Source organism: Salvia hispanica, chromosome 2 (genome assembly GCF_029641045.1).
Source record: "Salvia hispanica isolate PSC_SH4W2 chromosome 2, Shi_PSC_v1, whole genome shotgun sequence".
Classification (NCBI taxonomy): domain Eukaryota; kingdom Viridiplantae; phylum Streptophyta; class Magnoliopsida; order Lamiales; family Lamiaceae; genus Salvia; species Salvia hispanica.
In genome coordinates, this window is record NC_142693.1 from 64,315,500 (window position 1) to 64,456,291 (window position 140,792).

Below are 140,792 nucleotides of genomic sequence, written 5' to 3' on the forward strand. Positions count from 1 at the left end.
AATACGTATAATAAAAGGTTTGCAAATAATAAGACTTTGGCTTAAGTTGTATATTACAGAATCGTTTATATTTATAAGTAATTATTTTCTTAATCATAAATGGAAAATTACCAACAACGATATTTATATATACATATATAGGATATAAGTGGTTGAGCTAGCTGATAAACATTTTAATCTCATTAATACTATATTTTACTCCCTTCAAAATCCACAAAAGTTATAGAAGCAAATCAAATTAAGTGAGAATTGGACTAATAAATGTTATAATATATAAAAGATTATAATAAATGTTATAATATCTAAAAGATTATATATCTCCAAATATATTTTCATACAACATTTGTACTTTTAAGATAATAGACTTTGAGTTTAATTTTATTCCTCTGGTATATTTGAGTTTAACTATATATCTTCCATTTGCTTAGTATGATCTAAAAGATTATATATCTCATATTTGAGTTTAATTTTATTCCTCTGGTATATTTCAAATACAATTGGATAATTTAATTAAACTTCATTATTCACTACCTCAAAAGCATTTCATTGTCTACTCCCAATTCATGGTTAAATCCGATTTTTCAATTCACATTCAAATTTGTATTTCAATTTCATCAGTCGCCATGTTTCTTCTCAAGGTAAAGGAAAAAATAGAATATTTTAGCTTCCCTTTAATTTAATTTTTTTTAGCTTTGATACGTTGTCGTTTTGGTGCTGTGATTGCAGACATGGACATCAGTAGCATTTGGGGTATATGGTTACCAGAATTTCACCAAAACGGGTTTTTTTGTGAGTCCCATTTTCATAATTCTGTAAAAAAACTAATCTTTTTTGGGGGTTGTGTATTCTGCTCTAAATATTTAAGAATTTTCATCTGCTTTTATTTGTTTGTCAAATCTTGATTTGTGTTGTGGAGACTAAGTTGACTCATATTGCTGAAATTGAGCTGTGCTTATGTCAGAAATTATATAACTTTTGGTCCTTTTTAGTGAATGAATTCATGATCAACTCTTGATTTTGCTTTATGAAGAAGACAAAGTTGCTGAAATTGAGCTTGTTATGTCAATATTAATCAACTTCACATTTTTTTTAGTAAAATGAGTTTATGATCAAATTTGATGACAGGTTGAAAGCATCACTCCATTTAAGTTGGGTGTGAGATCTCTTTGTGAAATCTTGATTTGGGATATTTCTGATTTTGAGCTGTGGTGTGTCAAAATGAATCAACTTTACTCTTTTTAGTAAATGTTCTAATGATCAAACTTGTTGACTGTTTGAAAGCATCATTGTTCTTCTCCTAAGTTGTGTGTGAGATTTTAAGTTCTTTGTCAAATCTTGATTTGGGATATTTCTGAAATTGAGTTGTGTTTTGTCAAAATTAATCAACTTTGCTCTTGTTAGTAAATGAATTCATGATCAAATTTGTTCACAGTTTGACAGTATCATTGTTCTACTTCATCTAAGTTTTGTGTGTGTGTGTGAGTTCAAATTCTTTGTCAAATCTTGATATGGGACATTGCTGAATTTGAGTTGTGTGATTTCAAAATTACTGAACTCTTCTCTTGTTAGTACAATGAATTTACGATTAAATTTGTTGACGGTAGAAAGCATTGGCTATGCAAGCACGAATAGAAGGGAAGAACTGTGTTGTGACATGGGCGAATTCTGGCATTGGCTATGCAACTGCAGAGGGCCTAGCTGCACGGTTCGACTTTCTTGCCAAAGATCTCCCATTCCACAGCCATATCATGCATATCTCATGTGTCTCGTGTTTTCGTGTTTCTGCAGTGGAGCAACGGTGTATATAGTGTGCCGGAGCAAGGTGAGGGGCGAGGCTGACGCTCAAAGATCCAGTCTGCAACAGGCAATCAGAATGTCCATTTGGAGGTATTGTATCATTTTCTGCGTCGTTTCACACTTGAACCTGCATTTACACGCCCCGTTCCTTGCAGATTTGTGATGTTTCTTGTATTGGCGATGTGAAAACTTTGGCTTCGCGATTTTCAGTGAAGGATGATCCTGTGCATATTCTGGTAAACTCCATTGTAGGTAAACTCCATAGTATGACCAATTTATAGTGAAACTATATATACTATATATATTAATATATATAGAGGGAGAGAGGTTTAATATCTCACTGAGGAAAATCTGTTAGTCCAATTCATCAAAACTACTGAACACTAGATATTGATAGAACTTTTGTTACATTTGTATCACTATACACACAAATTTTGTATGTGTTTGTGTTTGTTTTTGTGTGAAAGAGAGAGAAGTTGATATAATGATATGTGTGTGATATATCACTTAGAAAAATCTCAAGTCCAATTAATTATCAAAACTACTAAACAATATATATATGGATTGAACACTTAAATTATATCACTATACAATACACAAATTTTGTGAAAAAGAAGGGGTTCAAGAATGAACACTGTCTTGGTTCTTCCTACACATCACTAGCCGGGTTCGTGGTCGCTTCGTCGCCGCTGGCTTTCTCAACCAGTACTGTTCAAATCTCTGCCTTGCATATTCCTAGCTTGTAATCAAACTCAATGTGGCTCACATATGCCTGCATTTCTTAATGAATTTTTTCCACTAGTTTAGTATCAAATCATGCTATAAATCTTGTTGAAATATCGACACGGATGTCGAGTATCAAGATCAGCCCCCATAGCCCCCAGATGAGGTGGTTTGCTAGACTGAATCTCTCCACATTATCTGCTACATGATCTACTGATGTCTCACTTGCTTTTTTTTTCCACTGAAAATTCAATAATAGTAAAATTTAGAAATAAATAAATGAAAGTAGATAAGGATGAAGATGTTTTAAAAATGAAATAAATAGTTTTTGATCTTTATGTCTAGTTTGACATAGGTGTATGAATTGTGAGAAATAGACAAACTCTGGATAACTCCAGCGAGATTTGATCGAAGAAATAAGGACCGGTAATCATTGAAGTTTGCTTGTAATTTTTATTTTTTTTGTACTTTCTTTTGCATTCTAATATTATGTAGGCTTTTATATTGTGTTTTAAAAATAGATGTTATATTGTAATTTTATTTTATTTGCTAACTCAAAAATACGGAAAAAAGGTAAAAATAGTAAAATAAGTTGAGGTTATTTTGGTATTTATTTATTTGTATACATTTTTTGCTATGATACGTTGTCTTTCTTCGGTGCTGTGACTGCAGGCATGGACATTAGTAGCATTTGGGGTGTATGGATACCAGAAATTTACCAAAAAAGTTTTTTTGTGAGTCCCATTTCGATGATTCATCCTTTTTTGGGGCCTTTTATTAGTTAATCAAAGCTTGATTTTTTTTTTTGGATACTAAGTTGACTCATATTGCTGAATTGAGGTGTGTTTATGTCAAAATTGATCAAGTTTTGGTCTATTTTAGCTAATGATGAATTCGTGATCGAACTTGTTATCAGTCGAAAGCATCACTGTTCTGCTTCATCTAAGTTGTGTGTGTCATAATTATTTGTTAAATCTTTATTTTGCGTTATGAAGACAAAGTTGCTGAAACTTAGCTTGTTATGTCAAAATTAATCAACCTACTTCACTTTTAGTAAAATGAGTTTATGATCAAACTTGTTGACAATTTGAAAGCATCAATGTTTTACTTCATCTAAGTTTTGTGTGTGAGTTCAATTCTTTGTTAAATCTTGATTTGAGCCAAGTCATGTAACAATTTAATCAACTTCACCTTTTTTAGTACAATGGATTCATTATAAAATTTGTTGACAGTTTGAAAGCAGCATTGACCAAAGAAATGACTGGATTCTTTGTCAAATCTTGATTTAGGCAAAATTAAGCAACTTTGATATTTTTAGTTAATGAATTATTGATCAAACTTGTTGATCTTGTTGACATTTCTTGATCTGTTCTTTTTCTTTTTGGTAAACAAAAACATACTTGTCATCATCTCTTAGAAATATAATCATACATGTGTATTTGTGTGTGTGTGTGTGTGTGTGAATTAAGGGTTGCTGACTTTTCACCTTGATAATCTCCTATGGTAGGGAGCATGCAAAGAATTTCAGATCAGAAGACGAGCAAGGACGAATAGAAGGGAAGAAGTGCGTTGTGACAGGGGCGAACTCTGGCATTGGCTATGCAACTGCAGAGGGCCTAGCTGCACGGTTCGACATTCCTGTCAAAGATCTCCCATTCCAAAGCCATATCATACATATCTCATGTGTCTCGTGTTTTCGTGTTTCTGCAGTGGAGCAACAGTGTATATAGTGTGCCGGAGCAAGGAGTGGGGTGAGGCAGCACACTCAAAGATCCAGTCTGCAACGGGCAATAAGAATGTCCATTTGGAGGTATTGTATCATTTTCTGCATCGTTTCTACACTTGAATCTGCGTTTACTTGCCCCGTCTCTTGCAGATTTGTGATATTTCTTCCATTGACGATGTGAAAACTTTGGCGTCGCGGTTTTGTGCGATGGATGAGCCTGTGCATATTCTAAGGTTATCCAGCAACCTTAGAACAAGTGATGAAGGTGCTGATACGGTGATATGGCTGGCCCTACAGCCTAAAGAGAAGCTCGTGTTACTTCGACCGGGCTGAGGCACCTAAGCACCTGCCTTTCACAGCTACAAAGCGCTCACATTCTGCTGTAGACTCCATTGTAGGTAGGTAAACTCCATAGTATGGCCAACTTCTACTGAAACTATACGTATAGAGAAAGATCTGTTTGTCCAATTCATCAAAACTACTAAACACTTTATATTGATTGAACATTTGAGTCATTATACACACAAATTTTGCACTGTGTTTTGTGTTTGCGTGTTATTAAGATATAATGAGAGAATTTGATACTACCATATCTCACTTAGAAAAATCTCAAGCCCAATTAATTATCAAAACTACTAGACAATATATAAATGGATTGAACGCTTAAATAATAGTATCACTATACAATACACAAATTTTGTGAAAAAGAAGTGGTTCAAGAATGAACACATTTCATGAGGTTTACTTTGTTGGTGAGCATTTCCCGGGAGAAATAAACTGAATACATTAGACAAAGTCAACAAGCCGTTCGATTATTGCCACGTAGCGAATTTCATTTGTTTGTTTTGGATATTGGAAAATATCCAGATTCAACTTTCAAGAGTGGCTAAGTTGTAAATTTGTAACAAATGGGTTTTTATCTTTTTTATTTTTTGACTGATTCTCTATACGAGAGAATCAGGATAAAGAGATCATTATTAAGATTCTAAACCACAAAAATTATTATTTATTGATGTATTTATTTTCTTAAAGTTTGTTGGGTTTTGAATGCGTGAAAATCGAGATTGGTCAAGTGATTATAATCCATCAATGTGTTTTCTTTATTAGATTACATTCCTTTTTAGCTCAAATCTAGTATACATGAAATAATCAAATTATTCAAAATTGACTCTTATTTTAGTAAATTAAGGTGATGTTCGATACGTTCAACAAGATAATCTATAAGAGCGTTATAGTTTTTTACTTATATTTTTATATTTAATAGCTGTAGAGGAATACCCGTTTGCAAATTGTGAAGTTGAAGTGTTACTCAATTGAAGGTACATTTATTATGTTATGTCAAGTTTACAAATAAACTGTGGTATGTTTTGTCATGTTTGTATAAGTTGTATTGTTTCTTATCAAACTAAGTCCTTAAAGTTTATGTTTATTTATTTTGCATTGTATTGTTGTCATATTGAATCGATAATGATCCAACAATTTCAAACCAATAACTTTTACCTTGCTAATGAACTATACGGACTAAACATTTTATATAAATTATACTAGTACTTCATCAAGGCTTAGAGCATCCTTAATGCAGGCGGGGCCGGACCGCACCTGGGCTCCGGGCTGCCTGCCTGCGCGTTGGAGGAGGGAGGGGCCGGGGCTGGGTCGCGCCTGGGATGGAGTAGCAGCCTAAAGCCGGTCCTGGATGTGGTCCGGCCTGGCGTTACACGCTCTCAGGACGGGCCGCATTTTGCGGTCCGGCCCAGCGTTGGAGGGGGTTCGGGTCGGACCGCGCCGCAACTCAATTTTTGTTTAATATGATTTTTTCCATATAAATACCATCTAATTCCATATTCATCTTCACTTCTCTCCCTCTCAAATAAATTTTTAGGTTTGTAATTTTTCATTTTCGAATAAACAATGAATTTTCCGTGTTTTAGTTGTTCAACGTTTTCAATTTTACGAGTAAAATAGCTTGTAGTTTGAATAGTGTAACTTTATAGTTGAGACCTGAATGGCTGTAGGGTTATAGGAGTTGTGGCCTAACACAGAAAATTAGGGGACTTGGGGCCTAGGTCCGGCCAGGATTACGAAAAAAAAGTGTTAGGGAAAACTAAAATTTATTTTACACTTCCTTTTAGTAATATTTTAAAGATCCAATATTTTCTTTTATGTTAATAATTTTCATTTAAGTATATACTTCTATCAGCCATGTATTTACGCAAATTATTTTCATTTTAGTTAAGCCCAATAGCTCGATAGTATCCATACATTAAGCATACATTAAGCCCAGTAGTCTATTTTTTTTACTTGTATATTTGTCTACATACTTCTAAAACTTATAGCCCAATTGTTTTATAGTCGGGCCGATTTATTTTAATATTTATTTGTCATTTGTCAGACCATTAAAATAAAATAAATAGAGATGCTAATTGTGATAACACGACATTGAGAAAGAAAAAAGGAAAGAACATAATACTTCACTGTCTTCCCATATTGATATATTATTTGTTGCACTCTAAATCAAAAACTTTGGTATCACTGCATAGAATATTCATGTAAGTTTGATCTCAAGATAAAACCTTTTGAATACGTGAACAAATTTTATATGTTAAACTCCACTAACTCAATACTAAGTGTAATTTAATCAACTACCAAACATCATATGTTGTCGAAAAAGTATGCTCGAGATCTAAAAAAATTCCTAAAATTATACCAACTTGACAGCATGCACTATAACTTTATCATAAAAATTATATAAATCAATTCCAAATAGTACTTGGCTTATAAGTGAGGTCACAACAAAAAATTCCTCACATGCATGCATGCTTTTTTACATGAATAAAGCCAAATTAACATGTCTTACTTCCAAGTTAATTACATAGATAAAAAATAAAACTAACCTTACAAGATCGTATCTACTTTATGATTTGCAATTCTTATTATGTATACTCTATACCTACGTATATAAATTATAAAATGTAATCTAATAGTACATGACTTTGAATTGTATATGTAAATAAATTAGGGCAAGTGGTCGTTAATATCAAGAACTATGGTTGAAAGTTGGATTTTCCCGCAAACGTAAAACTTGGTCGTAAATATCACAAGCTTTGATCATTTTTCGGATTCACCCTTACCTTCATATAATTTTTTCCATCTCTTCGATGAGATTTAATCCAGTAAAGGTCACATTTAAATTGGAAAAGGCCACCTATAATTTAATTTCTCCGGATTCATCAATTATTGGAAATTCCAAACACGATCTAAGTTTAGATTTTTTTCAACCAAATTCGGGTTCATGAAAAAATACGGAATTTGGTTATAGTTCGTGATATTTGCTATCAATAGCCCAATAAATGAGTGTATTGAAGGTTTGGTGTCATGAAAAGTGCTTATAAATGAAATATGACTATTTTTCGTAAATGTTTAAAAACAAAAGTTAAAAATTACTAGTACTATTTTTCCATACAGAGAGTACAGTATTGATTGACATTACAAAAATTAATAGGTACTCAGTAAAAAAATCTAAAATAAAGGATATCACAAATGCATATACATGTATAAACATTAAAATAAAGGTTCTCACAGGAAAAAAATATTATAATTATTTTTATTATTGGGATAAGAACCCATTTTTTTCTTCCTTTCATTTTTCTTTGTCAAATAACCCCAAAAGATGATAAATCAATTGCTATCTCACTTTATTCACACATCATGCTTTGCCCTTTTTCAGTTCCACCACCAAAAAGTGGACTTAAGTAGTAATTGGTCGATGGATTCAGTTTCATTTTATATGTATGTATTTCATATCTTATCACCAATAATTAAAAACGTGTCACTACATTTGATCGAATATCAATAAACACCTAGCGTCGAAGTTTCCCAAACAATGACTTGACAATGAATCCCACTAATAAATATATACACCTTTTAGCAATGATAGACATCGCAAATTAGTTTCAATCTTCCATGCTTATTATCAATAATTTATGCACCAAAAAGGTACTCCCTCCGTCCCAAGTTATTAGATCAACTTTTTCTTTTGGGATGTCTCAATATATTAGACTCTTTTTCTTTTTTAGCAAAAAGCATCTATATTATTTTATTCTCCACCTATTTTTTTCTTTCTTCTCTCCCTTACTTTTTCCTTCTCTCATACTTTACTCTCTCCACTTTAACTATTTAAATATCAATTCCTTAAATCATGTGCCCAAAAGAAGTGAGTCTAATACTCCGGGACGGAGGGAGTAGTTTTTAGATACTTATCATTTTTATTAATAGGAAAAAATCGAAAAATAGTGTTAAATTTTCGAAAACGGGGTTATCATTTTTAAAAATTCCCTTTTTTCATATACACAAAAATTATGATTTATACTGTAATAATATTTAATTTTATAATAAATAGTAACTAAAAAAAAATAGGTATGAAGCATATAAAGTGACACACTTAAGCTCGATCAATTGCTTCTTTCTCACATGTAATGCTTCCCTATAAAGAAATAAATCTACATGTTTGAGCACAAAACAAACCAAATTTTGTTTAGAACACATTAGTCCAACTCATACTTATTATTTTCAAAAAACAATGGCACTCAACTATTCTTGATAAACGTGTGTTAACCACTCCCACAAAATGAAGTCCAATGCTCATTTCAATTTGCACATTGTTTTTGAACAGTTATCAAACAACATCATTGCAATTGTTTAAACAATTTAAATTGGGACATTATAACTCTATCTCTAATTAAAGTAAAAAGTTTTTTACACATTTCCTATTAAATCATTTCAACTGTAAATTACTCACTTTGTGTCATTAATAATGAAACGTTTTCCTTTTTCAGATTGTCTCATTAACAATAAAACGTTTCCTAACATGAAAACAACACCATCTCTACCTTTTCATCTCTCTTACTTCATTCCCTCCCCATTAACTCACAAAATAACACTACATAAAATTTGGTGTAAAAAAAATGTTTCATTTCTAATGGATCGGAGGGAGATATCCATGCACTCCTATCAGTTCTGGATCTGCAAGTGCCATCGGAATATATTTAACGAGTCATAAGTTCTATAGAATATAGTCAGATTCATTTATACTCCCTCCGCCTAACTTAAAATATCTCCTACGGAATAGTAACACATTATAAAAATAGACATTTTTAATTTCTGACTATATAATCTATTTATTTAACACACTAAACATAAACATAGTCGAATTTTATTATCTCGTGTCGAAAAAGAAAAATATTTCGCTTTGATCGAGAGTCGAGAGTGAGGGAGTGTAAAGTATGAGACACTCACAATCTTTAAATTATAGTACTCCCTTTATCATCATGTAAAGGTGAACGTATACTAAACGTGCATGCTTTTCAAAATTCTCCTATAAAACAGATACACATTTTCCATATATTAGTCGTTTCATCAAACATTTGCTCTGCACAAACTCCGATCGTCTCTCTCCCTCCCTCTGAAAGCATGGAAATCTCAAATCCAGGCGATGAACTAAACCAACCCCTTCTCCCACCACCCAAACAAACCCCAGAAACCTCCCTCGCCGCCGCAACGTGGCTCGAATCAAAGAAGCTCTGGCACATCGTCGGCCCCACCGTCGTCTCCCGCGTCTCCAACGCCACCATGAACATCATCACCCAGGCCTTCGCCGGCCACCTCGGCGACCTCCCCCTCGCCTCCATCTCCATCGCCAACAACGTCATCGTCGGCTTCAATTGGGGCCTCCTCGTAATTTAAACTCTCAATTCCCCCATATTCATTCAATTCCGCCTTAATTTCAACCAATTTCACCCCAATTTGAATCAATTTCACCCTAATTCAATCGACTTCAACTCAATTTCACCCTAATTCAATCAATTTCACCCCAATTTCAATCGATTTCACCCTAATTTGAATCAATTTCATCCTAATTTGAATCAATTTGGCCCTAATTTGAATCGATTGCAGCTAGGGATGGCGAGCGCGCTGGAGACGCTGTGCGGGCAGGCCTACGGCGCGAAGAAGTACGGAATGCTGGGGATCTACATGCAGCGATCGTGGATCGTGCTCTTCCTCTGCTGCTTCCTCCTCCTCCCGCTCTACGCGTTCGCGGCGCCGCTGCTGAGGCTGATCGGGCAGCCGGACGACGTGGCGGAGCAGGCAGGAACAGCGGCGGTGTGGCTGATCCCGCTCCACTTCAGCTTCGCGTTCCAGTTCCCGCTGCAGCGGTTCCTGCAGAGCCAGCTGAAGACGGCGCCGCTGATCTGGGTGCCGCTCCTCGCCCTCGCCGTCCACGCCCTTCTCAATTGGGTTTTCGTGAGCAAATTGGAGATGGGAGTGATCGGAATCGCAATCGTTTTGGATATCTCGTGGTGGGTTTTGGTGATCGGGATGTATGCCTACGTGGCATTTGGGGGATGCCCGCTGACGTGGACGGGCTTCTCCGTTCAGGCCTTCTCGGGCCTTCTAGAATTTCTCAAGCTCTCCGCTTCCTCCGGCGTCATGCTTTGGTCTCTCTTTCCCTCCTCACCTTTTACCATATATTTTATTTATCGATTCATATATTTATTCTATTGTGTATTATTCCTTTTTCCGGTAAAATTAATTCTTTTAATATTTTCAATTTTATTTTCTCTTTTTGTTTATTTTCTTTAGTTCATTAAACACTGAATTTTTTAATTTCAAAGATGAAAATAAATACTTCAATTAACTTGATAGAAAGATACAATATCACATAAATTAGTTGTCTATGAATTATGAATTATGTATACTATTAACAATCCAAATTGTAAAGTTTCTTCGAATTCTCAAATCGAAATTCTTTATCTTCAATATTTAGATTCTGGATTGACCTCATTAAAGTCGAATAGATCCGAAATCAGTATTATGTTTAGTACTATATGTAAAAAAATTATTTACTACAATTATTTAAATTAAATATATTTAAAGAAATAAAACTTTATTTAAGTATTTATAAAGATTTTGGAGTATAATAATTAAAATTTTAAATTTTGGATCCTTCATAGAAATTTTTAGATTTTTTAGTTGGTTCAAAGTCAGTTAAAAAAATTAAATTTTCAGATATTTTGATTAAGTTCACTCAAACTTAAAACTTTTGAATGCGTTCGAACTATGCCAAAATCCGTTCCAAAATTCGAATGCTCGCCCTCCTAAAGATGTACCTTGAATGAGTGGATCGTGTCATTATAAAATACTACATCAAAAATATTGATAGTGAAATATGAGGTGCAAATGTAGTAAGTAATGTATTATTGGCATGCATTAGTATTTATTTTGTTCTTTTTGGTAAGGTTGTGACATTAACATATGTATGGGCAATTAATTTTCTTCCTCAGTTTAGAGAATTGGTATTACAGAATATTGATAGTGATGACTGGATTCTTCACCAATGCCAAAATAGCTGTCGATGCCTTATCAACATGGTAAAAGTTTCGAATCACTTTTTCGAATTGATTCCAAACATATGGGGATGCAATTTCCCTATCAAATTGACAATTATTTTTTACATATATAATTAATTGCAGTTTGATCATCAATTCGTGGGAGATGATGTTTGCAATATCATTTTTCGCTGGAATCGGGTAGATTTTCAATTAATGAAGACATTTTTTTGTAAATGATGTTTTTCCTTTTATATAATACTTTGATCTTTTATTAGAGTGCGTGTGGCGAATGAGTTGGGTGCTGGAAATGGGCAGGCAGCGAAATTCGCAATGAAGGTGTGCGTGGTGCACTCGACCGCTGTAGGCGTCTTCTTCTTCGCAATCGTGTTGATTTTTCGAGGCAATTTATCACTAATGTTCTCTCCTAGTAGCGAAGTTGCTGCGGCGGTCGGCGATCTTTCCTTCCTCTTGGCATCAAGCATTCTTCTGAATAGTGTTCAACCGGTTCTATCAGGTAAAGTCTTATATGATTCGGAAATGAGTAGTGATTATTTTTTTTATAATAGTATGTGACAAGGATAATAGACTTAATACTCCATCAAACTATTACCAAATTCTAAATATTCAAATCATTGACAATAAAGAGGCACTCCTTTTAGGCACACGATTTTAGATAATGTTTTTTAAATAATTAAATAAAGAATAAATAAAATAATAGGGGAAGAATAGAAGAGATAATAAAGTAGTAAGAGAGATAAAAGTGTTTTTCTCTTTCGATATATCCCGCTGATATTTCGATATATCCCGCTGATATACACCTGTGGTTAAAAACCGAAAAAGAAAAAAAGAAAAACATCACATTTACGATTCACTTAATATAGGGTTAAGGGAGTATACTGTAAAGACCTATTAATAACTAATAACCACATGATATTTCTAATATACTTATAAAACAAAAATGTTAATGGATTTTTCTATTACTATATAACCTTCCCAACGACGATTTCTGGCATTTCTTCTACTAAGTGTAAAAAAATTAGTAAAAGAAGAAATAAAAAATAAATGAATAGAAGGAAAAGTGGGTTTCCTGTTTCTATAGATACTTCTTAAACAGCAAGATTACTAAACACTTGATTTCATCTCATTTTGCTAATGACTTGGACCGACTCCATTTAATGCCGAAATTACTTACTAAAACATTGTCATTTCATTTTAGAGAAATTGATTTGGATAAAATTCAGCCGAATTCGATCTCATCAATAAAAATTTCAATAATTGCCAAACAAATTAAGGGTGAGTAAAATATTTTTAAAATTGTAACCCTGATGGCTAATAGTGGAACCAATCAAACTGAAATATTCGATTCAATTTCTTTTAGATTTTGATACTAAATCGGATTTCTTGTCTCATTCAAATTTTGATTGTCTGATCGATCATACTTAGGTTTTTTGAACCAAAAATAAATTATACTTAAATGTAATTTTTATTTAAATGTTACATTAAATAGATATTGTATTCAAATAATATTTTATTTTAAGATTTTTAACATAATTCATACAATAATTACAAATTTCGTATCAGATTTTTGGAATATTTCACATAATTCAAAATTTTCAGTTCACATATTGCCCCATTTTTTTTGGTATTTCTAGGTATTTTTGGAATCTATTCGTATTCATGTTATACCAAAATTCAATTTTTTTTTATATGATTCGGATTGTCCCTTACAAAGATTATGAAATTGGTATGGAATTCGATCAAATTCATTATTTTACTACTATTCCAAAATAAATTAGTTGGAAAATTTATTGTTATTAGGGGTAGCTGTGGGATCTGGATGGCAAGCTTGGGTTGCTTGGATAAATATATTTTGCTACTACATTATTGGCCTCCCTATTGGAGCTGTTTTAGGGTGGGGCTTCAATTTGGAAACTAAGGTAAATTATTGTTTTATCTCCTAAATATATTTAAAATAAATAAGAGATTGAAATTTGAGAAGATATTGTAATTTATGAATTTTGATTTTTTAATGTGACGAAGGGAGTTTGGGCTGGGATGATTTTTGGTGGAACGGCTGTTCAAACAATTGTATTGGCTTTCATAACGATAAGGACAAATTGGGAAGTTGAGGTAAAAATGAGGATTTCTTTTTATATTTATCATTAATCCAATTTCCTTAATATATTAAAATGAATTATGTGATATTTTTCAGGTTGAGAAGGCGACGAGCCGTGTGGAGGAGTGGAACATCTCTGATATGGAGGCTGATAAGTAGTGGAGGTTAATTACGTCTTTTCACTTTGGAATTTCGAATTGAGTTGGTTTCTTGTGTTTCGTGCGGTAGTGGTGATGTTCGATATCGTTGCTATTCGAATTGAAAATTTGAAGACGATTTATTTAATTGGTTTCAGATTTGATTCTCCTTGTCTTTCGATATTATGGTGATGTCAAGTATCATTGTTGTTCGAATTAAAAATTTGGCATCAAATTACTAGATGAGATCTATTATAAGGTGATCTTACGTGAGAGCAATTCATGATGATATCAATATAAAATTATGCATATAATTAATGGGATGAACATCATGTGAGTATATTTTGCATATGGAATGCATGGTGTGGGCGTGCGCACTAAAATTTTTGTCTTTTGCAACTTTAAAGCGAATTTCATTCATTGCAAAAATGATCCGAAAATACCATCTGTGGAAAAAAGTTCTCAATGTTTTTGAAGAAACAACGATGGATTGATTAAAAGTATTCAACGATACAATCCAGAATAAAAGATCAAAACATAAAAGGAGGATACATAAAGGAATTACGAGCTATATGATGATTGTATCATGTTTGCAATACTTTTAAAATTGTGTTAAAAATGTTCCATCAGTCCACAATTAACAGTCAAATTTTATTTTATAATAATGGAGCATCCACAAAGATTAGTTACTAGTAGTATATTTTTTCAAGTTTGTCTTTCTACCATATTTTCTCTCTTCTATGTCAAATACTATGTGATAATCAGGTGAGTTGTGGATCTTTCTCAAAAATACAGGCCCATTGGGCTAGCCCAATAATATGAGCCCGGGTCTCATGAATTTAAATATTTGGTATATTTAAATTTAAAATTCCTTCTTTTCACAATTAAATCCGAAATATCCTGAAAATCTAAAAATCAAAATCATAAGTAATTTTATTAAATTATTATCTATATTAGATTATAAACTTTTAAATATTAATCATACTTTAGAGTTTCAGAATTTTTTCGATTTTGAAAAAACCCACTTCGAACTGAACTAATCTACATCCAAATTACTCCTATAAAGGAAAAAATATCCAATCTAATTCAAAAATAAAAATAAATCTGAATCAAATTTAATAATCGGATTATTTGATTATTCAAATTATAGATATTTTATTCACCCACGCTCCAAATTAAATTCAAATCTGGCGCCACGATACCTTTTGTATAAAAAAGTGGATTATAATCAAAGAATTTATCCAAAATGGAAAAAAATATACAGTCGTCGGATTCTACCAATAAAAGCAACCTCAGTCAAACCGAAAAATAAAACGATAAATGCAGGTGGGTCCCCCACTCCCAATCATAGATAAAGCCGACTACGTACCACCCCCACAGCCCCCGGTACAACCCCCACTGCACATTCCTCATTCCCGTTGCATTTTCAATTTCAATTTCGCATTTAGTGATAAAAAAGCGAAACAGAATCACCACAAATTCTTAGAGAGAGAAAGCGAAAATTCTAGAGAAAGAGACTGTGAGAGAGTGTTTATGGTTTATGCGGCGAAGAAGAAGATGGATAACGGATTCGACGATTCAGCTTCTTCCGCAGCTTACTCCAACACTGGAAGCAGCTCAATCAGCTCCAGAGACGCCTATCTCAAGCAATTGAGCAGAAATTCGCACAAAATTGCAAAACCTAATCGGAAGCCCCTTCCCCTCCCTCCGGCGGCGTCGCTCTCCGACGGAATTTCGATTCTCGAGCCGAATTCGGCCAATTCGCAGCCGCAATCGCAGCAGCCGCCGGTCTACAACATCAACAAGAGCGATTTCCGCGACGTCGTCCAGCGGCTCACCGGCTCGCCGTCGCACGAGCGGTTTGCGGCGCCGCAAACCCGGCCGCCGAGCTCTCGATTGCAGAGAATCCGCCCCCCTCCCCTCTCGCAGATCTTCAATCGACCTCCTCCGATTCTCCCCCAAAACGGCGGCGTTTCGCAGCCGTTCACCCCTCTCCCGCCGCTGCCGTCCGTACACCCCGCCGCGGAGTCTCCTGTCTCCGCCTACATGCGGTTTCTCCAATCCTCCGCCCCCGCCGCTTCGGCTTCCTACCCCTGGCCTACTCCGCCGCGGCATCCGGAAGCCCTAATTCCCCAATCCGCTCCGCCGCCGGAATCGCCGGTCTCTGCTTACATGCGATTTCTCACTGCCTCGCCGCAGTGGAACGCCGCCGCGCCGCAGCAATTTCCGGCAATGCCTCCGTTTCCGGCGATGCCGCTCTCGCCGCTGGCGTTTGGGTGCATTCCGTCTCCGAAGTCGCCCTACGGCGCGCTGTTCTCGCCGACGGGTCAATTGGGGCTGCCGCAGCTGCCGTTGTCGCCGACGCCACCGGTTTCGAGCCCTAGGTGGAAGGGGATGTGATTGTGAGGGGATTCTCTAAATGTAAGAAAAGAAGGTAAGGGATTTTGGGATTCTACAGCTTCTTATTGCTTAGGTTTTGATGGTAGCAATACTGTATATTTATTTACATGGTGGTTTTGGGGTATGATTATAGTAGTAAGGAATTATTGTATTTACATTTGTTCTTTACATGAACAGTGAAGAAGGCAAAGGAAGTTAAGGTGCCTTTGTCTTTCCCTGTTTGTAGAATCTATCGGAGTATTGGGAATTCAGTTTCAAAATTTCCCCTTTTCATTTCATCTGTTTGTGGACTTGTTTTTTCTTGATTTTATACTAGTTATATATGCAACTTCATGAATATACATATTGGAACATAGCTGAAATCTTGGCTTCGTCGGCTTCATTTTGAATATAGTTTCGAACTGTAGTATAACATGGAAAGGTATGGACTTGTTGATTTAGGATTTGTGAAATTATTGCTTAAGATGTAGCAGTGAATCTGTAACAGCGAGTTCGATGAATCTGTAAACTTTAGGAAATTGATCGTTTTGGGCAGTTCACGTGTTGCAAGTAATGCAAAGAGTTTGTTACCCTTTTGTAGTTATGCTTGTTGATGAGATACTCAAGCGTTTAGATACAGACTATCTGTTTCCTGAGATTTCATTCCTAACTCCTAAGAAGCCTACGGCTTTATGAACAATGATGTTAGAATTGAACACAATAGTATGACTGGCGTACGTTATGAAATGTGTACATGAATTACATGCTCGCTCGTCTTCTAACTATAAGTTGGGCAAAGATACGCATAGAATTTAACGGAGCTTCCATATTCTTGTTTGTCTGGTATAAAGGTTCCATTTTTTTTTATGAGATTGAGAGATGAGAAAATTTAGCTAGTGACACCCTTTGCTGTCGTGTTTATTGATGAACTTCTCGCTGTCAAGTAAATTTGCTTTGACGATGGAAAGCAAATAATGTCGCAAACAGAAACATGAATATCTTTAAGATCTCCTTAGGTTGTATTAATGCTGAAGGATTTAAGGATACATCCCTATAGTATCAAATTTAGTGGTGTGCGAATCTGCCTGAATTTTGCAATTTATGACCAAATCCTTGTGCTTCAATGTGTATGTGTTAGTTTTTTATCTATTGTCTGATGCTTTAACAGCCAAGCCATATCTCGAGCTACGTATACTGTCATTTGAAACAGGAAAGACTATTGTAAGAATTGTACTCTATATTCATGCAAGATACATGTCGAAATTTGCTTCAAATCTGAATACGGCCTTGTATATGTGCTAGAGTTTCTTCGTTAAGGATGAACATACAAAAGGAAGATGTATTGAGAGCTGTTGACGTCTATGCATCTGCATTTTGGTAGGATGAAAGTTACAAACTTGAGTTATTGTATGTTTGTAACATATAGAAATGAAGTCGTTAGAGTTTCAACTCCCAATATGTTATGCTTTTTAATATAGAATGTGTTGCATCATAGCAAGTTTTTGTTCCGGGCTAGTAATAGAGTCAAATTTTGTACACGTGCAACATTTGTTGTCGGGAAGAGTTCGGAATTGCAATTATTGAATATGGTTGTCGTCGGCGTTTGAAGGCATAAGCGCGGTGCGACAACTGTCACTACAATGGATAACAAATGAAGAACGTAAATGAATTCCAATCCTTCAGGATTGGGATGACAGCTGCAACACCATAGGATCGGCGATAGCTCCAAAGGCCATATTTTAATAAAGTTTTTCAGCCCTCGTGGGACGATAGTGGGGTCACACTCTAATCCAACCCTTTGAGTTCACTTGCATGCACCAGCTTGCATCTATTGTCAGCGACGACCACCACATTACTTTTACCTGTAGATGCCGATAACAATCTTGTTTGTTTGTTCAACCTTTACCAAAGTTATGTTTCCTTAATCTAAAAGATAAGTAAATTTAAGGGAGCAATTCAACCTATGAGTTATTCTACTCCTAGGAAAGTTTGGAAAAACTCAATCACTAAAAAGGTACTCTCTCCGTTCCATAGTAATGGAAGCGTTTTTTTTCGGCATGAAGAATAAGAAAAATCGTATTAGGTGGAGTTAAGTAAAGGAAGAATAAAGTGGAAAATGAAAAGGTAGAGAAATGAAGGGATAAAAAGCAAGAGAGTTAAGTAGGTATGGAAAAATGTATTGACTTTTACTATAAAGAGAAATGACTCTATTACTATGGAACGTACCAAAATGACAAAATAACTCTATTATTAGAGTAACTATGGAACGTACCAAAATGCCAAAATAACTCTATTACTAGAGTAATACTATAGTAATACGAGAGCATGTAATTCATCTACACATTTTCTAGGGTGAGTCTAGGGTTTCTTAGGTGAGTCTAGGGTTTCTATTTCAAGAATTTTCTCCCTAGAAAGTAATTTCCCATGGAAACACTAACGATAGTAAATGTGGAGATGGGGAGACAATGACTCGATTTTCAGGTTGAATCTGAGAGTTTCAAAATGTGAACATTTAGGATCTCATGTTTTATTTCACATCACAAGACGAACAATATTTTGCAGCAAAACAAGCCTTTTGCATAAAATATGGTATCCGAATCTGAGAAGAGTATTTGGTAAAAAGTTGAAACAAAGAACTCCGCATAGTTAGTCCGAGGGCTGGCTGTGTGTGCATGAACGGCACAATTCAATAGCAATAACATCAAGACCTAAAAGAGACCCGAAAAAATGCCAGGATTTCAAATAGAGGAACAAAAGGGTGAAAAAAAAGGCGAAGACTCTCATCATCCTCATTGTTGAGCTGCAGCTTCTTCAGCTTTAGGAGCTTCATCGGCTCCTTCGTCCTGCATCAAACTCCAGTTTTTCACTATGCACGCCATGGATGCAATATATGTAAATAACGTGCTACGTTTTCACCTTATTTTACACTCCTATTGAACACAGATTACAACAGGATTGTTGATTGAAGAATTTAGAGGAAACAATACCTGCATATCAGAGGTCCACAAGGTGAGGTTGTCTCGGAGAAGTTGCATGATCAAAGTGCTATCTTTGTAGGACTCCTCGCCAAGAGTATCCAACTCAGCAATGGCCTCATCGAAGGCCTGGATAATCATAAAACTCAACATGATTACGAATATACGTATGTAGCTATGTATGTATAGGATCATCACTGAGGGTAACTGTTTGTACCTGTTTGGCAAGGTTGCAAGCACGGTCAGGAGAGTTCAAGATCTCGTAGTAGAAAACAGAGAAGTTCAGGGCCAGTCCCAATCGAATGGGATGTGTAGGTGCAAGTTCGGTGTTTGCTATGTCCTGCGAAGACGAAAAGCATATCATAAGAAAGAAACTTGGGAGAGAGTTTCAAGTCCATCTTCAAAGTTACACCTATTTACATCTTCTAAAGATACTCCTACTAAATAATATTCGTGCAATCAACATGACTCATGCATTTTTTGGATATTGGAAGTAGTTAACATTTTTATGCAAAAAGATAATCACACTTTGATGATATAATATGATATGCGTGAGTAATTTCATCAAAATAACCAAAATTATGAAGGAATGAGACTTGAATGACTAATATCATAGTAGATTGAAGGAATTATTATGCTCATAGTGATATGAATTGTGATCAAAATGAAATGATGATTGCGAACAAAAAAATTTATCAAACAAAGGAATAGAATCAAGATATAAATTGTTGTTCCATTCACGCTTCATTCGATCATAGCAAGTATGGCAAATCAATGTAACAAAAAAATTAGTAGCAATTAGATATTCTAAGCTTAGTTAATCAAAACTGTAGAAACAATTAGCCATTAAAAGTCCAGTCCTCCTTCATTTACTATTTCATCTTTCTGATTTACTATTGCTTTAAACCACAATTAACATAAAAGGATAATAAAGTCAACAAAATGCGTAGATGCAGCAATCAGTAAAGTCACACACAGTAGCAAATCTAAATCCGATCTACGCAATTAAACAATTGACAACAATTATTGTATACAAATCGGAAATGCGAAAAACAATCAAACAAGGAAACAGAGATCCACACCTGAGCCGCCTTGTAAGCGTTGAGAGTGCTCTCAGCCGCCTCCTTCCTCTCCGCAGCCGTCTTAAACTCCGCCAGATACCGATGGTAATCGCCCTTCATCTTCAGGTAGAAAACCTTGGAATCGCCGGATCCGGCGGACGGAACGAGGCGATCGTCGAGCAGCTTGAGGATCCCCTCGCAGATCTTGGTGAGCTCGGCCTCGATCTTAGATCTGTACTCCTTGATGGTGGCGACGTGGTCCTCGTTCCCCCTGGACTCCTCCTTCTGCTCGATGGAGGAGATGATCCGCCACGACGCCCGCCGCGCGCCGATGACGTTCTTATAGGCGACGGAGAGGAGGTTGCGCTCCTCGACGGAGAGCTCCTCCTTGTCCTCGAGCGACGCGGAGACCTTCTCTATGTACTCCACCATCTCCTCGTAGCGCTCGGCCTGCTCCGCCAGTTTCGCCATGTAGACGCTCTCCTCTCGCGGCGCCATGGATGGATTCGTCGTTCCCGATCTGGATTAGAGAGAGAAAGTTGTGAATTAGAGAGAGAAGGGGGATTTTTGAGAGGAAATGAAGGAAAAGAGGGGGAAGTGGTTTTGAAATGTGAGGAAGAGAGGGGATTTAGGAATATTTTTTTTTTGTGAGCTGGATTTTGGAACAACTTTTGCTGGCGACGCGGTGTATCCAAAGACGTGGTGTGGGCCCACTCTCACTCACACACAACAATATGACAAATTTTGTCGTACGTAGAAGGGTGGTCGTTTACTTGGAGACTGAATTGATACGGGATTAATCGATGTTGAATGGGCGAGATTAATTTTGTTCAGAAGCGTGAAATATTCGGAGGAATCTACACATCACAACAATGACAAATTTTGTCGTGCGTGAAGCGGTGTTCGGTTACTTGAGACTGAATTTACATGAGATTAACCAATATCGAATTGGCCGAGATTCATTTTGTATGTGCGTGTCGTTATTAAATATTCGGAGGTATCTACACATCACAACAACGACAAATTTTGTTGCACGTAAAGTGGTGTTCGGTTATCTGAGACTAAATTTACATGAGACTAGTGATATTGAATTGGCCAAGATTCATTTTGTACTTGCGTGTCGTTATTAAATATTTGGAGGAATCCACACAACCAGACACTATTCATATGATTCAGTATTGTCTAGTTAATCCGATCGAACATTTCCAAAATAAACTTCACTCAGATATATAATTTCGAAATCTAATTTCGAAATCTGTCGCGTAATTGGATTTGTGTTGTTGTTATTATGAGTTTTGGGCTAGTTGTGACAAAATTAATCTTGAAAAATTTTAATGGATTTAATTTCAAATGATCTTAGATCAATTTAGTTTTGAATGACTAAACCTAATTTTTAACCCATGGACAACCAATATAATGAATATCCCAGCATCTAATAGTGGTGCTCTAAAGCAAAGTTGAATATTGATGATTTAAAAATGTTAGATTGATTCAATTATTATTGAGTTGACTTCAATTAAAGAATTCAAATTTGGAGATACTAGAGGCTTATAACTATACGATCAATTTATATATTTAACAAATTACTACTTTTTAGGAACAATATATTTAACGGACTACTTTTTTCTCGGATCAAATTTGAAGGATGTTTGGCTCCTTAAGCTATATAAAATTGTAAAATTTGCATCATAATATTAATACCAATATGCATTATAATCCTATGGAAGAGACCATATTGAATTAAGTTTTGCAAAATAGTAACGTGCACCACAAATCATCATTTCATTCTAAAATTCATTACATTGTACAATCCACAAACTTTAAGATAAAAAGCATGCAAAACTTTAAACACATAGGGAACTATACAAGCTAAGCTAAACCCCTATTTATTTCACTCTTTTACATAGAACAAAGATAATATTTCCAACATTATTGTTTCCTACTCAATCCTTTATTGCCTCTCTTCTTGCCCGTCTTCTTCTCATGTCTCTGACAATGAATATGTCTTCAACAATCTCTTCTATTTTGCCGAAGTATATCTCTCTTAAACTTCGACAAAATAAAAGTAGCCACACAATGCTTCCGAATCCCACAACATATCCAAGTGCAGCACACACGTATTCCCACTCTATCTCATTCTCCTCTTCATCGTATCCCGGTGGTGGTGCATTAGTATGATTGCAGCTAATGTTGAGAGGGAAACCACATAGCCCCGAATTTCCTTCAAATGAATCAGATGAGAATGTTTGCATTTGCCGCCCTTTTGGGATAGCCCCAACAAACTTATTGAAGGAGAGATTCAATTTCGAAAGAAATGTGAGCCTTCCAAGCTCCTCTGGGATTGGCCCTGCTAGTTGGTTTACTGAGAGGTCGAGTGATTCGAGATTACTCAACCTACCAAATGATTTTGGGACGCTTCCATTGATGGCATTGTGAGAGAAGTTGAGAAGATGGAGTGAGCTAAGATCACCAATTGCATTTGGTATCTTTCCGTAGAAACTATTGGAAGACAAATCAATGGCGCTGAAGTCTAACCAGATCTTGCGAAGCTCCATTATTTGCCCTTTCATGATTAATGTCACGCCAGAGTTCTCAAACTCGAAACCAATACCGCCTCTCGAATTTCCATCACCAGGTAGCATCATAGCCGTCCAACTAGAGAAGTTGAATGATTCCAAACTTCCAGTGAAATGATTCGATGATATATCTAGAATTTGGAGATTCGGCCAACTGATCACGCGACATCTTACTTCCCCATGGAATCTATTGGAGCGCAAAACAAGAACACCCAAGGTCGACGGTAGAATGCATGGAAAAGTGTCGTTAATCTTGTTGTTCCCGACGTTCATGTACCCCAACCACGTGCAGTGTTCGAGGGACTTTGCGATCTTCCCTTCTAAAGCATTATGACTAAGATCCAAGTAACGTAGATTACAATCTACACGAAAAATATCTGGAATGCTACCGTTGATGTTGTTATGACTCAAATCCAACACTGCAATCCTTTCGAGTGGGAAAGGGGGTATGCTTCCGCTAATGTTGTTACGACTTAGATCGATCCCCTTCATGTATATAAGTAGGCAAGCGGGTAAGCTGCCACTCAATTTATTTCCGGACAATCTAAGCCAAACGAATTGTGTGGCGTTGCAGAGGCAGGTTGGAATCGTTCCACTTAAATTGTTTCGAGACAATTCAAGATTATACAGTCGTGTGGCGTTGCAGATGGAGGTTGGAACTGATCCACTTAGATTGTTATTAGCAAGAAACAACTGGGAGAGTTTTGTTCCCCAAATCCAACTAGGTATTTCCCCAGCAATACTATTGTTTGAGAGATCCAATGTTTCCAGATCCAAATGTTTAACGAAATCGGGAAAATTGGACAAGTTACACGAACCTAGGCCTAAACCTTTTAATTTGAGGCGTCCATGTGAACTCGAATCGACGTTGCCAACATCTACTGACAAGCTATTGCCGGATAGATCAAGCCACGTGAGATTGGGAAGGCTTTGAAAGTCGTCGAGTTGAAAAGTGCCATTAAATTTGTTGTAACTAAGACTAAGTTCCAACAATGACGGGAGAGCAAAAATAGACTGGGGTATGTTACCAGAGAATGAATTTCCCAACAGATTTAGATGAACGAGATTGGAAAGACCTTCAAACAATGCAGAAGGAAGTGAGCCATTCAAGTTGTTATACGACAAGTCGACACGAATAAGCTTTGTTAGGCTAGCAAAGGTGGATGGAATTGAGCCCTTCAATTTGCATTTGCCAAGAGTTAAGGTGGTGAGACTCGGAAAATTGGTGAACAAGTCATGAAGTGCTACCGCTGAAAGATTGTTCCGATCTAGTCGAAGAATCGAAAGGGAGTGAAGTTGCAAAAAGGATTTAGGCAAAGGAGCATCAAGACTACAACCAACCAAACTCAAAGAGGTGAGTTTTGGTAAATGTGATGATATAATATGGCCCCAATTTTTCCTTTCATGCAAGGAAGTCACATTGACATCATCAAGATAGAGCTCTCTAAGCTCTGTTAAATTTTGGACAAGAAACTTCAAACTCGGGAGCTCGAGGCTAAGAGTAGTGCCGGACTTGTTGGAGATATCAAGACTAGCCAATCTCGTCAAGGTCGAAATTTCAGAAGGAACCTGCCCACCAAAACCAGCATGTGACAAATTCAAATGTGTCAAACAAGTCAGATTGCCAATACCTTTTGGAATGGCATCATGGTTGAATTCATTGTAGGCAAGGTTAAGCTTCCGCATATATTTAAATCTGAAGAGACTCGACGAATCCCCAATTCCACCGGAAATGGCCTCATCGTCAAGCTGCAAACTAACGACGTAGCCAGATGCATCACATTCCACACCGTACCACTTGCAACACTCATGATCACTTTCATTCCATCGCACCAGTTTTGTTGAATGAGAAGAGTTGAATATCAACTCATTCTTGAGTTGAAGCAACAAGGTTTCCTGAGGGGGAAGACATTTGTTATTATAAGAAAGAGCGGTGAAAATTAAGGACGAAATTAGTGTACAAATGAACAACATCTTCCTTGGAAGCATGGTGAAAGAAGATATTGATATTTCTTTGTGTGTACAAATGATGATAAGTGAATGCTGGTTTAAATAGTTTATTTGGATATCTTTTTAAGATCACCACTTGAATTAATAAAGACATCCATTTGTAAATTCCACAATAATGGAAGTGATACGTGGGTTAAAAAACAATGTGTTGAGTTGAATTGAGGTCATTAAGTCCTAATCCAGAATTTTCCACAACCACAAACATATGCATTAAAACGAAATTATGTACTCATGTTATTACCACTATACATTGTATTAGCAAATATCTTGAACAACTTGTAAATTTAGTGCACTCACTTTATAGAATTGGAAAGGCCTAACAATTGACTTGAGGTCTTCTAGGTCACTTATTTTGTACTCTCTCCGATCTAAGATAGTTCGGGCATTTCTATTCGGTACGAGATTGAGGAAATTATCGGAGAGGATAAATTTTTTGACAAAAAGAAAATTACTCAACTATCTTAGAAAAACTCAAAAAGGAATATGAGTCAACTATACTGGGACAGAGGGCAGAGACGAACCAAAATTTTTTTATTGGGGCGTCAAAATATTTTTATTGATGACTAAATATCATAAGAAAAAATACTACTTTTTTCATTTATTTAATGATTAAATCTTAGGATTTTCCGATTGAGTAGGAATCGTCGCGGATCTGGTTGTTGAGGTGGAGAGAGAGCGATTGCTCTTTAGAGGAGGCGATGTGGTAGTACTTTTCTAATTTTTTCCACCACGCAGCGACGGAGGGGTTGGATTGCGGCGGGGAGGAATCGGAGAGAGATGTGATGAAATCGGCGACGATTGCGCGTTGAGAAGGGGTGAATTTGCCGTACCAAATTAGGTTGACGGAGATTCTGCCGCGGAGGAGAGCGCCGTTGTGGTATTTCATGAGCTGAGTTTGCTGTGTGTCTTCAGCTAGAGAATTGGGGATTGCTCTTGAAGCAACGCAGACATTCAAGAGAAATGAAATTGCTAACAATTTGAGAATGGTAGAAGAAGAAGCCATTGAATTTGTGTTTCAGTGCTTCTGGTTAGAGAGAGATTGAGGTGAGAGTGAGGATTGAAGAAGGCGGGTGAGGGTATTTATAGAGAGGGATTTGAAATTGGTAGAGATAGAAACTATGTGACTAAAACGCGGCGTTTTGAGTGAGAGTCAAGGTGGATAAGGGATACCCGTTGCTCTCTGGTTTCGCTGCCGCCCAATTTATCCATAAGAAAACACAATAGGCAATAGTTAATACAGTTATACAGCTTTGATCCAACTAGCAATCCAACTTAGAATTAAATGAATAAACTTGTAACTGACAATTTAATTTTAAATATTTTTGCATTACAGCTAGATAGCATACATTCTCTTCCACATTTTATAGAGTAAAACGTGTTGATTAAATATAATAAATTCTAGGGAAATTTGCCATAAATACTTTGATGTATATAAAAATTCTAGAACGTTCTACTCTGTCCCATATACACATAAGTAATTGAAGTTGACACAAATTTTAATGCATAATTGATAAAAAAAAAAAAGTATTATAGTTACAATAAAAAGAGGGAAAAAATGTTACCATAAAATATGATCTATTTTTATGAAACAGGCGAAAGTTTCTATGGGACATAAAGAGTATAACGGTAAATAAGTTTTTATATTTTTTCTTAACTGATTTTTAAAGTTGCGGCACATATAGAAATTTGAGTATATATTCTAATCCTATACCTAGGGCAACATTTTCAAGTTTTGTAACATTTTTATATCTAGTTCCAAATTATTAGAGCATCCACAACTCATACCAATCTAGCTCGAACCAAGGGGTGAGGATGCGGAGTTGGGGTGGGGTGTTGGCCCCGACCTATGGGACAAGGTCCCTACAATATCAAATAAGGCCCCTACAAAATCAGGTGTGGTTCTCCGTACCATGAAAACCTTTTTCAAGTTTTGTAAGGTTTTTATGTCTAGTTTCAAATTATTATGGCACCCGCCACCCACAAGTCATGCCAATTTGGCCCGGACAAAGGGTGAGGGTGGGGCACTAGGGTGGGAGGAGGGGGGGATCTACATTCATTGAAACAAGGGCTTTTTGCCCCACCTCATATATTTCATATTCATTTGTATATTGTATAATTTATTATTTATTTCTTTTAATTTCTCATTAAATGTTTCTATTCAAATTCTTAAAATTTCCTCATATATAAATTTGCCCCTCTCCCTATAAATTTCTGGCTCCGTCCCTGGGTGGGATTGTTAGTCGCCAGCCTATGGGATAAGATTTCCTCCCCCTCAGTCTTTCTAGAAGGAAGCGACGGCGGTGAAGAACAAGTCTGTGTTCCTTGCCGCCTTCGTTTCGCCGCTCCTATCTCGCCCGGCCCTCTATTTTTACAATGTGTGTGTTCGACAAGATGAAAAATCAATTTTGTTGTTGTTGAATTTTGTTAATTTGGGAGGGTGTTGGATTGTTAATTTGAGAGACTAGAGTTGGAGGATTCCATTGTTAATTTTTTTTGGTTTCTCAATGTATATCTATTGCTAAGAGTTAGTCCCAACAATCATCTCAAGGTTTATTCTAATTATATAAGCAAAGATCAAAACTCTTTGACCTCATACTTAAAAAGATGAGATGCTGAATCACTAATTCATTACACCTTGGTTATTACAGTACATTAGTATTATTTTTGTCAAATACTATTGTCACACTAGCATTTTGGGGGCATATTTATTAAATTCGCAACTTATAAGAGTGCAATATATTTGGTTATTATCTGAATTTGGTGATCCTAACACGCTTTCATAATTTGTAATCATCACATATTGACATTGAATAGTGAGAATTTGGCACAGTCATTGCCCTATCTAATTATGTCACGACGCGTTATTATTGTTGTTATATTATCATTATAATAAATGTGTTCGTAACAATAAAATATTTCATTTCTTTATTTTCACTCTTATAAAATGTTAGTACTATGTCATCTCTATAAATATGAAGATAAAAAACTACGTACCACATAAAGAAAAATAAAATTAAATCATTCAAACTAAATTAATGTTACGATCACAAATTGAAAAAAAAGGAGAAGAAACGCTCAACTAGGAACACGCCTTTGCAAATCTGCACAACAACTTACATGCCAGCTAGGTGCCACGTCATCAGGGAGATATAGCAGCTCAAACAGAAATGAGAGAGAAGCCAAAAGATAATAAGAATAAATACAGAGACATCATCTTCGAGAGTCAGTCATGAGAATTGTGTGAGCTTGCGAGCTTGGGTCATCGGGAGAATCCGGTGATCCGGTGATTCTCCGTTGAATGTATCGTGTTCATCTTATTATTGTATCTTTTGTTTTCATTTACATTTGAAGTATCATCAATGCAGTTCCTATTTATCCGTTCTATCGATTTGTGTCTTTGATTTTGGTTTAAGTTGCATCAAATCATGGAGGTGGTGATCGACTGGAGTTTGTCGTGTGGTTATTACTCTGATACCGAAAAAAGGATGCAACAATTAAATCAATATCCTTAGAGTAAATGAAAATTAATAAATAAAAATAATTGTACCAAACAACATTTTCTAGATTCGTCATATAATTATATAAGGTGAAATAAATATTTATTATGAAGTTGGAAATCAAAAATAGTACTATCCTCCGTACCTTCGCTGAGTCGTATTCCTTTTTGGATTGTCCCACTATAGATGAGTCGTTTCTTTTTTTTGGTAAAAGGTATTTTACTCTCTCTTCATCTCTCTACATTTTTCCTTTCTACTTTATTCTCCTTTTACTTAACTCATTTAAAACAATTTTCTTAAATCCCGTGTCAAAAAGAAATGTTTCTACTATAGAGGGACGAAGGGAGTATAAATTGTCTTCAAGTTAGAAATCAAAAAAGCAATTTAATCGAGAAAGACGGGTTAAGAATGACAAATCAACACTGTTTGGATTGCCGACTGCAATAATAGTTTGATATTGCTCGCTTTAGGTCAAGTCCACACGAATTTGTTTTTGAGTCACTCTCAAAAAGAGTCAAACTAATTGGGATTGGACAGATATTATATACACCTTCCAACTTCCCTCAAAATCCCGACGTGGAATGAGTCATGAGTTTGTACTCAACAAAGACTTTTTGCATCGGCTTGCTACAAAAGAACGAAAGTATCATTCGATTGAACAATTAGTTCCATGTTGATATTGTGGAGCAATTGACAAATGTGTTTGGATGAAGGAAAAAAAATGCCGAAGGCAATGAATGATTGAGCTAAGAAAGTCTCTTTCTGTGAACAATCTAGGTGATTATTCTGATAGTCATAGAACTATTCCGATGTCTGAGTGCTCAACCAAAAATATCCCGAAGTTGCAATCGATCAGAGTGTTGAAAGACTCAATAATTTTAGTAAATAGACCAATTTTAAATTTTATACATACAAAGCAAACCGCAATAAATTTGCTTAGTATTACAACAAAATTAAATATTAAAAAGAATAAATGAATTTTCTATTAGTACATAATTTTTCTATATCAAAAATTAAAAAATCCCCTAAAATTAAACCAAAGTCGAGCACTTGGATGTAGAAGGATCATATATAGCGGGAAGCACGTATTTCCTGCCGTCAGCACCATGCGCATTATAGCTAGCACCACTACTCTTCTCCACCAGCAAATCTCCGGCGTAGCCAGGATACGCACCCTTAGCGTAAACCCCAGGGCACGCCGTCGCCGCCTCCAGCGGCGCATCCGCCGTTCCTTGATAAAATCCGTTTCCGAACGGATTCGTCGCGGTTCCGGCCAACAGCGCGGACAAATTGATCACCATTCCGTCGATTCCGACGTCGTTGTTCGGAGCAATCAACGGCGGGCTCTGCGGACCGTAGATCGGCTGGTGGAACGGCCACGCGCAGTAGCCGGCGCACTGAGCCTCCGAGTTCCCCACCCAAATGTAGGCGAATTTCTGATTTTTCCCCTTCACGGCGCTCGATTTGGATCCGTGGCTGCCGCAGCGGTTCTGGCAGAAACCGTCGACGGCGACGTCGGATGCGGTTAGCACAATGTTGATCGCGTTGGTTTTCTCGCCTTTAGATGCCAGATCTACGAGGTGTTTTTCGGTGAGAGACTTTCCGATTGAGTATTCATCGTCGAGGATCTGGTTGTTGAGGTAGAGAGAGAGCGATTGCTTTTTGGAGGCGAGGTGGTAGTACTTCTCTGTTTTTTTCCACCACGCGGCGACGGAGGGGTTGGATTGCGGCGGAGAGGAATCGGAGAGAGATGTGATGAAATCGGCGACGATTGCGCGCTGTGAAGAGGTGAATTTGCCGTACCAAATTAGGTTGGCGGAGATTTTGCCGTGGAGGAGAGCGCCTTTGTGATATTTCAGCAGCTGAGTTTGTGTGTCTTCGAATCGTGAAGCGAAGGCGAGATTTAAGAGAGAGAAAATGGCTAGAAGGTTGAGAATGGTGGAAGAAGCCATTGGAGAGTGAAGTGTGATATTTTTAGAGAGAGAGATTGAGAGAAGGGACTGTTTGGATGAAGAATGCTGGAGAGGTGGAAGGGTATTTATAATGAGGGGAAACGCGGTTTAATTAGTGGGGCAAGTGAAAGTGGGTAGGCGTTACATTTTGATGAACTGGAGAAAATAACAAAATGAATATTACAGCTTTCATCCATCTACACTGTTACAGCTAGCGTAACGCTTCTCGATGCGTTGGCCATTTGAATTTACGTAATTGCCCATCTATGCCCATCTCCTTTTATCTGTTGTTTTTAAGAAAATTAATTTATTTACTTTAATGATTTTCTCATCACCACGCACAAACGACCAATTACTGCACATTAGAGCAAACGATGTATGCGACAATGGTAACCAATCCATTCGATTCGACGATCTTTCTTTCCCTATGCCCAACTCATCTCTAATTCAACTCTTGAATTTTTTTCAAATCATATATGATACTGGGTTCCTTTCTCATTCAACCGGCACTATGAATCGATTTTTAAAAATTGAGCTCCTTTCTCTGACACATAATTTTATTGATCATTAGCTAATCTGGGACAATGCTCGAATATGACGAGAATCATCTCAAGGTGTTGAGGAAATCTGTAGTATTAATGTAACCGTTGTTTACCCACAACAGACCTTGTCCAAAATACGAGCTCTAGAGTTTATAATGTCGGCTACCAAATAGTACTTCCCCTGTTCCATAAAAATATGGACATTAGAGACGGCATGAAAATTTTAATGCACAAACACAATTAGTAAAGTAAGAGATAGATAAAAAGTAAAAGTAGTTATAAAATTGTTAGTGGAAAATGTGACGCGTCTTATTAGATAGAAGAAAATTACCAAAAATAGAAGGGATATTTATACGGGACTTTTCAAAATAGAAAATGTCCTTATTTTTATGAAACGGATGAAGTAGTAATTTACTATTCTCATCACATGTTAATCTCGATTTGCCTTATCTCTATCGAACATTGCTATCTCGATTTGCCTTATCTCTACCGAACATTGCTATCGTCACAAAAACAATTCCAAATAAAGTTAAAATTCTAAGAAAGAAAAACAAAAAGAATAGAATGAAATTCAAAAAATACAAAGGGGAAGTAGGGGTAGTTTGGGTAAGTGCCAGGTTGGAAGAATTGAGTTGGCAGTGAGAGTGAGTCAGCAAAGGGGTATCCAATGTATTTATTGAATTTAGTCATGAAATTTAAACCTTATATTAAAGCGCTCTTCTAATAAAGTGCCTCGTGACTAGTATTCACTCTCTTCTTATCCCAGCTGGATCAAGCTTCACTATTACAACTGTCACACCACTTCCTTTTTTTTGGCTTTTAATGTTTTTGGCCACATTTTTTGGTTTGAAAACTTGAATGTTTTTCAAGCAAGGATGGGTATTTTTTTGGATAATAGTCGTGGCGCGGCCCGTAATGTCGGAATGTGACGATTGTGAGCCGGGTAAGGGAAGGCGATGAGGCGAGCCAGCCTGTTGTAGAAACCCTTACAGTTTACATCTCTTGGCTTGGATCAGGCGCGCGCGTGCACGACATGTTTCCCTCTTGATTAATAAGATGGCGCACATTGTGCTCGTGTGTGCGATAGCTTTATAACAAGTTTATTTTGAATCTAGAAAACTGATTTATAATCAAAATTGAGTAGTAATTAATTAAATAAAAATAATTACAATTCTAAAAGGAATGGGCTAGGAGCTTTTTTTTTAAAAAAGTAAATGGAAAAACAATAATTGATCATCATTTATCTGACACTAGTTAATACTATTTGGAAAAAAAAAATTGGTCCCCCACTGGCCAGCAAATCTGGTCCATAGCCAATATTCTTTTTCCCAAAATATGGTCAACAAATTTACGTCCAAATTCGAACTGATTTTTTATATATGGATTTAAATTGTGCATGGCATAAATTTTTGTTTAACTTTCGACTTTTAAAAGCTTCAAATTCCAGCTATACTATTTTCAGAGGTACATGGGTAGGGTATGCTATCTAATTTGTCAAATTTATTTTTTTAAGTGAAAATTGCCTCAAGAATCATAAATTTTGATCAAATTGTGTACTATGTTATGTAATGGAGTATTAAAATTTGAAACCTACTACTAATCACTCTATTTGAATCTGTTCGCAATTATTTTTTAACATAACAATGTTATTGTATACGTGTTATTTATAGTTAAAAATTTTTAACCAAATAATATCGTTTTCTTTATGAATTGACAACATCTTTTAACTCACCAGTGGAGGCAGTGGTGACGTGGAGGCAGTGGTGACATTCACGTATGATTGTCGATTATCGTATTAGATAGAACTTTTAGCGAAAAATTTCCTTGTGAGATAATTGCGAATAAATAAAATTTTATAAAAAAAATTCAAATAATTTTTAACTTACAGGACATACCATAATTTAGCTACACTTCATACTCCCTCCGTCCCAGAAAGATTGTCCCAGTTTATTTTTTGCACTCATTTTGCAAAAATAATAATAAATAGTTAAAGTAGAGAGAAAGTAAAGTAAAAGAGAGAATAATGTAGAGAATAGTCTTACCTACGTTATTCTTTCTGTTATTTTACTCTCTTTCAACTTTACCTATTTAATATTATTTTTGTAAAACGAGTGTAAAAAATAAACTGGGACAATCTTTCTGGGACGGAGGGAGTAATATTTTTGATAGTTTAGCCAGTTCTTTTCTTAACGTCACTTATATACATCTCTCTACATTTATTAGTCATGCACGGATGCACCCATACAACTGTGACAATCAAAATTATTTTTGGTACTACTAGTCAAAGTAAGTATTGCTACTTAAGTTCACTAAATAAAAATTACATCTACAAATCAAATTTTCTCTAAATTGTAGTAGCTGATTTTATTTTACCCTTCGTTTTCTATTTTCTCTCTTTTGTAAAGATCTTGCTTTTGCACCTTAAAAATCTTTATAGATATATTTCGAATTTTTGTTACTTCATATCGTGCTAATAAATTCACTTCATGAATTTAAAGGTAAAAGCGAAACGTAGATGAGATTGTTATTTCATGCCTGCTTACAACTTTAAATTGAGAGGGTATAAATATATCATCATGTAAGCATAATTTTAGCCATATAAACCTATCAATTCAGTCAAAATTTTAATATTTTATATCATTTTAAATATACAAAGTTTTCATATTATTTTAATATTTTAGTGAAAATTTTATATTTGCATCAGTTTTGGTGGAAAATGTTTTGGTAAAAAAATTCTGAATGAAATTGCCCAAGACGTATTTTTAACGTTACCTATAAAATACTAACATGGCTAGCTAGTTTCATAGAGAAATTATTTTGCCAAGACATTTTCTAACTCAATATTAGAAATCATGTATTTTTCAAACTAACCCTAAAACGATAATACGATATGGAAAAATCGAACATTTCTCTGAATAACAGATTCGAATATGTGAGGATGAATCCATACTAATTTACTTCAAATTCACTCTTTCATTAGCTTTCAAATTCAATTTTTTTTTAACAATGCAAAAAAAAAAATAAAAAATTCATAGTCTTCATACGAGTGTAAATAAATCCGTACTTTATTTCAATACCAAAAAATATTTGAAGCATGGAAAGGTCGTTGTTTGGAGGATAAATTCATTTGAGAATAAAATCCCGATTTAATTTTCCCTCTTCAATTTTAATAGATAGAATGAAATTATAAATTATTTTGAAAAATACTAACATAGACTATACACTAGCATTCTTTTATTAAGAGATAGTCGAGTAACTACAGGGACCACACATATTATTAAACTCAACCAACATTATGAAGCTCTAAAATTTATATTTGAACTTTATTAGATTAATTGAATTTAGATTTATGTTAGTAGAGCGTATTGTGGATTAAGTGATTAAGTCTGTGCGAATACTTTGGAATCGATGTAACATCTCGATTTGATTAAAGCCTTAATTAATTTGTGTAATAGTAATTAATAATAATATCATTTGATAAATACAAAGATGCGTCTACATAAATTGAATATAATTAATTTAATTATTTCAAGAGAACGTTCTGACAGATGCTGTTTATTGTCACTACAATGTTTTTAAAATTATTTTAACAGGCTGCTAGATTCTACAATTAGATTAAATTGTTAATAGCCCTAACTGAAGAATCTGTTCAATATTTTTACAAAGCCCATTGTAAATAAAATTATAAAACAAAATGAATATTTTTGAAAAAATGAAATTGTGAGGTACAAAGCTATATATTGACTACTACTCCAATAGAAGAAATAAACGCAAGATATATTTGCTAAAAAGTTCATAATTGAGATTTAATTAATATTTTCTATAATTGAAAGTAATTTAAATACAATGGATAAAATTTAGGTTTCAAAATAATATAGTTAATCGTTCATTTTCGGAACACTTCTTCGACATAGAATATTTATCACATTGTGGTATTTTCCCCTTTTCATTTTCGGAATACTTCTGCGCTAGCAAGTTTTGCCTTGATTAGGATACTTACTTTTTTGGACATTCTCGTAGATTTGATGTTTATACTAATTAGGCGGTGTAAAGATTTCCAACAAGAGAAAGATACTAATTTTCCTATTTCTATAACTTATTATGATAATAAATTAGTTGAGTTACTCTATGATTTATATATTGTAAGCCTTGATGTAAAAAGGAAACGGCCCAACCAAAACTTAGTCTTAATCTCCAATGTCACTTGGTATGTATTCATATTTAACTTAAAATTGATAAAATAAGAGAGAAATAGTTATTAAAATATTATTAATAAAAAATAAATTATTTTATTAAATAAAAATAAATAGAGATTAATTTTGGCCAATGGAGTTAGTAAATTTTTTTGGAGTATCATGAATTCCCTGATCTCTACGAGCCCAGATCATGCTGCAGATCTGGATATATACTGAAGGCACAATCTGGTCACGTGTTCAATCTCATGCTCCTTCCGTCCCACATAATTTTACACACTTTGATCCGACACGGATTTTAAGAAATGTAATGGAAAATGAGTTGAAATAGTTGGTGGGATGTGGGTCCTACTTTAAAGGTATTAGTTTTATAATAAAATGTGAGTAGGAATGAGTTAGTAGAATATGAGGTCCACTATTAAAAATGGTAAAAGTGAAATGGGTAAAATTATGTGGGACGGCCCAAAATAGAATACTGGGTAAAATTATGTGGGATGGGGGGAGTATTTATTTAATGTTGCAAGTAAAAAAGTACTTTTAGTAGTAATACTCTCTACATACGAGTATCACTTTTTCAGAAACAAATTTTAAAAAATACTACTACCTCCGTATTTAAAATATAGAAACATTTGAAACAACACGAGTTTTAATGCACAATTAGTAAAGTAAGAGAAAATAATTGGTAAAATAAGAGAGAGAAAGAGAAAAATGGGTAAAGTAAGAGAGGAAAAGAGAAAAAGTAATTCAAGTAGTGTTAGTGGATTGTGGGGTCCACTTCCTAAAATAGAAAGTTTCTATTTTTAAGGAACATACCAAAATGAAAATAGTTTCTACTCCCTCCGTCCCATTTTAAGAGTCCCGTTTACCGCTTTTGGATGTCCCACTTTAGGAGTCCCGATTGGAATATTCCATAAATGGTAATAGGCCACACATTCCACTAACTTTTTTCCACTCACATTTTACTATAAAACTAATATACTCTCTCCGTCCCAAGATAAGTGACCTACTTCTTTTAGGCACGGGATTTAAGGAATGATATTTAAATAAGTTAAAGTGGAGAGAGTAAAGTATGAGAGAGAGAAAAGTAGAGGAGAGAAGAGAGATAAAGTAGGTGGAGAATAAAGTAAGAGAGATGACTTTTTGCTAAAAATGGAAATAGGTCACTTATAGTGGGACACCCCAAAAAGGAATACAAGTCACTTATCTTGGGACGGAAGGAGTATAAAAGTAGGTACTACGTTCCACTATCTTTTTTCACCAACTTTCCTTTACACTATTTTTTAAAACCGGTGCCAAACTCAAATGAGACTTCTAAAATGGGACGAACGGAGTATTTTTAAAAGATGAAGATAGTATGAGTTGAAAAATTTTAGTGAAATATAAATTCCACTTTATAAAAAAAAGGTAATCATATTTTTCAATATTTTGTTAATCATATTTTTCAATATTTTTCCCTGTGTTGGATGTCGTCCACCATTAAAACTATTTATACTAATAAAAATAACTGACCGATTGCTTCAAATTCAATCTATTCATTCTATGTAAATTCATCTATATATATACATACATAATCACCCTTAATTACTCAACACCTCCAACTCCCCAAGATGAAGAATCTACCAATAGCTCTTACGTTGATAATCTCCACCCTCCTTTCCATCGCCGCCGCCGCCCCGTGGGCCCAAACCCTCACCAAAGGCAACAAAAACATCACAAAGCTCCATTTCTACGTCCACAACCTCGACGGCGGCCCCAAGCTCCCCAACAACACCGTCTTCCTCGTCGCAAACGCCTCCATCACCGCCACCTCCCCCACCAGGTTCGGCCACGTCGATGTCTTCGACGACCTCGTCACGGCCGCGCCAGACATCCGCTCCGAGCAAGTCGCCCGGGTGCAGGGCACGGCCGCCTACGCGGGCCTCCAATCCTTCGCAATTGCGTTGAACGCCCACTTCTATATAACGTCGGGGGAGTTCAATAGGAGCACGCTGGGCGTGGCCGCCCACATCACGGTCATGGACCGGTCGAGGGAGGTGCCGGTCATCGGAGGCACCGGCGCCTTCCGGCTCGCCCGTGGATATTGCCTTAGTAGTATTTATTCGTCTGATTTTGCGACGGGTTATTCTATTCTCGAGTATACCATTTATGTTGTCACTCACTCTCATGAGATAGTGTGGACGGGCGCTTGAATGCAAAATATTATTATTATTATTAATGATCTAGACCACTTTGTAAAATGTTATTTTGCCAATTGCATGAGAATGTTATGTGAGAAATTGAAAGTTATACTAATAAAGTTATATAGACTTGTTATTCAAAGGTTATGGTTATACGTCAACTGGTACAAAATGAGAACCATAATCTAATTAAGCAAAATGCTATCTCTGGTAACTTATGTGATACTATTAATTCCAACCACTAAAAATGTAAAATAATGTGGTGGGGAAGGACATTGAAAGCGCAAATTGAGGTTGACTAGAAGCTAACCCAAAGATTATTTGCGAAACAATTCAAAATGAAGAAGCGAAGGAGGAGAACGGCGATTTTGAAAGAAAGATAGGGATGGAGAAACAATTAGTTATTTTTCATGTCATCCTAAAGAACCAGAGACTATTCATACTTAATGACATAACTATATGTAGTTGGACTCTCTTTCTCCCTTTGTCGTCATTAAATGATCTATACCTTCTTTTTTTTTCTTCCAATGTTACTTTTATTGTATTTGGTAAATGGGTTCTGCGTTCCACTTATTCATCTCATTCACATTTTATTATGAAGCCAAGCCAATATATAAAAGTAGGACTCACATTCCACTAATTTTTCCTACCCACTTTATTTTATAAAGTCAAACAATTTCTTAAAACTCATGCCGGTCAGATATGATACATTCAATTATAGACGGATGGAGTATGAATTTAGAAAGAATGTATCAATAAATGTTTCATTTCACTTTTAATATTTTTGGCAAGTGGACTCCATATTCTATCAACGTACTTCACTCACATTTTATTATATCCCGAATTAAAGAAATGGTAACCAGAAAATGACGTTAGCACCTTTTTGGTACCCAATGTCCAAATAATCACATTTATCATCCAAGACGACAGAAAATCACATTTTAGGTGTCACTTTTTTTTCTATTTTGCCCCTGAGGCCATTAAGGGGATTACAAATTAGGTGTTTTAACTTACAATGTAAAAGACTGATATACCCTTAATGGCCTCATGGGCAAAATGGTAAAAGTGGCACTTAAAATATGATTATTCATTGTCTTAACCCTAAATGTGATTATTTAAACATTTGCTACCAAAAATGTGCTTAGCTCATATTCTGGGTACCGTTTTTATTATTCATTCTTTATTATGAAATCAACATATAAAAGTAGAATCTACATCCCATTAACTTTTAATACCACTTTATTTTTGCAAAGTTAAATAGTTTTTTAAATCTGGAACTGAGCAAAAATAGAACATCTATTGACAGACGGAACGGAAGAGTAAATAACAAGGCTAAATATAATCTTATTGAAAGCGTTTTCTCATGTGTGGCCTTGCGAGGAAGGTCAGTATTACTGTAATTGAACATATTTGATATAAAATGGATATAATTTAGGATTCAAAATGATATAGTTAATCGTCCATTTCCGGAATATTTCTTCGACACTGAATATTGAATGTTTATAACGTCGTCGTATTTTACTATTCTCTTTTCCTCTTTCATTTATAACTCAATATATACTCTGCCCTAGCAAGTCTTGCCTTTATTAGGATACTTTTTTTCCGGACTTCTTCTCTAACTAAACAAAAGAAAGATGAGTAAGTAGAGTAAAAATGAGGTCAGTAGAGGGACCAACCGACTACTTCAAAATCATTCTATCATGATCGTTCATTCTTGTAAAACCCTAAATTTCTTCTAGTAGTAATATACTCCCTCGTCCCACAACTTTGTCCCATTTTACCATTTTTGTCCTGTCTCACAAAGTTTGTACCACTTGAAATCTACCATAAATAGACATTAAATACACTTCTCAATCTCCTCAATGTGGAACTTTATTCCACTATATACCTAATTCGTTTAATACAGAATCAAACAATTTCTTAAAATCCGCGCCGGATCAAATTGGGACAAACTTTATGGGACGGAGGAGAGAGTAATTCTTGTATATATATATATATACATATATAATCACACCCTTACTCAACACCTCCAACTCTCTCACTTCAATCTTCCAAGATGAAGAATCTACCAATAGCTCTTATGCTAATAATCTCCTCCCTCCTCGCCGCCGCGGCCGCCGCCCCGGCCCTGGCCCCTTGGGTCCAAACCCTCACCAAGGGGAACAAAAAAATCACAAAGCTCCATTTCTACGTCCACAACCACGAGTCCGGCCCCAACACCACCGTGTACCGCGTCGCGGCCGCCTCCATCACCTCCACTTCCCCCACCACTTTCGGCCGAGTCAACGTCTTGGACGACCTCGTCACGGCCGGGCCAGACATCAACACCGAGCCGGTCGCCCGCGTCCAGGGCGTGGTGGCCTACTCCGACCTCCACACCGTGGCCATCGCCATGACCGTCAACTTTTACATAACCGCGGGAGAGTTTAACAAGAGCACGCTCTGCGTGTCCGTCCGCCTTCCGTTGACCGAGCGGCTGCGGGAGATACCGGTGATCGGAGGCACCGGCGCCTTCCGCCTTGCTCGTGGATATGCCGTTAGCACTCCTTATTCATTTGATTTTGCGACGGCTAATTCTGTTCTCGAGTATACGATTTATGTGATCACTCGCTCGAACGAGATAGTTTGGACGGGCTTTTGAATGCAAAAATTTATTATTATTATTATGGTCCTTTGTAAAATAAATAAAATGTTTTTTTTCCATTTACGTGATTTTATGCGAGAAATCGGAAGTTACAATAGTTGGAAACTTGTTATTTAAAGATTCTGGTATCGAAATGAATGTACGAATACGTTTAGTGTATCTCATCTCTATCAATTGGTGCAAAATGAGAATCATAACTTTCTCTACAATTTCATACTCCCTCCATCCCACGTTACTTGAGACGTTTCTTTTCGGCACGAGATTTAAGAAAGTTGTATTTAGTGAGTTCAGTAAAGTAAATGAGTGAATAAAGTAAGAGAAAAAAAAAAGAGAGAAGAGTAAAAGAAATAATAAAGTAGATGTGATCATATGTTTTGTTTTTAGCTAAAAACAGAAATGACTCAAGTAATTTGGGACAACCCAAAATGTAATACGACTCAAGTAACTTGGGACAGATGGAGTACATGATACTCACTTTGAGTTGGCTCGGATTTTAAGAAATGTACATAGAAAATGGATTGAAAAAGTTAGTGTACCGCAGAATTTGGCATGGGTTCGAGATGAAAGCACCTGTTGAGATAACTAGATTTTAACCCGAAACAATTCAACTATTATAAAAGAAAGATGGTGTTGGAGATATATTTAGGGTTTCATTTCTCATGACATCCTAAAGAAACAAAGTCCAAAGAGTATTTGTACTTAATCACATAAGACTCTCTTAAAATGGACCGTGAAAGAATCGGCAAAGAATACCCAAAAAGGAGATTATAATTTACTCGACTCTATTACTATAATTAATGAAATACAGTACTAAAATAAATAACAAGTCTAAACACAATTATGAAAGCGTGGGTTTCTCATGTGTGGGCAAATAAATCCGATGCTGAAATCGGCTATTTTAATTAAAATTAAATGTGAAAATACAAATTACAAATCCGAGGTTGGGATTAACAAGGAGTTAGCCCGAAAAGCATTTGCAAAACAATACAACATGAAGATGTGGAGGAGCGGAGAACAACGATTTTGAAGAAATAATTAGAGTTTTATTTCAAGACATCCTAAAGAAACAAAGAGTCACTACAAGAAAAAAGAAGTCTAAGGACACTTTTTTGTTTCTCGTTTCATATTGAGAGATTCTCCGGTGAGAGCGGCGGCAGGGGAGCCTCCATGAGAGGGGACGTTCTACGCGACAGGGGATCCGGCGCAGAAAATAGGAGAATCGAGTGGATTGTTAATCTGAGATTAGAGATGCGATTGTGTTTGTTTATTATTGCCTTTGTATTTAGAGACGCATCTATTGCGTCCTTAACTAAAATGATTAGAGACGCAATTATATTATATGTCCCTACTTTAGGGATGCAATTTTGTTGCGTCTCAAATTTAAACTCTCCTTTAAAACTTTACGACGCAACTGATTTCGTCTCTAATTTAGCGCCCTTATAATACATATTTGTTGTAGTGAGTATTCGACTCTCTCAATATGAAACGAGAAAGAAACGTCAAAGAATACCACAAAAGAGTTTGTAATTTACTCAACTTTATTGCCTTATCTAAGGAAATATAATACTATAAAATCATGAAATAAATACTTAAAGAGACAGCACACGAATGTGGACACACAACATATCACAATTCAGTGCTTCACACAATGCCCTCCTTTTCCCTTTTCATTTCATTTTGCTTTCTCATAACCTTGTTGAGATTTTTAATGGTTTTTCTATAGCTGCAATCCTTTCGACATAATGTAACATAACGTCAACATAATGTCAACAAAGCGTAAAATTTTAAGATTTTGATGTCAACACAATACCAACACGGTGTTAACATTTTTTGTTGATGTTATTTTATCATCTGTTAACATTTTCTAACAGTCCAGATCATAGTTTGGAGTTTGTACAATATTTAGAGTCACTGGCGGACACACATTATGGTGGGGAGGGCTTAAGCCCTTCCCCAATTTTTTTTTTTTACTTTTTTAGTTATAAAATCTTATAATTTTGTTAATAATTTGTGTGAATTAATGTGTAAAAGCCCCTACTAAAATAGAAAAGTATAAGAAAATTATTATCCCATACAAAATTTGAATATATAGCCCCTACTCTAATAAATTTCTGCGTCCGCCACTGTTTAGAGTTAGCATTTGATTACATCCCTAGAGCATTATGACGCATCTTAATCTCGTGTTGCCACGTGGCATGAAACATGCAATATTGTAAACACAAAAATGCAGTATATATTTGTGAAGCCGTAGATGGATTTCTGCAAATTGCATTTTAGTTATTGGCAAATTGGATTTTATATTGTTAACTTTGCATTTTAACTATATATAAATTGTCTACAATGTAAAATAAACCATATATAAATGCAATCCGTTTATATATAAAATGCAAATTAAACTGTTTATTTCTAAAATGCACGACTCAACAATAAATAATGCAATTTGTCTATAACTAAAATGCAATCTGCTGAAATCTATTTATAACTTCTACAAATGTATATTGCATTTTAGTGTTTACAATATTACATATTTCGTGTCACGTGGCATTACACGATTTGGATGTACATTGTAAGTTATAAATCAGTTAGCATATTAGTATATCATAATCCCTATATATATTACTTGCATAATCACCCTTACTCAACACCTCCAACTCTCCCACTCCAATCTTCCAAAGATGAAGAAACTAACAACATCTCTTATGTTGACAATCTCCTACCTCCTCCTCCTCACCGCCGCCACCCCCGCCCCGGGCCCGTGGGTCCAAACCCTCACCAAAGGCAACAAAAAAATCACAAAGCTCCATTTCTACGTCCACAACCTCGAACTCGGCCCCAACGCCACCGTGTACCGCGTTGCGACCGCCTCCATCACCTCCACCTCCCCCACCAGCTTCGGCCAGGTCAACGTCTTCGACGACCGCGTCACGGCCGAGCCCGACATCAAATCTGAGCAAGTCGCCCGGGCGCAGGGCACGTCCGCCTACGCCGACCTCCAAGCCGGGGCCATTGCCATGACCGCAAACTTTTACATAACGTCGGGAGAGTTCAACGGGAGCACGTTGGTCATTGCCGGCCGAAATCCGCTGCTGGAACCGACGAGGGAGCTCCCGGTGATCGGAGGCACGGGCGCCTTTCGGCTCGCTCGGGGATACGCCGTTGTTGGAATTTATTTGTATGATAAAGCCGCGCGTTATTCTGTTCTCGAGTATACTGTTTATGTGATCTCACGTAGACATATGTTGTGTGTATGATTTTATTATTGTTATTGTTAATATTATTATTATTAGACATCTTTGTATAATAAATTAAGGGGTTTCGACATTTCTACGATGTTATGGGAAAAATCGAAAGTTAATAGTAATAAAGTTAGGGACTTGTTATTTGACTGTTATCGTATTTTTTATTTTAATTTTTTACTTTCTAAAAGTTTTAGAGAAGAAGAGAGAAAGATGATCTGAGATAAAGTGATTGAAAATGTAAAATAGAAAATATCATTTTCAGGTATTCAAACTACAAGAAAATATAATTTTCAATACTCAAGAGAGATAGAGAAAATATCATATTCAATACCTAGATATAAAGTCCAAAAATGCCCTCCATGCGTTGGGACCTTGGGGGCATTTTTGGTGTAAAATATGATGAATAGTGGAAAAGTACTATAAATAAGATTACATCTTAGTTTAGGGACATATTTTTAAAGTACATGTACCGTTTGCGTGCAAAACGCATAGTTCAAGGACCATTAGCATAATTTACTCTAAAACTAATACTCTATATAAGTGGAACATAGAGTCCACTAACTTATTCAACCCATTTTTCTTTACATTTCTTAAAATCCGTGTTCGTACCAAATGTGACTCCTATCGTGGGACAAAGATAGTACTATAATACTACCTCCATTCCTGAAAGTTTGTCCTATTTTTTCCATTTCCGTCCGTCCCCCAAAGTTTGTCTCATTTCACTTTTTACCATTTTTGGTAGTGGATTACATATTCCACTAACTCATTTCTACTCACATTTTATTATAGAACTAAATATATAAGTAGGACCCACAGTCCACTGACTTTTTCAACTCATTTTCTACTCCCTCCGTCCCACTTTAGCAGTTCCATTGACTTTTCTGCCCTCTTTTTGTAAAAATGATTAAAAAATAGTTAAAGAGGAGAAATGGTAAATTAAGAGAGAGGATAATATAGAGAAGAATCTTATCTATATTATTGTCTCTCTAACTTTACCATTTCTCGACTTTAACTATTTTTTATCATTTTTACAAAAAGATGGCAGAAAAGTCAATGAGACTGCTAAAGTGGGACGGAGGGAGTATTATATTTTTTAGAACTCGTGCTGGATCAAAGTGGGATAATATTTGGGAGACGGAGGTAGTAATAATATACTCTTTCTTTTACTAAATTTTTAATCAACTTTTTTTATATTTCTTAAAACACATGCTTGAGTTAAAGTGAGACAAATAATGGGGAAAGAGCTTATATTGATTATAGGGCATGTTTTGTTGTTCCCCTTGTCCGCCGTAAGTGTACGTAGAAAATGTTAGAATTCACGCCTTGTTTCAATGCATGAATTCCATGCACCCAACGTGTTTGTTCATATGACTGAATGTCTTTTAAATCCTTCGTCTATCTCCTTCCTTTGATTATTCATCTTCATAAGCTTCTGTTTTTGAAGAAAAGTGTCGCCATTTTTCGGTTTCGTGTACGGTGTTCCCCAACTGTTGGATAAAATGTCCAAGTAACATCTTATATTTTGATTAAATGTTTGATTTTGGGTTAACCAAATTGTTTCGCCTCTTCATGAGTTTCAAGATTTCGAAACTTATACGCTTGTTTGTGTTTCAACCGATTTACTGAGGAAATGACGAAGGGAATTTTACGCTTATTTGTCGGATTATGTTTCTCTGACTGTATGACTTCCACCTGTTCGATGAAAATCCTCAACGAACTGCTACATTTTCTCCAGAAATTACTCCAAATCTCGTTTGATTTTGGGTGTAGATTCTTTTTTATTTGTCGGAATTTCAGTTCATCTTTCCATATTTTATGCTTAAATTGTGTTTTCAAAACAACAAAGTTGGAAATTTTCCGTAAATTTTGTGATTTTTGGCACTGTTTATTGAATGCTTTGGTTTCGATTTTCTTTCACATGCCGCTAATGGGCTGTGTCCGAGTTGGGCTATGCTGATTTAGTTATTTGGGCCTTCTTTTCCTTGAATTGGGCCATTTTGTTAAAGGGCTTTATTCATTGAAAAACAATTTGGATGAGGTTCTTGTACATTAATATTGAAGTAATAAATGTGATGATCCTTTGATCATTTTGGACTTTAAGCCTATCCATAAGAATAATTGATAGAAAATTATTATTAAAGTACTTTGATTAATGTGATATGATAAATGGAACTTCGGACGGTGAGAACATTTTAATTGCATGAATTTAATAACTGTGATTAATACTTCTAAACTTATGACACTTAAGGCAACACTAATAATAATAATCTAACGTGGTGTTAGGTTTCAAAGATAAAATAATACTCCTTTCGTTCCACGTTAATTGAGTTATTTTATTTTTTGCACTTGTTTTAAAAAAATAATAATAAATAGTTAAAATGGAGAAAAAATAAAGTAAGAGAGAATAATGTAGATAAGAGTCTTATCTACATTATTCTCTCTCTTACATTACTATTTCGTTACTTTAACTATATATTATCGTTTTTCTAAAACGAGTACAGAAAAAGAAATAACTCAACTATCGCGCGCGGAACGGAGGGAGTACCAAGATACAATCTAGGATTAAGTTGTGAGATTATTTTAGTCATAGGAGGTTAGCTATGGCTAATTATCTCATGATTATCCATCTAGGATTGGGTTGCAGGGTTTAATCTCATGAACCAAACACACTACAAATTTAATCTCGGATACGATCTTGCAAACCGAACACCCCTAAAGCACTTAATCATGATTTTTCTTTTGTCGGATTAATAATAGTGTTTGATGATAAGTAAGGGGAGAGAGAATAATGACAAGAAATGTTGTGACAGAATAGATTAATTGTGTAATCAAGACAAACGTAAAGAGTTCACCAACGTTGTGTTGGCTACGTCCACACGCAGGAAACTGAGGACAGATTGTATTCAGATTGATTTCGGATTATAGAGTTTCTGTGTCATACTTCTATATAAATATGCTATATAAATATGCGCACAGACGATGGGATAGGCCCAATAAGACAATTAGGGCCTAAACAGTAACATAACATCCGTTTGGCTAGCCGCAAACTATATACATTCAAGATATATTAACAGTAAAAATATAAAAATACACATTAAATAAATAAAAAAATTTCGAAAGGACAAAAATGATTTAAGAGACTTCTCTTTTGCAGAAGTACAAAAATTCCCACTGCATAAAAAATACCAAAAAATTCCGACGTGCAAACTTCTTCTCCTTTTAAGTATAGTTTCTAGGAATATACAGCTAAGGTCTATGAGCTCAAACATTAAGTCTAAATTAATTTAAGGATGTTACATATTGTTTAATCTGATCAACATTGACTTCTTTAAATTATTTTCCAAGTAGTATTTTAGATATATTATAATAAAAAGTCAGATCTATAACGTGGTAGCGAGTTATTTTTAAAAAATATATAAGCATAACGTAATCAGTCATCTAAAATAAAATTTAAGAAAAGCTTAATTAGTTTGAAAATATAATTTTATGAGGTACGATGTTTCAATTATTACAATTGATTCAACGATAATGCAGTAATGTGCATTAGTTTTTATGAGGTGACACATACATGTAGTATAAAACATCGTCGTTTTCGTTAATAATACTAAAATGAATAAATAAGCAAATTAATAATAATAATAATAATAATAATAATAATAATAATAATAATAATAATAATAACAACAATAATAATAAATCATTTCAGTAAAACAACGTCAACGTCATTTTGATCATCGGCAAAAGAAGTTGTTTTGATCATCACCAAACAACTCCGTTTTGCTCACCTGGTGTTTTAATCACATTAGAAATTTCGGTCGCTAGATCACCACCACTTTCACCCGATATTCAACAGTGGGACAACTAAGTAAAATTAAATTTCCAGATTATTTCTAATATCATAAAATGACCAGAATTTGATCAAATTTTATAACTAATGATGTACTTACAATGTACTCCATCCGTCCACCAATAAATGTCTCATTAGTTATTTTACTTTTTTGCCAATGGACTCATTTTCCACCAACTTTATTTCACTCGCATTACAATATAAAACTAATATATAAAAGCAGTTCCACCAACATTTTATACACATTTTCTACTATATTTTCTTCAAACTCGTGCCCGATCAAAACTGGCCATGGACAGAGGGAGTAATATACTTCCAACTTGTCACAAGTGGAACTTCAAATTGGATCTACAAACTACTTCAAAACAAATCCATCACAATAATAATTATTCCTAACAAAACCCTAAATTCCCAACACAATCCTTTTATAAATACAAACACACAATCACCCTCATCCAACACCTCCCCCAAGATGAAGAATCTCACCATAGCCCTAATGCTGATAGCCACCACCTCCCTCCTCCTCCTCCTCCCCACCGCACGCGCCACCGGCGCGTGGGTCGAAACCATCACCAAAGGCCACAAAAAACTAACAAAATTCCACTTCTACGTCCACGACCCGGGCGCGGGCCCCAACGCCACACTGTTCCGGGTCGCGAACGCCTCCATCACCGACACCTCCCCCACGGTCTTCGGCCAGGTCATGGTCTTCGACGACCGGGTCACGGCCGACCCTGACATCAAATCGGCCCAGGTCGCCCGGGCCCAGGGCACGGCCGCCTCGGCCGACCTCCAAAACCTGGCCGTCGCACTCACCATGAACTTCCACATCACCTCGGGGGAGTACAACGGAAGCACGGTCTGCATTGCGGGCCGGAACCCGTTGCTCGCCCCGTCCAGGGAGGTGCCGGTGATCGGGGGCACCGGCGCCTTCCGTTTCGCTAGGGGATATGCGATTACGAGCACTTATTCGATGGATTTGCCTGCGAGTTATATTGTTCTTGAATATACGATTTATGTGATCACTTCTGATCATGAGATTGTGTGGCCGAGCACTTGAATTGAATAAATGTGTGTTGTTGTGACATCTTATTTATGTGTTGTTTGTGTTTTTATGCAAAGTTTTAATTATTGTTTTTATGATTGTAAGAAACCGTTTATGTTATGAATAAAAGGTTTTCACCGTTTGGATGGTGTTTATTGTTTACTAAGGAATTATGTTATGCATATTGTTAAGTTTGAATTTTTTTTATATATGAATGAAAGCTCAAAATCACATGTAAAATGAGTGAGCAAGTCGAGATACAAATCGGTCAACAATGTAAACAATCCAAGGTAGCGAAAGGAAGCAGAACCAAGAAAAAACACAAAAAAATAAAGACGTGAGCAAAACAAAACCGGTCTAACATGATACCAGCAAATCAAAAGGCAAGAGTATAAGGAAGAGTCATCTTAGTAACAACCATTAAGTAGTGATGGTTTGTCGATTTTTTCGGGACATCTTTTTACTATAATTGGGCGACTCCTCGTGCACTTGGCTCGGTAGAAATGGGAGATTCGAACATAAAGCTTTATACAATGATCCCAATCTCTAAAGAATAAGTTTCTTCTCCATATATATCAATTTGGTTCCGTCTTTTAAGAAATCGCCTTGTTTCACAACCATCAAATGGAGCAAGAAATAACATAGAACAACGAAGTCCAAATCTTCTTACCAGACTTAAGAAAAAGTGTGTTCGACCAAGAGAAAAAACAGAATACTGGATCATCCATATACAAGCATAAGGAAATATAATAGTACTAACTAATTGTCCAAATACCCTCTCTAATTTGCAGTGCAAAAAAAAAAACCAATACATAATTAATAAAATTTGCAGCCGTGACTTTAATAAGAATAATACTACTAATTAATTTGAAAAATCAAACTACATGTGTTTGTATTACAGTACTACTTTTTTGAATCCATCACTTTGCCACAATTTTATGGGCAAGTTAGAGAAGGTCTATTTAATTTTGACTGTAACGGCCCAATATTTATTATTTACTTTGAAGCCAATTTGGGCCATATGCAATATTGTAATGTAACGAAAATAAAATCAATTAAAAAAAATTAAAATTATTTTGAATAATACGTAGATGAATATATTTATGAATTATGCAGTGGCAGGTTCTGAATTAACTTGTTTGAAAAATAGTTACACTCGTTTTTCTATTACCTCAATAAACCTCAACTTATATACTCCCTTCATCTTTAAAAAATAGATAAATGTATTAAGAGATAACTTGTTTGAAAAATAGTTACACTCCTTTTTCTATTACCTCAATAAACCTTAACTTATATACTCCCTCTATCTTTAAGAAATAGATAAATGTATAAATAGTAAGAGAGAGATGGGAACAAATAAGAGAGAGAAGGGGAGAGGAAAAAATAGTGAAAAAAATGTTAGTGGATTTGAAGACTAAATGGAGTATCTTTCTTCAAAATTGCATGTGTATAATAGGTTACTCGACATAATTTAAGATATCAAAATCCAAGTAAAAAAATAAAAATTCACTTTAATGAATGGACTGACTATATAAAAATTGTCCACGTTCATTAGTTTTGGTAGGACATATTTAAATATATAATAAATAATTCATAATCATATAATAATTTGTAAATTACGATGTGAACGATAGTTTGTAATCCATTATTAAAATAAAATAATTAAATGTGCATTAAAGGACAGTATTATTATTCTGTCCCAATATTCCTCTTTTACCATGATTTTTTTTCGATTGAATATTTATTTTGGTCATAAAGAGAATGAAATAAAATGTACAAGCCCTTATACAAAATTAATTTGTGAATCCATAACGTAAAGTCATACTCCCTCCGTCCCATGTTACTTGCACTTTTACTTTTCGGCACGTCACAAACTCCTTACACTATTTATAGTTTAAGTTAGAATTAATGCATTTAATTAATATGTTAGTTTAAGTTAAGAGATCCTTTATTAAGTGACGTCTCATTACACTTAAAATTCTAATTTAATTACACTAAAAAATCAATATTAAATTTACGGCCTAAAATGAAAAGTGCGAGTAACATGGGATGAATGGAGTATTAATCTAAGGCTAAAAATTTCAATGTTTCCATTCAAGCAATAGATATGAGGCACCATAGTCACCAAGGACAAATTAGTACTAGTATTCGTCCCTGAAAAGTATAAACGTTTGATTCAATATGATTTTTAATGTATAATTAATAAAATAAATAAAAAGAGATAAGTAGTAATATTAGTGAAGCGTGAATTTCATATTATTAATAGTGTAGTGCAATAGTATAAGAGCACTCCCAATGGAGTTCCCTAAAAACTCCCTTATTTCTCCCTAACTCCTGCCACATCAGCGCCACATCAGCACCAAAATTTATCCCCAGTTTTTAGCCAAGTGCTACATTGGTTTCTCCCTTATTTCTCCCTTATTTCTCCCTAACTCAACATTTCATTTTTACATCATTATTTTTTATATTATTTAATTTTCCCTACAAATGTATTTAATAAATAGACTAATAATGAACAATTCATCGTTGTATTAATCATTGGAAAATATAATACAACGAGAAAAAAAAAACTACAAATAAAAAACGCAAATAAACAAAGATTTAAAAAAAAAAAATCTAAGACGGAGGGGCCGGAGGGGCGTCGGGATCGAGCCCCAGCGTACTCTGCAGGTGTTGGATGCATTTCCAGAGGGCCGCCTTTTCTTCAGGGGTCCCGCCGCCGGTGAAGTACAGCGTGTACATCTGGGTCAGATTGGCGACATTGCTCGAATAAGTGGCTTTTTCTAAGTCGATGACGGATTCCGACGCGACTTCCGACGTTGCGCCCTTCCCCTTCCGCCTCCCCTTCGCCTTCTTCACTCCCTCCGGGCGCTCGTGCGGACCATCCCCACTCAAGTCGATGTGGGCCGCGCTCCCCTCGCTCTCCGAAACGCTAAGTCGCGAGCGCACCGATTTCCCGTGCAGCGCGTCGTGCATTCCCGTCCGGAATTTGGGGAGATCCTTCAGCTTATCGTAGATGTTCCAATACTTGAAGCCCTTCGTCGACAAGTACTGGCTACTATACATCCGGATGGCCTCATCTCGGACCATGTGCTCGTTCTGGCCACTCGTCATGTGAGTCATCAAGTTAGAATAAATACCGTTGAAGTGCCCGCAGTCCCTCATGAGGCGCTCCCAATGCCGACGGATCGCCTCGCTGCCATGGTCCTTCATTGAGGCAGTCTTGTGGCTCCTGTACTTCGCGGCAATCCGCTCCCAGAATATGATCTCAGTCTGGTAGTTGCTGCGCTCCGCGTCCTGTGACGTGTCCGCCCAGCAGTCGGCTATCAGCTCGGACTCTTGCAGAGTGTAAGTAGTCCTTACCCGCTTCGGCCTCTCATCGGAACCCGTATCAGTCGCAGCCGACGACGCCGGCGCCTTCCCCCTCCCGCTCCTAGAAGGCGGCTCGGTGGGCGTTTCTTCCACCTCGAAGTCCTCCGCGCTCAGTGTCGCGGCCTGAGATTCTTGGTCGCCTGGGGTTGATCCGGGGGTGTCGAACTGGGGCCGATACACATCGTCGGCTGGAAAGGGCATTCTGCCGGCAGAGTTGAAGTACGGAGAAAGTCTCCGCGCCGGAGGAGTCTGCAAAGGAGACGGACCCCCGTATGGAAGTTGGCCGGGAGGAGAACCCATCGCCAACAACGACTGCATCCACTGCTCGTTTGCTTCATCCGTGTTGGGAATTTGTGAACTCGACTCTTTCCCCTTACCCTTATCCTTACCCGATCGGGAACTTTTCTTCCAAAAGCTCATAATTTTGATGAAAATTGAAGATTGGGAGAAGAGATTGAAAATGGAGAGAATGAAGATTGTGGGTGATGAATGGAGGAAGTGGAGGAAATATTTATAGGGGTGGAATGTAAAATAGCCGTTGGGTTCAAAAAAAAAAAAAAAAAATTTTAATTATCGCCGATTATCGCCGAGCGTCGCCACAGTGGCCGGCGATCGCTCGGCGATAATCCGGCGTTAGAACGCCACTCGGCGAAGCAACGGCAACATTATCGCCGAATTATCGCCGACTTCGCCACAATGGCCGGCGATAATTCGGCGATAACCGGCGATTTATCGCCGAGAATTCGCCACCTCCATTGGGAATGCTCTAAGTTGTAAAAAATAATATTTATGGATAATGGGTTTGTTTAACTGTTCTAAATTTAGAAGGTGTGTATTTTTTAAAACCAGACTAATAAGGAAATAATTCATACGGGTTTAGGAGGGATGGATGATATCTTATTATATTGAGCACGTGGTTCCCCAACTATATCACTTGTCATGTAGTACTTCAATTCTTAATGAGCAGGTCCAATTATAACGTGCCACTCTCGTGTCCTTGTGTTTTAAGCAAGTTGAGATTGATAAAGTTTCGTTCTAAAAACAAAATAAATCTCGAACACATATACGAATGAATTTTTGATAATTTAAATAGGAAACATATCCAATTTATATAGAAGGCATAAAAATGCTTGGACCCATTCGAATATTTATCATTTATGTTTATGTGTACACATACGTGTGACATAGGGAATTATTTTTTCACGTCCATATTTTACCCAATATTTTTTCGAAAAATTACATCCACAATTTTTTGTTTTGTATTTTCTGAATAATCGCGTGGTCCTTACAAAATATTTATTTATATCCGTACCAAATAATTAAGTTATTTCAAGAAGATAAATTAAACACACTTTAAGAGCATAAATGACACCATAACGTTTTAATATAATTGTGATATTTAGAAATTCCTTAAATTTTGCAAATTAATGAGTTTCTCAGTTATTTTCACCATGCAATTATACTTGATTTTTTTTTCAATTGGCAATATTTTCTAATCTGAGAAACAACATTTTTTAAATATCATTATGGGATAGGAAGAAAATTTATCAAAATCTACTCTCAGTGCCTCAAGCTACAAGTTAACTTCTGAAAATTTGTCTAATGCTATCTTTTTAGAGAATAGTTTCTTGATAAAAACAATTCTTCTCATTTCTTTTCTTATAGTAATATACACCTAAATACATGGAGTGCCTTTTTGTCAATGCCAGTACAATAATTTATGAAATTGCGCATTAATGGGCGGTTGAGCTTGAGCCATATATTTATGCCTCAATAATGTCGAGTAGGCAAACAAAATTAAAGGAATATTAAAAATATTATTTCGATTTTCATTCTTGTCAACCTATATATCATTTACATGCCTATAAAAATTCCAAACACAAATTAAAGGACATATTGACTAACGTAACGCGTGTAAATGATACTAGTACTTAATACAAAATTTATTTCTCTTCTTATTTGAATTACATAAATTAAATGAAATCTCCCCTATTTTTTGACTTCCCATTAAATAATTATAGAAAATCAATATGAAGCTGAAAATCACAATTTTGCTGCCTATAAATAACAACAATATTATTGCCACAAATGCATCACTTCCTCATTCTCAAACACAAACAACTTCCCTCTTCTTCATTTGTTTTTTTTGAGTGATCACCTCAGAATCTGTCTTTTGGTTTGAGCTTTTTCTCGATCGAAAAAAAATACATTATATTTTAATTTAATATAAATCCGCAACCATGGGCGCACGGAAACCGCATGCAATCTGCATCCCATTTCCGGCCCAGGGCCACATAAACCCGATGCTCAAACTCGCGAAGCTCCTCCACCACGACGGCTTCCACATCACCTTCGTCAACACCGACTACAACCACCGCCGCCTCCTGAAGGCCCGCGGGGCCGGCGCCCTGGACGACCTCCCGGGGTTCCGGTTCGAGACAATCCCCGACGGCCTCCCGCCCTCGGAGATCACGGACGCGACCCAGGATGTACCGTCCCTATGCGAGTCCACCACCACCACTTGCTTGGAGCCCTTCAAGAAGCTCATTACCCGGCTCAACGAGGCCGGGGACGCTCCTCCCGTCTCCTGCATCGTCTCCGATGGAGTCATGAGCTTCACCACCGAGGCCGCGGCCGAGCTCGGCCTCCCCGAGGTTTTGTTCTGGACCACAAGCGCCGTTGGATTCTACGCTTACACCCAATTTGGAAAGATCATTGAAATGGGCTATGCACCACTCAAAGGTACATATATATTTACAACTTTATATATACTAATTTCACCTCTATTTTATGCTATATTTATAAAATAAAAAAAATAAAAAAAGGTACTCCTTTCTTCCCACTCGCAGCATTACATTTTTTCTCACTACGAATTTTATGTTCTCTTAGTGTGATAAATGGAAAGAGAACAAAAAAAAAAAAGAGATAAAATAAATCAGATAGTCCTTCCACTTATAAAAATGTGGTGGAATGGAAAACTGAGACATTTTTGTTCATAAAATTTCATCCATAGATTGGATGGCTGTGATAATATTAGTCAACCTACATTATTAGACTAAATATCTACATTATTAGCTGAGCTAATTAAAATCTATATTATTAGACTAAAAAACTACATTATTAGCTGAGCTACATTATTAGACTAAAAATCTCATTATTGGATTACGCTTGACATTAATCTAACTGTTAAATAACAAGATCCAATAGACCTATAAGTGTTTTGTGTTTTTCATACATTTAGAGTAAAATATGAATACATCCCTATTGCCATATTTATAAAATTGTGTGAATATTTTGTTAGAATCACTTAAATGTTTGGTTTTTATTTATTTGTTTGAATTGAAGTTCTTGGTGCTACTAATTTTGCACGTGTTCCTAATATTTTCATGTGAATGATGGTCCAGTGATTAATTGTGAAGTCGTATAAGCAGATGAGTAATAAATAAGGATGTTCAACGTTTACCAAACTTATGTGTATATTCTAAACTGTGATTATATAAACTATTACCATAATAGTAATACATAAATAATTCTAAAAAAAAGAAGGCACATATAGGATGACGAATTTTTTGGCCATAGAATATATTGAGAAAATTAACTAAGTGATACTTACTATAATGGTTTATTTGTAGAAATTAAAAGCAAAAGTTAACGAATTCTTTGAACTAATTCAACAACTTGTATACTTGATGTTGACATTACCTACACCAAAAGTTAAATAAATTTGGATTCACTAAAGCGGTGGTCGTAATTTTTATTCATTTCAATGTTTTATAAAATTATTTTTGTCATATATAATTCAGATAATTAATAGTACTTTGGATTAAATTTTGTACTACTACATTTTTTTTCTTTTTCAAAACAATTACTATAATCCTTTTTTTAGAAAAAATTAAAATAAATCAATATATCTTCGCGTCGGCTCATTTCAAATTTTCAACACACAGACCCGAGCGATTTAACCAACGGATACCTCGACACGGTGGTTGAAGGAATTCCGGCGTTGAAGGGCATACGCCTGCGAGACATCCCGAGCTTCATCCGCACGATGAACCTCGACGATTTCATGATCAAATTCGTCTTTTCCGAGACCGGGCGCGCCCAACGCGCCAATGCAATCATACTACACACATTCGAGGCCCTCGAGCAAGTTGCTCTCGACGCGCTCTCCGCATTCCTCCCGCCCATATACGCGGTCGGACCGCTCCATCTTTTAGAAGCCGAGTTAACCGGTTCCCAATTGGACCGGCTCGGTTCAAACTTATGGAAGGAAGAACCGGAGTGTCTCAATTGGCTTGATTCCCAAGAACCCGGTTCGGTCGTCTATGTAAATTTCGGGAGCATAACCGTGATGACTCCGGGTCAACTCACCGAGTTTGCATGGGGCCTCGCGAACAGCGACGTCCCCTTCTTGTGGATCATCCGCCCCGATCTCGTCTCCGGGGAAAACGCGGTGCTGGCACCGGAGTTTCTGGAGGTGATAAAGGGGCGGGGCCAGATGGCGAGCTGGTGCCCCCAGGAGAAAGTCCTGGGGCACCAGGCTATTGGAGGGTTTCTGACGCATAGTGGATGGAATTCGACTATTGAGAGTATGGCCAGCGGAGTCCCAATGATCTGTTGGCCATTTTTCGCGGAGCAGCAGACCAATTGTTGGTACTGCTGCTCACACTGGGGGGTGGGGATGGAGATTGATAGTGATGTGAAGAGGGATGGGGTGGAGAAGCAAGTGAGGAGTTTGATGGTTGGGGAGGAGGGGAAGGAGATGAGGAGGCGGTCGGCGGAATGGAAGAATCTTGCGGAGGAGGCGGCTAAGGGCTCGTCGCGGCAGAATCTGCATAAAATCATTGATGAAGTGATGTTGGGTAAGGTTTAGATTTTATTGCACGACGGTTTAATTGACGAACTATTATTGATTCTCTTTTAAAAAAAAGAAAAAAAAAAAAGTGGAGGTGTGTGATTGAAAAATTGAATTTCTTGTTTAATTTTGAATTTAATGAACATTATTGTTCTGATAAATTCATAATTTGGCTGTGATGTAATATTTCTTTTCAGCTTGATCTTATTGTTACATAAATGTTAGTTATGTTTCGTTATCTTAATTTCTATCACAAAAATAGTATGGAGTTGTATATTGTATTTGGGCTGGGGTGAGGTGATATGGGTAGAGATTTTGCAGCCCAAATTCTATATTATGAAGCCAATTTTTGGCACGTTTAGAATTTTTTATATTTTTGTTTTTGGCCTGTTTAGCATTCAATATATTTATTTATATTCACTTTTTATTGTGTAACTGAGAATTATTTTTAGCTATTCACCATATAAAGATAACCAAAGTTTGAGATCTGGGTTGATATTGTTGTTTTTTGCTAGTTATTCTATTATGCATGTAGTGTGCGTTACCTATATTTTACAGAATAAGGGCCAACGCAGAAAAAAATATCGATAGAGGCTATAATTTTTAAATTTTATTTCAAAGTACATATTTAATTGATTTAGATAATTTGTAAGACTTTTATATATATATATATAAAGTTTAATAGTACATAAAATACTGCATAAAAATAATAACGTCAGTAGTAATTTTTAGAGTTAGGAATTAAGTGTATAAAATAAACCAAATAAGGGTAAAACGTTGAAATATTATTCTCGGTCACAAAATAATGGTCACAAATATGTGGAAATATTATAAATATTATTCTCGGTTCAACAGGGGAAATTGCATCACCAATTAGAAATACTGAATTTGGAAGGTAATTTGTTTGAAAGGAAACGCATGATTTAATAGTGGGCGACACAATGATTTGATGAAGCTTTATCCATAGAAACTTAGAATTCGAATTCAAACTCAAAGAATAGTTGGTTGATAGAAGCATAATTACACAGATAATCATAATATATTGGCCAAATCCACTCATTGTGCCAAACTAATCAATTACTATACTTAGACATTTATGCATAATACATTCTTTTTTATTCATATAACTTGGAACTCAATAAGTGGATTTTTATGTTACACACATTTTATCTATTGCATATCCTACTTTGACAATAAAAGAGATTCACAATTAAAGTCAATAAATAAGACTTTGTTTTTATTTAATGTACGCATCACATTTTTTAAATCAAAATTCGTTGTATATTCACTTGGTCTGCGAACAGATGTTTTATTTTTAGCATCTCGAGTTTTAACTAAAAAATATGAAGGAATATTGGTTGAAAGTGAACCTTGTGTCTGTATAATACTCCATCCGTCCCACTTTAGCAGTTCCGTTGACTTTTCTGCACTAATTTTATGAAAATGATAATAAATAGTTAAAGTGGAGATATAGTAAAATTAGAGAGAATAAAGTAGAGAAGAGTCTTCTCTACTTTATTCTCTCTCTTACTTTACCATTTTCCACTTTAACTATTTATTATCATTTTTACAAAACGAGTGCAGAAAAGTCAACGGGACTGCTAGAGTGGGACAGAGGGAGTACTAATTTTATAATATAATATGAACATAACAAGTCAATAAAATATGATTTCAACTTATATCTTAGTAGTACTCCGTATGATAAAAGTTTAATGAGAACATAATGGCACACAAAGTAAAATGGTAAAATGAAACATGTATTACCAAACATAAGGAGTAAGTAATACATAAAAATTAGAACTCTATCTATCCAACCATAAGCGAGTCATTTTTCTTTTTGAGATGTCTCATCATAAGTGAGTCCTTTTTTTAGGTAAAAAATTGTGTCTCTTACTTTATTTGTCCACCTATTTTATTAATTCTTTTCACCCTTCACTAAAAAAAAAGGGGTTGTTTGCGACCAAAATATTTGCTAGCACAGGGCTGTTCTCGCAAGTTACTAAATATTTCCGAGAACAATTGCGAGCATAAATGGAAATGAGGGTGTTAGCAAATGACTGCATTTTTTGTAGTGCTTATATTTTTTTCTCTCTCTTTCTCTCCACTTTAACTCTTTGAATATATTAATCTCTTAAATCTCATGTGCAAAAGAAGTGGCTCGCTGATGGCGGGACGAAGTGAGTAATAATTATGAATCATACATCGATGAGTATATCAACAATGCTCATCGCAGATGAATTTTTCGATAAACGATTAGCTCCCACAGGCCAGAGGACAAGCGTGCCAGTTCATAGATGAACAATAAAAACAGGAAGATGATCCGTTAGCTGGCAGTGTAAGGTGAGGATAATAATGAATAAACATTCATCCACAACAATATTACCTATTTAATACAGTACTAGTTTTTTTTTAGTTTATACGAAAATTTATAATACTACTTTCTCCTTCCGCCCTGACTAAGATGGCATATTTCTTATTCAATTCGGGATTTTAGGAAAAGTTGATTAATGTGTTTAATTGGAAAGAAAAAGAGAGGGCGTAGGTATTAAATAGAGTGAGAAAGAGAGTTGAACATTTTGTTGGAGTGAGAAAAATTAAAGTAGTTGAGTATATATTAACTGGAGAGATAAAATTAACAAAAATAGGATTGCATCAATTTGATTGAGACAAATCAAAAAGGAAAGTGTGTCATATTAGTTGGGACGGAGGAAGTACTATTTTTAATGTACTTATGTCTGGGCCCACTTATAGCCCCATATTGTTTTGGATAATTTTAATTAATACTATTCTCTCAGTCTATTTACTCCAGGTGTTTAATGGGCTGAAAAGCCCAAATAAGTAAGATTGCTTATTATTAAAAAATTAAACAATTTAAGCATAAATAAGAGAGTCAATATTTATAAAAAAAATAAAAAAAAAATAAGAGAATCAATATTTATGTCCTGCTGTAAAATAAGTTCACGTCAAAACTTCCTGATTATAGTCGTTGTAGTGTTCAACTATTGAATATTAATTTTTAATATACAAATTGAATGATTACTTAATGTATTTTAATTCGTCTTAACTCCACAATTATTTCGTATACCTACTATATTTATACAATAATTCGCATATATTTTTAATTATAAAAGTAATTTGATATAGATGCCTTTGTATTGTTATGTGATGGTTTGCGATTGTTACTAAACGTCAGATCATATGATAATATGTTCGGACCACTAAATTTTTAGTCGATTAAGTGGATCAAAACTGATCATTGGGTGGTAGAGTGGTGAAAAACACTTATTTTTTCTTCTATATTTTGGATCTTATCTTTATAAAACTACACTATGCTACTAACGTAATGTGTGATGTCGATTTACTTCTCTTTTTTGTGTTTGTCCATTATTTTTCCTTTGTGATATAGTTTAGACTCAATGTTTGATTTTGTCTATTTGGTAGTATTACCTTTTTGTTATACTAGTATGATTTGTTCTTGCTCGTCATTTTCATGGCTGGAGAGTTTATACCTGATTGAAAAAACGTAATTGGTGACACACAAATCCACTGTTTTATAATGCAATCAATCAATAAAACGACGCCGTGACAGATGGGAAACTCATTCACAAAGTTGGACGAATCTTATAAAGTGGACAGCTCAACTTAAGTAATGATATTTACATAACATATCCTATGTTGTATATTAAACTAATTGACAGTTTACTTTTAATAAAAACAAATAAGAATTTCTTTTAACTTTTTGTTTGACAAGTTTGACTGTTTGGGAATTCCAAGAAAAGTCAGCCAATTAGACAAAACATTTCTAGTCAAAATTGCAAATTGAATCTCAATCAGACTACTTTATTCATGGTATTATTTATAATATAATAATATGAAAATACATTGCCGAATATTTTTCTAAAAATTGATATTGAAAGTTCAAATTTGTTTTCATTATGGAATTTATAAATTATAAATATACAATGAATATATTGTATAATTTTATCCTGTGATTCAATTTCCAGTGATTGGGTATGCTGACTAAATAACATTTGTGTAATTACACATAAAAAAACTAAATTATATACGAACTTAGGTGAAATACATTGTCTTGTGGGATATTTTCATTTTGTGGATAAACAAATAATTTTAATAAAGCTATTATTAGTTTACTATAATTTGGCAATTGGCATGTGTTGGGTAAAATTATGAAAAAAACAGTCATTTTTTTATATATATCTAAAGGTTTGTGTTAAAATGACAACACCTCTTAAAATGACATCATGACACTACATATCCAGCAATATTATAAACGTTACACAACAATCTATAGATTGTTGTATAGCGGGTTGAATATTGCTGGCCGAGAAAAAATTGATATATACATTGTTGTATATATACATGTATATACAACATGACCGAGATTTTTACACTTGAGCATTTTTTTTATTGCCACATGGCAGCTTATTATTCGTCTACGTGTACAAATGATTGGCCAGAAATAGTGGTATGATATTATTTTAATATGTGTTGTCATCTTAACGTACCCCTATATCTAAATTTATAAATATATATATATACACACACGTACATATGTGTGGGTGGGAAGCCTTTCTTATCTTGGCACCTTTTGACGAACTATCAATTCTCACTTTGATTTTTTATCATCAAATCACACAAGAAAATAGTAAATTAAATATGTTTTTTTGTAATTTTAATCATTATCATAATATATATACATGTATACATATAACTAATATATTATCAAGACATAGATTCAACAAGTAGTCAAATACACAAAAAAAAGTGAAAATAATATCGCAATTATACTCTCAGTTTTTAAAATGGGACACTTATTAAGAAATAAAGATAAATAAAACATTTATTTAAAACACAGGGAATAATAAACGACCTTGTCGATAACTGTTTTTGTGACATTGTTTTTGGCTGTTAGGGCAGTTATCTAAGTGTACAATCTTATGATTGTAACGTGAGTTCATGTGCCTCTACTTATATCTTAATTATCTGTCCTACAAAAGTTGTTAAATTTCTTTATTCTCCAACCACATTTTTTTATTCAATTTTAATACCTGTAAAAATCGATATTAATAATTAGTGGTGTTAGTTTATTTTGGAGTTAGTTCCCTTTTAACAAATACAGTGTGTATTTTAATCAGCATCTTAACGTAGTTGAATTTCTCTAAATAAACACAATTGGATATTGACAAAAGACAACCATAATCTTGACTTATTACTCAAATAATTAATCGTCGTAATAGCCAAAACAATTAGGATGTGATTGTTATAAAGGAATAGAATTAAGTGGAATATAATGAGTTTAGGCATTAATGATGGGCATATCGCAATGAAAAATCATGAATTTTTTGTATCCAAATTAGATATATGGAGTGACTAATATTAGAAATACTACTCGTATAATCAAATTACCCTACATTTATAAAGTTTAAAATGATCGTATGAATAAAGGTAACATTTTTTATGATTGGTAATTTATTCATACATGAAAAAATGGATACAATTTGTAATTTTATCTTATAAATTGAATATTTTGTACATCATATTTCTTTAATTTGTCTGTAAATAAGATGGCGTAAATAATATTTTTATACTGTAATAAGATTACCCTACATGTATAAAGTACGAAATGAAATAATTTATATGAAAAAGTTAATTAGATTTACACACCATAATCAAATTTCGATTTTCCCCGTAAGATACTTATAAATTTGGTAACAAAATATACACAAACTCTGAACCTTTTCATTATTTTTCTGAAATTCGAAATTTATGTATTTTATAGCCAACTTTATAACATATGAAAAAATTCAAAATTTTACAATAATGTACATGAATTTACAATCAATCTTTCATACCATATTATCATATCATGTCGACAAATTATCTAAATCTTTAAATTCTCATGTCCATACCTTGCTTGAAAAAATATACATATATGGCGTAAGCTATCAATTTACATACGATGCAACTTGGTAAGTTGACATTATTAACCAATCAAAAAGTCTACAAGTTCTCACGTAGCTTAAAGAATATCTATTGTAGGGTTTGAACGACTCTATATACTTCCCTAAATATTGCATAGATTGACGTCATTCATCTATAATATTTTGCCATATTTTGTTTGAATAAAAATTGATTCATTTAATGGTCTTTTAAGGATTTTTTTGTTATGGTTGAAGCATATCTCTTATGTACGTATATCAACGAATGAGTGCTTAGTATTATTATTGTGGTTGCAAAACTTTGTTATATTGATTATTGCATATTCTCTATTCTCTCTGTTCTATTGTAGTTGAGACGTTTTTTCTTGAATACGTAAATTAACGAATGAATGTTTAATAACTTAAGTGGAAAAAAAAAACAAAGTAAATAAACAAAGACATAGTTAATTGAAAAATGAGTAAAATAGGAGAAAACAAAATGAAAGAAATTAAATATTTTGATTTTTTCCAAAAAAAAAACATGAATCAATTATAATAGGTGACTCGAAAGAATACGATTCAATTACACTGTGATAGAAAGAATACGACTCTACTTTACTAGTACAATAATTTGTAGACACCTCAAAAAATAAGACGACTGGCTCAATGATTTAAAGTTGGTTATTGAGATTCTTTTTCTTCATAAAGTCAATAATGCTCCACTCTTTAGTTTTTTTTTAGTTTTTTTTGGTACTCTACTTTTTAGTTGTGGTGATTCGAACCCCTGATTATTTGTAATTGGTAATTCGGAGTCTCGGACCTCCTAGAAACATCCTAACAACTAAGTTACACGTCACCGCTGTAGGATAAATTTGCTTTGTGATCACCGCTGTAGGATAAAGTTACACATCACCGTCTAGTCATTTACTTTGTGATCACTGCTGTAGGATAAATTTTTACCACTAACCAACTAAGTCGTGTTTCATTGACTAGTAATTACATATACTTGAATTTCAACAGAATAAATACAGCGTAGAATACGAGTATAAAAATACGTAGAGATTGAATAAATTTTGAATAGGTGAAAGACAGAGAGGACAGAGTCAAGTGCTCTTTAGTCACGCAGCTGTCATTCGAGTACACAAACCCACAAATCCCAATTCCCTCCTCATATACAGCAAATCAGCGTTTGCAACTGTCGGATACCTTTTCCCCCTTTCTCTCTCCCTCCCTCTCTCCCACTCCGCCGCAAACAATCGGAAGTCGCTCCGCATTGCCGCCGATCTATCAATTGAGATCATGCCAAAGCTCGCGATCCATCGACGATCGGAAATTTGTTGAATTTTCGCTCGATCGGATGGCGCACCACCAGCATTACCGATCGCCGTTCGGCGACACCACGCTCACCAAGGTTTTCGTCGGAGGCCTCGCCTGGGAGACTCCGACCGACGTAATGCGCGGCTATTTCGATCAATTTGGAGATATTCTCGAAGCTGTCATCATCACCGATAAGAACTCCGGCAAATCCAAGGGCTACGGATTTGTGAGATTTCTCATTTTCTATTTTATTTTATTTTATTCCTATTCGCTTTTTCATCGTTGGATATTTGAATTTCATTTAACACTTTTTTTTAATTTACATTTTCATCTTTGGATAATGACATGTTATTATTTTATTAATTTATTACTCTTACTTATATTTACGAGTATAATAATAATTATTATTATTAATTGATATATTTACAGGTGACGTTTCGTGATCCTGAATCCGCTAGGCGAGCTTGCGCCGATCCGAACCCGATGATCGACGGGAGACGAGCCAATTGCAATATCGCTTCGTTGGGGCGGCCTCGACCATCGCCTCCTCGAGGCACATTTTTCAACTCAAAATCGAAATTTAAAATACATTCGAATTTTGAATTGAAATTTGAAATATTTGGTTTTCGGAATGTAGGTAGAAATCAAGTTGCCAACGTGTATCAAGGAAGCGGAATGGCGCAAGGGGGAATGTCGTCGTATCTCCCGTTGCCACCGCCTCCTCCTCCCGTGGCGCCCCATCCGCCCGTCATGTACCCACCTTACGGGTATAGTATAATATACGTGATCGCGTATTTTATTTCATCAGTGCATAGTAAAAATATTACTACTACTATTTATTTATTAAAAAACGATAATCAAGAGCTAAATTAAAGTGAAATTATTGAATTCAATTGAATGCAGTAGATATTGGCAGATGGATAATAAATAATAATCGATGTATCAAAATTGTCAGTCCACAGAGACTTTTAATGCTTTTAAATTCTATTATTGAAAAGCAAATATATGTAGAAAAGTTAATATAAAGATTTTGATTATTAAAGTAAGATTAGAACTAATCACTATTGTTTAATTAGTCATGATTTGGAAGAATATTGATGACAGGTGTTAATGGAGTGTAACTCATTATAAAATAGGCATCCATGAAAAGTTTTAATTAGTTAGTGTTACTAAATCATTGTTAAATTTATTTAATTGGAAAGTAGACTTTTGAGACGTGTCGATCACTTATTCACGAATTTAGACTTTATTATTCAATCAACTTTTATCTATCATGGTAGCCAATACATTAGTTAGTTAACATTTTTAAGTGAATAATTATTTCAATATTTTCCCCCTATGATAGTAAATTAGTTGATTTAATTTGTTTGAATACATATTTTGATTTAGGTACACAAGCTATTCACCCGATTATGCTTACCAGCAGCAGGTTAGCCTTTTTTAATGTTCAAATCTCTTTACTAGTATAATATTTATAATTTCTCAACTAGTTCGACATAGTCTATCATGCATGTTTAATACTCATATAGATATAATATAATTAAATACTTGTATGCGTAATTCAGTGCCAAAATAACATGCAAAAATGGAATTATATACTTTGTCTCATTTTAATTGACATATTTTTTAAAATAAAATTATTATTATCTCCTACTTTGTTTTCACTTCACTTAAATCACAAAGCAAGACTATATAAATCCGTTGATGAATTAGAAAATGCTCCACTTAGAATGAGATGGATTACTAGATATCTTATCGAGTACCATCTGTAAACGTGGCTCTCTTTAGTTTATCTAACTCTTATTTGTTTTTTACATTTATTTATTATTGACGTCTTTACTTTTACAAATTACTACTTCAAATCTAAACTCAGTTTGTTCATGTTATCTATAATATCATGAACGCAATTTAAGGTATTTGTATCAAACTAAAAACTCTCTCCGTCCACAAATAGTCTTATTTATGAATAACACAAGTTTAACATGCAATTGGTAGGTAACATGGGTAAAATAAAATAGATAAAGAGAAAAAATTATGTGAAATTTTTTATTAATAGAAATGAGAAATATTTTGGTGTGACGAACTAAAACAGATAAACTATAATACTAAATGGACGGGGTGAATATATAAAACTAAACAAATAACGTTAGTCGTGGACTAAAGCGAACAATATAAATAGATGGTACTCACATATACTTAGCATAACTTTGAGATGTACATATATGTGAATGTGTGAGAGCCATTTTTAGATGTGCACACAAGTAAAGAGCATATTCTTGTTTAAGCAAAAACATAAGGCATTTTTATTTGGACAGACAATGTACAATCCACATATGCAGCAATCACAGTACTACAATCAGCTATATGGGGCTTCATCCTCTGCGTTGGGCTCACCCTATTACTATGGGTACGCACCCAGAGGAGCGTTTTCAGTGCCTCCGGCGCAACGTATGCCGGGTCCGTCTTATCTCTACTATCCTACGCAGATGGAGGGCACCTCTTTAACCTATCCTCCTACCCCTCACCCCCTCCCTTCACTACAACCAATAAGACACTCGCTTCCTTCTCCTTCGGGTAAGTGTTTTTTCCCAATATTTTTCTACATATTTGATTTACTATTCTTGCTATTTAATCATACATTATTATATGACTTGCGTTTACGAGAATAGTCTTAGCAGTGAGCGACACAAATTTGATACAAAATTGATATAATAAGTGAGTTAAAGAAGAAAATATGGTTGATATATTGTTAGAGAAAAATAAAACTTAGTACTACTACTATAAATATTTACTATAAATAGATAAATACACTACTTTTGGTGAGTCAAAATGGTAAAACAAATCTATTTTTTGTGAGACGGAAGTGGTATGATAATATTTTTCTCTATTGTTTAAAGTATAATTTCTTATTTTAGCATTTAATCGCAATTTATTTTCGTTACTTTCTGTTTAGAGATGGTTATTTTTCTGAGTGTTTGAGGTGCAGCAGTTGAGTATGATAATAAATAAAAAATATATTGAACTTTTTAAGAAATTAAAAAAGATAAATTTTATTTTGAATATAAAAGGTGGATATTTGATATGAATAATTAAATAAAATACTGGATAACTTGGATGGGATAAATGAAGTATTATAACTTTTTAATTATATGAATATACCCAACTATGTATGGAGTATTATATTGTGATAAAAAAAATTCTCTAATTTTATCCAAAAAAATAAGGAATCTAACAAAATTATGAGTGAATCTAAAATAATTCATATGGTCGTGTTTGACCACATTGAAGATAGTCATTTTCCACTTGCAGTCCTCCACGTGGTGACAGGCTTTATCCATGTTGGATTTCTCTGCAGCAATTAGTTTAATATTGTGTCTCAATTAATTACAAAAGTTGGTTTATCCAAAAATATGATTTTAACTTAAACGACACAAATTTTGTGTCCTATTTATAGTATGACTATGCTTAACGAGTAGTACATGGTTGGTTTGGTTTACATTTTGTGAATTAAATGATCCTTGCCATATTAAATAGTAGTACCATCTAAATTTATTATATATATTGATTATCATTATAGTTTTAATTTATTACGTACTCATAGAAAAAATGCCCATAAATGAAATTACCAACTCCATAATAATGATATTTCATTTATGTAAACCATGAAAGTATTCAAAATGTGTATAATTAGGATAAGATTGAGTTTTATTGATATTATATCACGTAATATTAGTCTTGACTTATAATGTTTGATATTTTCTACGTATAAAACTAATGTCGGATTAGTTCGATTTCGAAAGTTGTTTAAATATATTTTAAAAGTATAAATTAGGTAATAAGTTTACAAAAACAACTAATGAATTCAACTAAAAATTAAAAAAAAAAATTGGAAGTTGGAAATTCTAGGATGATATACCAACCATTCACTCTAATAAATGTAATGAATAAATCTATATTTTGTAATTGGATTATAGGTGGGATATATAAATATATATAGGGAGAAAATAATGTGAGGATGTGAGAGGCAAGGGACCCAAGATTGAATGTGTAAGCACGTGATATGAGCTGGTGGTCTGACCCATTAAAATGGGACAATCGGAATTCATGCCACCACCATGTGCACCTCAGATAATTTCATCTCGTCTCGCATTTTATTTCACTACCATAATCATGTATCGTCGCGAAAATAAATTAGATTTATAATGATAGTGTAGATTTAAATAATTGTGTGTTAGTGCATTTTGCACTATTTTTGTGATATTTGAACGTCATCTAGTCTATTCTCCTAGCATTAATTGTTTAACGGAAACACATCTTGTCTCAGTATTTTGTTTCACTGCCATAATTATGTGTTGTTGTGAAAATAAATTAGATTTATAATAATTGTGTTGATTTAAATAATTGTGTGTTAGTGCATTTCGCACTATTTTCGTGATATTTGAACGTCATCTAGTCTATTCTCCTGACACTAATTGTTTAACGGGAACACATCTTGTCTCAGTATTTTGTTTCACTGCCATAATTATGCATCGTTGGGAAAATAAATTAGATTTATAATGATCGTATAGATTTAAATAATTGTGTGTTAGTGCATTTCGCACTATTTTCGTTATATATTAATGTCATCTAGTCTATTCTCCTAGCACTAATTGTTTAACGGGAACACATCTTGTCTCCGTGTTTTGTTTCACTATCATAATCATGGATCACCACAAGGATAATTTAGTTTTATAATAATTGTGTAATTTATAATCATTGCCTATTTTGTTATATCTAAACACCATCAACTCTATTCTATTATTGCTAATGTTTTAACGAGTCTTTAATGCCATCTTGTCTCGTACTTTATTTCACTATCATAATCATATATCACCTTGAAAATAAATAGATTTAATTACATGCTATTTAAACATCGTTTAATCTCATATTTTATTTCACTGCTGTTATTATGTATCACCTAAAGAATAATTAGATTTAGATAATTGTATGGATTTAAATCCTTTTGAGTTAGTGCATTTCATGATTTTTAAGGATATTATGTAAATGTACAATTTTTGTATATTTATCTTTCCTTAATTGTGCATATTAGTCCATATTCATAACATTTTCTAGATTTTTTAGCACCGTCTCGTCTCATGTCGTCTAGTCTATCACTAATCGTTTAACGGGTTATGGGCATCGGTTTTTATTCGTGTTTTTCTCTTGAAACAGATTCAGTGGCTCCTAATCAAACATCAACGGAAACTGAAGCGGGACCGGCTACTTCGACAAGTTCAACTGCCTAAGACAGGAACCTTGGAGTAAATTCTTTTAAATTAAAAAAAGGTGTTTATTGTACAATATTGAAAATTAATCGATATTCCTTTTTTTTATCTCTCAATAAAAATATCATTTATGTAACCATTCAATTTTCCCCCCTTTTATCAGTTTTAGGGGTTGATCATTCATATTAACAAACAATTCTCATTAACGAAGACTTTCTTTCTTATTTTTAAATTTTAGATGAATTTAATTTTAAGTGTTCCATGTGTTATAGAATAATACCTTTTTTAAAATTGGGGAGCTTTTTATTCGTTAATTATTTTCATTTTCAAGATGTTTTTTCAAGTATTTACCAGCTTCTTGAAACATGTGTAATAAATTTGTGATCGCCTATCATGAACACCATTGATTACTACTATTATATTTTTTCTCTAATAGATTTAAACTATTACCATGGTTATCAATTATACAAAAATACTACTATAAATTATAACTTGATTTTATATTTATAGCTAGTCCAATAATTAGGAGGCTTCATCGTGGCCAATAATTGGCCTGACCAATCACTTATAGACTTTTATGTCCTTTGGTCATTTACAAATGGAAAAAGTTATATAATTGGCTTTCTCTTTTTTCACTACAAAGTCTCCAAAAAGTCACAATTAAATAGCTTAAAAACAAAGATCATAAGTGCTTCCATTTCTTTTCAATTTTAGGGTTCTTCGAAATCCCAAATTCGAAATATTGATTTAGCTCTTCACACTTATGGTGAGAGGAAGATGAAAAAAAAAAGTGTCTAGTTGTGTAGTGCTATAAATTGTTTTGGTGGACTTGAACTTGAAAATGTGAAAGATTTCACTAATTAAGTAGTCCATTATTAAAGGTAAATGTGTGATTTGTACATAGATTGTGTGAATATTCAAATCCAAATCTATGTATTCCAATGGCATATTTATAATTATAATCATATCATTAAAACTATTAATATATCAAAAATGATTACTCCTTAATCCAATTTTTTTGCTCTAATAATACAAAGCGTAGTTTCCAGCAAGTTGTGTTATGATTTAGAAGACTGAAAAAATGGGGGGATTACATTTTTTATACTAAAGTAGTAATAATTTGGGTTCAAATAAATAATATTTCAAATTGACATTTTTATGACAGGTATAATTTAGGATTTTAAACTTAATTCATATGAGAGATTGTGTGATAATAATATTGATTTGTTAAATTTTGCATTTCCGTTTTTATATAATTAAGGATACGTTAAAATACTTAGGTACTATTATTTTATTAAATCTAAGTTAAAGCATTAATAGGTACATGAAATTTGATAATAATTTTCTATTTAAGAACTAGATTTGAATTAGTTATAAACAACACATTAAATTATTGGGCTATAAATTAATATCCAGTTTGGGCTTTAAATTTAATTACTAATATTCATGTTTACTGGACTTCACTAATAGTATATATTTGTGGGCCTTATTCGTATGGACAAACCATAACGCCAATAGGTAGCCTTTTCATGTTGGGTTGCACCTTACATAAGTTTAGTTTGTTTTGAGAAAATTAGTGATCAAAATAAGTAGATCCTATCAAATAAAATGATTAAAAAAATATTAGTAGTATATAGTATTTATTTGACAAACCAAAATTAAGGTATACCATAATGGTGATTGTCCTTGTAAATTTGTGGGGTGTCTTAACCTGAAATACTATATAAGTAGGAATGCAGTATTTTAATTTAATACTTCATTTTTTTATTTTATTTTTTTGTATTTTACTTTTGACGCTTAACATAAAATATTGGCATGTAAAATTATTATTATTTTAAAAAAATACATGTAAACTTTGCAAGGAAATACATTGGTGAAAAAACTATAATCCTTTCAAGTATAATTGGCCCGATGGGTTAGCATGACGCACACAAGTTTATTGTTGAATTAGTTAAAGATTTTTAGCCCAAAATACTTGCAATCGATGATTAGCAAAATTATACTCGCTCGATCTCACGATAGATGTTACATTTGAGTGATAACACGAGATTTTAATTGATGTTTCATGTGTCAAGTAATAAAAGAAAATATATTTTTATATATTAGTGTGTGAGAAATTTTTAGAAACAAGTTTTATGACATCTTTTATGAAATAAATTAAAATAAAATTGTGCTAACTTTTATAGGACAGAGAGAGTCCTGAATCTCTAAACAAATAACCATACAATATTACTCCATCTTTGCTATACAAAATGATGTATACCCCTTCAAAGAAATATACTCCAATATTACTCCATCTTTGCTATACAAAATGATGAATAGTGAATACCCCTTCAAAGAAATATACTCCCTCCATATGCAAAATATAGAAACATTTGAAACGCACGACTTTAATACACAATTGATAAAGTAAGTGAGAATAATTGGTAAAGTAAGAGAGATGAAATGAAAAAAATAAGTAAAGTAAGAGAGAAAAAAAAAATAGTAAAAATAGAGTCAATGAATTGTGGGATCCATGTCTTTAAATAAAAATATTCTAAAATTTTTACTTTTAAGGAACTGTTAAAAATGAAAATAGTTGCTATTTTTAAAAAACGAAAAAATACTTTTTAAAATGATGGAGTAATATTATTCATTCTATTTTATTTTATGGTGAAGGAAATGTTTTAACTTTTGGATGCAAATTTAATAAACAATGGTAATGTATGTCAACATAATAGAAATAGGGGACAATTCACGGGTAATGCACCTGCGCCGCCGTTCACACTGCCGACACGTCATCTGCTGCTCTCTTCTCATCAATCATTCATACATACCACTGTCGGTGAATTTATTTTTTTATTTAATAAACCGGCAATTTCATACTAGTATTATTGTCAAATTTATTTATTTGAATTACTAACATAATTACATTGCACAGATCTGGTCATTATAATTTTAACTATTCGTTATTAATTTTTGTGTATTGAATATTACGTACATTTTTAAATTATTACTAGTTTTTATTAATGATTTTAGTAATGCCTACGCAATTATTAACGTACCTTTTTATATACACTGTGACAGTTTAATAAACTTAATAAACCGTTTCCACAATTTATTAAAGTTAATACTACATGTGAAGCGGCAATATTTAAGTGTATTGAACGTGCTTTGCATTGACTTAAGATTCCTATTTGAGAAATTTTGATAGTGGCTGTTCGGTTCATGAAACAAAATTGTCTTGAGATGTAGTGTAACATACAATAAAATAGACCTTGGCTAGGATTAAATTAGTCTTATGTATGATTGTAGAGTAGGGTGGAGAGGAGAATAATGAGTAGAGGGAGATGGACTAATTAGTAGGAGGGGGTGAGGTGAGATGGATAGTCATGAGATTAGGGGAGAAGGAGTCCATTCAAATGGGCCAAAACAGACCTAAATCTACAATTGTTAGCTAAAATTTTGTTAAAAATGTGAATGGAGAAGATAAAAGTTATCTTGGGAACCGAACGGGCACTTAGTATATTAGTACTAACAAAAGATGTATTAAAAAGAATTGTGAATCGTAACTAAATCAAAAATTGGAGCGAAGTAGGAGTACTATATACTCACTTGATAAAGTACATTAACTAAAGTACATTAACCAATAGTGATAGGGATTAGGCATACTGTGCATCATATAAATTACTCCCTCCGTTCCAGATTAAAAGTCACTTTTTGCCATAAAAGTTCATCCCAGTTTAAGAGTCACTTTTAGAATTTTCCATATTTTGTCATACAATTTTACCCCATTATTCATCAAAATTACATTAAATTCCATTAACTAAAATAAATCAAAACAAAAATCAAAAGTCAAAAGGGACCCACCTTCAACCAACTCCACCATCTCACTTCATTTATTACACACTTCAACTCTTTCTTAAAACCCGAGCCATAACAATAAGTGACTCCAAATGTGAAACGGAGGGAGTACATCCCAAAGAAAAATCGACAACAAATAAATTACTTTTCAAATATTTAACTAAAGCACCTTATCTTGTAATCTTACAATTTTGTGCTATGATACTGTTGGATTATCACATATTAATTAGATACTACTCTCAAAATCCCAGTTTAAGAGTTCTATTTTGCCATTTTCGTCCGTACCAATTTAAGAGTCACATTTAGAATTTATTATATTTGGACATAAAATTTAACTTCATTATTAATGAAATTTACACTCAAATGTCATTATTTTTATAAAAATAAAATAAAATAAAATACTAAACATACAAAAAGCCCACTTTTTACTACCCCACTTCAATTATTACACACTCCAACAATTTCTTAAAACTCGTATCCTAACTGAATTGCACTTCTAAATTAGGATGGATACTTCTAAATTAGGATGGATGGACTATTATCTACCTAAACAATAAAATATATTAACATCTATTGACGATGATGATGTAAGAAAAAAAAAGAATATAGATAGAAAAGACACCTTAAACGCAATTTCTCTGGGAATAAAATTTGGATGATACCAAGAAACAATCTATAATTATCAATCAACTTAAACAATCTCAATAATATTAAACATCCTCTCACGAGTGGCCCCACACGTGATTGAAATATAGAAAGTCTGCATGTGAGTCTGTGAATCTTAAATCTCAATTATCGCTCTCAAATTATTAGCTTTTATAACGTGCAAATGAATTATTTTCAACAAAATGGATGTTACATTTTTTTAAATTCCTTTATCTCTTTAAAGAAAAAAGTTTTGTATATTTCGCATTTTTTAAATTATTTAATTTAATTTAATTCCACATAAGTAGCTATGCCGGATACATCAAACCTTTACCAACCAACCATAAAACACAACCACTTTATCATCTTAAATATCATTTTCCAACTTTCTATATAAATGATTGGTGAATTTAATTTTTGTTACATAAATTTGACTATGAGTTCAGTAATACTGCAATTTAAAGTCGCTTCATGCTTTACCCTTTTTTATACTATATGTTTTTTTTTTTTTTCCCATTTTGCATGTGTAATAAATACTAGTACTCCATATTACTATTAATTACTTATACTTTTAATATTACTCCACAATTTATTTTAGAAAAGTGATGATTGTGACGTCAGATTAGACCAATTACTTAAAAAAGTGTAGGCAAGTCATTAACAAATTATTTATAAAGTTGGGTGCATGTTAATATGTCTAGTGATAGCACATGATGATACAATATATACTAGTGTCTTTTTATTCGTAAGTAGATGAAAATAATAAATAATAAATTAATTATTTTTACTATTATCAAGTAATAATATATGTTGGCATTGATTAAGTGGCAACATTGAATGTGATCCAACCATGTTTTAATTGTACAAATATAAGAAATGAAAATGACATAAGCTAATAATCACTTATGTGATTCACACAAGGCACATGACCAACAATTTTATGATACTATGCTATTTTACTTTCTAAAATTCTACTCTCTAAAAAGTACTGCTAACTCCTTAATTCGTCGATAAATATTACATTTTGCAATTTTGGTCCGTCCGTAACTAATTATCTCATTTCACTTTTACTATATATAACAAATACCAAGTCTGACATTCCGTTAATTAATTTCACTCACATTTTATTAGTACAAAACTATTTTTTCACATTTTTTAAAAATCAAATTGCAAAAAAGTAAGATATTTTTGGGCATAAGGAGAGAGTTATTATAAAACTAATTTTTTTTCATCTACATAACCAAAAAAAATCGTCATTATAAATTCCAAATGCATCTTATAAAATTTCAATGCAAACTATAATAATGGTGCCACTATATAATAATGTGACTCATGACTCTCTCTCACCAATATTCATGAGCAAAAATTTGTGGATTCAAACGTAGGAACTACGTAATAGTATCCAATCTCTCTGTGGGGGACCAAACCTCATAACATGGGGTGTGTTTGTAAAGATGCATTATTGAATTGAAATATAGAAAATTATCATCATATATGGATGAAGTTATTAGTTTGTTTTAAATAATAATGTGGGTAATTATGAGAATTCCATTAATTTATCCTACCAAAAAATGGAATTTTGAACACCACCCTCTTGTCCATATGCCAAAACACAAAAAAAGAGAGTACTTTTTTCCATCTCTCAGTTTAGCTTATAGTAGTCATTAAAGTTAACTTTATTTCAAAATATCCAAATATAAGATAATATAGAACAAAAGTATTAAATATATTGCCGAGACTTTATGCTTGACAGAGTTGTTGAAATAAAAATTGCTATACTATAAATCTATAATCCAGTCAAGATTTTTCAAATGAAAATATATAAAAACAAAGAGACAAATATAATACTATGAAATGTCAAAACTAGACTAGCATTAAAGAAATAAGTGGGGGCTTGCACTATGCCTTGGTAATTAATGACAAATTGACCCATATATAATTGTAAATCATTTTTGTGGGTTTGACAGTCCATTATATACCATCATTGCACCCAATCCCTATGTGCTGTAAATTTTGTCCACAATATAAGAACTTTGGTATATTTAGGGCATCCGTATCGACGTGCTTAGCGCTTAATACGAGTACACAGTACTCGTTCGTAGTGCCTGTTTAAACACATAATACTGTCTTAACACGAGTATGCGACACTAGCTCGTAATTAAGGGCCTACACGAACATGTGATTCTGACTGCCGATACATGCCCATCTATTTTATAAATTTTTTTTGTGACGTAAACTTACAAATAATGCGCGACATATCGATTTTTGAATAATTTATATATGCTCTAGAGGGGACGAAGAGTAGACAAGGAGACATACAACAGTGTGCAAAGGCACAAAATACATTCACGAGTGAATACAACAACATATTAATTAGTATAGTAGTTTCCTATTTCTGAATTCAGTGCTTCATGATTAGTACTCCCCCTATCCATCACTAGGAGCTTCATTATTTTTGCATATTTATTTTATAAAAATGATAATAAATAATTAAAGTAGAGAAATGATAAAATAAAGGTGAGAATAATGTTAAGAAGAGTCTTCTTAACATTACAGAATGTGATTTGTACTCCATATTTTATTCTGATTTTTGTAGAAACTTATAAGCCATTACCATTTTGAAATACAATATTATTCCATCATAGTAGTATTATATTAATATGTTATAGACATTCTAGCATTTATCGCCACCTCAAATCGAATAATAAGATAGATTAAATGCTCCAATCAATTCAATTTATAAATAAATAATTAGTTTCTATTTATAATTAGTGATAATTATGATGTAATTAGAACGGGTGCCCCATGCAATTGGATGCATGTTATTATTATTCTTTTATTTATATTCACATAGTACTTTAATAGATTAAATAAATATACTAGTATTATATTTATATAAAAAATACTAAATACATTAAGTAGGAGTACTATCTATTAGATCCATTGCACAGTAGTTTTTATTAGATCCATTGCACTGTAGTTTGTTGTGGTAATGTCGACTGGGAGTTGGTGACCTATTTAATGTTAAATGAGTTTCAACACGTTTTATATATGGATATTTCTAGTTTATTTAGTCTCCACGATATATTCAAAAATATTATTTTATTTTTGTTAGCATTTACTGTACTATATTAAAAATAATTCTAATAATTATTTGTAACTTTTATTCACCGTAACACATGAAGATTTTGATGACATTAGAGGATGGGCGATCCAAAGAATATCCAATAAACTCTAATATTCAGTTTGACAGGTGTGTTTCAATTCCTCTTCAACTTGTTTGTCTCTGCTATCCTTTATGTTTTTTTTATTTACCGTTGATATGAGACAACTCTGATCTAGGTTAGTGTCGTGACTCGTGACCTTGTTTATATTCTGTGTTTCTTTTAATAATTCATTAGGGATGTTATCGTATCTTATCGTTGTCCTTGTTGTATAGTGTTTTTCTTTGCTGTTAGTCAGTACCTTTATATTTGGAGGACTTTGTGCTCCCCTTTTGAGAGTTGGAACATTTTCTACTAAAAAACTATTACTCCTTATTATTTATTTAGATTATATGCATACATTATTTCAGAATAATAAAAGCTTACACACAACCACATAAGTGTTGCTATAATATAATGGATAATCACATTGAAATAGTGACTGAAAGTGTTCCACCTATTGCTTGTGATATTATTCATAAAATAATCATCGCCTCACTTATCAAATTTGTTATTTAACGACCGATCCAAGATCTAAATTGAACGAAAACTAGTCAAAACAAATCATAATTTAGGCTATTTATATGTGAACCACACTCAACTTTGACTTAACCAATGAAATAGTGACAATAAACAATTCTAAATAAAATAATAAAAAAAAGAATAGTATCTAAAAAGGTTGACTAAACTCGTATCCAACTTGTCCTATTAAAAACCGCGTTACACTCCAAAGTCCAAACGCAAGTGACTTCAATTTTTTAAATCTTGATTAATTGAATTCACACTAAATCTCAAACCTATAATTTAGTTGTGGCTATAATTAATTCCACCTCTATATTACTAAAACTATGCAAATTGTACATTTTTCTATTGCCTACACTACTTTGTGCTATCTAATAATAATACATAATTCGATGTTAGCTATTTTAGAATGTTAGGAATATTGATTGTGACTATTTTGGACATGTTCACATTTTATTAAAGTTGGTGAAAATGCCTACCCAACCTAATACGTTAAACGTGACCACTACGTTGGTAATATGTAGTTATATTACCCTAAATAATATTGCATTAAAAAAGGTATATATACTTATATAAATACACATATCGATTGTTTGACTCATAAAAAAATATTTTATATTGTTTGGCCACTTCCAACTTTTAATTAAGTCGAGATAACCATGCCCATTTCACTATATTAATTTGAGGATAAAGCTATACAGTTGGCTGGCCAAAAAGAGTATTTTTATAAATGTTAACAATATTAATTAATTATCTTATTTAATACTTATTTATATCTATTTACATTATTCCACGTTCAATTCAATAAAACAAGAAAAAAAATGTATTTTTAGTTAATGGAAGTAAATAAGAATTGAAGTTTTTAATTATATGTAATTAATTTGCAGGTTCACCTCATTTAGGTAGTTTCCTCGAGATTTGGTCTCTCTTTGACTATCTGATTAATCTTAACTAACCATTAATGCTTAGGGTTTTTAAAAATAAAAAGATACTAAGACGATAAGGGTCAATTTTACAAAGATCGAATCGATTTTTTTAAATGTTATATTAAATTCACTATTTATAGCGTATTAGTATGAAATTATATTACTATAATCAATATGGCACCGAAACTTGAGGGGCCACTATTAATTGACAAATGACAAGTGCATACAATTCCTTATCCGGCCAAACAATTAACTTTATTTAATATCTACGATCCAAAATAGGAGTATGACATAAATATATGACCTATAGATGTGCATTGTATTTGTACACATTTTATTTTTATTTCTTGAATCTTCAATTTAATCCCTTTCTAGTATATGCTACATAAAATCTACTACTACTAATTAACATAAAAAATGCAAGAAATTCTCATTTTTGTAAAGAGAACCAAACATCTTGTATTATTAAGCTATAACCCCTGGATTAAGACTTGTTTTAATGTGATTGGACCTTACTATTAATGCTCACAATTTTAGTTAGTACATCATATTCCAACTTAAATTAAAAATAAAAAGTACTCCCTCCATCCCAGAAAATTTGTCACCTATTTCCTATGTTGTCCGGCTCTAAAAATTTGTCACCTATTTCCTTTTTCGTCCGTCTCTAAAAATTTGTCATCTTTCACTTTTACCATTTTTGGCAGTGGACCTCGTATTCCACTAACTCATTCTCACTCACATTTTATTATAAAACTAATATATAAAAGTAGGATCCATATGTCACCAATTTTTTCAACTCACTTTCTATTACATTTCTTAAAATCCGTGCCGAGTCAAATGGTGACAAATTATGGGGGATGGAGGGAGTAAAAGATAAAACCATTAATTAATCTTTGAGGTCTAATTACTCACATTAAATATAAATGTAAAAAATATTTGTAGTGTACTTACATTCAATTTCAATTAAAAATTAAAAGCTGGACACAATTGAAAATTAAATCAATCAATTCAAATTAAATGAGAAATGATATGAACTCAACATTTATGAACTCAAAATTAAAAATATTTACTTACAGAGAGAGAGAAAAAGAGAGAGAGATCTTCACCGAGCTATAAGATTGGATCCCACTCCTCAGTAGAAATTCTTCACAGTCCAACAAATTGTATGCATATATAAATGTATATAAAGCCCATTTTCCACTTGGCTGAAGTCTCCTTCATCTATACTTTCTAGCTGGAAATTTTCTTGCTCCCAATTCTTGAATGTGATCTGAAGCTCAAGATTGAATTTTTGGGAGGCAGTGTGAGTGTGTGAAATCAAGGGTTGAAGGAGGGGTTTAAAGAAACGACAAATAAGCCTTGGGTTGTGAGAAATCCATGAAAACTTGCCCCATAATTAAGCTGAAAGTGAGGGCTATCTTGTTTCTAGCAAAGTTTGCATCTTTTTAGGTAAACTCTGACGCCCAGAATTTATGTTGTTGTTTTCTGTTTGTATTTGATCATTTGGTGCCATTGATCCAACTGGGTCTTTGTGTTTTGGTTTTGGGAGTTATATGGCCTTCAATTCAGTGTTTTTTGTGTTCAGTAACTCGAATCTTAGTTGTGTTTTTGCAGATATATGCTTAATTTATCACTTAAAATTGGTTTCTTGATTTGGATTTTGTGTTTCCTATTTTTAGTTTTAGTTCAAGTCACATGTAGACTGTAAAGCTTTCTCTTTTAGATTTGATTTCAATGTAATCTCCACAAATCACGTTATGTATTTGTATCCATGTGTTTCCCATAAATCACGGTGTGTGACTGTGTTTTTTTGATGTTAGAAGATTTAGTATCAGATTTGGGAATAGTCCATTCCAAATTCATCACTTTCTTTATGATCTCTGTTTTCCCTTTTTGCCTTTTTGCTGTTTTGATTGGTATTGGTATTGATTCTTTAGCTTTTATGTGATGGGGTTGTTTAGGTAAGTAAGTCAGATGTCGAGGCCTCTTCACCGGGGCGTTTTGAGTGGCGGGGAGCGATTCTCGGGGAATAGTAATGATTATTGGGATGATTCTCAGAAGAAAGATAAGTTGGAGAAGGAAGATTTGCATCGGAATCAGCTAAATGGAGCTGATGTTACACATTTGTCTTTGAAGAACCCTTTTCGATTTCTTTTCACAAATTCGACTCATGGCTTGGGAGAGCACGGTTTTGTATCGGATCCCTTCAGTCCCAGGGTTGTTAGGAGTTGGCAGAAAGTGATTCTCTCCTTTCTCAAATTCAGTTTAGTAGCCATTGTGATTCTCGCTCTTACTGGTTCGTACTGGTGGTCGCTCTCTATAGCCTCAACGTCGAGAGGGCAAGTGTTCCATGGATATAGGCGGCTTCAGGAGCAGCTGGTCTCTGATATGTATGAAATTGGGGAGCTTTCTCTTAGTTCGTCGAAGTTTAGGGAATTAGAGTATTGTTCTCAGGAGTCTGAGAACTTTGTTCCGTGCTTCAATGTTTCGGAAAATCTTGCTTTGGGGTTTTCTGGGGGAGAAGAATATGATCGGCATTGTGTGCACGGGTTGAAACGGAATTGCTTGGTTCTTCCCCCAGTGAACTATAGGATTCCTCTACGGTGGCCTGCTGGGAAAGACATAATCTGGTTTGCAAATGTTAATATTACGGCACAGGAAGTCCTGTCATCTGGTAGTTTGACTAAGAGGTGAGTTTCGTAGTCGAATTGAAGTAATTGTTGGTTTTTTTTTTCTTTTATCTGATATCTTAATCTCTGTTATGTAATTGCAGGATGATGATGTTGGACGAAGACCAGATTTCCTTTCGTTCGGTGTCTTCTACCTTTGATGTTGAAGATTATTCTCATCAAATTGCAGAAATTATTGGGCTGAGAAATGAGTCCTCGTTTATACAAGCTGGAGTAAGTGAAATTCACCATACATCTTCTTTAAATTATTGTTCGCCACTTCAATTATGCTGTGAAAGCATGACAGTGATCGAGCAGTTGGTTGATATTTGTCTATTTAGTCATTTATGGTTAGAATGAGACGGATCATTTCATTAGAGAGTTGTCATATTCGACTCATGTTATGTGGCAATCTTTGATGCGTTTCAATGCTTAAAAACGTCTTCTCAGGGTTCTGAAATACGAATATGCAGTACTTATTTTTTGTTACATTTTCAGGTCAGAACAATCCTGGACATAGAATGTGGTTATGGTAGTCTTGGGGCACGATTATCTTCATACCAACTATTAACCATGTGTTTAGCAAACTATGAGGCGTCAGGCAGTCAAGTCCAGCTAACCCTGGAAAGGGGTCTCCCGGCAATGATTGGTTCTTTTGCGTCTAAGCAGCTCCCTTATCCATCTATATCTTTTGACATGATTCATTGTGCAAGATGTCGAGTTGATTGGGACACAAAAGGTAATCTTGATTCTGCTACGGTTGTTTTTCTTCTGGAACATAGTTACGGAGGTAAAATGATGCGACAACTTTTTCATTGATTAGATGCAATTGCATAAAAATCGAACTATCAGTTCTGAAACTAGGAAAAGATGATTCTTAGCTTGTTACAATGTTAATCTTCAAGAACTACTCGATCAATATAGTTCTCATGGTACATGTTATGCCACTAATTGTACCTTTTCGACAAAATCAAATAACATTGACTGTAATTAGTCTCTGATTGCAAATCAGATGCATTACCATTCAAAATAATCTTCCTATGATTGAAGTGTTTTATCTCACTGAATGCAGGTGGCGTATATTTACTTGAAGTTGATCGGTTGTTGCGGCCCGGTGGATATTTTGTGTGGACCGATCCCATTATAAACTCTCAGCGCTCCTTACGCAACAAAGCCAACCTGAAAAAATGGGATACAGTGCGCGTGGCAGCAGAAAATCTCTGCTGGGATATGCTCCCACAGCAAGACGAAACTGTCGTTTGGAAGAAGACTAGTAAAAAGAATTGTTATTCCAAACGGTAAGAGGGTGATTTTCATGCTCTGTTATATAATACTAGTAATAAATTGATGGCTGCATTTGCAAATGATACATCATGTTTGCTCATTTTTTCAGGAAAAGTGGTTCCTTTTCTCTGTGTAGTAAGGGCCACGATGTCGAGACCCCATATTATCGACCACTCCCGGCATGCATTGGAGGGACTCAAAACCGCCGTTGGCTTCCTATTGAAGATAGGAGAAAATGGCCCTCACAGGCGGCATTGACCCCAGCTGAACTTGAACGATATGGTAATGTTAACACCGCATAGTCTGCTTGGTGCAGGAATCGGGATACAGGTTGTGTTACCTTTTATTGGCATCTCCTGATTGGATTTATTTTGCTTTCGTGTAGGCTATAGCGCAGACGAGTTTGCAGAGGATTCTGTAAACTGGAAATCCGCCGTCCAAGATTTCTGGTCTCTGCTTTCACCCCTCATATTCTCGGATCATCCAAAGAGGCCTGGCGACGAAGATCCTTCCCCGCCTTATAACATGCTGAGAAATGTGCTGGACATGAATGCTCATTTGGGAGGTTTCAATGCTGCCTTATTAGAGACTAAGAAATCCGTCTGGGTTATGAACGTGGTCCCTACGAGTGGTCGTAACAGTCTCCCTTTGATAGTTGACCGGGGCTTTACTGGCGTGCTGCATAACTGGTAATTCTTACATTCTGTTTTACATACTCCCTACGTTCACCAATAGACGTCTTACTTTTTGGTGGCTCGGGTTTTAAGAAATGTGAATGAATTGAGCTAATGGAATGTGCATTTGACTTATCGACTTATCATATAGCATAAGTGAGGAGTCTAAAGCTTCACTTTTTATCGACAGCTTTATGTTCGAATCATCTTTTAGCTTTCCTCCAATCTTTATGGATTTAAGGATCAGTTTTTTTTGGCAGGTGTGAACCGTTTCCATCGTATCCAAGAACGTATGATCTAGTTCACGCGGAAGGACTTCTCACTCTTGAATTTTCCGAGCAGCCAAAATGCCAAATGATCGATATGTTTGCTGAGATAGATCGCTTACTTCGTCCAGAGGTATAGTTTGTGCTTTATGAAACAACATAGTATGAACTATTTGCAAGAATGGATAAGATAATCAAGACCCGAGACCGTACTATTTAGAGCGTTGAAAAATCTGTTTCGTTTCGTGTCTAAAAGCTGAAGTCTAGATCAATGGCTCTCTTTATATGTCTAGATTAGTTGCTCGTGTGCTTCAACGTGCTCTCTCGTTGATAAATCTCTCGTTTTGCTGACCAACGTGTACAAAAAACACAGGGATGGTTGATTCTGAGGGACACCACTCCTCTTATCGAGTTTGCAAGATCTCTGACGACTCATCTGAAATGGGACGCGCGAGTAGTGGAGATCGAGAGCAACAGCAACGAGAGGCTCCTGATCTGCCAGAAACCGTTCCTCAAGAGACAAGCGAGCTGATTTTGGTAAAAGAACAAGCCACGAACGGTATATTTACATATGATAGACGATAATATTCACATTCATTTCTTTACTGCATCATCCAACATTCTTAAAGAACCGGAGGAAAGAAAGTTGATAATCGAAGAGAAAGGGTCGATAGCACGATGCAGGAACTGCATGATCGCGTTATTTTTTATAGACGCCGCAAGGTGTCTGTGTGACCGTGTAACTAGAGATCAAAAACGAAGGGGGTGTGGGGAGACAGGACTATATACCCTTTTGATGCCTCTTTTTAGGGACATTTTCATGCACATGTATACTCAAAATTGTGATGGATGGATTTATAGAAGTATACAATAAGCAAAAAATTTGTTTGCTTGTGTATACATATTCTTTTAAAGTTAGCTACTTTAGCATTTAGTGTATGTCAATTTCTTTATTTTCAAGTTTTATGATATTTTTAGAGCTATTGTTGAATACTATTTCGTCCACCATTAAATGTCTTATTTTGTCATTTCGGAATAAAAATCTATCATTACATGTCCATTTAGTGGTGTTATGATAACAGATTCAGATAGGTGAAAGCCAAATTTCTTGATTGCTTGAAATTCAAAAAACCAATCAAACCAATCAAAAAAAGGCCAACACCTTCAAATCTTGAAAAATCAAAATAAAAATCAAAATAAAAATCAAGCCTTTTCCCTCAAACTCGAATGAATTCGAGGATGGCTTCTTGACTTGTGTTTGCTCTTATGGCCGGTGCCGACGGCAGCGTTGCTTCTCCGAGACGACGACGAAGCCCCCGCTGTCGCGCTCTTCCTCACCGGCTTCCTCCGGCTGCTCCCGACCGCAGCTTTGGCACTGGAGTCCACGCGTATCTCCCGCGCCTTCTGTGGTTTCACCGGCTGCCTGTTGAGCAGCGCGAGCTTCGGGAGCAGGCTGCAGACCGTCTTCCTCAGCAGCTCGTCGCTCATGTTGCTCTGGACCGGATTCCCGAGCAGATTCACCGCAATGAGGGAGCTGTAATTTGCTACGAGCTGGCCTAGCCCCTTCGCTGTGGTGATCTTGTTGAAACTCAAGTCGAGCACGGTCAGCTTCAAGAGCCGGTGCAGACCTTCCACAGTGCTTATCTTGTTCCCGGAGAGATAGAGCTCTTTCACGAGAGTGCAGTTCGACATCCCTGTATTTGATCAACGCGTTAGCTAAGACAACGACGAGATATGTTACTTGCACGGGATGCAGATGGCGTACCTTGACCGATTCTGGAGATCCGGTTGTAGCTGAGGTCAAGCACGCGGAGACGAGTCAAGTCCCTCAGACCCTCGATCGTGCTTATGTTGTTCCTTGATAGGTTAAGAACATGAAGACCCTTTGGTAGAGATCCCGGAGTTACACGAACTGCACTAAATCATTCACAACGACTCGTGTGAGTACGTCTGCAAGGTACTTTCGTATAAAAGTGACAATTTATCATAAGTATATACCTATAAGATTGCCAGACAAGTTGACCGATCGAAGGCTGGAAAACTGCGAAATCGAGGGAATGGCTGCAAGTCGAAGGCCCGTGATATGAGCCACGCTCGAGTTAGTAGTCAAGGACCGGATGACAGTGTTGGCGTGTGAGATATCCTCCAGTGTGTCTGCAGCTGGAGGTCGAGACGGATCTGATGCATCGTTCTCAGGAGAGGACGGGAAGTGAATATCGTCTTCGTGTTGAGGTTCGTCCTTGTCCAGTAGGCAAGGAGGCTGCGAGGACGTCTCTTTCACCCACTCGTTGACTCTCCATAGAGGAGACGAGTCGGGAGGGAAAGCAAGCCACTGATTTTGAGGCCACATGCCGTGTAATCCATCCAATTTCGTGACATCCGAGCTGTGCTTGCCCCTCTCAGTCGACTCTTCTATCAATGAGCTCGGAGATCTCAAGTTTCTTGGGCCGGTGGCGTGCTTGGGCTCGACTGTATCTGATGAGTAGCCACCGCGCTGGTTGACAGGAGTGGCCTCGAGTTCAGATAGGAGCGGTTTTGTTGCATTCGCGGTTATATGCAAGTTTCTGCGACTCCATATGAACTGTTTCCACCACAGTTTCCGGCTGCCAGACGGAAGAATCTGGCTCGTGGAATGCTTCTTCAGCATCACCTTATCAGCACTGCAACGCGTCTTGATGGAGACAGGGCTTGCCCCGTCTCCTCCAGGATTGGCCGTGGAGTGCATTTCAGCTAGCTTCTGCATATCCTCGTACGACTTGCACTCCTCGAGCTCTAGAGGGGCGCTTCTTATTGCCAAACTAGAGCACGAGCGCTTGAGCTTCGGAGAAGCCCAAAACCTGGCTCTCCCAGTCCCGGGATCGCTTAGGTTTCCACTTGCATCCATCTCGAACATTGCTTCTGCGTTACTGTGTTCAGCATCGCCATCGATGTTCAAAGAGCACGAGGAATTCACTCCTCGTAGAGTTTGACTCTGTTCAAAACACACTTGGAAATTGAATTCAGAATCCCGATCCAACCAGGCAGCCCCATCGTGCTCATCTCCCCCTTCGTAGTCCACCTCAAAGGAATCAGCTGCAACGGGGCTCTCGTGATTCATCACCTTCACACTGCACCTAGAACTCCTCGGGACACGGAAAGGAACAGGAACACTGAAAGATGCTGAACTCAACTCATTCGTTTCCGAAGATATCTGGACATGATCGAGATTCACGTGCAAAGTACCGAGCTTCCTCTCTTTACTAGATGGCTCAACGAGCTCGAATTTCCCTCCCTACACCCCAAATCAAACCACTTCAACAACAAACAAACACACACATAACACAACACACAAATTCATCAAATCAAGAAGCAACTCATTCAACAATCAATCACCTTATTCTTCTTCTTTGGCCAAGAAGGGCAAAAGCAATTGAGAGGAGCCATTCCTCAGATCAAAAAGCTCACTCCAAAAACCTTAAACTTATTCAGTCCAGGCCTAACACTACCACGGTTCGCCTCCTCTCCACTTCCTTCTACTCGGGCAGAGCTGCGATTTCACACGCAACACAAAGCCCTCCCACACAGCAACAACAACAACAACAAATCCCCCCAAAATACACACGAATTTCACATCGGATTAGCCATGATCAACTGGCAGCTTCCAAGTCAATAAGCCCGAAAATCGAATAAACACACCTTCACAACCTGCTTTGCTTGCCTCCAACCTTTCCACAAACCAACACACCTCAAATATAGTGAAAAGTTGTCCAGAGTGATCAATCAATCAGTCAAACTCAGCAATGCATATATGGAACCTCAACCAACCTCCTTTCCTGTAAACCCCAGACACAAAAAAAATCACAATCCCATTTCAAGAAAGTCCCCAAAAACCAATCTTTTAACTATATCTTAACAAACAACAGATTTTGCAAGTAGCCCACCTCAAACTAGACTAGTTCCAAACATATAAGCTACCAAAAAGAAATCAAAATTTATCAGTAAACAAAAGTGTAAAAAGACTGTGAGAAACAAAGATTTATACGAATTCACATGGAAAAATATGGCCCAGTTGAAAAGCTCCAAGTATTGAGGAAGCAAGTTGCAATGAAGTGACTAGAAATAGATGGCAAATTCATGAATAATCATACGCACAATCTCTGTGGTGGTGTGGTTTGCATTAAGATATTCCTTTTAACACTATTATTGCAATTCTATTGGTACATGATTACATTGTGCTTTGCTGTTAAAGTGATACTATCATCTGCTGTGATACATTGTGAAAAGCTTTTGGAATGATTTAATAATGATTTATCATGAATGAGACAAAATAGTAATGGGAATCTGGGAAAACTATCAGTGCTATCTGATTCATGTGACTCCACTTCTGGAAAGTTCTATCTCCTGTATTGTGAAATTCATGGCATTTGCAGAGAGTGAGGTACTCCTATTTGATTGGAAATTTTATCGTGGGCACTCTAGGAAAAGATGGCTTTTTGTTGGGGAGCATTGATTGGTCAAATCTGGACAATGTTCCATGTTCTAATCTAGTATCAGGGAATGTGAAAATGACACAACCAAGTATCCTAAATAGTAGTAACATAACTGCTGACATGGGAAAAGCCAGACCTTTTGGATATTCTAATCTATCCTTCAATGACACAACTAACACAAGTTGGAAGGTGTATATAATTCATGTCCAACTCCAATTAGTTTGATGCCTTTCGGGAGTGACTCATAAACAAATCCGTGCGGGCTTGACCCAAACCGGACAATATCAAACTAATGTTGCAGTCGACTGACCAGGAGAACTCAGCCCAAAAGACTAGCCTGTTAGGTGAGAGAGCTCATTTAGTCTATATAGACCACACCAGTTGTTCTCACAACCGATGTGGGAATTGAGTCTGTAACATTCGACCCTCCTTTAAGGGCCAACGTCCTCGTTGGTCACAGCTGGTTCTTTGCCAGGCCACCATTCCGAGTTCCTCGTTGGTCACAGCCACGTTGGTCACGGCGGATGCTTTTGCCCGGCCACTACTCCGAGTCGGCCCCAAACGCACTCATTGGTCACGGCGAGTTCATTGCCCGGCCACCACTCTGAGCCGTTTGGACTCTCAATGAAAGCATATGATACAGACTAAAAGGAGAACTCAGCCCAAAAGACTAGCCTGTTAGGTGAGAGAGCCCATTTAATCTATATGTCCCACACTACTTGTTCTCACAACCGATATGAGAATTGAGTCCGTAACACATTCCGTGCCAGTCAGGCTACATCCGTTTGCGTTTGGTGCAGATATGTGTTCTTCAACGAGCACACTCAATCAGGAATGCAAACAGGCGCAATTGGCACTATCTGTCCATCTTGCAGTTCGAGAATCCCGGAACAGTTCGATGTGCTATAGAGCTCCGTTCTCCCCTTCGGACGCCGCCTTCCTCAGATGAATTCTTTTTCAACTCCATCAATAATCCATGACAATAGGTAACCAATTCGTTGCAGGATTATTCTTGAATCATAGAAATTATTTAGAATTTTGATTAGTCTTAGAATGAATAACTAGATATGGCTGTACATGATTTTTTTTTTTCTGTATCGTAGAATGTAGCTGGATTTCTCTTATCAATTTATTTCATCAACTTTTGTTGAAATGAAAATGTTAGTTTCATTTGAATTGGGTCCTTTTATAATCTGGGGTGTGGATATGAGTTGTGGTTTTTTCTCTAACTAGTTTAGCCTAGGCGCTATGCGCGACACAAAATATTTTTATTTTATTAATTAGACATTGTGAATAAGTAACATAAAATAAAAAAAATAACATCATTACATAAGATTAAAAAATAAAATGTAATACATTATATTCACGATATGGATTAACGATATAAAATTAAATAAGTTTAAATTAAATCAACATGAAATATTTATTAATTACAACACTTATATAGGTCTTTACAACAAAGAAAATTACCATCCTTAATACTACATACTTTAATATTAAATTACTAATAATATTCAATTGGTATAATTATTTAATATACCACTACAAAATATAATTAAGACAATAATATCGCCATAAAATGATAAATAATGAATAACAAAACAAACAAAAAACACAAACCACATCTATCACGACTCTTCTTCAGCCTTATTTTTCTCCTTAATCTCTAAATTGATGATTTATGCGTATGTGCAAATGCAAATGTGATATTTATGATTTTTGTCTTCTTTGCTTCCTTTAGCCATTTCGTTGTTAGATGTTTTTCTTTGCATGAAAATTATGGAAGTGATGAAGTTGGCGACGAATGTGTAAAGCTGTAGCTTCAAAATATTATAGATAGTCAACAACTTATGTGATTTCTTTATTTGTAAAAAACAAAATACTGTAGCCTAGACGAAAAAAAAAAAAAAATTAATATGAAGAAAATACTTAGATATGAAATAATATCAGTAAAATAGAATGATCTTCAAAAAGGATTTAAAAGTGCTCCTTGCCTTTTACCATCTTTTGCACAACTCTCTCTCCACTATCTCCGACTCACGTCTTTTGTTCTTCGTCTTTCACTCTCTCATATGACACCTGCTCCGCCTCATTTATGGTTTCCACAATGATAGAACATGTATTTATAGACAAAGATCACCAACAATTTCTAAAACCTTTCAAATGCAACTACACATCACAAAAAATGAAAGAACATTTATCTACCTAATAAATAGTAATTAAAACATATATTACTTTATGATATAAATAAAAAGCGTTAGAAATCATGTATAATCATATTCAATCCATAATCTTAATTGATTATTATTAGCTAAACCCTAAACCCTAGTATCAACCCGGTGTGTCGCACGACTCATTAATTTTTCTTTATATTAACTTTGTATTTTGTGATAAGTATTATGATACGAAATATAAAATCATAAATATATATAACTTGGGAGTATGAATAAAGTGTGATATTAAAACTTTTAATTAAATTTATTTATTTGAAAGTTGCGGTGTGCAAACATATTTTAGTTAGGTATGGAAATTTAGAAAACATGTTATAGGTTACATATATTTACTTAATGCAAAGAGAAAAGAGAAAAATCCAATTAGAAAAATTTACACAAATGTCTAGAAATTCTCTATCCTTGTTTCTCCCTCGTGCCAATTTTAACCATTTACACCATTTACATCCTTGATTCTTGAAGATTTCTTGCTAGTAGTTGCCGCTATCAGCTCGCTGTCAACGCCAATATCTTCCATTTCAGCCTCACTCACTCTTTATTGTAGTCACAACACCCCATGTCCTTCGTCTTTCACGGGTCTTTTAATGACTCAGAAGTATTGTTAGGATGTAGATCATCGAAAAAGGTAAATTCCAAACTTTCATTTTTTACTGATAAGATCACATATTAGGAACATAATAATTGCACAAAAATAGTGCTTAAAATAGATAAACAATCACAACTTTTTTAAAGAAAAAATTCAGTGATGCAACATGTATAAAGAATGCGATGAGGAAAGGAATTATAAGCTATAAATGATACCATACCTTTGGATACATGAAATTTTGCCAAATTTTGGGGAAGTTGATTACCGTGGGAGGAAGTATAATGTATGATGTGTGAATATTTGGTGTGTGAATATTTAGAGTTGTGAGATAATATAGGGCATATATATAGAGACTTTTCTTAATAGTATTCATATTGAAATTTATTATGTGTAACTCACATTTGATTGGTGGCAGTTTCATTTTTTAATTAGTGTAACCGAAAATTTATCTTTAGTGTAATTCACATTAATTGAAATTATGACTGTAGTAGCCGAATATCAACTGTGATTAATTTACGTAATCCAATGTATTCAACATGTCCAATGTGTTGTTGTATAGTGTAAAAATGATAAATTTGAAAAGAAGAATAAACGGCTCAATTAATTATTTCATAATTATAAAGAATATTGTATTACGAATGAAATGAATTAAAAGCAATTAACGGAAATAATCATTATAACTGCTAGTACATTAAAATATTTTCACATCTAAATTTATTTAATCAAAATTTACTTTTGCAGTTTTTATTTATTGCATTTACATCCCTTGAACAAAATAGTTATTCAAAACCGCCCAAAATTCGCCTTTTATATATGTATAGATAAGGATCAACAATAGTTCTCTATTTACTCCCGAATGACTTAGACCTCCTATTTATTGGTTAGTGATTTATATTATATTTTTTTGGATGTGGTAAATAAATATATGAGTTATGATTAAATTTTATCTTTATGTAGCTCCATCAAAATCAATCTTATATTTAATAAATTCTGCCATTCCAAAATTTATAGTACTACGTTACAACAAAAAACTGATTAAAACTTCTTTACTATCTTGAATTTAAGACAGTATTTAATTTGAGACAAACAGAAAAAGGAAAAAAAGTAAATAATATATTCTAATTAGTTGACATTTGATTTTTGCTTCAAAAGGAGATTCACTTTTCCATGCTTTTTTCGACATAAATACCATTGATAAAGAATTATGCTCACCAATGTTTTCATTTTCTAAAAGTGACATGTAATAATAATACTATCAATTAAAATATAAAATGAGGATTACTATAATCTAATCACATGAATAATGAGTTTATGAAGTCAGGAACAAATAAATCATAAACCCAAATAATTATCTATCTATACATATATAAAAGGCGAGTTTTAGCCTTCATTTTGAATATTTATAAAATTTTGGGTATGGATTTTTAAATGTTTATAAGTTTTGTGCTTACAATTTTTTTCTCCATTAAATTACCTTTAAATGACGTAATTTATTGATATAGACTAATGTAGTATCTAATTAAATCCATGACGAAGAAATTATGTAACCGTCCTAAATATATAGGAGTATTTGAATGTGGGTGGCAGTTTCAAACCATCACCCACGATCACTCAAGTCTCAACAAATGTGATTTAAACTAATTATAGATTTCGAAATTGAAATGCACCCTTTCAATAAAAAAAGAAACATTTCAGCGTTTATTGTAATTGCATATATATATATATATATATTTAAATGTGGGTTGCAGTTACAAAACGTACCCACAATTACTCAATAAATTTAATGTGATTTACACTAATGATAAGTTTTGGAGTATAAATTGTAATGAACCCTTTCAATGAAAAGAGAAATTTCTGCGTTTATATATTGGCTTTCCATACTGAAATCTGAACTAGAAACAAACATGACAAAAACCAGGATAGCTCCATGCTGCAATTCTTTTGCACCAATGATGTTCTTACAAACGTCAAAACAGGTGAATTATTTTCTATTGGGATGTTATTTTTCTGCATTTTGTAATTGTTTTTTCTCCTCTCCTCTGTATTCCATTCTCTAGGGAATAAATGAGATTCTAGAGAAATTTTAATCTGTACACATGAATTAGTAAGATTTTTTTAGTGTTGTACTTAATGTTATGATTGGGAGGAGGGGGGTCTCAGATGCTTTTCTGAAGCATTATGCTAATCGGACACAATAAAATTTGAAAGGTTTTATTATTTATTTTAATTGTTATTGATTCTTTAGATAAATGTATTTTTATGTCTATCTTGTAAGGTAAAACTCGAAAGGTTTTAGAAATGTTGTTGACTTTGAGTTTATGTCTTGCTTCCTCAAATGATTCAACTCCAACGCCCTACGACGAGAGTTCTCTTTGAACGGTATATGGAGACGGTGGAGCTATAGTCCTATCACCTATGAGAGACAGTGAAAGGTGAAGAGCCAAAAATGCAAGCCGGAAATTATGGACAAAGAGTCTTGTGAGAGAATATGAAAGAAAATTATAACTTTTAAATCCTATTTTGAGGCTCATTCTATGTCGTAGTGCGTGATATTAGTTCATACTATTTAAACTTTATATTAATGTTAGTTTATGTTATCTTTTGAGTTTATAGTTTTTTTTTTATAAATACTAGATAAATCATAGCTAATTCTTTTTATATTCGTCTCGAACTTTGCCACTTTTATAGTTGTCATGCAAAAAAATATCCAAAGTCAAGGGAATGTCAAAAGAAAGCAAAGAAGACAAAGAGCATAAAATATCACACTGTTTTTGGCGTGCATGCACAAATCATCCACTAGGAGGTTGAGGAGGAAAATAAAAAAACAAGCATGATGTTGAACTAGTGGTAGATTGAGGGAGATAGTGGTGGAAAGAAGTTGTGGCGATCTGAAGTTCATATTCATTATTATGCTATTCTTTGTTGTAATATTTTAGTTGTTTCTAAATAAGTTTATTCATACCTTATCAAACTTAAGTTGTTCTAATGTAATGTTTTGCCAATATTTGTATATATTTTTTTATTTGTTTTGTAGTTTAATTTTTTATAATAATACTAATTATCCTCCGAATATTTTTTGTCCTATACTAAATATTTTATGGTTATTTCATATTGATAGTATTTTAGCATACCGTGTATGTTGTTTAAGGACAATATATATTAAATATCGTAAAAAATAAATGTTTCATATTGATTTCATTTCGAATTTATTTAAATTTATAATTTCCAATTTTAACATAATGTTAGTATATATTTTTTAATTTTTTATCTTTTATAATGACATTGTTTCTTATTTTATTTACTTTTTTCACAATAACAAATTAGCAGAAGGAAGATATTTTAAGTCGCGCATGGCGCGGGTGTTATACTAGTTAAGCATGATAATCAACTGCATTGACATAGTAATATAGTACTACAAGAATAAATGTCAAACTACCCAAAAAAAAATCAACAGAATCAGTTGACCCATTAAATAATTCACACCATTATTAACCACAATTATTAATTTATTGTACCTCACATCATCATTTATACATTTCATTTCATTATCTTTAGTCTTAACACCCAAATTCCGCGATTAACTACTCCCTCGTCCAATTTTTCTATTTCCGTCTTTCCCATAAATTTTGTCCAATATCACTTTTCGATAGTGATAAAATACAAATTTATATATTGTACAAACTCAAAACTCCTCGACACAACTTTAACACAATTTCAATACAATATCAACACAGTGTAAAATTTCAAGAGTTTAATGTCAATACAGTATCAACACAATATCAACACAACATCAACACAACATCAATCATTGACTACCGCTGAAATTCTGTTGACATTTTTCAATGTTCTAGATCATAGTTTTGAGTTTGTACAATATTTAGAATTTTCATTTGATCACATTTCTTCCACTAACTCATATATAAAAGTAGGACCCACATTCCACTAACTTTTTCAACTCATTTTTCATTATACTCCATTCTTAACAATCTGTGCCGGGTTAAAGTGAAATCATATTGGTAGGACAGATAGAGTATTAAGCAATACGAGTACTAATATCATAAACTCATAGTTGTTCCTGGATATTGCAAATTTTTAAAAATAAATAAAACTATATATACAGAAATAATAAAATAATAAAAAATAAATAGGTGGGTGAGCGAAAGAGAGAGGAGACAGGTTGGAAGGAGAAAAGCTGAAACCAAAAAATATTAATGGTGTAGATGCTAAAACGCGCCGTGTTCCTTCTTCACCACCGCCTCCCGTCTTCAGCCTCCTCAGCTCTCCAGACCCTGATTCACTCGATTAATCGATTCCGAAAATGAGGGATCTGCGCCGGATTATCGAGCTGGTTGGACTGACGGTGTTTCTTCTCATCGGGAGGCTAACGTGCGCCGACGCCGTTAGGGCTCCGTCGCGGCCCCTATGTGCGTTGGAAACCCTCAAAGAGTCGGTATTTTCCTCCCGGAGCGACGTTTGTTACATTAATCGGGACCGATTTCCTCATGCCGGCGGCGTGATTGAGGTATAATTATGTTGAATTTTTGTTTCTATGTTTAATTTGGGGGTTTTGAGTGGAATTGGTTTCTGGATATATGCAATTGAAATTTTTGTGAATTGATGTGAGATATAGTGTTTATTTTCGTCGAGGTCACTGGTTGATCACTGAGAACTGTGAGAGGCTCTTTGGTGTGTGAAATAGGGTTTGTGAATTTTGTGAAGAAAGCTAAAACTTATTTTGATGAAGCTTTAGCTCTTGCTGTAGTTTATTTGACTGGGTGCTTGTCAACGCTTCACAATATTTGCAGAATTTACTATGATCCATTTTTATGGTGCATTTGATTTCGGTTTAAGATGTTGTAATTGAAATAGGTGGCTATATCTTTAATGCTATGAAGGTTTATTGGTGTTAATGTTATTGCTTTATGTTAGGAACAGTGAAAGGTTTTCGAATTTCAGCAAAGAAAGATTTGTGTTGTCGCCTTGCCGGGGTGATTTGTGATATGAGAAAGCTAAGAGGAGAATATATGTCTTGATTGTCTTCAACGATCCCTTTTACTTGTGAACATAAGAAAGAATTGCATCTCTAGCCTCACAAGTCACAACATAGACTTAGCATTTCTGCAAGTACTGGAGTCTCGATGCATCTTGAAATTCGATTTTAGCCCCTTTATCCGAAATACAAATGTTGTTCTATTGGGGTGGGAGACTGCTAAATATCATTTTGATCTTAATGTAATTGCTTGAGTTAGCATACACTTGTATTTCTCGCTTATTAAGGGTTCTTATTGCAATAACATATTTCCACTGTGAAGGGGGATGAGGTTGCATTGCAGAAGGCGCTGCATATGGTCCACAAACACGAAAATGACTATGTGTCTGTCCTCTTTTACTCGGCTTGGTGTCCTTTCTCCGGAACATTTAGACCAAAGCTTTCCATTTTGTCTTCCATATATCCTTCAATCCCTCACTTTGCAATTGAAGAATCGTCGGTCCGGCCAAGGTTAGATTATCGATACCTCCATTCCTGTGTTCTGCTTGATATTGTAGGAATGATCAAAGTCTAAATGAAAATCATGTCTACTTTCAGTATCCTGTCAAAATACGGAGTTTATGGGTTTCCTACCTTGATACTTCTAAACTCTACCATGCGCATGCGATATCAGGGCTCTCGCACTATGGACTCTCTAATTTCTTTCTATGGTGATGTTACGGGTAAGGTTATCAAAGAGCACTGGTATTGGTTAATGTTAGTGCCCTAAAATTTCTGGATCAGATTTTTGCTGCAGTAGACATTGTTTTCTTTAAAACGTGTTAAATCGCTACTCTGGAAAATATCTGCTATAACTCCCAGATGACTAAACTGATACTCCTAAAGAAAGCTTTTTTATGCTCTGTAAGGTTTTGATATAAATCTCATTTGCTTGAAGATTTAAACCTTGAAACCCGTCTAAAAATTCAGGCTTGAAGGCGTCGTCAGCTGATCCAATGTATTTGGAAAAGATTGGATGCCCAGGATCTGAGGAAATGCACAACACTCACCAGGAAACGTGCCCTTTCCCATGGGCCCGATCACCCGAGAATTTGCTGCAGCAGGAAACGTATTTAGCCTTAGCAACGATGTTTGTCATCATGAGGTTGCTTTACTACACTTTCCCAACTCTACGCAGCTACGGTCAACTGGCTTGGAGGAGGTACATCATAAACGCGAGCTTCAGTGGCTTGTGGGAGCATTCCGTTGTCCACATCAGTCGACTCCTGCAGCTGTTCAAGTCTCTGAACGAGCCAGGCAAGAAAAGCAATCTGCAGGAAGGAGCAAAGAACGCCAAGGCTTGGGCGTCCAAGTCTCTAGCAACTGTCTCGTTTGGGGATGCTAGCTCAAGTCGTAGTAATAATGCTCAGTAATCACAGCTAACTTCTATCTATGTACATTTCTTGGTAGCAGCTGTTCAAGTAGACAAAGATATCTCATAGCATCATCAGAGTTCGGGCTACACAAGGTCTTAACTCTTACTGGACCAACGCCCCAATCAAGCCTTGTCATCAGGAACAACGACGTGGTCAAGTGCATTCACAGCCGTCTCCTTGCACAAGCCACAATCCAGGTTCGGTGCTCGCTATTTAGGTAGGGGCGCGTAAGTGTTTCTGCAGTGATGATATATTCTTGTAACATAGTGCTGATTTTGTGTCATCATCCTAAAGAATTGTTAAGAGCATATTTTTACCTCCATTTGTGTAGCTTCCATTATTTATGCATCTTCGAGTTTCGAATTCCATCTTTCGACGTTCCAGTTTTTGTCTGGATGAATATTTCCTATTCTCCCTTTTCACGTACAAGGGAGAAATGGTGGCCGTGGCAGAGGTGGACGATGGCGAGTGGTTGTGGAGGTAGCAGTGAACATGGTGTGAGAGTGGAGAAGATGGAAGGATTAGGTCTTTTTATTGATTTCTTACTTTCTAGCATAAACTCTATACAATAAGATACCATGATCTTGCCAAATTTGGTTCGTTTTGGCTACATACTTAATGCGAGTATCACTATCGTTTAGTCCACATTTGGTCGACATTTAACCAATTTTTAACTGATATTTAATTAACTATCATTCCAAATAAAATCGAATTAAAGTATAGACACATCGAATCATATCTTTCAACAAAATTAAAATGTAAAGTAGCAATAATTATATCATTATTAAGTGACTAAGTTTATCACAACCAACCAACTATTTAAAAAGCAGATCATCTCAACAAGTACAAACTTTTATGTGAAATTCAGAATTTAATACTATATTATTCATTTTATTATTTTAATTCATCTCCAAAATTTCTTTTGTTAACCACCTCACCACGTCTTATATTTTCATTTTACTAATATCAATTTATTTACATAAACCCTTTTTAGCTAGGTCGCATATTTTTTATTGTCTCATTGTACTTAAGTCATTTCATTTTTTTGTTAACACAAATTTTCTTTAATTTCATACCCAAAAAAATACCTCAACTACATATATAGGCGTATTTATATAAAAAATCAGCTAATAATAATATGGAATTGGACTTTATTGTTGTCTAATAAAAATCTACAATAAGTATATTGCTAAAAATATTTGAAAATATATGAATTTAATATGGTATTTTGTGATGACTCGTTGGTGACAAAGCAGCAATAATTTAGATGCCAATCGCATGCGCCGATATGTGACTGAGGTCAAAACGGTCAATGCCGCAGTTTCACATTTAATCAACGGCTGTGAGCGTGCTCGATCTCCCAAACCGACGGCTGAGATGAATCGCCCAGTTTTTCACTCGAGCAATACAGTTACCTCCACCAACAACGCCATAAAAGTCGTCTGATTCTAGAGAGATATAAAAGATCGTGCACTTCGCTTTTCCACTCTTAGAATCCAGAGAGAGAGAGAGAGAGAGAGAGATGGAGAAGGAGAGAGAGCAGCAGGTTTACTTGGCGAGGCTCGCTGAGCAAGCTGAGAGATACGATGGTAAACTTCTCGCGCTACTGTCATTTTGATTTTGATTTTGATTTTGATTGTGTTTTTTGATGGATCGTTTTGCTGTTGGTTGTTTCGGTGAATTTCCGATCTGAGTGATTTTATGTTGTGTGAAGCTGAATCTGATGATTTTTCACTTGATTGATGGTTTTGGTTGGGGAATCTGGTTTTTGGCTGGTTTGATTGTGTGAATTAGCGTGTGATTAGAGTAGAGCAGCTCTATTTATATAATTGTGATGAATGTTTGCTGTTTGCTGTTTCACACTAGTGCTGAGAAGCTTTTATTGATTAGTTTGTACCGTGGATCTACCTAATTCGTTTTGTTTGATGTGTATAAATTAATGGTCTACAATCTACATATACATTCATACCTATGTATGTATATGTGAGAGGAATTTTGAGATTAGTGTGTTACCGATGGAAGTTGAGTTGTAGACGTAGTTGGTGTAATGGTAGGTTGTCCGGGGGAATGTGAACTTGTGAATATGCTGTTCAACCAAGAGCCTTATTGATAACCTAGACAGAGAAGTAGATGTTGTTTTGATAGATCGTTATGCTAGTGCATTGCGGTTTTAGCGTGTGGTTGTTTTGGTGAATTTTCTATCTGAGTGATTTTCTGTTGTGAGAAGCCGAATCTGATGATTTTTGCTTGATTTTTGGTTTGGTGGTTTTGATTGGGGAATCTGGTATCTGGTTGGTTTTATATTTGTTAATTAGTGTTGGATTAGAGTAGAGCAGCTCTATTTATTTATTTGTAATAAATGCTTGCTGTTTCACACTAGTCCTGGACACTGCTATTGATTAGTTTGTACCATGGATCTACCTGAGTCATTTTGTTTGAGGTGTATGGATAAAGGGTCTACATATGCATTCATAATTATGTATGTAGATTGAAAGGAATTTTGAGATTAGTGTGTTATCAATGGAAGTTTTGAGTTATAGAAATATTTTTGTTAGACATATTCCTGAACTTTGAATATGCTATTCAACCAAGAGCCTTATTGATAACCTAGACAGAGTAGTTAGGTGACTCATTTTAAGTAGGACATAATGAATATCTTTGTCAGCTTAAATAGCTTTTATGTGGATGTACTGTACCTGATTTTGTGTAGAAATGGCTGACTTTGAAGCTTAGGGTGTGCTTTATTTCATTCTGCATCTTCTAAGAGTTTCAGGGCTTATGTGATGATGTGTTTGCAATGTTCATTTCCCAGAAATGGTGGAAGCAATGAAACAAGTTGCGAGATTGGATGTGGAGCTGACCGTCGAGGAGAGGAATTTGGTTTCAGTTGGGTACAAGAATGTCATTGGTGCAAGGCGGGCATCCTGGCGGATCTTGTCTTCCATTGAGCAAAAAGAGGAGAGTAAGGGGCATGAGCAGAATGTGAAGAGAATAAAGAGTTACAGACAGCAGGTTGAAGATGAGCTCACTAAGATATGCATGGACATACTTGCGGTGATTGATGACCATCTACTTCCATCTTCCTCAACAGGAGAATCATCAGTCTTTTATTACAAGATGTAAGTGCATATTTAGATATTCCCTCCTCACTATTGAATCTAGCATCTAAGTAAGAACACCCCTGCATCTTTTGTTCTCCACTTTTGCTGACTTTACTTTCAGTTCAATATTCTATTGACTTAGATTTGTGAACTTTGTTTATCATTTTGTTTAGTAGGTTGCTTTTAGCTTAATACATTTTTCTAATATGTTAAGGAAAGGAGACTATTACCGCTATTTAGCTGAATTCAAGAGTACAGATGATCGTAAAGAGGCAGCAGACCAGTCACTCAAGGCGTACGAAGTTGGTTTTTTAACTTACTTTTTCTTGTGTCTGTTTTTTTATGTTTCTTGCTATTCAGTAACTGCTAGATGTAAATTACAATTGAAGTGAAATCCTTTTATGTATATTTCAGTAACTTTGTTTTAATGGATAGTTTTCTGGGTTCATAGGTTTTCGTCATACTTTGATACATCACATGATTTATAATTTGAGGAATTAATTTTGCATTTCAGGCTGCCACTAGTGCTGCTTCCACTGATCTTGCTCCTACACACCCCATTAGGCTTGGGTTGGCCCTTAACTTCTCTGTTTTCTACTACGAGATCTTGAATTCCCCTGAAAGGTGTGCCTGCTCTCTCTCTCTCTCTCTCATTGATTTTTTAAGTATACATCATTTTATTTTACAAAAAATTGGAGTAAAATATTTTTGAAATGAATTTCACATTTTAACAGTAGTATGGTCTTGATTCCTGGAAAATCATGTAGTCCAATTGCAACAAAAGTAAAACGATACTAATAGTATTACAAACAAGTACTCCAGTATTTAGTAAAATTTGATCATGTTTTCACAGTTAGTATGGGTTTGACACTGTCAAAGGAAATTTCGTTTGGCCATTTTGGTCGTTCATTGGAAGGTTCACTGTAAAATCTGTGTTTGGTACTGATATGGATGTTACCATCGCCAGGGCCTGCCACCTTGCGAAACAAGCCTTTGACGAAGCTATTGCAGAACTCGACAGCCTCAACGAAGAATCCTACAAGGATAGCACTCTCATCATGCAGCTTCTAAGGGATAATCTTACCTTGTGGACCTCAGATCTTCCAGAAGAGGGAGGTAATCATCTTTTCTTCCAACACTACTTACATCAAATTACCATAAATTAATTATCTTGATTTAACAGGTAAGTGAATCTTGCATTTCTAAAGTACAAAATACTTAATTTCGGGACAATGACCCTATGTATTCGAGTAAAAGATCTTTTATCATACTAGTATAAGATTGAATCTTATAAATGTTGTTCGGTTAAGTTTCTCATCCCTGCTTCTTTATACGGTGCAGGTGAGCAATCCAAAGGCGAGGAGATTCAAGAGGTAAGCGTTGTTAGCTTGAACAAATTTTCACCTTTCAATTCATAACATTAATTACTTGCTTGTTTTAACCAAACTGTACAGAGCTAAGCTTGGAAATGGTGCAGAAGAAGAAATGTGGGAATCATAAGCTTGTGGTTGTGGTGTTGTTTCATTTTTCTATTGAGATTGTTAAATTGTTATGCTTTTTCCTTCAAACTAGTTGCTGAGATCATTATTTTGATCTGGTATAAATCCATTCTGCCAGTTTCATCGTGATTATTTCATCTTGTTAATTGTTCCAAGTATTAAATCTAGAATATAAGTGCAGAATATTTGAGTTTGATTCAATTGCCAATATGTTTATTTCAGAAAATCCCAAAAATGAGTTTCGAAATCTACGGCTTAAATGAGCAAAAGAATAGAAAATCAAAAAAACTTTTGAAAATACAGATTACTTTTGGTTATGTGAAAACAATTGGTACTACGATATTCTTTGAGAAAATCCGAAAAATGAGTTTCCAAATATAAGCAAAATCGAGAAAATTACGTATAGAAATAGAATTAATTTTGTAATGGAAAATGTACCAAAGCTAGCGAACCCAAAAACGTGGATAAAAAGAAGAAGGGTTATCCTTCCTTCGTCCCATAACAATATGGACTTTAGGATTAGTACGTGTTTTATTGGTAAAGTAGGAAGAGGTAGAAAGAAAAAGCAATTGGAGTATTGGTAGTGAAGAATGAAACCTAGTACCTTGTACGAGACAAAAACTTGACAAAAATGGAAGATGACTATTTTTGCGGGGCCAAACTCAAAATAGAAAAAGAAGACTATTGTTAAGGGATGGAGCATGGAGGGAGTCCAACGGGTTTGATTGAATTTCAATTTATGCTTCCAGGACAAAACCATCAGGAAATCGATCATCGATGAAAGAAGAGGCAATTCTTCAATAAAATTCTATAAACCAAATTATAATTTTCATAAACAGTGGCTAAACCTATCAAAATGTGAGAGGCAGGAGATGATATGTTGTACTACTAGGCTTTGTTTGGTAGTAGCCAGGAGCATGGTTAAGGCTTTTTATCTATGTTTTTCTCTTCGTTTGGTAGCAAATTATGAAACCCATAACGGACTCAGATAGAGCTCCGTTCCGTCAAAAAACCACTGTTTCACCCCAATTGTTAACAGCTCGATCTGCTACGGATAAATTTCATGCCTCGAAATCTACAACAAGACAACCAGTTATTTGACTAAAATAGCCCTTCATTTACTCTATTTGTGATAAATTGAATTATTTTCTACCGACAATTGAACACCAATTTGAAATAACAAACCCTCGTCTCCTCAACTATACAAAATTCTGATATTTCTTCATCGCTGAAGACGACGGAGAGTCCCACACATCGCTGGAATTGTAGGTAATTCTCCGAACTTTGCAATTTTCTTTCCCAAGTTATAATATTTCGTGTATTTTCTGGCGATTTGAGCTCTGTTTTGAGTTATGGATTTTAATTTCATGGGTTGTTCTTCGGTTTTGAATTCTGTTTTCTTCTTTGGGGATTCGCCTGCTAGTACGAAGGTCGTGTGTTATGGATTTGGTTGTTTTGTTGAATTGCCGAATTTTTGCCCAAATTGTAAATACTTTCTGCACTCTGTTATTTATTCACCCAAAACCCCTCGCATTTCCCAGTATTTGGAGATGTTGCCTGCGAGGCCTGGTAGTCATGAACGTGATGATGTGTCGCTGCTTGTGGAGGAGTATCACGAGGTCAATCGTGTGAATAGGCTGTTGTTTACAGCTATTCTGGAATGTATGCGCGACAGCCGGTCACTTCGTCAACGACGATTAAATGTTCGGCCTTACCAGATAATAGAACGTGTTCCGGCACAAGTCGCTCACCTAACGCGTCTTGTAGGCCTTACTGATGTTGATTGCATAAACAATCTTAGAATGGATCGTAATACATTTGGTCGATTATGCATTCTACTCCGCGAGCGGACTGGGCTGATTGACGGAAGGTGGGTTAAAGTCGAAGAGCAAGTTGCAATGTTCCTCGGTGTTTTGGCACATCATAGCAAAAATCGCATTGTGGGCTTCAATTTTCGTCGCTCATTGCAAACGATATCACACTACATTCACTCAATTTTGAGTTCAATATTGCAACTTCATGGAGATCTTCTAGTTACACCTGAACCCGTAAATGATGGTTGTACAGATCCACGGTGGAAGTGTTTTCCGGTACAGTTTATTCGGTTGTAAAGCCCGTTCATTTCAGTCCTTACTTTATTAAATTTGAACACTTCTTTTCATATTTTAGGGCTGCTTGGGTGCTTTAGATGGCACATACATAAACGTGACAGTGAGCAACGCAGACAAAGCAAGATACCGAACTCGGAAGGGCCAAATATCGACGAATGTACTGGCTGTTTGCGACAGAAAGCTTCGTTTTGTTTATGTTTTATCTGGCTGGGAGGGCTCAGCCGGTGATTCTCGAATCCTAAGAGATGCAATCAATAGACCAAATGGACTTAAAGTCCCTAAAGGTTATATACTGCCTTTGAATCCCCTTGCCTACTCTTGCTTCTACATACTAACCCTCATACACCATTCTGTTGTTTGACACACTACTGCCTCTCTTAGGAAGCTACTACTTGTGTGATAATGGGTATGCGAACAGCGACGGATTTCTCACACCGTACAAAGGTGTGAGGTATCATCTCAAAGAATGGGGCCCCAATGCTATTCGTCCACTGAATCCAACTGAATTATTCAATATGAGGCACACGAAAGCGCGGAATGTTATCGAACGAGCATTTGGTGTGATGAAAATGCGATGGGGAATTCTCCGTTCCCCATCTTACTATCCGATTGAAATACAAAATAGACTTATAATGACTTGTTTCTTGCTCCATAACTTCATCAGAGGTCAAATGGACTCTGATCCATTTGAAATGCAGCTTGAGCCAGAGAACTTATCTGCGGAAGATGTGCTTGAAAATGCAGAAGTAGATTTCGTTGAGTCAGTAGATCCTACAGCAGAATGGAATCAGAAAAGAGACAATCTTGCCATATCCATGTGGAATCAAGTTAACCAATTATACATTTGTTTGTTGTTTATTTAATCGATATGTGTTGTTGAGTCAACTATACTATAGTAGTTGATATTTGTTTTTAACATCCAAATTGATTAAGTTGTTCGGTTCCATTTTTGTCTGTAGGAACATGGAGTTGAAGCATGACACCGCCGCGGAGGGGCCACCCTGTGCGTGTGGGGCTGGTAACTTGTTGGCGCTACGCGCGGGGGAAGCTGCAATGAATCCTGGCCGTTATTACTACAAATGCCCCAATTATGAAAACCATGTGAAATCTTTTATTTGGTGTGATGAATACCAGAACAGGAAAAGAAGTCCTACGGAGCGGGTTACATCGGGGGCTGGGCAAGTGCATGCTGATCGCCTACTCCATATCCAAGCCCTCTTCATGTTTATGGCTGTTGTAATATTTTTATTTGGGATTGTAATTGGCCGCCTACTTTAGCAACTTCTATTTCTTCGTATCTAGTAGTTTCTGTATGGGTTTGTAATCGACTATTCTATACTTTTGTTATATGTAGTATTCAGTCAGACAATGTAATTGTGTTGAAACTCAATTGTGGTGCTGAAAGATGTTATGTTGATATTAGTTTGATGTTATGTTCATTTCATTAACTTATTTTGCGGTTTACAGGTGAAGACCAATTTATTTACTCATATCATGTTATTTGTATAATTTATAATTGCATAAATATATTTTTAAAACTAGGTACTGAAAAAATGCGCGAGGACCAGAGCTATAGGATATTTGGTGTGGATAATATCGATGTAGTATAATATGTGATATTTTTATATTTTGTTATACACAATTTATGTGTTTGAATGTACGTGCATCCCTATCTGATTAAATTCTATTGATTGATTCTAACTGAGGCTATTAAACTTCAATGTTCCTCTAATTATTAACGAATATTTCACTAGTAATTAATCTCTTCACACTTCCACAAGAACTTTTATTTAGGAGTATCTTGTTCGGTTTAAAACACGAGGTCCTAAATTTATAAAACCACGACCCCAAACATTTTTTACTACTATTTTTTTAAATACCACCTCTTAGGTGCAAGCAACACAAAGTTAACTTTCCAACATCCATAATTGAAAACATAATACAATACAAAACGAGTACATATAATTATAATAGTGCCCCACAGTGCATTGTTCTACAAAAAGAAAGGCACACTAAGTTCATCTCCGAATTCAACGTGAAAATGCACTTCCATGGGATCTACTTGTCGAACGCATCAGCTTTCATCTCCGGTATCTCCTCAGTGTCTTCGGAGTCGGAGGAAGAGTCATCGGTGTCTGCGTAAAAGGCATAGTTAAATGTTGAATTAAGCTTAAAATGACTGATGTTATTGAATAGAAAAACGCCTAACAAGTATGCATTACATCCTCGGGGATAGTAAGGCAGACACCCGTTCGAGAGGAAGCGAGTCACATTGAAAACACGGGCTGATACATGAGTAAATATAAGCATATCGCCGTTGTGAAGGTTGTTGTCGCGCACAAAGGCAGTCCACCCTAAACCCTTGAAGAACAACCCCAATCCCTCGTATTCGACTTGTACGTCCCAACGACGTCGCTCGCGAAGGACGAGTTGGCAGTGGGGGTGGAGACCATTCTCCAGACATGCCACAAAGGATGGGGGGAGACGCTGCATTGGCATAGTTATAGAAATCATAACTAAACTCATACGACAAAACAATATTGAGAGAACTAAACAAATTTTATACACCCTACCAGTTTGTCGGCATACAGATCTGGGTAGTATAGGCGGAAAAATGCGCGAGGCTCTTCTATCTCCTCCCCTTTGCCCCTGCAAAAGCAAAACGGTCGTCAGTATTCACATCCTCAATGGAGGATAGGATTCAGACTGCATTGTTGTTGTCATACTTATTCTTAAGCTTTGAGAAACCAGTAGGCGCCATGGTTTTAATTGGAATGGTGTGTGACGGTTCTGCAAACACCTTCCCCAATTTATAATACCATCCAGTAGACTATATTAAATGCCTCCAACTACAACAACATAGCTTTGTTATGAAAGGTTACTTTCTTCATGTTTGTGTTGGTTCATTACTCCGTCCGTCCCACAAAGTTTGTCACATTTCTCAATTTTCGAATGTCCCACAAAGGAGGAAAAAAATCATGAACAACGAATACCAAGGTTGCAATCCTACTTGTATAATTTAATATAATGTGTAGGAGTAATACTTATAAAATTAATATGCAACGATCAAATTAAACAAGAGCCGCACTAAATAATTATTACTCCATATTAGTTTAATTTATACATATATAATCATTTATACTGTTATTTTAATTCATAGTGTCCGCTAAAACAAAATGCATTTACAACTGTACTTTTGTTTGTCTAGATTATTTTAGTATATATAATTATATATATTTGAGAAAATATAAAGTACTAAAATGTTAAAATAATTAATAATTTCTCAACATAGTTACACGTAAGATGATTGAAAATAAATGCGAATGATGATTAAATATTAGAATACAAAAATATTAAAATTTATTTCTACTACTGTACATGGAATGTAGATAAACTTTTCATATAGTTTTTGAACTCAATTGGTATATTTCCCACAATAGATATTAAATACATCCTTCAATCTCGTTAATATGGGCTCTTATTCCAGTAATTCGTACACCCTCCGTCACACGTTACTTGAGTCATTTATTTTTTGAACTCGTATTGAAAAAATAATAATAAATAGTTAAAGTGGTGAGAAAAAAAAATTAAGTGGAGAATAATGTAGAGGAGAGTCTTACTTATTATTATTTTTTCAAAACGAGTACAAAAAATAAGTGACTCAAGCAACGTGGGACGAAGAGAGTACAACTTTGTGGGACGGAGGGAGTACTTTGTAAACCCCTCAACGCGCACGAAATAGGCTTCTATTGAATGTGATTCAGACATATACCTTCCAACCACTCATTTTGCAGACACCAGATGTAGATAGTCTTGAGATATTATATTGTTCATTCAATACCCTCACCCACCGAGAAGTAAATATGGAGTACTTGGCAGTAGTTGTGCATTGAAGCCATTTTTTGAGTTGTTGTTAAGGAACCAATCTTAAATACTATCACCCCCTTGCTAAATTGAGCACACTTCCTAAACTGAGCACTTGTCTAGACACTGGCAATGTCACTTGAAATTCCCCCACAGTCGGTGTTTCTTTACAATGGCAAATGGACGCAGGAGGTGGATAACCTCTTGCTCACAACAATGATAAGGCTAAGGGATGCATCCAATTGGAGTGGTTTCGTCATTCCCACCCACTTCTTGATGGAGGCATCCGACGTTGTGTACGAAAAATTCAAAATTCGTTTCACTAGACATGAGCTATATGATCGACTTCAAAGTTTGGAGAATCGCTTCCGGTCGTTCAATAATGTGATTGATGTCTCAGGCGTGATATGGAATGCAAACCCGAACACCATCACGGCGAGCGACGACATATGGAGGTCTATTTTTAAGGTATGGTATACTTCGAAGATGTTTTTGATGTATCGTAATTACTCATATAATATTCTGCAGTGATCCACTATTTATCTATATATTTTGTAGAATGACAAAATGGCTGGAGCCTACTACTACAAGGGGGAGCCGGAGTTTAGAAACATGAGAATATTATTCGGCTATGCGACAGTTAAACAGAGTCTGAGAACACTGTTGTGATCATCTCGGACACAACTGAACAACTCATTCACATCTCCGACAACGACGATGCAGAGAACAGCTTGTCGAGGGAGGTTGTTTCACCCATTGGCGTGCCGAAGCCAAAATCTAAACGCAAACTATTTGATGATCAGACAGAGGTTGCTGACCAGGAATCAACAAACAACAAGGCAGCACATTTGGGGTCACCACCTCTGCACAATGTGACCAAGGCAAAGCTTCAAGGCTCTCCTTTGTCAAGCTCTTGTGCATCTTCCAGCCCTGGTGCCTGGTGGAGGAATTAAATGTTTGACATGGCTCCCATAAGTAGTAACTTCTCGACGCATATAGTAGTATTAGTGCTTTTGTAGTTTATGGTGGTTATCAACTATCGATCTCTAGGCATAATCAGTACCTTGTAGTGCAGGCTTTTGTGTTTCACTCTTTTTACCTGCACATGGGCTAAGAAATCCTTAAGTTAAGAACTGATGTAACCAACATCTTTGTATAAAAGGTTGTGTGATTAATGATGGTATTATTAGATATTGTGTGTGTTGAATGCTTCAAGTCTTATGTATACCTATTTACCACTTTGTGAACCAAAAAAATGATGAACTCATCAGAACATATCACATACTAAAACATAGGAAACTTCATTACTCCATTACTTCTTTACATAGGAAACACTAAGTACTACGAAACTTCACCACTTGGTCCTGGATATATGACTGCAAGTCCCACCCTAGTTACTACTATTTACAAGACAAAAGCCATAGACCACATCAGAAGAAGGATTACTTGCACTAGCCATTACATACATATTATGCTAAGACAAAAGCCAAAATACTAGATCGAACCAAGTGAAGTGAATACCCAAGCAACTACACCTGCCCAGCCCGTTTCTCAGCAAGCACACGAAGTGCATATGCAGGACGAGCAATTGGCGGCATCCCCATAAAGAAATCATGACGAGCCGGGTTTGCAACAAGAACTTCACCTATGTCGAAGATGTCCAGCATTGAGAGACCATCAATGGTGCTCAGAACCTCATACACATCCTTTCTCGCCTTGCTCAGATCCACCTCGTACCCAATCCTCGTGGACAACATCTCTAGGCGTGTGTTGGAGTCATCATGAATCTGCTTCAGTAAATCCACCATTCCACCAATATGGGTGGAAAGTTTAGCCCTCTTTGCCTTTTTGGATGTTCCTGGGGCACCACGGTCCACCCCCTCGGGGCTTTCCCCAGCAGATTCTGATGCAGCTATAGGCGGAGATCCAAGGTTAACCCAATTTTCATCCATCGAGCCGACGTAGTCACTATCAGGAGTTGGTGTAGGTGCATTAGCCCGGACTCTGGCTCTGATCGCAGCGTCAGAGATGTCTTCAGCGCCGCTCCCACTAGCACGATCTTTACCAAAGATCTCTTTCCAATCATCCCACAAGGGCCAAGATCGGTTCCTAATGAAACGGGCGTGACTGTCAACCTGTAATAATTGACCAACTGTTAGAATTTGTGTGTCTACTATATCAATGTGCCAATGTGAAGAAGATGAGACCTACCCGTATGATCTGCTCCCACTGCTGATCATCACAATCAACCATGAAATCACCACGCAAGTTGAACCCCACACCACTGTGGTTAAGCACCCCTTGAAGGCTATAGTAGTTCTTTTTCCAAGCGCTAATTTTGGATGTGATGTTGGGGTTCACCTTCAAATCAGTGGTGGGGAACTCACGTCGGAGAGCCTCTTCTACCTTTGCAAGGTACCCGGCTCTAAATCCATTATCGGATTTCCAGCCTAGTGCAGCAAGATCTTTCAGCGTGGAAATCATAATTTCCTCCTCCCTCCGCGACCACACACGACGATGACGTTCGGCAGCCCTTTGCACAGCTGCCCTGCCGAGTCCATTGCCAGCTACAAAATCGACAAACATGAAGGAAAACATAGTATACTTAATCAATCCATGAGTCATAATTAAATGATGGGAATATACCTTGCGGATGAACTCTTCCACCCAAATCCATGCTCGCTACTGCAATCCCCTGAATATAACCAGCGGCATATGCCGAAAGATATTAGAAAAAAACAGAACTTACAAACAAAATAGGAAAAAGGTTAGTTCATCACAACAAAGCATTGGAGAAGAAATTACTGCTATAATGCTTCAAAGGCCAAGAATATTCACCGCTAGTCTGGAGTGATAATCGAATGAGACAAGAGTGTTAAATAGGCGTTCCATAAAAGCGCCAAAATTTTGATTTTTTCCCCACCAAATAAAATTCCCGCCTTGGTTGATTTTCAAGGCGGAAAAAGAAACCGCCAAATTTTTTATTTTGTCTAAGATCAAAAAGTGAATTCCCGCCACTGTGATTTTCAGTCAATAATTAAATTTCACCAAGGGTATTTGTGGAAATAGCTGGTCAAATACGACTCCCCAATTCATTACCAAACAGCCGATTATTTGTATAACTGGGTCCCCCAATTCATATCAAACAGGGGATAAAGACGAGTTGACATGAGGGAATAGTACAATATGTATAATTAACTAACTACACTTCATCTAACCCGTCAGACTACCAAACGCGGCCCTAGTGTAAAGCAGAGAATGTTTAAAGGGTAAAATTTTAATTCTGGGGTTCAGTCTAGCATGGATTGGGCCCATAAACACTTTTCCATTGTGTGATATTATAGTTAAGAGTTTAGGATTTAGTTAGGACAATCTAGGAATTAATCATTTACATTAATATTACCATTCAAAGTTATCCACCGAACGTCATCATTTAACCATGGTTATTGAGAAAAATTTATAAGTTTCTCAACAATTTTGTAAATTATCTTAAACGTTTTATAAGTTTATTAACAATTTTGTATTTTAGAAGTTAGAACTGTCACATGATTTTTCATTATTTTTATTTTAGTAAATAATTATACACTACTTTAATTCTTTAATTTCTTGTAAATAAATCCTAATAACTGGATTTTTAACATATAAATCAAATCTAATCGTATAATATCGGGTTTTAATCGTGTAATATTAGCAATGGCAAAGCTACATGGAAGCAAGGGGTACCAATATACCCCCAAAACTTGTCGCCATAATATATTTAGACATATTAATTTATAATTTGCACGCTCATTCCAGTGGTTATCATCTCTCCCATTAATTAACCTGAGTTCGTCCTCTTCCAACAACACATAATTTCTTTTTCTTTTATTTACGTTTTGTTTATTGAAATCTTTTTATCTTTTTTAAATATTCTAATATGAACTTCAAAATAGAAACCCAAACTAATGCAAAAATCTTTATTCATCTGTTTTATTAAATCTTATACATTTTTAAAAATTTTATTCTTTTGTTGTATTTACATTTTGTTTATTCAAGACTTTTTTTTTTAATCTTTTTTAAATATTCTAATATGAATTTCAAAATAGAAACCCAAACTAATGCAAAAATCTTTATTCATCTGTTTTATTAAATCCTTTGGAGTACATTTTTAAAATTTTCATTCTTTTGTTTTCATAAATATTCTAATGCATTTGAAACCTACACAATTCACATATATATTTATTTATTCTATTTTTTTAATCTTTTAAGGCATTTTTCACATTTTCATCATTTTATCTTTTTAAAAATATTCAAATGCATTTCAAACCTATCCAATTCACACATATATTCATTTTTCCTTTTTTTCAATTCTTTTAAAATATTTTTTATGTCTTCACAATATTAGCTTTTTAAAAATATTTTAATAATAATTTAATTTCATATCGTTTTGTCATAATATAGTAGTAATTAGTTTTTATTTTCCAATTCCCTTCTAAATCGTTTCACCGTTTTGGTTTTTTTTTTTTTGAAAATATATAAAATTCGTCGTTTTATTCTAATATTTTATAACATTTGGCCTATAATGATATGATAAATCGTTCCACGATTTTAGAACTTTTTTTATTTTGTAGATGATAACTTTCACCGTTTTGGGTTATTTAAATGATAAATCGTTCCAAAGATATGGATGTTACCATTGCCAGCCTTTTTAGTTTTCCCCCTTTCATTTTCAAAATTCCCTCCATTTTTCGTCTTAGTCATTTTAAAATGCTCATGGCTTTCTACTTTGCTCATTTGAACTTTAAGAGAGGTGTTTTTAACCACTATCCCAACCTGTCTCGGAAGAGGAAGCGGGATAGCTCGGGGGACCATTCTTGTAGGAGATTGGCTATCTCCAGCTGCAACAATTTCTTTGCAGTTGGGTTTGGCAATGGATTTGTGGTATTATATAGTCGTGTTCGAGGCATGAGTTTTGTAAATGTTGGTTTGAGTTGTTTTTCGAAATGGCCAGTACGTGGGATCATTCTCTTGGACTCTAGCAGACTTTATGTAGCTTATGGGAATGGGGATGTTTTTCGTTGGGAGAACCCTGTAGGAGATATGTCCACCCACATTCGCATTTGTAAAGGTGACATGGCTATAGATGGGTCTCTACTCGACTTCTCAGGCACACGGACACATTGGGTTGGACTGTATTCAGGTTGGTATATTATATTTAAGATATGAATACATTTTATTTTCTAAAATTTATTTAATTTTCTAATTTTGTTTGCCTATCAAATTTAGGTGCAGATCTTTTCGTGTGTGGGATTGGTGTGACAGGTGATGTATTGTATTCTGGGGGTAATTTGGAGGTGGGACGATTTGGGAAGATTTGTTTTGTTTTAGATGTGGTTGTGGCGTGCACTGCGGTTGCTGCTTGCTACTTCCATATTCAGACTCCCGGTGACGTTCATGTTCTTATAGAGGGTGGTGTGATGATTGGTTGTGTTGGTGGCGGTGTTAGTTCCGTGGTGCTTACCAATGCACATCGTGTAGCTACCATTTATCGCCCGTCTCATGATGGAGAGATGGGTATCTTGGTTTTACCGCACACTCTGCCACAGTCTGCGCGTTGCTGTCTTAACGAGTCAGTTTGCTTTGCTATAGATCATGGAGGGGCGATTGTTGTCTTCGATGTTGTCGGTGGTGCTCGTCTGTACAGACTAGGCGATAATGCAGCATTGAGAGGCTCCTCGTGTATCTCCGTCTTCCTCTCACCAAACACAAAATACATTATTAACGCTACCGAACAAACATATTTGCTGGCTTTATTTCTTTCATTATCCTAATTATCTTAATTTCAAATCAATAGAAAAATTAGAATAATTTACCTCAATTTCAAGTTGCATTTCGTATTCACTACTCCTTGTATCTCATACTTTGTTACCATTTGATCCGACACAAATTTTAAAAATTGTAATAGTAAAAAGTGAGTTGAAAAAGTTAATGGACGTGAGTCCTATTTTTATATATAATTTTTCTAATAAAATTTGAGTGAGAATGAGTTAGTGGAATGTAGGGTCTACTATAAAAAATAGATAAAGTGAAAGGTGATTAATTTTTGGGGACGGACGAAAATAGAAATAAATGACAGATTTTCAGGTATGGAGGGTGTAAATGCTTATTTCATTCGACAATCGTAATATCCAAAATACTCCATTCGTCCTTCAATAATTGTCAATTTTATTGTAATTACGAATTTTAAGAATTGTAATGAAAAGTTCGTTAGAAAAGTTAGTTGAACGTGTGACCCACTTTTTATACTGGTTTTATAATAAAATGTGAGTGTAGTGAGTTAGTAGAACGTAGAAATACTTACTATTTATAGTAAAAATAAAATGAGAATGGATCCCCCGCCACAATACGCCACCGTTTTGCTCAAATTGCTACAACCCTTTAAATTCTTTTCAATAGCTATCATTTTTCACTGCAGTATCCTCAATTTATGATTTAAGTTAGCGTCCACACCGCTAGTAACTTAATTTAATAATTTATTGAATAGTGCCTTCTCTTATGGTAATACTTTGTTGAATACAAATTTTGTCGTTTAAAATTATTAACTAATACTAATATTATCATAAATTAATGTACTTCTTCCGTACTATTAAGAAATACTCACTTTCTTTTTTAGTTTGTTCCACTTTAAAATATCACATTTCTATTTTTTTTAAAAAATTTCCATTCACATTAATATAAAAAATTATATTTTCTCTCTCTACTTAATGTATAAAATAAAAAGGCCTAAAATTTCGTACCATCCCATAAACGTAAAATCTTTTGCGAGATTGAGATATCAGTAGATTATTCAAAATTATACTAGTAATTAGAGCTTGTTGATAATTTGTTTTGCACTAAAATTTTATTAAATTTAAAAACTCATTTTACATTCAAATTTAGTGATCATTAATTTTATTTTCATTAATTTTTTTCTAATTCCATAATTTAAAACTCAACATTTAACCAAAAGTTATGATTTAATAAAAAAAATATCACTAAATTTTTTGTCCAAAACAAATTATCAACAAGCTCTAATTATGATTTTTAATAAACTATCAATATTACATTAATTTATGATAATACTACTCCCTCCGTCCTGCTTGAGGAGTACCGGTTGAGTCAGACACGTGCTTTAAGAAAGTGTTTGAGTGTGTAATAAATAAATGTTATAGTGGAATAAATAAATGTTGTAGTGGATGTTGAGACTCACTTTTAACCCACTTATAACATATTTTATTAGTTTATCCCAATCAGGACTTTTAAAACGGGACATACGAAATTGATCAATCAGAACTCTTAAAGCGGGACGAAAAGAGTTATTTTAAACGAGAAAATTTCAATTACTAAAATTTAACAAAGTATTACTCCATAAGAAAAGACACTATTCAATAAATTATTAAATAATTTTGTATTCATTACTAGCGGTGTGGTCGTGTGGCTGTGGATGAGTGCAATAGTAACTTTAATCATAGGCCAAGTAAATTAGAGTACTACTACAATAAAAAATGTAAGCTAATTATAAAGCTTTTAAGGGCTGTAACAATTGAATCACAATGTGAATAAAAAATGGTGGCATATTGGGGCCCTGTTGTGATTCTTCCACGACAAAGAATCCATTTTCAAATAAAATATAATAATTATTATGGGACGGACCATTAATTATTTTGGGTTGGAAGGTGTAATAGAATATTGATGCAGTAACATACGATAGGACCAATTTTTAAATCCTGCACTTAATATTTTTCCAAGTCGTTATAAATGAGCATCCTTTCATCCCTTTTATATTTTTATCTCTAAATTTTGTTCAAGTGTCTACTCTTGCATGTTTGAGTGATGATGCATATATGTAATAAACCTAGCAAGTACCATTTACTGCTTATATGTAATAAAACTAGCAAGTATCATTGACCTGCTTATATGTAAAAAACCCAGAAAGTACTGATGGTACTATAACATTTGTTACTACTGCCTCCGTCCTATAATAATTGTCACTCTTTTCCATTGTGTGATATAGTCAAGGATATAGGGTTTAGTTAGAACAATCAAAGAATTACTAATAATTTACATTAATATTACATTTCAAACTTATCCACAGAAAGTAATCATTTAACAATGGTTAATATATTATCGTCATATCAACCTTCAATAACAATTCATTATTTATGGTTTTAGAACACTTTCAAGTTATTTAAAAATTCAACTAAATGTATCTCATATTTTCAGCAAAAAACAACAGAGGTGGAATCAAACTTTGAAATGCTATCGAGCTCAAATAAACACGATCAGGTGTGAGAAAAAAACCGAAAACCGAATATCCGAACCGAAACCCAAATGTTCCTCCCTAAACATGATCATCAAAATTTAATACTCGGTCCCTCCGCTAATAGTAGTAGTTTTGATGATCCAAGCCCAATTACAGCTCAAGTAAGAAAAGCCCAAACAAAATATAATTTCTATCAGTCTAAAACCCTGTTAACCGAATATTCTTCGTCGTTCTGTTTTTCCTTCACAAAACACACAGAAATTGGCCTTGAATGCAAAGGCGAAGCGGAATTTGCTAAGGATTGTAGAGTTGGTTGGTATTGGCAATGGCTTCTGCAGCAGAAATCAACGAAAGCGCCACCAATTTGAAGTTAAGAGAGCTGCTGAAGGAGGCGCAGCTCGATTACTCTCCAGAAAACACCTCAATTGTAGACGGCGTCGTTTCAGCCATCAGAGATGCCGTCGATAGCATCCCCGACGGCCTTCCGGTAATATTCTCTCAGCTCCTTCGTTGAATTTAGTGATGCTTCTATTATTTTTACTTTAACAAATTCGAATAGGTCACAGCAAATGTTGCACCGAGATTTGTTCGAGACGTCGGCGCTGATAAAGTGGATTTCAACTTCAGGAAGCCGAAATCTGTAGAAATTGGAGGGAGTTATTCGCTTCAATGCGTTGCGAGGCCAGATGTTAGCGTCGATCTCTTTCTTCGCCTGCCTAAGGTTCTTAAATTTCAGTTTTTCACCACAATTAGGCAATTTTAGTCTCTTTGAGCTCTAGGAATTTTTCAATTAATTTTAGTCTCTTGAAAACAGTTATACAATCATTGAGTAAAATTTGAGCTGTCTCTTATGTTTCCTGATAGGAATGCTTCCATGAGAAAGACTATCTAAACTATCGTTACCATGCGAAAAGATTTCTTTATCTTTGTATAATCAAGAAGCATTTGAAGTCATCTCCTCTCGTCGAAGGAGTAGAATGGTCGGCTTTGCATAATGAGGCACACAAGCCTGTGTTGGTTGTTTATCCAGGTATGAACACCGGAGTATATTTTATTTATGCTTTCATTATGGTTATTGATTTCTGTCGGGTTGCTAACGAATCACTAGCATGTCAATCATTCAGCTGTACAACTATCCGATAATATAGCATTTTCTGTGAAAATAATTCCAACCGCACCCTCTCTTTTCGCCTTCTCAAAATTGAGCTTTGAGAGGAACAACATTCGCTCCCTGAATCAAGGTATTATAGTTGTGAAAGTTTCTACTTTATTTAAATGGTCAATCACAAATTTGTGAAATCCTTTCTTTTAACAGCAACCCCGAAGTACAACAACAGTATTCTGGAGGACATGTTTATTGAGGAGAATGCAGAGTTCATTAAAAGAACTTTTAAAGGATGCAAGGAATTGGGGGAGGCATTGATCCTTTTAAAAGTATGATTAAGCTGATAATGTTATTAATTATTATTCTTGTAACTTTTCCATTCTATTTTGTTTTCTCTCGTTCTTTAGTGATGGAATATTTTTTAAGCATGGCCATTGTATTTTTGTGTGATATGTAGGTTTGGGCTCAGAAGGCTTCTCTGTATGTCCATGACTGCCTTAGTGGATTCATGATAACTGTTATTACGGCGTACCTCGTAACAAAGTCTGGCATAGTTCAATGAATGCAATGCAGATATTGCGCATCACTCTGGACTTCATTGGTATATCAAATATTACTTTCGGCTACCTTATACTAATACATATGTAATTTTTTTATAATTAATGCAAAAATCCTGCCTATTAGCATGAAAACATTAACCGTGAATTTGCAGATTCCTTTTTTGGCATATGATATTCATATGCACTACTGCAGGTGCAGACTTAACCAAATATTGTGCATTTTAAAGCATTTAATAACTGCCTTTGTGTTATTTGCAGCAAATTCCAAAGTATGGGATAGTGGACTTTTCTTTCAACCTGAAGGTGAAAGAAATGTTTCAAATACGGTATTATGCTCAATCTCAGTTGCTACTAATCACCTTTCACTTGAATCCATACTACATGATATTCTCATACTGCCAGTTATCATTTTTGTTCGGATCTATCTAGTCATGCAACTTTATGCTAAATCCTGTAGAATTACTAGTTGGAAGTGTAGAGTGCCTAACAAACCATTTGAACTTTGAATTTATGAGATATCTGTGCAAATTTTACTTGTTGTAGAAGTGGCTATATGCAGTTAGGGTGTAAGTAAGATGTTTTTGCATAAATTTGTGCCCACTATCTTTGTTGTGAAGCTATTATTATGTGGAGGATGCTTCTTGTTTGTAATTCAATATGATATTGTTTCCTCTCTCCTTTATGACAAATAGGTATTCTCATGCACAAGATGCCTTCTTTATCAAAATTCCTATAGCTTCGGATCCTATACTTATTATGCACTGTCCCTAAGAGCGAAGAAGAGTGAGGATGCTAGAAACTAGCTGGACCATAGAAATATAATCTGTAGGGAATATCTGGAGGAAACAATCCGTATCTGTCCCTGCTACTAATACTAGACAATATGTATTTCAAGAAGTGTTATCATTGCTTTCACTTCCTCATTTTAGTAGTTCAATTCTTCTTTGGATTTGCAGGAGAGGAAGACACAGTTGCAGTCATTTCCAGTTATGATCTGTGATCCATGTGGCAACTAATATGCGGCCTTCCGAATGTCACCTAGTGGTTTCCAAGAGGTACCTTCATTTTGTGATTAAATCTGTGTTTGGCATATCCATGTCATGTTTGCTAACATGAGAGATCTTAAATTTGTATTTAGCTACGTCATGAGGCTGCTGTAGCACTAAGCTGCATGGATAAATGTGAGTATGAAGGTTTTGATGAGATTTTCAATGACCAATATTGATTATCCCGCCAAATATGACTATTGCATAAGGTAATTTTTTTGAAACCCTACATGTATGGTGGGTGGGTTTTCTTTGTGTAAATGTGCTGGTTTGGATCTTTTGATTTTTTTTTTTTAATTCAGATATTAAACAACTACAACGCACAAATTTTCCAATTGTCAAACAGCTGTCATGTTATATTAGTATTTACTATTTAGTACTGTGCTATCTGTTTGTGCCAAGAAAGCAAAATGCTAAGTTGTCATTTTTTCAAATAGTACATTCTTTTGGGCAAGTGTTTGCTTATATTATGTCAAAGATTCAAAGATAAAGAGGCAAAGACAGACAGAATAATGATCTCATACCTGAAGCTGCAAATTAATAACTAGGCATCAAACAGCTTTGGGTGAAAAACTAGCATCTTTGTGGTAGATTAGAATGTAGATAGGGTCATTCATATGCAATATTGCTTTTTGATTATGATGTAAACATTGATGAAATTTCACATCCAACCTAATTATTATTAGTTTGATGAAAATTCACCTGTAACCTTTTAGGTTGAATTTAAAGGACAACCATGATTTCCATGTTTCTGGATATTGCTTGGATGATGAATGTTGGAGGTCTTATGAGCAGAGGGTATTGTGTGTCATTGATCAAGCCCTGAGAGGAAGAACCAAGCTCATTAGAGTGTTTTGGAGAAATGCTTCTTCTGATTGTAATTTTGAGAATGTATGGTGCATTGGTGCTGATTAATTATTACTTGAGATACTTCAGTTATTGTGCCTAAAGGATATCACATGATTACATGCTTGCCAAACATACCTTTTCTGAAATATAGAGGTTAAGTTACAATACCCAAGTAAAAAACTAGAGTAATTCCTTTTTGCTGAGTAGAATCTGCCAGTCCTCTAATCCCAGCTTACCATGGTCAAGAAAGCTTCTTAGGTATGTATTCCGAAATATCCCCAACTTTATTTTGGATTGCTTAGCAACATATTGCAATTTTTACTTGTAAACAATTATCAGCCCCCCCCCCCCCCCCTAGAGTATAGATTCCAGCTTTGCCAAACAAGGAGCCCATCCTTTTGGTTTCTTGAGTGGATTTACCGGTGAAGTTGGTGCTTTCCGATCCAATTCTGTAGTGTAAACATTAGTCCAATGGCGTATTTAGTTTTCTGAAACTTGCAGTGGTAGCATTTAAAAAAGGAGAAATGGAAAGAAATTGAAATGAAGAAAGAAATTTCAAGTAATTTACCATCTATATATCTGATCACTCTCCCTCTTCTCCTTGTAACTTATTCCATATCTGTTTCTTAGAGAGCATTCCACTACTACTCTGTTCCTAAAAGTTGCTTTGTGCTTACATTTATTACAGCATTTAGGTTGACATCAGTCTTCCCCCCTGTTCCACACCCATTGGCAAATAAGGAAAGCGCTAGAATAAAGCTGGAAAAGCATACTGCAACATGTGTACGGCCGTTAGAAGTTATGATTCAGGCAAGAAAAGTTTATTTATGTCTAGGTTTCTTATGCATCAACTTTTTAACATTAACATTGATTTCATTATAGCTGGAAGGCTCTGGAAATTGGCCTATGGATGAGCAAGCTATGGAGAAGACCAAGGCTGCTTTCCTTCTCAGAATTGCAGAAAGGTTGGTACTTGGTACTTGGTACTTGGTACTCCCTCCGTTTCACTATAGTTGAGTCATTTTTCCATTTCGGGAAGTTTCTTCATAGTTGAGTCATTTCCATATATGGTAACTTTACTCTCTTTCTTACTTTAGTCTCTCTTACTTTATTCTCTCTACTTTATTCACTTTATACTTTATTATCTCTATCTTTTCCTCTCTCTTACTTTTTTATCTATTTATTTAACACACCAAACATCCCTTTCTTAGACTCTGTGCCCAAAAGTTCCGCCTCAACTATAGTGAAACGGAGGGAGTATTATTGATTAGATTTCTGTCATTATACCAGAATGTATGACTAAGTTATCCGATGAACTGCATGATAGCCTTCACTCGAAGTTTGGGATTACATGCACAGCTACAGAGGATGATGTAGATATTTTTGTGTCTGGGTATGCATTTCGTCTCAAGATTTTGCACGAGAGAGGTTTAAGCTTGGTGAAAAAACTTGGTAATGGATCCTTTTATCCTGATCAATTGCTACATTTTGGGTGTTTGAATGTTCTTCAACTATTTTTTTATTTGTAGGTGGCCAGACGAAGCATGTACTATCCGCCGATAAAAAACTTTTTCTTCGAAGTCAACATTCTAGCATGATTGATGGATTACGAGGCCGTTATCCAATTTATGGGCCTATTGTCAGGTAAATTTTTTCCCTCCCCCCCCCTCCCAGTATTTTATATTTACACGTGTAATCTTTTCCTCTCCATTTGTAGGCTTGCGAAACGGTGGGTGTCTGCGCATCTATTTTCGAACTCATTACCTGAAGAGGCTATTGAGCTTTTGGTTGCACACTTGTTTTTGAAGCCTTTACCATTCAGACCCCCATGCTCCAGGATAACTGGATTTCTGAGGTTGATTTTCTCTTTCATAACATGAAACACATTTCACATTTTCTTGGATGTGGTTTGAATTATTTGCCAACTCCTTGCTTCACTGGATTTGCTTATAGCTTCCATAGGCAGTTGGACCTTTTGATAGTCTAGAAATTGATGCAGTTAGTTGAACTTGCCTAATAAACTTACAAAACTTGATGTTATAGTCTCTAAGAAGATAAATCTAACTTGATGTTATAGTCTCTAAGAAGATAAAGATTTGGGAAACTGGCTTCGAAAGGAACATGTGCCCTTCATCATTTGTAACATGAAGAATACTGTGTCTGCTGTTTGGAGTAGTTGTTACATCATTTGCATTCTTAAGTAGTTGGATATCTGTACCACTGTTTTTCAGCTTTCTTATATTCTTTGACTTTCAGTTAATTGTTTTTATCTGAATCTGATGATTTTATTTTTCTGCAGATTCCTACGTTTGTTGTCAGAGTACAATTGGAGTTTTTCTCCTTTAATTGTAGACATCAATGGCGATTTAACTCCTGATGATGGCAAAGAAATCAATGTAACTGCTGCAATTATAATTTATTATCATATGTTCTCATTTCTGGAGAATTTTTGGTTGATACATCTCATCTTTGTTCAGGAATCTTTCATGTCAAACAGAAAACAATACGAAGGGAATATGCATAATGCTAAGCCTGCTATGTTTCTGGCTACTAGTTACGACAAGGAATCTGAAGCTTGGACCATGCAATCGCCTACAGTGGCAGTTAGTAGCTCTACAAACTCTATTTTGTTTGCAGTTACAATTTTCTACACACTTGATTTTTATTTATTGGCAATACGATGGTTAGATAAACCATATATGAATTGAGTATTTGAAGTTGAAATCTTGATTGTCTTCGAAATTGTCATTATTTGATGTGCCAGGAGCTTAAGAGATTGGCCGCTTATGCAACCAGCAGTGCAAATTCTTTGACCAACGTTTTTATGAAGAATCAACTTGATGCATATGGATGGGAAGTTAGTGCATCGTCCCATACTATGAAGAATCAACTTGATGCAACGTTGTTATGAAGAATCTAACTTTTTTTTTGGGCAAGAGATTTAAGGAATGGTATTTAAATAAGTTAAAGTGGAGAGAGTAAAGTATGAGAGAGGGAAAAGTAGAGGAGAGAAGAGAGAATAAAGTAGGTGGAGAATAAAGTAAGAGTGATGACTTTTTGCTAAAAATGGAAATAGGTCAATCACTTATAGTGGGACACCCAAAAAGGAATACAAGTCACTTATCTTGGGACGGAGGGAGTATAACATATAGAATCTCTCCGTTCGTGCAAACCCATTATATTTCATCAAATATGCATATAATACTGATTTATTAAACATAAAAAGTAAAAATAAATTATTAGTATTTAAATTAACTCTTAAATATTAGTAGTAATTAAAATCTTTTGAATATATAATACAAAAACTGAAATTGCATTACCACATAACGCATGAAATTAAACAGGCTAATCAGCACATATCTAAATACAATACAACATATGATTAAAGAACTTTCAAATCACAATATTGAAACACCATCACCACAAAATAAAGAAAATACAAATAATACCTGGAGTAAATATTATAGTATATTTCACATACAACATAACATAACACATACGATTATAGTTTTCAAAGTTAAGAGTCGCATTGAAAATGTAAAAGAATGATTGAATGTGGAAACAAAAAAAGTTTATGTACTGTAAAGACTAAAGAATTTACATTAGTTTCACTTCATTGAAGCATTACTCTCAACTTTCTTACTATTAGAACACGGTCATATAACTGCTCCTTAGTTGTAGTAAGAAAGTACCCAATTTTTACAGTGGAGTCAGTGTTGCAATTTTACAATCTTTGTCTTGTTTGATCAAATCTGCACTTCTCCCACTATCAAAACCTTTTATTTTCTCAAATTATTAAGAATAAAAAACCTATTTATTTCATCACCTTCATTCTCTTAAGTTTGATAGAATGCAACGGTCATGCTCTTGCTTATGGCCTTCTCTATTTCATAACCTCTTAACTTTCCTCCATCATTATGAAAAAAAAAAACTCTTCATTTCCTCATCTTTATTACCTTCATTCTTTTCTATTTAATAAGATTTAAATTTATATATAAAATTTATATGTATAGTTTACAATCCAAATTATCATAATGACATTGAAAGGTCTTTTATACAGTAATAATTGGAACTGTGAACAAAATGTATGGCATTCCCCATTTAATTAACATTACGAATGGTATCTACAAAATTAAGTTTAATAAAAAGAAAATGACATTTTAACTAACGGCACTATTAGTAAATTTCTCGTATAGATTTTATAGCTATTATATTATTTATCGATCATAAGAACCTTTTTGATATCTCTCATTTACTGATGAGTACACTTTAGATTGACAAAATTTCGAAGTTATACTCCATTATATACATATCACATTTAACTCTATAAAATGTGAGATAACGGTTTGAAAATTAAGGAATTAAGAAGTCTTTTAAACAATAGGCAATTCAAATAAGAAAATGGCTTAAGATAAATTATTGATAAATAAAAAATTGAAACAAAAATGTAACATGATTTTAATGAGTAAATTATTGATAATTAATAAGATCAATTGATGCCAAATTAGCCAATTCATTCTTAATTTATGAAATTAATGATATTAATAGCCATTTTGAGAAATGAGACTTGTAAATGGGTAATTGTTAATTGGTTGATAATTAATGAGATTAATTGGTGTAAAACTACCGATTACTTCTTAAGGCCATCCACAACGCTTGCCTCTTATCCGTCTCTTAACCATCTCATCTCTTAACTATTCATGGGCCCCACTGTACTTTTCAGCTCATCTCTTAACTAAGAGACAGCACCTGCAACCCTCCATCTCTTAACCGTCTCTTAACCATCTCTTAACTATTCATTCAATTTCATTTTTTATTTTTAATTTCAACAAATTCAACTAATAAAAACACACTTCATTAAAATAAAATAAATATTACAACTTAAAATCCTAAAAAATAGAAAAAAATACATAATTTAAAATCCTAAAAAATAAAAAAAGTACATAATTTAAAATCCTAAAAAAAAAACTACTCCGCCGGCGAATCATCATCCCCCGAAGTCGGCGGTACAACTATACCAAGTTGACGTCTCATATACTCAATTCCGGCCATATGGGCTTCAACTTGGCCAGGATTCATTTTTGAGAGGTCCGCCATCGTGGCGACTAGGTACATGGACATTAGGGTGTGTGAGCCCGTGCCCGTGCCGGAGCCCGAGCCCTCGCCCGCCTGGCTTGGTCCGCCGCGTCCCATCCCTCTCGCTCTCGCTCTCCCCCTGGCTCTAGCTGCCTTCGCCGCCTTGGTCCCTTGCGGCCGACGTCGTGCACCGGAAGAAGACCCCCCTACATCATCGGTTGGCGTACCCTCACGTGAGGTGTTACCTTCGCCACCATCACTAGACGAGTAGTGGCCACGCGCCGTGCGCTTCGTGCGTTTCGAGCCCGAGCCCGACTCGACACCGCCAGCCCACCTGTCAAGGTGGTGGACTTGCGACCAAACATCGACAAGCTTGAAATCTTTGCCGACGTCGTCTTTGAAGACCCGCAACGCCGCTCTCAGAATGTCGGCTCCACTGGCTCCGCTCTGATAATTCGCCTCTTCTCCCCTGTATATGGCGCAAAATTTTTTGACATCTTTGTCGCTTCGCTCCCAATGACTGCGGAGCATCTTCACGTTGCGGGGAACCCTATTTGTCGGCCTTCGGGCGTTGTAAACTTCAGTGACTTTTTGCCAAAAGCACTTGTGGGTTTGTTGATTCCCGACGACCGGATCGTATGAGAATGAGACGCTGATCCAAGCGTCGTACAGAGCCAACGTCTCGGCTTGGCTGTATGCATGACGGCTGCCGTCTCTACCAACCTCTGCAGCCGCTGCCTCCTCTTCCTCCTCTTCCTCCTCTTCTTCCTCGGCATTGACGCCGAGAGTGAGGTTGATCCTGCCGGAGCCGGAGCCGGAGCCGGAGCCTCCACCAATTGGCCAGTCGGGCAAACTGCGATCAGGCGCCAAAAAATTCTCCGGAATTTGGGATAATCCCGGCGATTGCCCGTACCTCTGGGGGGGGAGGGACGATAGTATGCATCCACATCAAAATGTGGTGTTTGGTACGCCGGCGGGGTGGTCGAGCCTTGGGTGCCCGGCGACGAACCGGGAGTATCCAAATAGTTGTACATGCTCGCCCAATCGTCGAACGAGTTCAAGTCGAACCCGCCGGAGCGCCGCCTGCCGGAGCCGCCGGAGCCACCGCCGCTGGAGTTTCCATCGCCGGACATTTTTTCAACAATGTGAGAGTAGTGTTTGTGTGTAAAATGGAAGAGGAATGATGAATGAAAGTTGTGTTTGAGTGTAAAATGGTGAATGGAGTGTGGAGTATATTTATAGAAGAATAAAAAAAAAAAAAAAAAAAAAAAATTTGAAAATTTCGACCGTTTGGTCCCCAACGGTCATTTGACCGTTTGAAATTTTTTTTTTTTTTTTAATTAAATTCGATTTTTTCGAATTTATAAAAAAAAATAAAAATTATTGCGTCATAAATACGACGCCCACTCACGGGCCGGCGAGTGGGCGTCACGCAAGGCTCCAGCGCGCGCCACGTGGGCGCGCGCGTCGTCTCGCCAGCTCGAAGCCGGCCTCGCCGTGTCGCGTCGCGCGACGAGATGTCTCGTCTCGTCGAGACGAGACCGAGCCAAAATCGAGCCCGCGTTGCGGATGCTCTAATACTATATGGGATTGGCGGATTAACGGACCATTTAATAGTCTGAACTATTCAATAAAATAATTATTGAGGCCCAAAATGTAGCCCATTATTCAATACCCTATATTTAAATAATTGAGGCCCATGTGATACCCTCTATATAAAGAGTGGTCATCCGCAACCCTAGGCCATCTTTTCATTTCCTTGTAGTTTTATCGCCTCTGAAATGCTCCACATATTTTCAGACACGATTGTTCTTGTTTTTCTCTTGTTCTTAAATTTTTTAGATTTTCATTCCCTTTCATTTCTAACTCTTTTTCGTTATCCGAAATCAGTCGTTCTTATTTTCTCATTTTTTTGATATCCATCTTGATTTCTGGCGATTATACATATCTAAATCAATTAGATCTGTGAGACAGCTGGAAATCATTTTTTGTTATCTGAGTTCTTGATTCATCTTCTTCTAAGTTTCTAATGATTTTTTTATAACGAGCTTGATTTCTGTCGATGAAACATCTCATAGATCTGAATCTATTAGATTTGAGACACAGCTAGAAATCATTTTCTAAAGTTTTGATTTTTTTGATAATGATCTGTTGATGAAACATCTCAACATCTCAATTAGATCTCAGATCTAAGTCAATTATCAATTAGATCTGAGTCAATTAGATCTGAGACAGCTAGAAATCAATTTTCGATATCTGATTTCTTTATTCATTTTGTTAGTTTAGTAAAGTTTTGGTTTTTTTTGATACCGATCTTGTTTCCGTCGGTGATACGTGTATAATATGTCGAAAACTATTAAATCTGAGACGGATAGAAATCCTTTTCGATTTCTCAATTCTTGGTTCGTATTCTTAGTTTCATATAGATCTTAATTTCTTGTTGTTGATACATCCATAATATATTTAAATTAATTAGGTCTGAGTCAGTTGTTTTTCAGTAATCTTCCTTCTTATTTTCTATAGTTTTGAGATATTGATTTTTAATTTCTGTGGATGATTCATCATCTAAATTAATTAGATGTGTTCAGATGCGTGTCGATTTTGATATATGCAATTAGTCGTTTTTGATTTCGGTCTTTATATCTCTCCATGATAATGAATCTAAATTATTTAGATCTGAGACAGAGTAGTTTTTTCGATCTCTATAATTTATTTTTGAGCTAAATTACATACTCCTAAACAACTTCAAACATTTTTTTGTTTTAAAAGATAAAACACTACTGTAGAGGCCCAACTAAGAGTTTTTATAACTGTAGAGGCCCAACTAAGAGGCCCGTTTCGGCCCATGAGTTGAAATGGATTTCAAATCTAGGTTTTTGTTTCATTTTGTTAGCAGATTTCTGTTTAAGTCGCTTCCCCTCATTTCCAAAATTCTAAATTCGAAATGTTTTCGGTTCCACAGCGTATATGGATGAATAGAGATGATCCCTTGAAATTTGCAGATCTTCCTTCCTTCTTCGTGGAAGATGTTTTGATCCGTCATGCTGCTGATATCTGCCCCCGGTTGGGTTCATTTCATACTGCTAAAACCATCGGGCAACTTTTGCAGGTGCTTGTTCTATTTGTATTTGAGTTTCTCCTCTTTTCATCTATTTCGTTAGGTTTCAGCTGGTTTCCCTATTTTCAGTGCATGGTCTAGATTTGAGGATAACCTAGGTTCAATTTGTGTTCTGGATTTCTCATATTTGATCTGGATTTTTGAATAATCTATTGAAGCATGTTTGTTTTGTTGCCTAATTTTGTATGTGTTGTTATTCATTTGCTCTGTTTCGATAGGTTTTACCTGATTTGCGTTAGTTTCCCCATTTTCATTGCCTGATCTAGATTTGATTCCCAAATCTAGATTTCTGATTTCTAATTTGTAATCTGGATTTTTGTATAATCTATTGCTGCATGCCTATTTCGTTAGGTTTTAGCTTATTTCTGTTAAGTTAACCTATTTTAAATCCTGATCTGGATTTGTGAGAAATCTAGATTTTTCTTACTTATTTGTGATCTGGATTTTTGTTCAATCTATTGCAGCATGGCTGTTTTGTTGGTTCATATTGTATATGTGTTCTTCATTTGCTTTATTTTGTTTGGTTTTAGTTGATTTGCATTTTTGATGAGTTGTTGGTGCAGATTGTTTGCTTGACAAGGGCGAGACTATCTTGTTATTTTTGGGTTAGACTATGTGGCATTATCTGGAAGGTTGTGTCTATTAGTCCTCATCAGACTTGGAATGGCGAGTTCATGCGCCAGTATGATGCATGTGTCAGATTTTGGGCAGGTCACATATCTGTTAGTGTTATACCCTATCGTGTACTGGGGTCTGGTCTGTACGTTGACAGGCTTGCGATTTCCTCTTGCAACGAATACATTGCAGTAGGTTTACGTTTTGGGATTGTTATTGTTTATAAACTTGATAATGAGTTTAAATGCGTAAGTGCTGATGAAATGAGGCCAATGGAAATGGAAGTCACTGGATTGGTTTTCTGCAGCCCTAGTCATCTGAATATTGCTTATATCGGTGGAGATATATGTCGGGTTGTTATTCCCCCTAGAGGGGACTCTGTTCACCATCGTGTTTGGGAAGGGGACTCTGTTCACCATCGTGTTTGGGAAGGGGACGTCGTTCACCATCGTGTTTCGTTAGGTGATGTTGATGCTGATGGCTTTCTTACCGATTATACAGGCTCTATTACTATCTGTGTCGGTGTTTATGATGGTTAGTATTTTACTCTTTAGTTTAATTTTGGTTTTACTACTAATTCTTTTTGTTTTTTTATGAATCGCTTCGTTTGTTATGCAGGTGAAAGAGCATTTCGTGTGTGGGATGCAGCCTCAGGTTCCCTATTGTATAGTGGTGGGAGTATGGACTTGCCATTGGGTGATAGGCCCAAAGTCGTTCGGTTGTTGTCTGACACTATGGTGCTTGCTTGCTCAGAGTCTAGGGTTTGTTATTTCTTTATTGCTGATCCGGCATTCCATATGTTGGCCCAAGGTTCTGTGCGCGTTGGAACAGTTGGTAGTCCATATGCTCTGTTGGTGGGTTATTTGGATGGAGCTGCCAGATCCTGTAGGCTATCTCCTACTGGTGATTTGCAGTTCTTCGAATTTGTTAACCCTCTGCAATTTCGTTGGTTTGCTTGTCTCACCTCGGCGGCTTGTGTGTCTCTCGGTCGGACTGGGGATATACAGATTTTTGATCCTCTCAGTCTTGAGCTTCTCTGCACTAGAGAAGAAAATATTTTACACCGGTACTCATGTATGGTGGGAGGAAGTCAGTTTGTCCTTGTTGCTAATCAGGATCATGTGTCGATTCTGCATTCTTGATTCTTTAGGTATGAGACTTCCGAGACGAAGGTGATCTAAAGCCAAAGGAGGGGAAAAGCTTCTTCGGAACGACCTTGATTCCGGGGAAGGAGGTGAGAGAAATGATATTTGTTGTTCAGTTCAAATACTTTCCAGTTTTTAATGAATATTTTTGTTAAATACGTATTACCATTGATTTCTATATTTTTGAGTTAAATCCGGATCTTTGTATGAATATTTTTGTTAAATACGCATTTCTCGAAGATTTTATTTGAGTTGTCACCGAAGATTACCATTGATTTCTATATTTTTGAGTTAAATCCGGATCATTGTATGAATATCTTTGTTAAATACGCATTTCTCGAAGATTATATTTGAGTTGTCACCGATATACGATCCATTTGCATGATTTGCCTACTTGATTGAAGCCAGTGAAAAGGTTGTTAATCAGTCAATCTACTTGTCCCATTTCTTGTGTTCCTGGACCCTAAAATATCAAAGACATGATGCGTTTAACGTAGGAGAAAAATAAAAGTAGTGGAAAGAATAAATAAAGTAGGAGAAAAATTAAAGTAGTGGAAAGAATAGAGTAAGAGAGATTAAATTTGTTATTTTTGCCATTAATGAAAATGACTCAAGCAACATGGGACCAACTTGAAATGGAAAAGATTATAGTAACATGCAACATTGGGAGTATAATATAAATTAACAGCAAATGATACAAGATAATGCCTTCAAATAAGGCCACACCTCGAAGGAGGGCAACACAACTTGCGCCAGCAACACTCTCCTATAGTCTAAATATCTGGAGTCCTTAAACTGAGAAACAGACTCTATTAAGACACCTACTTGAAACAAAATTCTTAAAAACTAAAGACCCCTAAGTCCTACTCAAACTAAGAAAGGATATAATACTCAAATTCTTTGAAAAGAAGTATGTAGAGAAGGCATGAATACAGTGTGTATCAAATACTCAAATTTTTTTACCAACTTGTAGGGAGTAAAAGAATAGGATTACATCAATACTGTCCCGGGTCAATCTGACTTTCTCCAATTCTTCATTTGAAAATGCTATCCCATAAGCTTCAAACCCATCTTTAAAGCCCTTTATGTGAGCTCTCAAGTGAATGGCACAATTTAAAGCCCTTATTTACTAGTTCTACCAAATCTCCTGCTACAAAACCCTGAGTCAACCTAGCCAACTCCTTCAAATCAACATCATCATCGACCTTATATTTACTTGTTACAACTGATAAAATGTCATGCCGTTGAAAATTTTTTGGAACATCTAAATAAAATTCACGATCAAAGTGCTGCCTTAAGGCAAGGTCAAGAACATTAGGTTTACTGGTTGCTCCAATCGTCAGCACATAGCCACCACGTCCACTATTAGATCTTTCAGAATCAGAACCGGCATTCACAGATTCCTTCATGCAAGCCATCAACTGTTTTGCTGGGCACTGCCACAAACTTTCCGTTTCTGAAGTCAATGCATCAATTTCATCAATGAACACAATAGATGGTGCGTTTTTGAATGCTCTGGAGAACAACTCTAGGATACCTGAACATGGTTCAAAAAAGTCAAATGGGAAAGAAATGGAAACAAAGTGAAGTATAAAAAAATCTTGAGACTAGGTTGTGGAGAAGTAAGAAAGCTTAGTGACACAGTGGTTTAGCAAGAGAAATTGAAGTAAAAATGGATATTTTTCAACTATAAATAAATCGAATATTCATTCACTAAAAATAGTTTTGTTTCTATCATTTTGATTAGTTCGCGAGTATTACTCCCCCCGTTCCTTCATAGTTGAGGCGAAACTTTTCGGCTCGGAGTTTAAGAAAGAAAAGGGTAACTGCTTTGAAAATCATCAACTTTCCAAGAATTCCGGTTTTTCCCACGAACTTTAAAAAGTTCGTGTAATATCACGAACTTTGTAATTGGGAAAATCGCAACGCCCGACAAAGTTCGTGATATTACACGAACTTTTTAAAGTTCGTGGGAAAAACCGGAATTCTTGGAAAGTTGATGATTTTAAAAGCAGTTACCCCTTAAATAAATAGATATAAAAGTAAGAAAAAAGAAAATGGTAGAGAGAATAAAGTATAAAGTGAATAAAGTAGAGAGAATAAGGCCATCCGCAACGCGTCGCGTTGCCGCTCCCGTCTCGTCTCGACGAGACGAGCTGGCTCGATAGCTGGTGCGACGCGGTGAGACCATCCTCGAGATGACGCGCCACGCCACGTGGCGCGTCCTGGGCTTATGCGTGACGCCCACTCGCCGACCCGCGAGTGGGCGTCCTAATTTCAGCGCAAAAATTAATTTTTTAAAAAAAAAAATCGAAAAAAATTATAAAAAAAAAATTTGTAATTTTTGTAATTTTTTTTGTTTTTAAATTATTTTATTATTATATAAATACTCCATTTTACACACAAACACTACACTCATTCCTCTTCCATTCACCATTTCACAAACACTACACTCATCTACTCCTTTCTCTCCAATTCTTATAAAATCATTCCGTCATTTTTTCTTCTCTCAAATTTAATACATTATGGACCCATTTGAGCAAATATGTCGAATAATGGAAGAATCTCTAGAAGAAGATCGACGGAGGAAGGAGGAAGCCGCCGCGCCTCCTCAAAGGCGACACCGAACTTATATCCATCGTAACCAGGAGGAAGCCGCCGCAAGGTTGGTACGTGATTACTTCAGTCCAAACCCGGTATGGGGAGATGTCTACTTCCGTCGCCGTTTCCGTATGTCACGCCCGCTATTTTTGCACATCGCGGGTACGTTGGCGGGACGGGAAGAGTTCTTGAGAGAAGGGTTCGACGCCGTTGGCCGTGTCCTAGCCACACGACGCTCCAGAAATATACTGCGGCGATCCGTCAGCTTGCTACTGGACAAACGGCGGATGCGTTTGACGAATACCTGCACGTCGGAGAAACCACTGGGAGACTTTGTTTGTTGAACTTCTGCAAAGGCGTCCGGGCAGCCTTCACCGACGAATTTCTGAAGAGGCCAACCACCGCAGATTGCCAGTTTCTGCTCCGTCTTCACGAACAAGTGCACGGATTTCCCGGGATGCTCGGGAGTGTCGATTGCATGCACTGGCAATGGAAGAATTGCCCTGTGGCGTTGAGGGGGTCATACACGAGCGGCCACAAAGGCACCCACCCCACCGTCATACTCGAGGCCGTCGCCGACTACCGGCTATGAATTTGGCATGCGTATTTCGGAGTCCCCGGCTCGAACAACGACGTGAACGTGCTCAACAACTCCGACCTCTTCGCTGAAGTTCTGAATGGTAAAGCGCCGGCCATCAACTTCATCGCTAACAATCGCTAGTACAAAATGGGGTACTATCTTGCCGACGGCATCTATCCGAAGTGGCCAACCTTTGTGAAGACGTTCAATAGGCCTGCAGACGAAAAACAGTCTCTTTTTGCGCAGAAGCAAGAGTCTGCTCGCAAGGATGTGGAGAGAGCGTTCGGGGTTCTCCAAGCCCGATTCAACATTATCAAAGCTCCGGCTCGACAGTGGTTTATGGAGAATATGATCGACATCATGTATACGTGCATAATCTTGCACAACATGATTGTCGCCGACGAAGGACCTGAGGCGTGAAATTGGTTCGACCCCGAAACCCCAGGAAGCTCAACCGCAAGTAGTCCGCCTCGAACGGGAGTGCATCCGTCTTTGCAAGAGCGGTTGTCTATTCGGGTAAGGACACGTGATTCTACCGCCCACGCCCAACTCCAGGAGGATCTAATGGAGCACATTTTGGCAAAATTTGGCAATCGTTAGATGATCGTCACTAGGGAGCTCCTTCTTCTAGTTTTTTAATTATGTATTTTTTTAATTATGTATTTTTAATTATGTATTTTTTTTAATTATATATTTTTTTTAATTATGCATTTTTTTAAATTATATATATTTTTTATTTTTTAGGATTTTAAATTGTAATTTTTATTTTATTTAATGAAGTGTGTTTTTATTTATTAATTGAATTTGTTGGAAATAAAAATAAAAAATGAAATTGAATGAATAGTTAAGAGATGAGTAAGAGATGGTTAAGAAAGAGATGGAGGGTTGCAGGTGCTGTCTCTTAGTTAAGAGATGAGCTGAAAAGTACAGTGGGGCCCATGAATAGTGAAGAGAGAGTAAAGTAAGAAAGAGAAAAAAGTTACTATATATGGAAATGACTCAACTATGAGGGAACTTCCCGAAATAGAAAAATGACTCAACTATGAGGGAACGGAGGGAATATTTATTTTAGATATTGGTCTCCAAAAGTTTTGGACCAAAACTACAAAATTTGGATAAATTCTGATATTTTTCACAAACTTTAAAATTGGTATGCAATATCTCAAACTTTACGTTTCGTTTGCGAGGATTTTATGATATTTTAAAGAGTTATGTTTGCTAGGGTCAAAGAAAAGTGTTGTGTTTGCTTGAGCGACATTTGGTAGCAGAACTTAAACATGACAATGATACCCATCGGTGCAAGTAGTAGCGATAATTAGGATAATTGTCAAAAAAAAAAAATAAAGATAGGTCAATTCTGATCAATCTCGCAATTTTAAAAAAAAAATTTGCTCATGATGAAAAACTCCATCAATCTACGTCTAAATTTATCGATATAATGCATACATATGTATAATTATAGACATAATTAACTAAGTGAATTGAATGACATCATTATAAATAATTTCCGCCAAAATAGTGAATAATGTCGAAGTATGACAAGGGTGTGGGTGTGGCACACGAGTCCCAGAGCCCTTAATAAGAATCCACATATGGGAAAATTCTCAAATTGATAAACTGTGAATTGAAGGTTCCTTAAAGGATTGCAAATATAGATAGAAGGCATAGGGTGATTAAGCCCTTTAGTCTTTTTTGGCTAGATAGAGGAAAACGCATATGATAAATGCTTGTGTATTTGTCCTATGCGTTCTCTCAGAACACGATGCGTTTTCCTCTATTCAGCCAAAAAAAGACTAAAAGGGCTTAATCACTCTTTGGACAAACCACAAAGCAATTAAACAATATTTATACAGGTTCCTGGTTCCGTACGGACAATATCACAAAGATGTTGACGTATATGAGATTTAGATGCAAAATTTTAAGATGTTATAACATGCTACAAAAGATGAGAGGAAACTCACATCATCCACAAAAATTAAGTTAACATAAGTCTACCAGTCCATCACGGATACACCACGAACAACATCAATCTTCTCTGCCTGTAGCGTCCATTTCTCGAGCTTCTGGACCCAAAAACAACAAGACGTGAGGCGAAGAAACGGGCAAATAAAGGAGAATAAAAACATAGTAGGAAACCGGCAGCACCTTGGCCGAGAGAGAAGGGGAGACTTTAGCTAATGCAGCCTTGAAATCTGCATCTGTGATAGCCATGTCACCCCCACAGGACAATGATGGCCGATCAATGGCGAACTTAGAAGCTTCTGTCACCTGTTGTGTTAAGATTTAAGAAAATTTACTTCTTATCAGTATTTCCCTCTTACTACATCTTGAGAGAAAATCGTTGCCAGAACACTGATTTTGGACTGATTGTCATATATATCATGACTTGAATTGTTGAGTTCGACCAATTTATACTCAAAACAAAGACGAACATTTTTACAGACTTCTAGTACGCGATGACTCTTACAGTTGGAAATTTGATGTGAACATACATAGGTCAAAGTAAGTTTTCCAATGCCACATAAGAGAGAGAGAGAGAGAGAGAGAGAATAAAGATGTAGTATTTGATTTGCTTAACCAATGCAGCTATTATAGTTAAACCAGAACAACAACAGTTTTCATCATTTATAAGGAGTGGACAAGAATGGACTCACCAATGCAAATAGATCAGAGCCACTGAAATTTTCACAAGCGACATCTTTTCCTAGAGCCATCAGATCCACTCTGGCATCTATTGGCTTGTCTCGAGCAAGAGCTTTCAATATCTCTCCTCTTTCTTCTGGAGTAGGAAGAGGAGCATACAGCACCCTACCAAAAACTTCTTTGATGAGCGGCATACGATCCACAATCTCTAGCCTGCCAATATGTCAACAAGTAAGAGAAGAAAATAAGGGCGCATGATATGACACAGAAATATTTTTGCCTTTTGAACCATGAACCATCACGCACCGACTTGTTTTAGCAATCACATAAACATGAGATTCTCCTTGTATATAACGGAGCTGGTTCCGTAGCTGCAATAGAAGATATTATCATCCTTATTAGCTAAATATGTAAATATGATGAGTAATAGATACATTAATATCAAAGGCAACATATGCAAAGTGCCATTTATGTACCTCTGCATATTCCTCTGACAACCATTCATCTTCGTCCTCCTCTAGATCTTTATTCTGTGAAATATATGTCCAACTGATAGAAATGGACGTTGCATAAGAGATATAAACCATTCAATGAACAGCAAGACATACATAACATTTCAGTCGAGCATGCTTCAGCAAATTTATTTGTAGAAAAAAAGGAACCCTAAGTTAACATTTCATTTCTTGAGGAGAGCTTGATGTTTCTCTTTACTTGTTCAAAAACAAAACAAACCACAAAGCCTTTATGGATACTATCTCTCTATTGTATTAGGTTGATTACATGTCATTTACAATAAGTTTCTTTACAAGGCAGTTGAGTATTCTGCTTTTCCCCTTCCCTTATTAGATAGTGTTAATAATTCACAGCTTGTTATTAGTGAATAATGGAGACATTTAAGCTATATTTGTAAAATTTTTATGTTTGGGTTAGAAAGTTACTGTGAGGGGGTAAAAGTCTGGGTTACAGTTTAAGAATAGCCCTCAGGAACAATACCATTATCACCAAGATTGGAACGATACCATTATCGCCAAGATTGGAACCATACCATTATCACCAAGATTGGAACGAAGTAAAAAGAAAGTACCTCATCAAAGAACACTATACATGGAGGGTGAGTTTTTGCACATTTGAAAATATTTTCCACCATCAACTTGTTCCAGGAAAACTTTGATATTTCAGTGGCCTATATGGAGAATTTAAGTAACACAATAAGAATCAATGATCAATAAAGGTTAACAACTATATTCAGATCAAATATGTAACAAAAGAGAGAACCTTGATATGCATGAAATGAGCTCCTGCTTCTTTAGCCAAAGCCTGGACAATCAATGTCTTTCCACAACCCGGAGGACCATAAAGGAAAAAAGAGTTCGGCAAGTTCTTCACCCCGATTTCCCCAAGAGACTAAAAAAGATAGCTTATTTAGGAAATGCTGAGCTCCGAGAATTGATCAAGAAAAAAAGATAATTGGGAGATCTTATCTAACCAAGCTTTTATTTTCAACAATTTAGCTAGCTAGTCACAAGATATATGATGTAAATTTGTGCAAATTTGACAGGAGAGCAAACATAAGAAACAGGGAGACTTGACGATACAAGTATGTAAAACTTGACATACCAAAACTGCTAAATGAGACGACCAAAAATCAATAATTTAGGAAAGGGAACTACTCTATGTAGTTAAGAAACTATATTTATGTTAATAATATGATGGCAATTTTGACAATAATTGAAGGCATCCAAATTTAAATTAGCTCGACAAAAAGGAAAGGGAACTACCGTCTAAACTTTTGGAAACTTAATACGCTTAACTATGCGACGTTCAAGTTCCAACTTCAACAGTTGAAGGCTTCCAACATCATCTCAGTTTGTATCTGGTATAGTGGAAAAATCCTCCATTTTAGCAGAAGGCCGAACCGTCCCAAAAGCATCCTGTCATAAGGTTGTTTTCGATATTTTTAAGCAAGATGGTGAAAGGAAGAAAGTTTTAATTAATTTCAGTCTCCCATCAGTGTATAATACATAACATAAACTAATGTACAAAAGTCCATATTTGTTTCCATTGATATGCTAAAAGTTAACCAGAACAAAAGATCTAGTTTCAGAGGCAATTTGAAATATTCAGAGATATACTAGGAAAAGAAGGTTTCTAGATAAGGCAATGTTAACTGGGAAAGATAAAACCTTGTGTTAGTTTAACAAAAAATATGACACCTAAAAATCGTGCATAATCCATCCAGTTAATGCAATACACAAAATTTATAAGCTAAAGAAGTTGAAACAAAAAAAGAACAACATCAGAAGCAAGTTAAGGGAAGGTACTTTATTTTAAAGAAAAATAGTAATCTTGTCAAAGATATCCATGCTTATACAAGAGAAGAAGTGAAGAAGCAGGAAGAACTTTTGAAGCACACAGATGTTCATGATAGACAACTGCCAGTATGTCGTTGGATTTACCCACAGTTCTGTCTATGCTATCTAGGTTAATGCACAAATAGATCAAGGCAACAACTCCCCTACCTCCCACCCTCACACACAAACCAAACAGAACAATGGTTTTTGTATGTTACACTTCACAATTGATCACCACATAGAATAGGATGAAGGTATGATGTAACAGATTACTGACCAACAAGCCTAGACAGAATTGGCTTGGCTGCCGCCGGTTCCTAGAACTTCCGGTTCTGGTTCCGAGAAAGGTAGAACCCTAACTGGCCTGAAGCCTATTACTGAATGTGATGTAAAACCTTATGTATTACCCCCCCCCCCCCCCTCTCAACTAAGTTGAGTCGTATTCCTTTCTCCTTTTTTGACAAAAAAACAAAACATCTAATCACTCTTACTTTATTTCATTACCTACTTTACTCTATCTTGTCTCTCCTACTTTTTCTCTCTCTCCTATTTTATTTTATTATCATTCAACTCTTTTAACACAATTTTTTAATCCTAGTGTTCAAAAGAAGTGACCCAACTTATTTGGGACGGAGGAAGTTTGTATTACCTCAAGTATCAAGCAAAGTTGGGACAGAAAGTCATACCAGACACACTAAGAGCATATCACATTTATAACACGATATTTACAATTAGAGTTAAAATGTTAAATAATAAACTCATAAGTATAAATTTACAATACAACTTCCCATGAAAATAGGAGAAACGCAAGAGCAATAACTCGCCACTGGACATCACATTATACAATACAATAATTTTTCGTAGTAACTTAACCGCTTAAGCCGCTGATTACAGTTTTGTTGTTCATAGAACCAGGAACCAGCTTGGTGGAACTGATATGCAGTTCCAATTTCACAGTCTGACCGTGGAACCGATATGTCGGCTCCAATTTAACAGTGGGATGCTGGTTTTGGACTCAGTGGTCCAATTAAAACCTATGATCCCTAGAATTGGCTATCTAGTTGTCATCATACATCAATAGTTCTTTCTTTTATTATTACACTACTTTTCTCAAGTAACAAAAAAAAAAGAAAAGGGGATAAATGGTCTGTGCTTATAGTTTTTTATAGGTAAAAAAAAGAAAAAAATCTTTTTAGGATACAAATAAAGGGAAAAGTATACATTAATCTAGTATCAATGCTCAATTCTATTTTTACCATCTTTAGAGAGTAAAAGAATAGAGATTACCAGAACATCGCACATGGTTAATGTGAGTTCCTCCAATTCTTCATCTGAAAATGGCGTTTGATACAATTCAACCCCGTTGTTAAAACTATTTTCGTAAGATCTCTGGTTAATGACTCTGTTTAAAGCAAACATACGAGCCATATTTACTAGTTTTACCAAATCTCCTGCTACAAAACCTTGAGTACACCCAACTAACTCCTCAAAACCAAAATCCTCTTCGACCTTATAATTACTTGTTAGAACTGATAGTATGTCACGTCACTCATCTTTTCTCGGAACATCTAAAAAAAATTCACGATCAAACCGCTGCCTTAAGGCAAGGTCTAGAGCATTAGGCTTATTGGTTGCTCCAATTGTCAGCACATAGCTGCCAGGTCGACTATTAGATCTTTCAGAATCAGAACCGTCATTCACAGGTGTGTTCATGCAAGCAATCAACTGTCTTACTGGGCATTGCGACAAACTTCCCATTTCTGAAGTCAATGCATCAATTTCATCAATGAACACAATAGATGGTGCGTTCTTGTACGCACTAAGGAACAACTCTAGGACACCTGAACATGGTTCAACAAAAAGTCAAATGGGAAAGAATGCAAACAAAGTATGATGGTTGAGGATTAATTCATTTAAGCACAATCCTTAAAAATGTTAATTATACACAAAGCTTAGTGACACAGTGATTTAGCAAGGAAGCCTCTTTAGATAATAATCATATAGAAACGTTAGCCTATGTTAAATATTCAGTTGATTCTTTGAAATTACTCGCACTCATGTGATTTCCCAAATGGTTCAGCAATGTATAAAAGAGTGATACCAACTGAGTTGAGCTTGGCAGCATACAATTCTACATACATTCACAATTCCGAACAGGTAGCCCAATCACATACAGAAAAGAATAGCATATATATAACCCACACGGTCATATAATCCGCATTCGGTGGCCACGAGGATTCCAACAAACACAAAACACAATTGGCACAATCACGTCATGTGATGCAATTGCAGTCCATCTAAATAAGCTGCATTCAATGGTCATTCGCATTCCAACAAAAGCATTACACACTTCAAAAATATATGTCAGATGATGCAGTCCCTCCAAATAAATTGCATTTTGAGACACATGCCAAACACATCAACAAATTGCGCCATTATGTCGCATGATGCAACCGTAAATAATCTGCATTTAGTAGCCATAGGATCCCAAAAAGCACATCATAAGATTTGCACAATCAAGTCATACTATGCAATTACAATCCCCCTAAATAGTCCGCATTCAGTAGCCATTCGTATTCCAACAACATTACACAATTAAGTTGCACAACACAGCAATCTTTGCATAAAACACAATACCTGAAACTCCAGACTTTAGGGCAGCAGCAGATGTTTCATAAAACGGCATTCGAGCCTCATTTCCAATGGCTCGAGCCAACATGGTTTTCCCACAGCCAGGTGGCCCATGCAACAGAATTGCGGTCGTAGGTTTGCCTACAAAGTAATGCCGTAGTTTTAACTGGCGCATAGGCACAATCACAGCGTTTTTCAGATCCTCCAACATCTCCGAGCCAAGACAGCACTCACCACCTATATCACAGAACATTGGGCCACTTATCCTCACTACTAGCGCCTAACTCATTTCCTTGCCGTAAATCCCCAATCATTTCCACAATACACATACACCCATTCGCAACCCTCCTAGCAGAACAGAGTTCCCTACCGTTAGAATCTGAACTACTAGCTGAAGTGGAAGCCCTAGCTACCTCAATTTGCCTATTAACATTCTGTCCGTCGTCAATTTTCGGACGTTTCGCTTCTGGCTCGTCCGCGGCGCTCTCTATCCTGCACGAGAGCGGAGAGATTTTGGCGACGCGTTCGATTAGGAGGTTGCGGTTGCGGCGGGAGAATTTCACATCAGGGAAACCGGAGCAGATGAGATTCACGATATTCGCGTCGCTGAGGTTTTTGGCTCCGGCGGCGGCGGTCTGGATGATATCTCGCATAGGTTGGTCTTCACATTCAAGGAGAGTGTTGAGGACGCGTCCGCTTGATCCGGCCATGCTCGATTCTTCGCCGGAAAGAGGAGTTTTCCGGTGGCTGGAGGGCATGTTTAGGTCACTCAAGCTGCAGTGTTCGATCAATTTTTATCGAAGTAGCGAAGTTTTAAAATTTTAAATAAATATGAGTATAATATAATTTATATTTACAGTATAAAAATCTTGATCGATACTATTATATATTCAACGTATGCATGGACAAGCTTATTCGGAACGGATCATCTACTCCAAAATGTGAATCTATTTCTTACTTCATACTCACAACAAAATAAAATAATCTAAAATATCAATTCATTTCCTACTTCACACTCACAACAAAATAAAATAATTCACCATCACTTATTAAAATTGCTCATATTTATACGATTATTTTATTTTGTTACGAGGGTGGAGTACTTGTTACTAGGGTGGAGTAGGA

At 35.4% G+C, this 140,792-nt stretch overlaps 18 protein-coding genes and 6 pseudogenes across 27 annotated transcripts; 15 read left to right on the forward strand and 9 right to left on the reverse strand.

Annotated features, from left to right (window-relative positions):
- The first annotated feature begins 495 nt into the window (after positions 1-495).
- LOC125215598 (uncharacterized) lies at positions 496-4,782 on the forward strand (annotated as a pseudogene). Its single transcript, XR_016135513.1, has 9 exons — positions 496-638; positions 727-789; positions 1,605-1,705; positions 1,789-1,887; positions 1,953-2,045; positions 3,193-3,254; positions 4,028-4,147; positions 4,231-4,330; positions 4,397-4,782. The product of XR_016135513.1 is annotated as an uncharacterized LOC125215598 (transcript).
- Positions 4,783-9,581: 4,799 nt separating this feature from the next.
- On the forward strand, positions 9,582-14,048 carry LOC125203093 (protein DETOXIFICATION 27-like). Its single transcript, XM_048101378.2, has 8 exons — positions 9,582-9,976; positions 10,196-10,737; positions 11,584-11,670; positions 11,773-11,829; positions 11,907-12,145; positions 13,450-13,568; positions 13,672-13,761; positions 13,844-14,048. Exons 1-8 carry the CDS (start codon positions 9,713-9,715, stop codon positions 13,904-13,906), a joined length of 1,461 nt encoding a protein of 486 aa, XP_047957335.2. The 5' UTR covers positions 9,582-9,712; the 3' UTR covers positions 13,907-14,048.
- A 576-nt stretch (positions 14,049-14,624) lies between these two features.
- Positions 14,625-16,562, forward strand: LOC125199899 (VQ motif-containing protein 9-like). Of its 2 annotated transcripts, XM_089066196.1 has the most exons (2): positions 14,625-14,636; positions 15,460-16,562. In XM_089066196.1, exons 1-2 carry the CDS (start codon positions 14,625-14,627, stop codon positions 16,282-16,284), a joined length of 837 nt encoding a protein of 278 aa, XP_088922322.1. In that variant the 3' UTR covers positions 16,285-16,562. The 2 variants fall into 2 exon arrangements, with proteins under 2 accessions (XP_088922322.1, XP_047953712.1); XM_048097755.2 differs by lacking the exon at positions 14,625-14,636 and having other exon boundaries at positions 15,331-16,562.
- Positions 16,563-18,817: 2,255 nt separating this feature from the next.
- On the reverse strand, positions 18,818-20,919 carry LOC125201735 (14-3-3-like protein). Its single transcript, XM_048099975.2, has 4 exons — positions 20,321-20,919; positions 19,456-19,578; positions 19,251-19,367; positions 18,818-19,106 (listed from the first exon to the last, which is right to left on the reverse strand). The coding sequence occupies exons 1-4, from the start codon at positions 20,795-20,797 to the stop codon at positions 19,053-19,055; spliced, it is 771 nt and encodes a 256-aa protein (XP_047955932.2). The 5' UTR covers positions 20,798-20,919; the 3' UTR covers positions 18,818-19,052.
- A 1,139-nt stretch (positions 20,920-22,058) lies between these two features.
- Positions 22,059-24,686, reverse strand: LOC125202043 (receptor like protein 27-like). The gene is made up of 2 exons (XM_048100354.2): positions 24,507-24,686; positions 22,059-24,444 (listed from the first exon to the last, which is right to left on the reverse strand). Exons 1-2 carry the CDS (start codon positions 24,684-24,686, stop codon positions 22,243-22,245), a joined length of 2,382 nt encoding a protein of 793 aa, XP_047956311.2. The 3' UTR covers positions 22,059-22,242.
- An 815-nt stretch (positions 24,687-25,501) lies between these two features.
- Positions 25,502-25,888, reverse strand: LOC125199902 (protein PHOSPHATE-INDUCED 1-like). Its single transcript, XM_048097756.2, has one exon. The coding sequence runs from the start codon at positions 25,886-25,888 to the stop codon at positions 25,502-25,504; it is 387 nt and encodes a 128-aa protein (XP_047953713.2).
- A 3,370-nt stretch (positions 25,889-29,258) lies between these two features.
- Positions 29,259-30,392, reverse strand: LOC125199897 (protein PHOSPHATE-INDUCED 1-like). Its single transcript, XM_048097752.2, has one exon. The coding sequence runs from the start codon at positions 30,332-30,334 to the stop codon at positions 29,414-29,416; it is 921 nt and encodes a 306-aa protein (XP_047953709.2). The 5' UTR covers positions 30,335-30,392; the 3' UTR covers positions 29,259-29,413.
- A 6,284-nt stretch (positions 30,393-36,676) lies between these two features.
- LOC125200408 (dirigent protein 21-like) lies at positions 36,677-37,258 on the forward strand. The gene has a single exon (XM_048098056.1). It carries the CDS (start codon positions 36,677-36,679, stop codon positions 37,256-37,258), a length of 582 nt encoding a protein of 193 aa, XP_047954013.1.
- A 2,035-nt stretch (positions 37,259-39,293) lies between these two features.
- Positions 39,294-39,972, forward strand: LOC125200418 (dirigent protein 21 pseudogene; annotated as a pseudogene).
- A 2,575-nt stretch (positions 39,973-42,547) lies between these two features.
- On the forward strand, positions 42,548-43,211 carry LOC125202177 (dirigent protein 11 pseudogene; annotated as a pseudogene).
- Positions 43,212-47,424: 4,213 nt separating this feature from the next.
- On the forward strand, positions 47,425-48,183 carry LOC125202447 (dirigent protein 21 pseudogene; annotated as a pseudogene).
- Positions 48,184-53,515: 5,332 nt separating this feature from the next.
- On the forward strand, positions 53,516-56,409 carry LOC125199896 (7-deoxyloganetin glucosyltransferase-like). Its single transcript, XM_048097751.2, has 2 exons — positions 53,516-54,135; positions 55,341-56,409. The coding sequence occupies exons 1-2, from the start codon at positions 53,634-53,636 to the stop codon at positions 56,264-56,266; spliced, it is 1,428 nt and encodes a 475-aa protein (XP_047953708.1). The 5' UTR covers positions 53,516-53,633; the 3' UTR covers positions 56,267-56,409.
- Positions 56,410-63,303: 6,894 nt separating this feature from the next.
- On the forward strand, positions 63,304-69,000 carry LOC125206182 (uncharacterized). The gene is made up of 6 exons (XM_048105471.2): positions 63,304-63,730; positions 63,934-64,057; positions 64,142-64,271; positions 64,894-64,933; positions 65,820-66,078; positions 68,716-69,000. The coding sequence occupies exons 1-6, from the start codon at positions 63,545-63,547 to the stop codon at positions 68,787-68,789; spliced, it is 813 nt and encodes a 270-aa protein (XP_047961428.1). The 5' UTR covers positions 63,304-63,544; the 3' UTR covers positions 68,790-69,000.
- A 10,014-nt stretch (positions 69,001-79,014) lies between these two features.
- Positions 79,015-83,793, forward strand: LOC125200544 (putative pectin methyltransferase QUA2). Its single transcript, XM_048098183.2, has 9 exons — positions 79,015-79,356; positions 79,869-80,597; positions 80,681-80,810; positions 81,075-81,315; positions 81,649-81,874; positions 81,970-82,142; positions 82,246-82,549; positions 82,795-82,933; positions 83,174-83,793. The coding sequence occupies exons 2-9, from the start codon at positions 79,882-79,884 to the stop codon at positions 83,330-83,332; spliced, it is 2,088 nt and encodes a 695-aa protein (XP_047954140.2). The 5' UTR covers positions 79,015-79,356; positions 79,869-79,881; the 3' UTR covers positions 83,333-83,793.
- LOC125200545 (uncharacterized) lies at positions 83,529-87,048 on the reverse strand. 2 transcript variants are annotated; one of them, XM_048098185.2, is made up of 5 exons: positions 86,822-87,048; positions 86,173-86,612; positions 84,799-86,071; positions 84,566-84,712; positions 83,529-84,494 (listed from the first exon to the last, which is right to left on the reverse strand). In XM_048098185.2, exons 2-5 carry the CDS (start codon positions 86,221-86,223, stop codon positions 84,004-84,006), a joined length of 1,962 nt encoding a protein of 653 aa, XP_047954142.2. In that variant the 5' UTR covers positions 86,224-86,612; positions 86,822-87,048; the 3' UTR covers positions 83,529-84,003. The 2 variants fall into 2 exon arrangements, with proteins under 2 accessions (XP_047954142.2, XP_047954141.2); XM_048098184.2 differs by having other exon boundaries at positions 86,721-87,048.
- A 7,181-nt stretch (positions 87,049-94,229) lies between these two features.
- LOC125201372 (5'-adenylylsulfate reductase-like 4) lies at positions 94,230-97,083 on the forward strand. 3 transcript variants are annotated; one of them, XR_007172887.2, is made up of 5 exons: positions 94,230-94,608; positions 95,399-95,586; positions 95,674-95,798; positions 96,046-96,708; positions 96,922-97,083. XR_007172887.2 is itself a non-coding variant. In XM_048099454.2 (4 exons), the coding sequence occupies exons 1-4, from the start codon at positions 94,405-94,407 to the stop codon at positions 96,486-96,488; spliced, it is 960 nt and encodes a 319-aa protein (XP_047955411.2). In that variant the 5' UTR covers positions 94,230-94,404; the 3' UTR covers positions 96,489-96,857. The 3 variants fall into 3 exon arrangements, 1 of the variants encoding a protein (XP_047955411.2); XR_007172885.2 differs by lacking the exon at positions 96,922-97,083 and adding an exon at positions 96,823-96,857; XM_048099454.2 differs by lacking the exon at positions 96,922-97,083 and having other exon boundaries at positions 96,046-96,857.
- An 836-nt stretch (positions 97,084-97,919) lies between these two features.
- LOC125201442 (14-3-3 protein 7-like) lies at positions 97,920-101,223 on the forward strand. The gene is made up of 7 exons (XM_048099555.2): positions 97,920-98,080; positions 99,304-99,610; positions 99,807-99,894; positions 100,107-100,216; positions 100,560-100,708; positions 100,934-100,965; positions 101,047-101,223. The coding sequence occupies exons 1-7, from the start codon at positions 98,014-98,016 to the stop codon at positions 101,050-101,052; spliced, it is 759 nt and encodes a 252-aa protein (XP_047955512.1). The 5' UTR covers positions 97,920-98,013; the 3' UTR covers positions 101,053-101,223.
- Positions 101,224-105,093: 3,870 nt separating this feature from the next.
- On the reverse strand, positions 105,094-105,972 carry LOC148932925 (putative B3 domain-containing protein At5g66980). Its single transcript, XM_089063866.1, has 4 exons — positions 105,929-105,972; positions 105,776-105,851; positions 105,425-105,689; positions 105,094-105,337 (listed from the first exon to the last, which is right to left on the reverse strand). Exons 1-4 carry the CDS (start codon positions 105,961-105,963, stop codon positions 105,261-105,263), a joined length of 453 nt encoding a protein of 150 aa, XP_088919992.1. The 5' UTR covers positions 105,964-105,972; the 3' UTR covers positions 105,094-105,260.
- Positions 105,973-108,459: 2,487 nt separating this feature from the next.
- On the reverse strand, positions 108,460-109,319 carry LOC148932926 (uncharacterized). Its single transcript, XM_089063559.1, has 2 exons — positions 109,278-109,319; positions 108,460-109,201 (listed from the first exon to the last, which is right to left on the reverse strand). The coding sequence occupies exons 1-2, from the start codon at positions 109,317-109,319 to the stop codon at positions 108,596-108,598; spliced, it is 648 nt and encodes a 215-aa protein (XP_088919685.1). The 3' UTR covers positions 108,460-108,595.
- Positions 109,320-111,818: 2,499 nt separating this feature from the next.
- LOC125200426 (uncharacterized) lies at positions 111,819-112,876 on the forward strand. Its single transcript, XM_089065288.1, has 2 exons — positions 111,819-112,245; positions 112,332-112,876. Exons 1-2 carry the CDS (start codon positions 111,819-111,821, stop codon positions 112,874-112,876), a joined length of 972 nt encoding a protein of 323 aa, XP_088921414.1.
- A 2,684-nt stretch (positions 112,877-115,560) lies between these two features.
- On the forward strand, positions 115,561-122,188 carry LOC125199409 (uncharacterized; annotated as a pseudogene). The gene is made up of 19 exons (XR_016135608.1): positions 115,561-115,834; positions 115,907-116,068; positions 116,212-116,377; positions 116,472-116,588; positions 116,663-116,781; positions 116,910-117,053; positions 117,271-117,338; positions 117,969-118,067; positions 118,151-118,267; positions 118,775-118,949; positions 119,415-119,466; positions 119,596-119,717; positions 119,790-119,872; positions 120,235-120,359; positions 120,437-120,551; positions 120,625-120,762; positions 121,207-121,303; positions 121,385-121,510; positions 121,672-122,188. The product of XR_016135608.1 is annotated as an uncharacterized LOC125199409 (transcript).
- Positions 122,189-125,734: 3,546 nt separating this feature from the next.
- LOC125199398 (uncharacterized) lies at positions 125,735-129,112 on the forward strand. 3 transcript variants are annotated; one of them, XM_089066041.1, is made up of 4 exons: positions 125,735-126,855; positions 126,946-127,092; positions 127,665-128,250; positions 128,335-129,112. In XM_089066041.1, the coding sequence occupies exons 2-4, from the start codon at positions 126,955-126,957 to the stop codon at positions 128,856-128,858; spliced, it is 1,248 nt and encodes a 415-aa protein (XP_088922167.1). In that variant the 5' UTR covers positions 125,735-126,855; positions 126,946-126,954; the 3' UTR covers positions 128,859-129,112. The 3 variants fall into 3 exon arrangements, with proteins under 3 accessions (XP_088922167.1, XP_088922168.1, XP_088922166.1); XM_089066042.1 differs by having other exon boundaries at positions 125,735-126,385; XM_089066040.1 differs by having other exon boundaries at positions 125,735-127,092.
- Positions 129,113-129,934: 822 nt separating this feature from the next.
- On the reverse strand, positions 129,935-133,336 carry LOC148932927 (cell division control protein 48 homolog C-like). The gene is made up of 2 exons (XM_089065289.1): positions 133,333-133,336; positions 129,935-130,398 (listed from the first exon to the last, which is right to left on the reverse strand). Exons 1-2 carry the CDS (start codon positions 133,334-133,336, stop codon positions 129,935-129,937), a joined length of 468 nt encoding a protein of 155 aa, XP_088921415.1.
- A 540-nt stretch (positions 133,337-133,876) lies between these two features.
- On the reverse strand, positions 133,877-140,456 carry LOC125207616 (cell division control protein 48 homolog C-like; annotated as a pseudogene). The gene is made up of 11 exons (XR_016135609.1): positions 139,674-140,456; positions 138,324-138,877; positions 136,470-136,616; positions 135,961-136,089; positions 135,770-135,868; positions 135,624-135,640; positions 135,162-135,234; positions 134,992-135,056; positions 134,697-134,898; positions 134,188-134,310; positions 133,877-134,105 (listed from the first exon to the last, which is right to left on the reverse strand). The product of XR_016135609.1 is annotated as a cell division control protein 48 homolog C-like (transcript).
- Between the last annotated feature and the right edge of the window lie 336 nt (positions 140,457-140,792).

Bases quoted from the DNA above. Each gene is read 5' to 3' on its own strand.
- LOC125201735 (XM_048099975.2), bottom strand. From the start codon at position 20,797: ATGGCGCCGCGAGAGGAGAGCGTCTACATGGCGAAACTGGCGGAGCAG. The intron at 19,579-20,320 runs GTGTGGATCTCT...TCGTCTTCGCAG, and splicing joins ACGCTTACAAGGCGGCTCAG to GACATAGCAAACACCGAACT. The intron at 19,368-19,455 runs GTACAAACAGTT...ATGATTATCCAG, and splicing joins CTTGCAACCTTGCCAAACAG to GCCTTCGATGAGGCCATTGC.
- LOC125201442 (XM_048099555.2), top strand. From the start codon at position 98,014: ATGGAGAAGGAGAGAGAGCAGCAGGTTTACTTGGCGAGGCTCGCTGAG. The intron at 98,081-99,303 runs GTAAACTTCTCG...TTCATTTCCCAG, and splicing joins GCAAGCTGAGAGATACGATG to AAATGGTGGAAGCAATGAAA. The intron at 100,709-100,933 runs GTAATCATCTTT...TATACGGTGCAG, and splicing joins AGATCTTCCAGAAGAGGGAG to GTGAGCAATCCAAAGGCGAG.
- LOC125199398 (XM_089066040.1), top strand. From the start codon at position 126,928: ATGTTTTCGGTTCCACAGCGTATATGGATGAATAGAGATGATCCCTTG. The intron at 127,093-127,664 runs GTGCTTGTTCTA...TTGTTGGTGCAG, and splicing joins CCATCGGGCAACTTTTGCAG to ATTGTTTGCTTGACAAGGGC. The intron at 128,251-128,334 runs GTTAGTATTTTA...TTTGTTATGCAG, and splicing joins CTGTGTCGGTGTTTATGATG to GTGAAAGAGCATTTCGTGTG.
- LOC125199899 (XM_048097755.2), top strand. From the start codon at position 15,418: ATGGTTTATGCGGCGAAGAAGAAGATGGATAACGGATTCGACGATTCA.
- LOC148932926 (XM_089063559.1), bottom strand. From the start codon at position 109,319: ATGGTTGATTGTGATGATCAGCAGTGGGAGCAGATCATACGG. The intron at 109,202-109,277 runs GTAGGTCTCATC...CAATTATTACAG, and splicing joins AGTGGGAGCAGATCATACGG to GTTGACAGTCACGCCCGTTT.
- LOC125200408 (XM_048098056.1), top strand. From the start codon at position 36,677: ATGAAGAATCTACCAATAGCTCTTACGTTGATAATCTCCACCCTCCTT.
- LOC125202043 (XM_048100354.2), bottom strand. From the start codon at position 24,686: ATGAGTGTTGCAAGTGGTACGGTGTGGAATGTGATGCATCTGGCTACG. The intron at 24,445-24,506 runs GTATTGGCAATC...TTTGGTGGGCAG, and splicing joins CCATGATGCCATTCCAAAAG to GTTCCTTCTGAAATTTCGAC.
- LOC125200544 (XM_048098183.2), top strand. From the start codon at position 79,882: ATGTCGAGGCCTCTTCACCGGGGCGTTTTGAGTGGCGGGGAGCGATTC. The intron at 81,316-81,648 runs GTAATCTTGATT...CACTGAATGCAG, and splicing joins AGTTGATTGGGACACAAAAG to GTGGCGTATATTTACTTGAA. The intron at 82,143-82,245 runs GTAATGTTAACA...GCTTTCGTGTAG, and splicing joins AGCTGAACTTGAACGATATG to GCTATAGCGCAGACGAGTTT.
- LOC125200426 (XM_089065288.1), top strand. From the start codon at position 111,819: ATGGCTTTCTACTTTGCTCATTTGAACTTTAAGAGAGGTGTTTTTAAC. The intron at 112,246-112,331 runs GTTGGTATATTA...TATCAAATTTAG, and splicing joins TTGGGTTGGACTGTATTCAG to GTGCAGATCTTTTCGTGTGT.
- LOC125199897 (XM_048097752.2), bottom strand. From the start codon at position 30,334: ATGGCTTCTTCCACCATTCTCAACCTTCTAGCCATTTTCTCTCTCTTA.
- LOC125201372 (XM_048099454.2), top strand. From the start codon at position 94,405: ATGAGGGATCTGCGCCGGATTATCGAGCTGGTTGGACTGACGGTGTTT. The intron at 95,587-95,673 runs GTTAGATTATCG...GTCTACTTTCAG, and splicing joins GAATCGTCGGTCCGGCCAAG to TATCCTGTCAAAATACGGAG. The intron at 95,799-96,045 runs GTAAGGTTATCA...CTAAAAATTCAG, and splicing joins TTTCTATGGTGATGTTACGG to GCTTGAAGGCGTCGTCAGCT.
- LOC125199902 (XM_048097756.2), bottom strand. From the start codon at position 25,888: ATGGCTTCTTCTTCTACCATTCTCAAATTGTTAGCAATTTCATTTCTC.
- LOC125199896 (XM_048097751.2), top strand. From the start codon at position 53,634: ATGGGCGCACGGAAACCGCATGCAATCTGCATCCCATTTCCGGCCCAG. The intron at 54,136-55,340 runs GTACATATATAT...TTCAACACACAG, and splicing joins GGGCTATGCACCACTCAAAG to ACCCGAGCGATTTAACCAAC.
- LOC125203093 (XM_048101378.2), top strand. From the start codon at position 9,713: ATGGAAATCTCAAATCCAGGCGATGAACTAAACCAACCCCTTCTCCCA. The intron at 11,830-11,906 runs GTAGATTTTCAA...ATCTTTTATTAG, and splicing joins TCATTTTTCGCTGGAATCGG to AGTGCGTGTGGCGAATGAGT. The intron at 13,569-13,671 runs GTAAATTATTGT...AATGTGACGAAG, and splicing joins GCTTCAATTTGGAAACTAAG to GGAGTTTGGGCTGGGATGAT.
- LOC125200545 (XM_048098185.2), bottom strand. From the start codon at position 86,223: ATGGCTCCTCTCAATTGCTTTTGCCCTTCTTGGCCAAAGAAGAAGAAT. The intron at 86,072-86,172 runs GTGATTGATTGT...TTTGGGGTGTAG, and splicing joins GGCCAAAGAAGAAGAATAAG to GGAGGGAAATTCGAGCTCGT. The intron at 84,495-84,565 runs GTACGCCATCTG...GATCAAATACAG, and splicing joins GATCTCCAGAATCGGTCAAG to GGATGTCGAACTGCACTCTC.
- LOC148932925 (XM_089063866.1), bottom strand. From the start codon at position 105,963: ATGGCGCCTACTGGTTTCTCAAAGCTTAAGAATAA. The intron at 105,690-105,775 runs GTAGGGTGTATA...ATGCCAATGCAG, and splicing joins ATCTGTATGCCGACAAACTG to CGTCTCCCCCCATCCTTTGT. The intron at 105,338-105,424 runs GTAATGCATACT...CCTTTTACGCAG, and splicing joins GCCTTACTATCCCCGAGGAT to ACACCGATGACTCTTCCTCC.
- LOC125206182 (XM_048105471.2), top strand. From the start codon at position 63,545: ATGGCGCACCACCAGCATTACCGATCGCCGTTCGGCGACACCACGCTC. The intron at 64,272-64,893 runs GTATAGTATAAT...ATTTTGATTTAG, and splicing joins GTCATGTACCCACCTTACGG to GTACACAAGCTATTCACCCG. The intron at 66,079-68,715 runs GTAAGTGTTTTT...CTCTTGAAACAG, and splicing joins CTCGCTTCCTTCTCCTTCGG to ATTCAGTGGCTCCTAATCAA.